Below are 144,179 nucleotides of genomic sequence, written 5' to 3'. Positions count from 1 at the left end.
AATACAGTGGACCAAACTCATTCATATAATAAAATGTCAAACTGACATCTTTCAATGACCAATCAACCAACTTTTATCAAAATGATTTATTGTCATTTAGTAAGTATTTAACAATAAATATTATTTTAAACTTCCCAGTCATGATATAAAAATTCCCTACTCTAAAATAGTTATTTCAGCCAATGTTCCTAAAGCTTTTGACATTAAATGTGTGATACTGACTGGCTATTTTATTTGGTTACTTGTAAATGTTCAGCTTTTTCTGTCAGCAAAGCTTCTCAACACTTTAGAACCCGAATTTATGAACATCTCAGTGATAGTCGATGTAAAATAGAAACTAGTTCTTTATATAAACATAAAAAAGCAATTGGGACTGTATTTACATTCATTGGGATTGAAAAGATTGTGCCTTTTATGCCAAATAAATTAGGATGGACTAATATTTTATTCAGTAAGAAACATTGCTGGATTGTTAAGTTAGGGACTTTGTTCTCACAAGGACTGAATGAACTGTTCTAAATTTCTGCAGTATAATTGTTGGTCAGCATATGGTTATGTTATTGTTTTAGTAACATTTTTCTTTATTTTTTGGTATTTATTAAATTAATGTTATATCATGACTGATAAGGTTAAATAATATTTATTGTTAAATGTTTATTAAATGACAAAGGCTGTATTCAATTTTAACTTAATCCCATAGATTATCCCATCCATCTAACCAATGTATGCTATTGCCACATTGCCTGGTCACTAGAGTCCCATCTTATACAAGCGGGCTGCCCATTTTTTTCTACCTTAACCCCAGGCCATGGTTATCATATATGCTTCTCCCGTGTCTGGGGGCATTTCAAAGGGAAGACAGTTCAAGGCTATGGATCACAGTCAGAGGCCAGTCTGCACATCAGTATCTTGGAGATGAGAGAACTCCTCCTAGCATTGCAGGCATTCCAGGATACTTTTCCTAGGGGTTTGATTGACAGTCAGTCTGACAACACATCAGTAGTTTTGTATATAAACAAGCAATATGGAACCCGGTCACATCCCCTATGTTGAGAGACCATGAAGGTTTGTTAATGGGCCATGTCCTCACAACAATTTCTGATAGCAATGCACATCTGTGGGGAAATCCAGCATTCTATCAAATAGATTGAGCAGGAGGATCCTTTTGCCTTACAAGCAGCCCCTCAATCAAGAGATAGTGAGGGTGCTCAGCAGCAGGAGCTCCCACACTGTGGTCTTTCTGCCTCCCCCAACAACACCAAGGGCATCAGGTTTTTGCACCAAATACTCACAGAAGAGCAGTCACCAACAGACATTCTTCTCCCTGCTTAGCACCCAAGTGTTTTATGCTTACTCTCCAACCTGTATGATAATAACATTTGTTCAGAAAGCAGCCCATTGTGGATCAGCTGCCATTCTCCTTGTTCCCTTTTGGCCAGTGGCCTCATCTGAGACACCTTCCTTGGTTTCTGCTATCACATCCTTTGGGCCAACCTCACATGAATCTTAAGTCAATCAAATTGACTGCTTGGTTCCTTTAATTCCCATGTTGGCCAGAGATCCCAACCTGTCTAAAAAGAGTTGTTTTTATCCTTTCATCTTCCCAAAAGCCTTCCACCCAGAAAATTTAGGCCAGCAAATGGAAGTGTTTTTCTATTTGTGCACTTTCTGAAGGCATGGATCCTTTCTCTGTTCCTTTGGACATAGTTTTAGATTTCCTGGCAGATTTGTTTTATTCTGGACTCAGCTATTCCACTATTAATGTTCAACTAACAGAATGTTCCCGCCTAATGCTTTTAACTCATGGAGTATAGAACAGGCAACATTGGATACAAAAAGTTATTTACTTACCATAATGTTAGATCTATGTTGTCATCTTCAGTCCATCTCAACTATCACTCCCACCTTCCCCCTTCCAAATTCTAATTTCTTTTGTGAGACTTCTGATTGACTGTGCAGACGTGCCTGAGGCGTGTGCTTAAGTTAGTTAGGTAGCATGCCTCTTCTTTCTCAGATTTTTTTTTTTTTTTTTGGGGGGGGGGTAGTTGGGCTCTCTTTTTGGAAACTTCTGGGTTCAGTTATGATCCAGCTCAGGAGTGTGGGAGGGCAGACTCAATCTGAGGTGATTTAAAGACTGCAGAGGAGGTAGAGCTTTGAGGCTGAAGAGTCTGAGATGCCAGCTTTGGAACCAAGTTGGGTCCGGTAACCCACAGGTTCAGATGGATGGAAGAAGACCACCTGGATCTAGAGTTATGGTAAGTGCATAACGTTTGTATTTCATAACTTTCCTTTGAAATTTTTTTTTTGCTGATTAACTCTATTATGTTAGTATACTGGATATACAGATTGCCATGTGATATGCAACTCCTGTGGAGTATGATTTCTTCAGATTTATGTAACCTTTTTTCTTCACTATTATGATGTAATCTGAAGTTCAATGAACAATATATCCATCGCTCATTTACCTAAGAAGGTATCTTCAAAGGCCTTTCATAAACACTTCTGAACTTACAATGTTTTAATATAAAAAAGACACTTTTTTGCATAAAATAATGACTATATTGTATAGATATGTAAGTATTGTATACATATCACAAGGCTACTTCTTATTCTGGAACAATTTTCTTTCTGTAGCTGCCTCCCAAGCAAAGCATGGTATTCTACAGAAAGGTCGTGATTTACTTTTATGTTGAGACTCCCCAAAGAAGGCAGTACAGCTGTAAGCAATTATCTTTACTACAGCTGTAGGTATTTGAGAACAGCTCACTGTAACAGTAATGTTACTCTCCCTCCTCCCTTCCTGGGTGTTTAAAGTTTACTTATTAATTTATTGCTGTCTGTTGACCCTTTTCAGCTACAATCTGAGCTCATAGTGCAGTAAAATACATCAATTTACAATAATACACATAAGATAGTAAAAGTTACAGGGTTATACAAATAGCTGAACAAAGTACTATGACGTTGGAAAACGCTTGGAAACAGTATAAAGAACAATTGCATTTTATATACAAATGCTAAATATAAGAATACCAATACTTAAGAATGCAATATGAAAAACATTTGAACATGGTGATAGCAGTGTTAATCACCGACATGATAGTGTTTACAAATAGATTCAGCAATGAGATGATTTTTAAGTTTGTCTTTATAGTTTTTAACTGATGCTTGGTTTTTGATCTTTGGTAGGCAAGTGATCCCTTGTTGCAGGTAGAAAGATTGTTCTATTGTTTTGAATTATTGGTGAGCAAAGGACAAATACTTATCATCAGAACTACAAACTTCCTAAGAATTATGTTGAAATTGTAGTTTTAGAGGAGGGTGAGGAAATAACTTTGTTTTAAGATCTTGAAAAGTATTTAGGAGAAAGGTTGACCTGTTAGAGTTAGCCAATGTGTGTTTTCAAGTAGCTTACAATGATGTGGTAAGAGGTCTGCTAGGAGGATAACTGCAGATTTTGTTCTTTACATTTGAATCATGAGTGTAGACTGCATTCTAAATTTAGGTAATAGAACATTTTTGGAAATTAGTTACTTGGTCTTTCAGAGTGATGGAGTAACTAATTTTGTAACAGAGTTTCAGATAAGACAGAAACTCTACTGGTTATATTTTCACTGTGTGCTGTTATTTAAAGTGCTGGATCATGCATAGTCATTTCACAATAATAGTCTTCATGTTTCAGGATAGTTGGCTCCTTTTGGGGGTAAGTATATAAATTCTGTTCAGGTTGGGTGATGCATTATACATATAGAATACAGCTATACTGAGCAGGCATTACATCAAAAGAAAAAAAAAAACTCTCATATTTTTCCTGAAGACCTTTTCTTTTATTGAAATTATGTCACAGACTAAGCTTATTCTGAAGGTGTATATTGTGGCATTTTTTGGAACTTTGCTAAAAAACATTTATATTACAGTTATTCCAGCTGTTAAATCCATTAACCATCAGGATCGGGATACTGGTTTGTATATATAATACCAGAACTAAAAATACTTATTTCTTAGAAAACTGCTAGCCATCCTTCCATACCCGAGACTGATAAAAGAATATAGGCAGAGAAAGGGATATGGGAGTACTAAGTGAAAGACCAGCTATAGTAGAGTTTTTGAGTCTAAAACAGAAGCAGCTAATAAAAAGGATAATTGATAGGACATATAAAAATATTTCATAACTATAAAAATCAGACAAAGAAAAAAATGCTATATTCACATGAGATCTGTGTTATTGTTTGTGAAACAGGATTAAAAAACAATGATTGGAAACCAGTTCTGTCAGGGTATAAATGTTTTTACTGTAAAAGACATTTTAACAAAAAATTAGGTGGAAGTGTTATGACAGAGATTAAATATTGTTAATAGACGTGTAATTATTATATAACAAAATACCTTCAAACTCCACAATCCACCTACTAAATCCAAAAGAAACTCTTCCCCCAGCAGGTCAGAACCACTAGCAGGTTTATTCACATAAACACACACTGGTTTAACGCTTTCTTCCCTACTGAAGGGACTTCTTCAGAACAATGCCATTTCCATAACCCAGTCCTTTTATACAAAACCACACACAACTGACTAATTGAATTGAATGAATGAATTGGCATTGTTCTGAAGAAGTCCTTCAGTAGGGAAGAAAGTGCTAAACCAGTGCGTGTTTATGTGAATAAACCTGCTATTGGTTCCGACCTGCTGGTGTGAAGAGTTTTTTTTGAGTGTAATTATTATATGTTTGATGCTAACACCAATGCTGAAGATAGTGTAAAGACAGTCCTGGAAGATATTACAATTGTTGGAGTGCATAAACCACCAAAGCTACGTGTTGATGAGCTAGAGGAATTTGTACATTACTTGCATGAAACACAGGAGTGACAAATACTAACTGGAGCCCTAAGTTTACCAGAAACAGATTGGAATAATAATTTGGCAGCTTTAGTAAGGGACATACTTGCAGTGTATGTTCAACAGCAACAATTGCAGATTGTAAACCAGCCTAACAGGGAATGGAAAATATGGGCCATTTTTTTCCTAAAGAAATGATTGCTTCTGCATGTCAAGTTGTACCACCTTTGATGTCCAGTGATCATTGGGGGTGAAAAAAAGTTAAACTGGTGCTAGATAATTCTGCCAAACTGAAATCTAAGGCAATGCACAGAAGATTAATAACTGACTACATGGAAGCAAAGCAGTCACAATGTAAAACTAATTGGAGTGATGCATTCAGTGGAAAGATAGCAGAAGGAATGTGGCAAGTTTTGAAGAAAAAATTGTTTGAATGCAAATAAAAAAATGTTTAACATCAGGATCTAGGTACACAAGGTCAGGCGGATATATTCTCAAGACAGTATGTAAGTAAACTTACCACATCAGTAGATGTTTGAATTATAACTGCTGCAGTAGCCTTAGCTATATTGGTTATATCTTGCATAGGATATAACAGCCGACCAGCTTCCTAAGCTAAAGAGCCCCTTCCATGCAACCAAATCCTCAGTCATCTAAAGCTGAGCTAACTAAAAAAAGAAGTTATGTCTTATCATAACGTTCCATCTGTGTTGTCGATCTTCACTAATCCTTGACTGTGGGCTCGGTTCCAAACCTTGGAACCGACTCGACCGTTTACTTCAGCTTTTGCCCTCCAAATTCTTGAGCTAGGCTCTACCCATAATGCTTCTCTGTAAATTACCTCAGATCGAGTTTGCCTAAAGTACTGGCAAATAAGTAAGGATATAAATAGAGATCATATGAGTCGCTGTGATGAAGCCAGTTCTGGGAGAATTCAAGCCATTAAGAGTCTCAGGATGGGGGTTGGAAGGGGAGGTTTCAAGGATTAATGAAGACTGACAACACAGATGAAACATTATGGTAAGACACAACTTCTTTATCTGATGTTGTTAATATTCACTCAGTCCTTGACTGTGAGACAGAGTCTCCAGCTACTTTAGTCTTGGGAGGTTTCACAGAAGGATATTCCTAAGCAACATCAAACCAAATGATACCCGTCCTCTTGAGACCTGATCATATTTGTAATGAGTGATAAAGGTATGTGGAGAAGACCAAGTGGCCACTGCACAAATATCATCCATGCTCTGGCATGAAAAACTGCAGAAGTTGCCACTGCTCTAGTTGAATGGGCTTTAACTGGGTGTGAAAGTTGGAGCCCTTTCGACTGACAAATAAAAGTAATACAGTCTCTAAGCCATTTTGCCAAGGTAACCTTTGAGACTGGATTACCTAAAGACAGAGAAGAAAATGCAGCAAATAATTGGTCAGACTTTCTGAAATCCTTTGTTCTATGAAGGTAAAAGCATAGTTATCTGTGGACGTCTAGCAAATGAAGGGAATACTCCACTTTATTGGTAAAATTAGGGAAGAAGACTGGCAATTGAAGTGCTTGATTTTTATTGGATTCTGAAACTACCTTTGGTAAAAAGGATGGATTGGTCCTAAGGGCAAACCATAGCCTTGTGAAATATTAAGTAGGGAGGTTTGCAGGATAAGGCTTGAAGTTCAGACACTCTTCTGGCAGATTGTAATAGCCACCAAAAATAAAGATTTCCAAGACAAAAACATTAAGTCACAAGTTGCTGATAGTTCAAAGGGAGGCAAAGTGAAGGACTGTAGGACTAGTGTTAGATCCCAATGAGGAATTGGTTCTTTAAATGGATGCCTTAACATCAGCAGCCCCTTTAAAAATGCTTTCCAGAGTTTGTGTGACATTAGAGATGAGCCATCAAATCCCATATGAAAGTTCGAGATTGCTGCTAGATGAACTTTAATTGTTGATGCACAGGAACCAGATTGGTAGATGTTAGCTAAGAAATCCAAAACCTTATGAACCTGGCTCGAATAAGGATCATGTTTGTTGTTAAGGGCCCAGTTTGCAAATTTTTCCCATTTACTTTGATAAAGATTCCTAGTTGAAGGTTTGCGATGAGCCACAATAATTTGTCGGACAGGAGAGGATAGGGAAGGATGCCTGGCAATCATGGGAATTGGAGAATCCATGCAGTGAGCTTGAGATGTTGGAGAGTTGGATGAAACATGTCTTCCAGATGAGACAGCAGATTGGGAGCTGGGTCCAGAATCCATGATTTCCGAAGAAGGTGAAGCCAGAGGAAAGGAAACCAAACCTGTTGAGAGACCAGAAGGGAGCAATGAGGAATATTGAGTTTTCCATCCTCTTGGCTTTCTTTAGAAACTGTAATATCAGGGGAGTTGGAGGAAAGGCATAGAGAAGACCAGGGGGCCAATCGTGAATGAGAGTGCCTCTGGGTGACTCCCCTGGGGGGGAGTTAGGGCAAAGTAACGTGCACTTGTTGCTCAAAGGTGAGGCAAAAAGATTGCAGCAAGGTTGACCCCAGTAAAGAAAAATCTTGTTCACCACTACAGGATTGTGAGGCATGAGAATAGTTCTGCTCAGCTTCTCCGCTATCACATTGGAGCTCCCTGGAATGTGCATTGCTATGAGAAAATGGTTAGAAATAGCCCATTGCCAAACTATGAGTGCTTCTCGACACAATGGGTAAGATTCGGTTCCCCCTTGTTTGTTGATATACCAGACCACTGACATGTTGGCTGTTTGTATTGCTACTGTCCCTAGAGGAAGGCCATCTTGGAATGCTTGCAATGTTAACAGCACTGCACTCATCTCCAGAACACTGATGTGCAAGTTGGCCTCTATTTGGAACCATGTGGCTTGGACTGTTCTTCCCAGATAATGCCCCTCCCCATCGGGAAGCATCCATGGTTACTGTGGCTTGGGGTTGGGGAAGAATGAAAGGTCGTCCCAAGAGAATCTGATTGGAGTGGAGCCACCACATAAGATCTTGTTTTCATTGATTTGTAACCATGATTAGATAAGACATTGGCTGGTGGATCAGAGACACTGGGACGCAAGTAATCATTGCACACAATGGCTATGCCCATGTCCTGAGCCTGACTAAACTAGTTCATATTACAATAAATAAAATAATTGCTAAGGGAACAAGAGTCATTGCCACTGCCATTCAGCCTAATGCTTTTAGGACTAATTTTGCTGGAATTCTTTTGTTTCTTAGAATTTGTCTGACTTGGGATCTGATGCATTGTGGTCCTTCTAGATGAAGAGAAGCAATTTCTGTAACCATGTCTAAGCAGGCTCCGATGAAATCTAACTGCTGAGAAGGTTGTAAGGTTGACTTTTTGTAATTTATTGTTAAACCTAGAGATGCAAAGAGGTGCAGAGTATAATCTTTTGCCCATTCTGACACCTGGTGGTAGCAGTGAGGAGCCAGTCATCGAGGTATGGAAAAACTTGAATGCCCTATAGCCTAAGATGAGCTGCAACCACTGCCATGCATTTGATGAACACCCTGGGGGCTGTGGTGAGTCCAAAGGGCAGTACTCTAAATTGGAAATGACTGGCTCCCAGCTGGAGCCACAGGAACCTCTTGGAGTGTTTTTCCATTTTTATATGGTAATGTGCATCCTGGAGGTCTATAGAGCACATCCAATCACCTTTTTCCAAGAAAGGAAGTATCAACTGTACTGAGACCATCTGGAATTTGGTTCACTTAACTGCCTTGTTGAACTAGCTGAGATCCAAGATGGGTCTCCAGTCCCCTGTTTTTTGGGCGATAAAAGGAACCTTGAGTAAAACCCAGATCCTGTTTGGTCTGGTGGGACTTTTTGGATGACTCTTTTGTCGAGCAGTTTTTGAATTTCTAGGACTGCTGCTTCCCTGTGACTGGGTGGGACATCACAGAGTTTATTCTGGGTGATTGGGGGTACTGAAAATGGGATTTTGTAATCTCTGGATATTATTCTCTGCACCCATTTGTCCATAATTAATAGCTGCCAGGCAGACTGGTGCAGAGAAAGTCACCCCCCCCCCGACTGCCTTCAGAGGAGGGCAATCAGGCCCCTGTTCAATGGCACTGATAGAAAGTACCAGATAAAGATTCTCTGGATGCCTGGTTTTGTGGTCCATTTCTGCCTCTGGGGTAGCATCTTCCATTACTTACCCTTCTGCCCTGGGGACAGTCTTTGCCACGTGAATCCTGGAAAGGCTGTTTGGATTTTTTAAAACATATTTTCCCACTTCTCTGGTTCCTCAACTAAGGCCACTGAGGAGTGGAGAAACATATGCCTATGGCAGAAAGGATCTTGCCATCTTTTTCACATCTGGCTAGTGTGTCTTTTAACTTGGGACCAAAAAGGATAGATCTGTCAAACGGAGCATTGACGAACGACAATTTAAATGGCTCCACAAAGTCGCACAAGTGCCTTCTAATGGCTATGCCTGAACCCGCTGCTTTAGTCATCCCTTTAGCTGCATGGGCAATCAGCCTCATGGATGAGTTAGAAATCACATCAAGAGTTGAGAGGTAACTTTGTCCCATACCCATTCAGCCACTGCTCCTGAGAGAGTATCTGAGAGCTCCTTGATTAGATCTCTCTGTAACCTTGTAAAGTGTGCCATATAATTCAAGGACCTGAGAGCAAAGGGCGCTGATGCATAAATGCATTTCACAAACCTATCCAATGTCCTAGATTTCTTGTTAAGAGGATGGATAATCTGACTTTCTTCAGCAAGTTCCTCTTTTGTGGCTGCTGCTATCACCATGGCATCAACAGGTATACCTTTGGACCAGTGTGATTCATCCTTAGGGGGTGAGAGGATTCGATCAGGCCTCTTGGGAATCAGCTCAATGGAGTTGGGCATCTTCCATTTCCACTGAGTGATCAGTTTAATAAGATCATCAGTGGGCGGAGGGATCCAAGAAGTACTGGGTTGGGCACAAAAAGCCTCCATTATACAGACTCCTCCGAGGAAAGTTGGATGGAGGACCAGCCACCCCTCTGTTTCAGGATTTCTAGGATGTCCCCAAAGGAAACATCATAAGGGGGCAACTTGGGGGAACCTTCCCCTTCATCAAAATTGGTATCTTCTGTGAAAGACTCCTCCAGGGAGTCTAAGTGCTTCCTCTTGCACTTCTTCTTCACAAGTACTTCCTTGGGGGGATGTTCTGGGGAAGTGACTGAAGAAGAAACCACCATAGTGGGTCTTTCCTGGGACTTTTGTGCCCTGTGTCCCAGGGATGAGATGGATGGCAGTTCAGGTTGAGGAGATGTGGAAATTTGTTCCAACAGGGATGGCAAAGACTGTTTGTCCCCAATGGACCAAGCCTTCTCCATGATTCAAAAGGCTGGCACCCCCCATAGAGGGATGGGAGCCCAGAATCAAAACAGACTCCTTCAGAACTGGGGTTGCACCTTGCACTCAGGATGTGATCCCTGAAACAGAAGCCTGTGTGGATCCTGCAAAGGCCAAAGCACCAAGGGACATGGATGGCTCCAAAGTTAAGGAAACTATTCCATGCACCTCAGACTGACCAGAGAAGATCAACCTTGGGAGACCTCTGGTGCCAAAAGGCCAGGGGAACTCAAGGTAGCTCTTTGTACCAGAGATGAAGTTGCTACTAGAACCAAGGCAGTCAGTGCTGGGAGTGTCAGAACCAAGGGCTCCAAAGTCTTGATAAGAGTTGGAGGAGGAAATGATGGTGTCATAGAAGAAGAGATTTCAACACTGAGTTAGCTAGGAATTGAAGACAATCCTCTCACCACTAGGAGCTGATCCACCAGTCTCATGATGTCAGCTTCAGAGAAGAGACCTAGTGGATCAAACTGATGCTGTAGATGGAGATCTGGGGGGTCTGACATTGAGGAAGGGGCTAGGTGGTCTCATTATATGAGGGTCAACAGATGGAGAGTACCTAGATCTAGGTACCGAGATTAATTTTTGTTTGTCTGGTGCCAACGAAGATGAGAAAGCCAGTGTTGACTCTGACGATTAAAGAAGTTCAGTGCCAAGTCCTGATTTCGGTGCAGAGGAAGTGTTTGGTGCCAAAGAATGTTTTGGTGCCTTCTTTGTCAGTTCTGAAACACTGGGAACTGAAGAAGGATGTTTCCTAGAGGAAGCTGAAGAAGATGTAGATGAACTGACTTCAGTCTTTGACCCAGAGATGGCCTCATCAAAGTCAGATTTTAGAAGTCCTTTTAAAACTTGTTTTTACGTTCTGTGACAGTTCTCATAGAAAAACTATGACAAATCAAGCAATTCTCTTGTAAACGAACTTTTCCTAGACAGTACACACATAAATTATGTGCGTCTGAATTAGGCATTTTGCCCTGATGCTTCTCACACCTCTTAAAACCTAAGGTGCCCTTAGATTTAACAGGTGAATCTACTTTCCCTTCCATGTCAGTTACACACAGTCATACAATGATAGAAGAAAGCTCTGTTTTTTTTTGAATAGAAAAGATTAAAGAAAGGAAATAACTATGGTATTAGAGAATACCTTGAAAGGTAACAAAGGGGAAAAAGAGGGCATACCAACAATGGTACTTTAACAGAAACTACCAACGGCAGAAAGAAAATAATAACAAGGACACTCTCACACACACACACACACAGACTGTAGAGAAGAAAGGAGAGGAGCGGATAGAAAAGGAATTATGCTAATGATGTAAGTAGCTTGAGACAGAAACTTGACGGAAAATTTTTAAGAAAAATACTCACTGAAATATAGTCAAAGCTCAAAAGCAGTAGAAACGCGTCTGATACACGAAGCGGCAAACAATATCTGAGGTAATTTACAGAGGAGCATTATGGGTAGAGCCTAGCTCGAGAGTTTGAAGGGCATGAGCTGAAGTAAATGGCTGAGTCAGTTCCGAGGCTCGGAACAGAGCCCACAGTCATGGATTGAGTGAAGAGTGACAACATCAATTGGCACTTTTAGGCACTGAGCCCTTCAGAACTTTCATGCCAACAAAGAGTGGGGGGCTGAGCCCTGAAAGGGCAAAACTAGGAACAATGAAAAGTAAATGTTCATACCCTGACATAAACAACACACCAAAAAACAAGAGGGACTGGGGAAGGTAGCAGCTACTGCAGCAGTGATCACTTGAACATCTACTGTTATACTAAGCTTACTTACACAACTGTGCTACAATTATATTGCTCACTAATGCAGTAGCCTTAGCTATATGAGTAGATTACTCTAGCTTACTACTTTTGGGAGGTGGAAGGAGACACAGGTCCAGGAGCCCCTAGAGAATGGTCCTAGCAAAGCCTGATCAAGACCTAGAGATGGAATCAAGCTTATAGTGCTTTGCAAAAGTATGTACAGAGGACAACGTTGCTTCTAGAATACTTCAAGAATCCATCCCTTTCCAAAAAGCCATACATGAGACCAACACCCTGGTAGAGTGGGCCATGACTCTGCCTGGAATAGGTTTGTTGTGGTGAGTGTAACAGACCTTAATAGCCTTAGACAGCCATTTAGAAATAGTTGTGACAGTGGTTGTCCATTATTCTTGCCTTCACAAGAAATGAACAATTGATCTAAAGATCTTAAAGATATAGTTCTGTCAAGATAGTACTTGTCTGTGGACATCTAAGATATGCAGTATCCTTTCTCCTTCAGTTTTAGTTTCAGAAAGGAAAACGGGGAGATGGATAGTATGGCTTAAAGTAAACTCTGATACCACTTTAGGCATAAAAAAGGATTAGCTCTCAAAGAAACCCTGTTATCTGTGGAAAATGAGATAGGGTTGACTCACCATAAGAGCTTGCAACTCAGCTACTCTTCTTGCAGGGGTCAGAGCAATCAGTAAAACTGATGTTAAGGACCTTAAATCAGCCAGATTAGCTGGTTCAGATGGAACAAGTGTTAGCTTCTATCTAACTCAAAATTAAGATCTGAAGAAGTGGCCACTGGTTTTCTTGGAGGCCTGTTAATTCAAAACCCCTTTCAAAAACATTTTGAAATGAAAATGCATTGATAGAGGAGAATCCATGGGCAGAAATGATTAAATGGCCGATAAATGGATCTTGATGGAGGAGTAAGAATGACCATAGGATAGTAACTCACACAGATGTAAAACCAGAGAGTAACTAGCCATGAATGGGTGCTGGTTATGTTGTTGGCATCAACTAGAAAACCTTTTCCATTTGCTAATATAATTTTCTAGTAGCAGGACTTCTTACTCCATTAGCATCTCCTGCACATCTTCAGTAAACAAGTGCCTAAAGGGAATTAAGACCCCATCATCCAGGCAGTCAGTTGAAGTTGATCGGGGTCAGTGAGTATAAAACACTCCCGATTTTGTATGAGTAGATTCATTCTGTGAGGAAGCTTATGGTAATTGCCCTTGGCCATTTTCAGAAGAAGGAAGACCACTGATGCCTGGGCCAGAATGGACTCACCACAGTGATCTTGAGGGATTCCTTCTGAATCTTCAGAAGTACCCTGAATATCAATGGAAAGGGTGGAAAAGCATACAGAAACATTCCTGTCCAAAGAAAAAAAGGCATCTGTCTTCCAGGCTTTCTTGCATGGAGTTCTGGAGGAGAATTTTGCCAGCTGATTGTTCAGAGAGAGAGGAGGCAAATAGTTCTACTTTACGAACTCTCCACGAATGGATTGAATCTTGGAAGACCCCAGGTCTGCAGTCTATTTCTGAAGGTCTGCCCTTGTCCTGCTCAACTTGACTGCCACACAATTTTGCTCTGATGGAATGTATGATGCCTGCAGAGTGAGATTGTGCTATGAAGCTAGATCCCAAGCTAACATGGCTGGTCTGTAAAGGGAGTACAGCCTGGCTCCCCCTTGCTTGTTGATGTACCACATGCCTGTGGTATTGTCTGTTACAACTTGAAGGTCCCATGGACCAGCGATTATTTAGAAAGTTGAGTGCCTTGATCAGGGCAAGCATTTATTTTATATTTATGTTCTTGTATCTGTCCCTGGTGTCCCACACATCTTGCAGTTTTATTCCTCTTGAAACTGCTCTCCAAGCAAAGTCCAAAGCATTTGTGCCAAATGACTGCTTTAGAGCAGGGAGGGAAAAGGAGAGACCTAGATTTAAGGATATTGGCTGTCTCCACCATGTGAACTCTCTTCTGACAAACCACCAGCACTGAGATTTGAAAATACAAATGCTGTTGGTGCTGGGACCAAAGATTCTCCAGTTCCCATTGTATCTTTCTCATGTGGAGTCTTACCAGAGGTATCAAGAGAATCATAAATGCCATGAGGCCAAAAAAACTCCTGGGGACTATCAGTTAATTACAGGCAGTGACAACTTCCAAAGATGACAGAACTGGAGGAATGGGTGAAGGTTCTGGAAGTTCCTTCTGTAACAATGCACAGTTTTCTGAGGGGCTGAGAAATCTCAGTGTACTCCCACTGAAAACACTGGTACCTTGGAAATACTTATAAAACTAAAGAAAAAAACACAAAACTTAATAAATCCAAAAGGCGTACACAGATTTGGAGTACCAAACATCTTTATTCCTGGTACCTTGGCATTTCACCTTCAAAGGATATCAAATTCTAATGCTTAAATATACTAAACAATTACTTAAATATACTAAACAATTAAACAATTGTGTTTCAAAATGTGTCTATACATCCCACTTTTAAAGTGACCAGTGCATATTATACATAAACACATCCCTTAGTCATGAAAAACTGCTACATTTCCCATATAACTTCAGCAGCAGCAGCAAAATTGCAACAAAATTACCATGGATTCTACAGCAATAACATCATCAAAAAATTTAACTAAGTTTATATAAAAAATACATCACCACCCGCTCATAATGTGTGTATGTACTCGTATAAAAAAAAATATATATATATATATATATATATATATATACACACACACATATATACATTTATGGACATATAATCAATGAAACTAGAACTGAATAAAGTGGAAGCTGAAACGATCGGCAGAAAGAAGAAAAAACTAGAAAGGAACATAAAGGACTTTGCCAGTAGTTCTGTGTATTCAGTTTGCCGTTTCCTGCGTAAGGGAAGGTTGCAAAATACAAAGAACAATTTTTTGTCATCTAGTCATGATTCTTCATATTCTTCAGCTGAAACTTCATCAAAAAAGAATGTCTCTTTTGAGATGCTGCCTAATGCACGATCAGCTGGTCAGGAGAACCAGTTGGGTTCATCGCAGGGCTCTCAGGGTTTTCAGTACAGCAGCAGTAATGAGAATCCAGGCAGCAAACAGAAAAAGAAAGGGAAACGTTAATTTTTGGAAATTTGCAACATGTATTTTCACAAATTGTTGATAATGGACTCAATGAAATTCAAGGTAGTAATGTTGATTGTTTAAAAATTGTTAATTTAGCACTTTCTGACACAGTTATTGGTGTGCTGTTAAAGGGAGCTAAGTTTGTTCCCACTAAATGTCCTTCTCTTGCTAATGTACTTATTGAAGCTAGTAAATTCTGTCGCAAACTTCATTTGAAAGTATATTTTTCTAGAGATACTTTATTTAACATGCAAAGAAATGTTTCATCCATATCTGAAAATTCTGAGTACTCATTGTTACATGTATCTATATATGACTATGATGAAAGTTTAAATGTACTGAATTGCAGCACTGAATAAAGCATTGAATGTAGCACTGCTTTTGTTCATAGGAAAGTTCATTGTGCAAAGTTAAGATTAGATCTATTTTTAGGGTAGCAAACAAGGGTGGTAACTGGGTTATTGTGGATAAAGCTGGCTACCAGAACATTGTAACTGAACTTCTGTGTGACAGAATTTATGTTAAGCTCCCTTACAACCCTGTTGCAGTTTAAAATTGAGTTAAGTGAACTATTAGAGAAGGGGGGTCAGCCACAGTGGTGCAGCGTTAGCATTGCCACCTCATAGCAAGAGATTCTCTGGTTCGATCCTCAGCTGGGGTGCCTTCTGTGTGGAGTCTGCATGTCCTCCCTGTCATTGCGTGGGTTTCCTCCGGGTGCTCCGGTTTCCTCCCACATCCCAAAGACATGCTGTAGGTGGATTGGACACTCTAAACTGGCCCTAGGCGTGAGTGCATGCGTGTGTGTGCCTTCTGTGGAAGGTTGGGTGCCGGGCTGGCAATTCGTCACTGTAAAACTCCACTGCCAATCATGAGCAGACAGGTGATCCACTGTGGTGACCTCTGACCGGGAAAAGGCAAAAGAAGAAGAACTATTAGAGAAGGGGGAAAGACTGGGGTTCCTTTCATCACAGACTGTTAAGAAGTTGTTGTCAGTGCTCGAGACCATATTTTTATGCTATACCAAAGATTCACAAGAATATGAGCAGGCCACCAGGGAGACTTATCGTTGCTGGCATCAGTTCTTACCTGGAAAATGTGGGGGTATTATTGGACTCTCTACTTAAAATGCATTTGAGTTCTGTACCATCCCACATAAAGAACACACAAGAGCTTTCTGTTCTAATGCAGGATATGGTGTGGAGAAAAGAATATTTTTGGGCCAGTTTGGACATTTCTTCTTTGTACATGAATATTACAACAGGTAAGGGTCTTGAAGCTTTGGCATCAATACTGGGTGAAGGGCATCGCAGTGCCTACATTTTGGAGTTACTTGAATTTTGTTTAACACACAACTATTTTAGGTTTAACAAGGGGTATTATTTGCAGATAAGGGGCACTGCTGTGGAGGCTCCTTTTGCTCCCTCTTATGCTGTTTTGTACATGGGGGAGTTTGAAAAGCAGTTTGTGTACAGCCATATTTATTACAAGAAGAAGGTGATGTTATATAGGTGATACATAAACTATTTGATTTTCATATGTAAGGGACCTCTATCTGAGTTTGAGAAATTTGTGGGGGACCTGAAGTCTAACAGTCATGGTTTACAGTTTTGTTGTCACACAGACTTCAGTACCATTAGTTTTCTGGATGTCCAGTTTTTTTGTGAATGAGATGGGAGTTATTCAATATGTTCCATTTAGGAAGAGTACTGCTGTGAATACTTTTTGCATGCTTCCAGCATGCACCCTGAACATCTCATTAAGTCTTTGCCTTATGGTGAATTTAGAAGAGTATGGATGAATAATTCTGAGATGGCTTCTAAAGAGAAATCTCTGGCTGAAGTAGAGGAGAGATTATCGGTCTGAGGGTATTCTAGATCTATTCTTAATGAAGCAAATAATAAACTGTTGAATAATGTGATAAGTAGGGAACAATTGCATGAGAATAGTAAGTTTGGACATAGAATTCAATTTACTTCAAGAGAGGAGAGGACAGAAAATAAAATATTTTATGTTACTAGGTTTAGTCCCTTTTCAGACACACTCAGACAGGTGGTTACTAGGTTATGGCCAATGATAACAGCTGATGATAAACTCAGCACTTTATTTCCACAATATGTGACTTTTTCTTTTGGTAGATTTTTGAACCTAAAAGAATTGTTGAACTACCCAATTTCCAATCGGACCCAAAATAGTTCATTAGGGTCTTTTCCTTGTGGGAGATGCACTGTGTGCCATAGTATCAGAAATGTATCTAATACTATGATCAATGGGCACAGATTTGTCTCTCAAGCAAGGTTTAATTGTCTATCATGTGGTGTTATGTATATTCTGGGTTGTGGGTGTGATGAGGTTAGATGCTATATAGGTAAGACCAAAAGAAAAGTTAAGATTAGAATTTTGGAACATTTGGGAAATATTAGAAGCGGCAATATAGGCTTCAGTCCAGTGGCAGAACATTTTATTGAAGCCCATTTGGGAAATTCTGATCCCCTGTTTTTTAGTGTTTTAGCCCAACCATCTGGCAACTGTGGTAGTGGTACTCTGCTTCTTCATCTTCTTTTCGGCTTTTCCCGGTTAGGGGTTGCCACAGCAGAACTCCGGTCCACTAATGATTGGCAGTAGATTTTTACGGTGCCAAAGTGCCAGCCTGATGCCCAACCTTCAACGAAGGCATGCCCATTCACGCATATCTTTCGACTGCCACTCGACCACGGGGAGGACATGCAGACTCCACACAGAAGGCGCTCCAGCTGAGAATCGAACAGTAGAACCTCTTGCTGTAAGGCGACAATGCTACTGTTGCACCACCGTTTACATAGTGTTACTCTGCTAATAAGTTAAATCAGCTGAGACTACTTTCATTTTTAATTTTAGAACCTTGGTCCCACATGGATTAAATCAGGAGATGGCGTTAAATTGTTGAAGAAATTTCATTGATAATATGTCCATAAATATTTTTATATGAGTACATACACACATTATGAGAGGGTGGTGGTGTATTTTTATGTAAACTTGGTAACATTTTTTGATGATGTTATTGCTGTAGAATTTACGGTAATTCTGTTGCCACTGAAGTTCTATGGGAAATGTAGTAGTTTTTCATGACTAAGGGATGTGTTTATGTACAATGTGCACTGGTCACTTTAAATGTGGGATGTATAGACAAATTTTGAAATGCAATTGTTTAATTGTTTAGTATATTTAAGCTTTAGAATTTGATATGTTGATATCCCTTGAAGGCGAAATGCCGATGTACCAGGATTAAAGCTGTTTGGTACTCCAAATCTGTGTACGCCTTTTGAATTTATTACCTTTTGGAAATAGTCTCAGAGAAAAAGAACCCCCACAGGCAGAATTAGAGACTGAGTTCTCCTCTGAGTCTGAATCAGAAGACTAAGTTGAAAACCGTGTATTTGTCCCTTCATCTTCTTGTCCCGATTCAGAATCTTGATACTCTTCATGAAAAGATGTATTACTCTTTCTTTTACTAGATACCATCTTATCTCATTCCCTCCAATGGAGCTCAGGAAGTTTGCACTGCAGCCTCCAATGGGCGGAGCTTAAGACTTTTGACAGAATAAATTATGTCCTCACATTTCAAACAAATGTTCATACCATAGGGATTATGAAAGAAGTAAGAATGGCAAGCTGTTCAGAATAAACTATTTTTAAAGTCGTAGTACTCTTTAGGTTCTAGGTCTTAAACCAAATTTTGTAAGTCACTGTAAACACAGTAACTATTACATTTGTAATATTTTGTAAACAACTTACAGTATCTCAGCAACCACTCATGTTACACACAAACTGTCAACAGTATTTTATTCATCTGGCTGACAGCTTTTATATGAGGATAAGGAGTTGTTTTTTTGTTACTTGGTTGTTGAGATACTTAGAAAATATGCATATTACATCTATATAAATTAATATCATAAAAACAGCAGTTAATATCTAATCTGATGTTGTAAATCTTTATTCATTCCTTACTGTTAGGACATCGGTTCCATCCCTGGAACCAACATGGCCAGTACCAAGCTTGTGCCCACCAAAAACTCTCAGACCTACCCACAATGCCCCCCTCATAGTCTCTTCAGATCTCGTTTGCCATGTTCCTCATCAGACGTGCCAAGCCATCCCTCAGCTGTTAGCTTTTTTATGTTTTTTTCAACTCTTTAGTGTTTGTAAGACAGTTTATTTTTTGTTGCCTAAAGTTATTTTCCATCTCTACCTCTTCTTTTCCTGATTAAGCCCTACCCACTACCTTGGTAGTTCTTTTGTACCATTGTTGGTACTACCTCTCTCCCTGCCTAGTAGGCCCTCCTCTTACCTTTTGGTATTTCTCAGTACCATTGTTGGTACTCTTTGCTGTTCTCCTTTAAAAAAAAAAAAAAGAGTAGTGCTTTCTTTCACTGTCCATCTCTTGTTGCTAGTTAAAGTTTGTTGTGTGGTTATACTTGTGTGTTACAATGGCAAATAAAGTCAAGCTTGGGTTCAGTGTGATACATTGGGCGTAAGTTGCCCAATTCTGACGGTCACACCCAGTGTGTTTACTGTTTGGGCGTTGACCACCTTAATGTTTCTTGCGACATTTGTTCTAGCTTCAGCAACTGTACATTGGCTGAATGCAAGAACAAGCTGATTCTTAAGGGTATGTTAAAATCACCCTTCACAGAGACTCTTTCTGGGACGGAGGTCCCACCACCTCCTAAGCATAAATACGTAAAAAGGCATAAGGCGAAACAGAGTCTTTTGGTTTCGACATTCCCGTTCCCCTTGGAACTGAGTCGATACTGGGCTTCTCCCACGCCATCGGCCCAGACAGCTTTGGCACCAGGGTCCCTGTCTTCAACCTTGGTGCCCCCTTTGATTTTGACTCAGACTCCTTCCACTGTACCGACCGTGGCACCATCCCCCAAGGTGCCAACTTTGTTTGTGACACAGGCTCCGACTACTGTACCTGCATTGGCACCATCCCCGGCCTTGGTGCCGACGTCTTACACAGCTCCACTAGTAATGACTTCTTCAGTTCCGAAGGTCGAGAACCTTCCCAGAACTAGGTATTCTCCATCATATGGCCCCTTTTTGAGACAGCAATTTAGTCTTTTTCTTGAGAGACCAGATTCCCCATCGACAGCGTCCTTCAGATCCACCAGGAGTCTTTTGGAACAGGATGCAGTGAGGGTCGTGGACCAGTATCTGGCAGCTAGAGGAATAACCTCTCAGACCAGGTCTTCCCTTCCACTTGGAGCAGAAGCTCTCACAGTGTATTCTCCTGTCTATCCTCCTCCAACCTCCACATGGGTTTCGGAGACTTCTGTACTGATGGCCATCCTGGTACCTCCTGTCTTGGTGCCAACAGTGGAGGCTTCCCTGTCTGCACTGATTACTCTTGGCACCATGGCTCTTTTGGAACTGGGGCACTCTTGGAGCAGTGATTGGGCTGTTGGCACCATGGCACCTAGTTCAGTGCCGATTTTTTCTGTGGTGCCGTCTACGGCCACAGCTCTCCCAGCAGCTGCCGGTCCTCTCGGAGCTCCTCACATGGAGCCAGGCTCCTCGGGGTGGGGTGTGACCCCAGTTCTGAGGTCATCCTTCTCAGTTCCGGGCTCCCATCCCTCCTCAGGTGGGCCTGCTTTCCAGGTGATGGAGAGGGTCCTTGCTTCAACAAGCTCGTAGTTGACATGATTGGCATCAGAACCAGAACCCCTCTAGATTGCAGCTGTCCCACCCTCCTACTCTGGGACCTTGAGTACCAGAGCCATAAGACCTGCCCTTCAAGGGAACCCTTTCTCCGGAGTCATCCTCAGACGATCCCACTGGGGAGCCACCCCAGAAGAAACTTTGCAAGATGAAGCATCTTGATTCCCCTGAGGAATCCATCACTGAAGACACTGATTGTGATGAGGGAGAAGGGTCCCCACAGTCTCCCCTGGAAGATGTCTCATTTGGAGACATTCTCGAGATCCTCAAGCAGAGGGGAGACTGGAAGCCCTCCAACCCTTCTTCGGAGGAATCAGTGTTCTTGCACGCTTTTTGTACTCAGCCATCTACTTCCTGGATGACCCCACCTGCAGATGAGCTCATTCGACTTATTGTGCAGCATGCCTGGAAGGCCCTGGACAGCATAGAACCCATCTCCTGGAGAGGCCAGATAAAAATATTGTCCACCCTGAAAGGCCAGCCCAATTTGTCCAAACAGCTGGTAGTCGATTCCATGGTCGTGTCGGTGGCCACCAAGAGAGAACTGCCAGAAGATAGTTCCACTGTTCATCCCCCGAACAGGGAGTCTTGGGCTATGTACAGACTGGGGAAGCGGACCTACACTTCAGCAACCTTTGCCATCCATTCGCTGAATTATCTGGCACACTTTAGTCGCCTCCAAAGAGACCTAATTTCAGAAATGTCTGCTTCTTTGGTGGAGGTACTGCCTGAGGAGATGTGTGATGCTGTTGCCTCTCAGTTAGCTACCTTGGAATCAATCTCAAACTCCTCGATGCACTTGATTTCTCACACTACCAAGGGGGCAGCTCGAGCAGCTACATCGGGCATCGTTATAAGACTGCATGCTTGGATGCATTTGTGTGACTTCACGGACCCCTTTAAATCTTCCTTTGTCAACATGCCAGTTGATGAATCTTCCCTTTTTGGTCCCAAAGTGATAGACGCACTTTCATATAGTGAGAAGGATGGAAAGACCCTGTCTGCTGTGGGAATAAGATTTTCCACCCCCTAGAGGTCCTACTGCAGGAATCAGAGGGGAGGAAAATTGTGGTTCAAGAAGTCCCAAGGATCTTTTCGTGACACTGGTGATGAGCAATCCCCCTGGGGCAGAGGGGGCAACTCATCTGGAAGACGCCCCTTTTGGGGCAGGGGGGTCCATGTAACCAGGGCATTAGGGATTCCTTCTCTGACTAACCCTTCCAGCATTCCTGAATAGCAGCCCGATTGCTTTCCTCTGGAAGCAGTCGGGGGTAATTTTTCTCTGCACCTACAGGCCTGGCAACTCATAACAATGTATGCAAGGTTGCAGAGAATAATATCCAGGGGCTATCATATCCCATTCAACCTCACTCCCAGACCCATAAAATGAATCCCTGATGTCCCACCCGGTCAGAGGGAGGCCACAGCCTTAGAAATTGAAAGAGTCATCCAACAAGTCCCATAAGATTAAAGAGGATCCGGCTTTTACTCGAGGTTCCTTTTAGTGCCAAAAAAGACAGGAGACTGGAGACCAATCCTGGATCTTGGCTTACTAAACAAATTCATCAAACCTCAAAAATTCTGGATGGTCATGGCTCAGTTCATTCTCCCTTTTCTGGGGAAGGACAACTGGATGTGCTCTATAGACCTCCAGGACGCGTATTACCACATAAAGATGGACAAACGCTCCCAGAGATTTCTTCGCTTCTGGCTGGGAGCCAATCATTATCAGTTCAGGGTACTGCCCTTTGGTCTCTCAGCAGCCCCCAGAGTGTTCACCAAATCTGTGGCAGTCGTTGTAGCTCATCTCCGACTACAAGGATTCCAGGTGTTTCCATATCTAGACAATTGGCTCCTTACTGCCACAACCAGGCATTGTCAGCCTCTGTTACACTCAAGGCCTTGCTCTTCGCCTAGGTATCACAATCTACATGGACAAATCACACATGTCTCCAACAACAGCACTGGAATTCATTGGAGCGATCTTCGACACAACGTCCTGTCAAGCTACAGGCTTTCAAAAATAAGAAACTAGATTCAAGTCCTCCTCCCGCAGACATTTGTACCAGCACACCTTGTTGTACTACAACTATTGGGCTCTATGGCAGCAACCATTACCTTAGTACCAGTGACAAGGTTGCACATGAGACTATTACAGTGGCTCCTTTCATCACAATGGTCAATCTTCACTCCCCCACTCGACCACATGATATGCCTTACAATTCTTTGCAAGAAAGAAATGCTATGGTGGATGAAGCCAGAATTAAATCTTTGGTGTCGACCATTCTGCCTTCCCCAGCCCAGGGCCATGGTGACCACGGATGCTTCCCTGTTACGGTGGGGGAGCATTTCCAGGGAAAGACACTCCAAGGCACCTGGTCCCCCATGGAGGCCAATTTGCAGATAAATGTCCTGGAATTGAGGGCAGTTCTCTTAGAGTTGCAAGCGTTCCACACATCCCTTCCTTCCGGGACCATTGCAATTCAATTGGACAACATGTCAGTTGTCTGGTACATCAACAAACAAGGTGGAACCACGCCTTGCCCCCTGTGCCGGGAAGCCATGAGAAGTTGGCATCGGGCAATGGCTTCCAACCACTTTCTCATAGCAACACACATTCCCAGGAGTTCCAGTCTTATTGTGGACAATCTGAGCAGGAACATTTTGACGCCTCACGAGTGGTCCCTCATCCTGAAATTTCTACAGAAAGCTCAAAGGTTGAGAATCAAAGTGATCCTCGTTGCCCCTTTTTGGCCCCAGCAAGTCTGGTTCCCATTCCTGTGGCCTCACCTGATTCAGAGTCCATGGATCCTGGATCAATCACAAGGTCTGCTGTCTCCTCCTCAGGGACTGATTCACCCCAATCTCCACAGCCTCAAGCTCACAGCTTGGTTTCTCCACTTCTGATGATTGCTAGGCTACCTGATATTTCATCCCCTGTTTGCAAGATCCTTCTGGCTTTGCACAAACCGTCCACCAGAAAAATGTATTCCAGTAAGTGGCCTAGGTTCTCTAGATGGGCCAAAGAACATAACATAGACCCCTTTTCCATACCTATTCAGAAGATCCTTCAGTACCTCACTACCCTGTTGCACGCAGGAGCTTCAGCATCGACAATTACAGTGCATTTAGCAGCTATTGCAAACTTTCACAATGGAACTGACAATTCATCTGTTATGTCACACCGTCTGTGCAAAACCTTCATGAAAGGAGTTTTACATATTAAACCTCCTGTTAAGCCAAGCCTCCTATAGAACCACGGGACTTGACGTTGGTGCTTCAGTCGTTAACAAGTCCTCCATTCGAGCCTTATAATTCCTGTGATATCAAATTTTTGTTTTGGAAAACTCTACTTCTAGTAGCCCTTACCTCAGTGAGAAGAGTATCTGAGTTGCAGGCCTTGAGTGTCAAGAGACCTTACTTGACTTTTCATAGGGAAAGAGTGTCCCTACGTACTGAACCCTCCTTTTTGCCCAAGGTCATTTGTTTTTTTCCATTAATCAATCTGTTGACCTACCGGTTTTCTTTTCCCACCATTCAAATAGAGGGGAATACCTTCTGCATAGGGGAATACCTTCTGTATACCCTCGATGTTCATAGGCAACTTCATTTCTACTTGGACAGAACTAAATCTTTCAGAAAAATGGATCAATTGTTTGTGGCCTTTGCAGGACGCAGAATGGATAAACCTGTTTCCAAAATGACTTTATCTTCTTGGCTCAGGAATGCCATTACTTTAATCTACCACCAAAATAAAGTGTCCTTACCTTCCAGAAAAAAGGCTCACTCTACTAGAGCGATGGCTACTTCAGTGTCTTTTCATTCCAGAGCCTCTATGGATATCTGCGCAGCAGCCACTTGGGCAACACATCATACCTTTATCACTCATTACAAATTGGATTTGGTCTCCAGGGGACGAGCATCATTTGGTTCTATGGTGCTCAGGAATGTTCTTCCTTAGGGCCACCCAGGACTCAAGTAGCTGGGGACTCGGTCCTAACAGTAAGGAATGAATAAAGATTTACAACAACAGATAAAGAAGTTATGTCTTACCATAATGTTCCATCTGTGTTGTAGATCTTTATTCATTCATTACTTCCCGCCCTCCTTCCCCCTGCCTGGACACCTGGTGGACTTTAGGATTTCCTTATTAGTTAAGATATCTGCTCAGACAGAGCCTCCTGCTATCACTATTATTACTTCTATATTATAATGGCAGGCAAACTTGATCTGAAGAGACTATGAGAGAGGCATTGTGGGTAAGTCTTAGTTGAGAGTTTTTGGCGGGCACAAGCTTGGTACCAGCCATGTCGGTTCCGAGGACAGAACCAAAGTCCTAACAGTAATGAATGAATAAAGATCTACAACACAGATGGAACGTTATGGTAAGACATAACTTCTTTTTTGTAAAAATAATATGTTCTTCACAACTCCACCACTTCACCAAAGCATATATCAAAAAAAAACAAAAAAGGCAGAAACACAGCAAAACTGTTTGATTTCCTTTACTTTAACACACTGGTACCTCGGCCATTCACCTTCAATGGACAAAATACAAATACAAACAACCAACTTTATATACATAGGTTCAAACCCCAATTAATCCAATTAATCCAATTAAATACTAATTGAAGAATTACACCTTGTTTAAAATGCTGTATACACATTTTTTAAGTAATACATACACATTTTATTAAACACAGCCATCCTAAACATTTTAAATAACTTATTCTAAATAAGTCATTTAAATTCAAATTATTCAAAATTGATTAATGAACTATTTTACTAAACTTTTTTATAAAATATATCCTTTATGATAAACTAAATAAATATGACAATAAAAGTCTCATTGATTCAAACATTTATAAATATGAAGAAAAATTATTTTAATAAAATTTCATATATTAACCTCAAGATTGAGACCCCTAGGAAACAATGTCCCATAGTTGAGAATTAACTTACTTTTTCTGACTCATTCAACCTTCTCACCATATCACCCCCCCAACTAACAAAGGTTGTGCCAAAATACTAAAGAAAAAGGAACTAGTGCTCCCCCCATGGATATTCACAAAATGTTCAGCAACTGGACTCTTAAAGTTTCTATTGGTAATGTCCCTTAAATGTTCCATGATCCTAACTTTTACTGCTCTTTTTGTTTGACCAATATACCATTTTACATTTACGCATCCACACCCCACTATATAAACTACCCCACAGGAATTACACCCAAAATTACCCCTACAAGTAAATTTTCTACCATTTATAAATGTACCAGAAATGTTTTTAATAAAATTACATAACTTACAGCGAATACAAGCAGAAACACCTACATCAGCTTTTGGGCCTCTAGTTAAAGGCATATTCAGTAGTTCCTTTAAATTGGCATATCTACCATATGAAAATTTAACATACTTTGGAAACAAATTACCAACTGTAACATCTTCACAAACTATATACCAGAGGTCCAAAAGTGCCATTTTCATTGCCTCTGAAAAACCAGAATATCGAGAAACAAAGAAGAGCATTTTGTCATCACAGGCACTGGTAACTGAATCCCTATTCATAACAAATTTATGGCTACTCATACCTTTTTTCCCCAGATTTTATTTCCAGTGCCTCATTTAATGCCTGATTTAAATGCTCAACCTTGTAACCTCGCTTAGCCAGCCTATCATTAGCTTCCCTCACAAATTTCTTTTCAAACCTCTCTTCCGAAGTGTTTCGGCAAATGTGCTTAAATTCACCCAGGGGCAATGATTTTAACAAATGGGGAGGATGCATACTAGCTGCATACAAAAAATTGTTAACTGATGTGTCCTTTCTAAATGGTTTATATTGAATTTTGTTCCAATTGTCCACATAAAGTACTACATCCAAAAATTGAATGCAAGATTCACCTCTTTTCATAGAAAACTTTAAACCATGACTATTTGAATTTAACCCACTAAAAAAGTGATCAAATTCACTAGCATCACCCCTACATAGAAAAATAAGGTCATCTATAAACCGCTTGTAAATCAATGCATGTTTTTTGAAAAACTCAGTACTATAGATGAACATTTTTTCAAAATACCCCATGTACAAAATTGCATAAGTTGGAGCATAAGAAGCCCCCATAGCTGTACCCTTATGTTGCAAAAATACATCACCATCAAATTTAAAGTAATTATGAGTAAGGCAAAATTCAAGCAACCGAATAACAAAACCAGTTTTTGGCCCATCCCCCATAATATTCCAGATGGTATCAAGACCCCATTTGGTCTGAATGTTAGTGTAAATTGAATTTACATCTACAACAGCCCAATAACAATAATCACACCATTCCACTGCATTAAACATCTTACATAACTCCTCAGTATTTTTAACATGGGCAGGTATTTTACTTAAATATGTCTTCAATAAAGAATCCAAAAGTAAACCCACATTTTGTAAATACGAACTTACCCCTGAGATGGTGGGCCTACCAGGTGGTTTGCTTATGCTCTTATGTATTTTAGGCAATGCATAACAAATTGGATCAACAGGCTTTACAATATACCATTTTTTAACATTTTCCTTAGTCAGGAAGCATAAAACGCTCTCCTCTTTCCAAAATCTCAAGCAATTCAGTATTATATTCATTCACTGGGTTGTGATTAAGTTTGATATAGTCTTCCCTAACATCCAACAAATCACAAACCATTTTCTTGTACTCTTGCTTATTCATGAGAACCCAGTTGCTCCCCTTGTCTGCCTGCCTAAACACATAATCACTCAATTTTGCCCTCAAAATATTCAAACTTTCCCATTCACATTTGGTGATGTTAAAAGTTTTTTACCCTTAACAAACATTCGGTAATTATGTTCAATTCTCCTATAAAACATTTGCTCAAAGAGAATTACAGCAGATGAAAGCTTTGGTGGCATAAATTATACATTAGGTAAATGGGGAACCAACAATTTCTCATAACCAATAGAAACCCCCCCACCATCAGAAACAAACTCATTATTTAGAGAAACATCACATTCCAAGTCAGGAACAAAAATATTTTCTTCATCACCAGGGATATCATAAATAGAAACATTCAAAAGTGAATCATCCCCATTTGAATTGGTTTCATCCTTAACAACATTTTTGTCTTTACCAAAAAATACAATAAGATGCAATTTTCTACAAAACTTTTTAGCTTCACTTAATACATCAGTCAATGAAGGCACCTTAAAAGGCACAAATTTTGTCCCCTTCATTAGCAGAGAAATAGCTGAACTGCATAATTGCATATTTGATAAATTCATTATTTTTTAAGTGTCTGATTTTTGAAACGCACTACTACTTACATTAGTGAAATCAAAAGAGTCCAATTTAGCATCAGCTGCCACTTCTGCAGCAAAACTCTGTCCCCCATTAAACAATCCAAAAAGTGAGCACAAAGTTCCTTCATTCAGACGGCTGGTATTATCATTTTCACAAAAAAAAAGTTCAATGATCCTTCTTCCCCTTGTAACGACTCTTTCTAAACTTTCCCTGCTGTTGAACATTTGTCCCAGCTACCATATTCTCATTAACCTGTGATTGCAAAGAGTCTAACACAATTTCACCATCAATATTTTCAAAAGAAACACTTTTTTTTAGATGAAATGTCTAGTGACGAGGCTGAAGAATCACGCAATGTTGACATTTGACCACCTTTCTTCCTGTTTTTCAACAAACGGGAATTACGCTGCCAACAAGACCAAACCATTATCAAAGTCATTTAAATAACGTAGGAGCTTCTTTTTCTTTCTGTCAGTTACCTCTGACTCATATTCTCCCAATTTGCTATTCAGCTCATTTATTTTCCTGGAAAAAGACTCACCAGAAATGGAGGCACGCAACTTATGCTGTAAATCGACTATTTGTTGTTGGAGCTTCTCACTATTCCTGTTGTTTCTTTTTACCAGCACACGAATCCACCCTAGGGTGCAGTCAGTTGAAACTTGCCTCCATTCATGCAAAAGATCTTGCTCATCTTCCGTGAAATTACCGGCCGGCAGCTTATCTATCCTTAAACCCCTCGGTGTCACTTTCATACCAATATACTTCTCAAGTAACTTGGTATCAAAATAAAGGTTCAATTATTTAATCATTAAGTGCTCAAGTTGAATAAATTGAAAGTTACAGTCCATCTCTTTTACTAAATTTAAGGTATAAGGTTAATATATGAAATTTTATTAAAATCATTTTTCTTCATATTTATAAATTTATAAATGTTTGAATCAATGAGACTTTTATTGTCATGTTTATTTAGTTTATCATAAAGAATATATTTTATAAAAAAGTTTAGTAAAATAATTCATTAATCAATTTTGAATAATTTGTATTTAAATGGGTTGTTTAGAATAAGTTATTTAAAATGTTTAGGATGGCTGTGTTTAATAAAATTTGTATGTATTACTTTAAAAAATGTGTATGCAGCATTTTAAACAAGGTGTAATTCTTCAATTAGTATTTAATTGGATTAATTAGGGTTTGAACCTATGTATATAAAGTTGGTTGTTTGTATTTTGTCCTTTGAAGGCGAATGGCCGAGGTACCAGTGTGTTCCAGTGTGTTAAAGTAAAGGAAATCAAACAGTTTTGCTGTGTTTCTGCCTTTTTTATTTTTTTGATATAACTTCTTTTTTACCTGCACTATACAGAGGTCAAATATTAATGCAGTTGAGTTTGCTACTGTGTAAACTTTAACATGAAATCTTTTAAAACCTTCTACATAGTGTGATCTTGGAATTATTAATGCATATATGAACAACCAATATTTGACACCTAGAGGTGTCAGTAGGAGTTAACTGCCGATGCACCTGGAGATGTCACCTGGATGTAATGAGTTATCTGAAAGAACAAAAGCCTATATTAAATGATTCCTGTCTGAGGAAATTTGAGGAGGTTTTGCATGTTTAGTTTTCATAGGTTCATAGGTGTGTACTAGGCTAATGGCCCTGGAGCCTTTACAAGCCTAGCCCATAGGATTATCTTGGCATCGTGCCATCCAACCTTAGTTCCCAGTGCCTCTGTCGAGTAAAGCCACTGGAGTGATCCCTGGGGTGAGTTTCTATTTCCTATCCACTCATCAAGATTTCTGTTGAAGAGGGCCAGTGAGGTGCTCTGCTTGACATGTATGCGAAGTCTGTTCCATAGCATGGGCAGTCTCTGGGTTATGGGTTATCCCTCCAGCATGTTCTGTTGATTGTGGAAATGAGGTTGAGGCCTCTGGAGCATGTGGTGCGGAGGGATTGGGATTTTTTTAGCTGTAGCATTTCTAACAGAGCTGGGTCTGACATGGCTGTGTAAGTCAAACAGAGATTGCCTCTAGGCGATATGAGACATAGAATAGTTGGAGTTTTTCTAGTCTGTCCATATAGGACAAATGTTTAAGGCCTAGGATCCTCTTTGTGTGGTACTTTTGCAGCCTCTCCAGTTGTTGCAGGTGTTTAGTGAGGTACATGCCAAATGGGGCATTGTACTCAATAATTGGCCTAATGGGGGAAGAGTAGAGGGAGACAACGACCTCTTTCTTTCTGGATGCAAAACCCTTAGTAATGAAATGTGTCACATGGAAGGACTTTCCGACCACAGTGGCAATGTGGTGGTCAAAAGAGAGGTTGCTGTAAACCTGTGTTCCCAGATCTCTTATAACGCCTTCTGTGTTCAGTGAACTACCATCAATGTGGTAATTCATGGGAACCAGGTTTTTCCCAAAGGAGATGATGACACATGTTTTGGCATTGAGCTTAAGGGCATGGTTCTGACACCAGTCGTTGGTCTCAGTGAGGGCTTTCTGTAGGATATCAACATCACTTGGGGAGTTAGTAATAGCTCCCAACTTGCAATCATCTGCAAACGTTGTCAGCCAGATTTCCTTCGTGTTGGCCTGGACTTCAGAAAAGTACATACCAAATAGGAGAGGACCCAGGACCGAACCCTGTGGGACTCCACTCATGACTGGTCAGTAGTCTGACTTGGCATCAGCTACTTTCACACTGTGGGTTCTACCTGTGAGCCAGTTTGCAACCCATCTAGTGATATCAGTGTTGATGCCTAGCTTAGTGAGTTTTTCTGTGATTCCTGAGTGGGGAATGGTATCAAAGTCCTTGGCCAGATCAAGGTAGGCTGTGTGAACCACCTTGCCTTCATCCACAGCTCTGGTGACTGACTCAAAGAAGTTGACCAAGTTGAGCAGGCATGATCTACCCTTCACAAAACCAAACTGTGTGGGATCCAGAGTTTGGGGATTCCCTATATCCTTGTTTATTAGCTCCATGATCATGCATTCCATAGCTTTGCATATCAGACTCGTCAGGTTAATGGGGCAATAGTTCCCAGGGTCTGTAGTCACTCCTCCTTTGTGGAGAGGGATGACTGTAGCAGTATGCCATTTGGTAGGGACAAAGCCTGAGGTGAGGCTGTGATTGAATAGGGCACACAGGTGAGATGCCAGTTCACTCTTTAGTTCATGTAGAACACAGCCAGGAATATTGTCAGGTCCCATAGAAGCTGCATTCTTGGCCTTGGACAGTGCTGTTTTAACCTGTGCAGCAGTAATACTGGGTGCCTGGCAATCTACTGGTATTGTGACTGGTCCTTTGGGGGGGGTAAAGTTGGCACTGAATCTGTTGGCCAGTATATTGGCAATATCTGTTGGCTCGGTATGGGAGGTACCATTGTGCAGTGGCTCAGAGCAAATATGGGTATTGCCATGGAGATTCTTTACATAAGTATAGAAGGCCTTGTAGTTGTCTTTACTATCTGCTGCAATTCTGTTTTCATAGCTAGCTTTAGAGGATTTGATGAGGGATCTCAACTTTTTGTTGAGGCTGATAAGGGAGTTTTTTCCGATCTTGGGACTTACCTTATTCCGCATCAGTTTCATCCTTCTGTTGTAGAGTTTGTTTATGGCAGGGGACCATCAGATTGACTTCCTTTTTTTGGAGGAGAGCGTCTTGGTTCTATTGGGTATGTCGAGATATGTCTATATGTGTATGTGTTCGTACAGTGCATTGTTGTATGATTTGGCAGTCATGCAATTGATCTCCATTTGCATGGGTGCCATGAAGTTAGCCACCTCTGTTTTTAGGAGCCCAAAGTTAGCTTTGGATAAGTTTTTCATGGTGGTTACCTTTGCAGGGGGATGGGGTGGGAGGGATGTGGATTTCCAAGGTGATTAGTTTGTGGTCGGATCTAACCAGGGAGGAGTTGACTATTGGTGTAGAGCAATGGTCGCCCATGTTAGTAATGACCATGTCAAGGATGTTGCTACCTCTAGTGGGGGTAAGAACGAGCTGGTGCAGGGCATTGGAATTAATGAATTCCGGGAAACATTGTGCAAGTGTATTGGTACAGGAGTTGTTTTCCCAGTTAATGTAAGGGTAGTTGAAGTCACCCAGTATTAGAGTGTTAGGCTAGACCCTAATATCCTCCAGGGTGCTTAGGAACATGGAGTGTGAGTCTTGGGACATGGTTGGGGATCTATAACAGGCTACAACCTGAATCGCTGTCTTACCCAATGTTAGCTGCACCTGAAGTATCTCAGATGCATTATGTTGGGCTAACAGTCTGGAGGTGTGTGCATCCTTTATGAATATGGAAACTGCCTTTGGAGCTTTAGTCCAAGTTCTGGTGCCGAAAGGTGTGGAATGAGTTATAGCCTGCTAGTGCAGGGGTGCTTTCTACTGCCTTGAACCAGGTCTCTGTTATGGCACAAATGTCAATGTTCTCCATTTTAAGTACTGCTTCGTGCAAGTGCATTTTGAGATTTAGACTTCTAGCATTGAGCAGCATGACCCTCAAATTGCATTTGTTTGTAGCTGTTACGGTGGTAATTTGGTCTTTGGAACACCACCTAAAAAAGGCACTATAGGGGTGGCAAGAGCCTTGGCCAGTATCTGGAAGCCCACGGGTGACAGATGCAGGCCATCTCTGGCAAAGCATCAAGGTCTGTCATTGATGTCATCCCAGGCAGACAGATACTGGAGTTCCTTTAGAATGACACCAGAAACTTAGCCAATAGTTGAAATCAATCATTTTCTGTTTGTACTGTGGTATCATTCTGGGTAATGGTAGGATGCCTGGGCTACATAATATGAGACCTCCTCCATGTCTCTTTTCATGTAGTCCAGGGAGGTACATCTTTATTTTGACAGGAAAAGTGGGTCCGGCAGTGTTACTAGTAGCAGAAGCAACTTCCTCAGGGATGAGCACAACATTCTGACAAAACAGGAATGACTAAAATGTCTTTTCCTTTCCCACCAAGGGGACATTGTTAACCCCCAGTCCATAGTGGCTGTAGGTGGTACATCAGAGGGATTTGGGGTAAAAGATTAGTGGTCAGAGGAACAAGCTATGGCCACAGCAGAGTCACCCACCTGTGGCTGAGGCAAATTGCTAGCCTATTGTGGTGGCAAATGCTGTTTGCTTAACTTTTTCTTTTTGTGCCAGGAAGAAGGACTAACTATGGGACCTGATAAGTTGTTCCACTGTGAAGCTGAAAATAGTGTAGCTTTCCTAGGGCAAAAGAGCAGCAAAAGCCAGTAAATATTAAAAGTCTTTAAACTTGACTTTTTGCACACAAACCACAGTAAAAAGTTCTTTAAAATACTTTGCCAGTCACAAGAAGTAAAATAAACACAATTTCTCTCCATAAAAATTGCTTTTCAATAACTTTAAACAACTTTTAAGCTGACAGGAAAAAATTTCGCTCTCATTTAAAAGAACAATAGAACAGTTCATTAAAACACAAACTCCTAGCTTAAAATAGCTTTCATAAACAGGAAAGTTCAATAAAACAAACATTTTTTAATGTGGATGTTTTTTCCCTAAAGGGAACTTATCTGCCCAGCAAAGGAAGAGCACAAGCTGACCATCAAGCCTCGAAAGCCTACAGAGGAGCATTCTGTTCAAAGGCAGGAAAGCTCTGAAGAGCTTGGCACCTAAACATGTCTTTTTAATCAGCTCAAGATGACTGATGGTTTGAGTGCATGGAAGGTACCCTCAAGCTTTGGAAGCTGGCTAGATTTTATATCCTATGCAACATATTGTCCGTATAGCTAAGGCTACTGCAGCAGTGATAAATATGATGAACATAATTAAGATGAGAGAGAAAAAAAAATTTAAAGAAGGACAGACTATAACTTTGAAAGGCTGAACAAACAAATTCCACAGACAAATTATATATAGAGTGAGACAGGATCAGGAAAACTTTGAAGAAATTGTATATAAAGGTCTTGAGCATAATAGGAGCCAATTTTATAGACACATAAGATGTGGTAGGAGTAAAAACAAATCGATAAATTACAGATTCTAAAATTTATTCTCAAACACAACAGATTGTAGATAATAGTTACAAAATCATGTGTGTAACAGTTTTGCTCCACAAAGGAGTAATAAATTATGCTAATATCCAAGTAACTTCAGATATTGAAATTAAATTATATTACATTGAAAAAGAACTATACAAACTGGACCACAAAAAGAACAGAGAGGAGACCAAATTAGTAATAATGACATGAGAACACTTCAGCATAAAGTTACAGTACCATTATATTTTTATTCACTATACCATTTATGTATGAGGAGATTCCTTAAGATTGGAGACCTGCAAGTATTAAACACATCTTTAAGGGAAAGGGGATTAGGACAAACACAGAGTCATACAGACCCATGCATTTACTTTCTTTTTATGGAAAAAATAACAGAGAAGGTTATTCTGAATAAATTACTGACAAAGTTGGAAAGGTTGAGGCTTTAAACCATATAACAGCATGCATAGATTGACAACAGATCTATAACTACCTACAACATGATGTTCTACAATAATATAACAGCTATAAATGAAAAGGTACCCACTGAGGCATAGTAGAAAAGCTACATGAACTGGGACTAAACCCCCTATATCACCCACTGGATTGTCAACTGGCTCATAGACAGGATAAAGGAAATCAAAATTGGGTAAGTTACCTCCACAAAGAGACCAGTCACCAGTGCAATTTCCCGGGGTTCTGTGCTGGGACCTCTATTGTTTGGTATCTACTTTTCTGAATTAAAATACAATACCAAAGGGTTCTGGATGACTAATTCTACAGATGACTGCAAGCTAGGAGCAGTCACTGAATCTCCAAATGACTTAGACACCTGCAAGAAGGTTTGTTCCAAATAAATAACTAGTGCCAAAATCATGGACTAAAACTAAATGCCAAAATTCATCATTGTATCCTTTGGGAAGTCATCTACCCAAGGGAACTACTACATTGACAATACACCCCTAATAGTTGAGCCATTTCTTAGGTATTTGGAATGTATATGGACAGTGACCTAACTTTTGATCAACATGTGTCCATTGCTGTAAGAAAGTCCTTCTACATATATTCCACAGCTTATAAACAAAGAAATTGTCTTTTTTTTAAACAAGACACATCTTTATTAAATTATCACTTATGACATAGACAATTATACATTTATATAAATGCAAATAAAACCATATTGATATATTTGTAGTTGCTATCATTATACATCACTTATAATCTATCCAGTCATTATTAGTTAAACATTACATAGCTCATTCAAATCCTGCCTTCTTTTAAAATTTATTCCTCCTCTAAAAGGTTATTTTGCATGTATTGCTCCCACAATTCCCATTTTTTTCTATGTATTTTGCTCTTACTTTTCTCTAAAGATCCCCATTCCAGTTGGTTTATCTCCATTACTATATTCACTACTTCCAATACAGTGGTTTAGAATCTGATTTCCATTTTCTAGCAATTGCTTTTTTGGCAGCCACCATAATTAGACTCCACAAGGCCTTACTATTCATAAATATTCATAAATGAACCACTCCCTCCAAAGTGCTTAAGGAATGTCTTCTTCTTCTTCTTCTTTCCCAGGTTAGGGGTCGCCACAGCGGATCATCTGTCCGCTCATGATTGGCAGTGGAGTTTTACAGTGTCGAGTTGCCAGCCTGGTGTCCAACCTTCCACAGAAGGCACACACACACAACCAAACACTCACACCTAAGGCCAATTTAGAGTGTCCAATCCACCTACAGCATGTCTTTGGGATGTGGGAGGAAACCGGAGCACCCGGAGAAAACCCACGCAACCACAGGGAGGACATGCAGACTCCACACAGAAGGCACCCCAGCCGAGAATCGAACCGGAGAACTTCTTGCTGTGAGGCGACAATGCTAACCACTGTACCACCGTGGCCGCCCCAAAGTGCTTAAGGAATGTAATAAGCCATAATTTAAAACACATAATTTAATATAAAACATTTAAAAACCTAACACTTTTCCTAAAACCTTTTGTGAAACATATAAAGCTGTAAATAAATCTTATGAATTTATGAATATTTATGAGGCTGATTTCCTTGATCATGTGTTTGATAATTTTATTTAAACAGGACGAACATGCTCACTATTTTGTTAATAAAATAGATTTTGCCTGTTTTCTCTGCTCATATTCATTGTTCATTGGATTTTTACGGTGCTTGTGAGTTTCTCTCTTTCTGTGTTGGTTTAGTTATTAGAAAACTTTCTGCTATTTTATGAATATAATATTCTGTGTGGTTATTGTTATGCATCCAAAATCCCAGTCTCTCCTTGTTTCTTGAGCCCCTTCCCCTGTTTCATCATCATCCCTTTCCACTTATGTATAGGAGCCTTAACTGTGTAGCTCTAAAATACCCCTTCAAATCATGTAATCCCAAACCATCTTGTTCTGTTGGAAGGATCAGCTTATCTCACTTGACTCTTGTCTTCCCCTCCCAGATAAAATCCTTCTACTCTTAATTAACTGCTATACACAACTTCTTCTTATGTGTAAAAGTAAAGGGACTAAAACCATTTTGACTGCTTGTATCTTGCCATACATATTCATAAAACAGAGCTTCCAGTTTCTCAGATTTTATATTATCTTTTGTTTAGTCTCTCCTCACATATCCTTAGCTGCAATAATATAATCCTTTTAATCCATACTCCTAAGTATTTTATTTTATTATGTCTGTATAAATATGGGTATTGCTGAACTAATTCATGTGTAGGTGCAGAGTTTACAGCTATTGCCTTTGTTTTATCTTCATTAATTTTGTATCCAGAAAAGACTTGAACTGTCTCAAAATGTTCTACAACACTGAAATGTTCTTTCTGCTTTTACCGGGCATAAAATATTATCATCTGCAAATAAAGCTAGTTTTTCTTGACTACCATGCCAATAACATCCTTAAATTTCTGAATCTCTTATTCTCTTTGCCAGTGGTTCTAACTGTAACACAAATAACAAAGGGAAAGAGGACACCCCTGCCTGGTTCCTCTGCTCAAACAGAACTTATCAGAGAGGAACCCACCCACTTTAATTTCCACCTCCACTCCCTCATATATCCTCCTAATCAGCCTTATAATTTTATCAGGGAATGCAAATGCTTCCATTGCCCTGCTCATAAAATCCCAGCTTACTCTGTCGAATGCAAGACCCACCAACAACAGTGGTATTGTCTTACATTCTGCTTCCCTCTGTATCCTCATTCTGTTAATGTTGTCAAATACTTGCCTCCCTTCCACAAAACCACATTGACCCATGACTATCAATTTTGTCATTATATTTGCAATTTGTTTAGCCTTTATAGACATAAACACTTTATAATCATGGCTTAGAACTGAAATGGGCCTATATGAAGCTGGATCTGATGGGTCTTTACCATCTTTAAATATTATAGCCACCACCACTTCCTTCCAGGATGTTGGTACTTCTCCTTTTAAAATACTGTTAAACAAAACCTTCCAGATCTTTATCAGTTTTTTTTCCTCCTACCTTCCAAACTTCCACAGGAATACCATCTATTCCTGGGGATGTTGGTTATACGTTACCATTTTTATCTCATCTCCTCCTGTCCTAACTGTTAGTAAGTAAGACTCATCTACCTCTTACCTTGGCATATTTAATTTTCCATTAACATTTCCATTTGTACATTTTCTTCATTTCCATATTTCTCAGCTTTATACAGGTTTTCATAAAATTTTACAAATATTTCTAGTACCACTACAGGATCTCTGATTATATCCCTATATAGGCTCCGTAAGTTTGGCAACAGCTCTTTCTACTTTCTGTTGCCTGGGTTGTCCTAAAAGTTTTTGTGCTCAGGAGTTATTGTCAAAAACACTTGCTTAACAGCAGTCTTTCGAAACTCATGCATATTATCAAGGTAATCCTTTATTTTCTCTTTAGCATTCTGCAATTGCACCTGTTCTTGTTTTGTGAGGGTCCCCCTATTCTGCAATACTTTAACCTTTGTAGGTCCATTGAATAATTTTTGTTACTTCCTAACCATATCTTTCGTTCTTTTATTTCAACCTTATTTTTAAACTCCCCTTTAATTTTATCCCACTCCCTAGCTATATTTTCAGAAGAATTTCTATCCTCCCTAATAACTCTTGAATAAGTCCTACTACTCATTTCTTAAATTTCTCCTTTTTAACAGATAGGTGGGAAAGCACTAGTGTCTCATTTTATTTCATTACCTTGCATTTTTATTTTAGTTATTACTGGCATGTGATCTCAAATAGTTATCAGATGTGTATCAAAACTTTCAATTAAATGCACATGTTCCTGTGAAATATAATTTCTATCTAGCCTAGCCCAGTTTTGTACCTTGGGGAATATGTAAATTCACTCTGAACTTCTACTAAATTCAGATCTTCCATGCCAAATATATTCATATATTTCTTCAAAACTCTATATTCCTCACTACTGCAAATCAAATCCTAGTCCCCACTTATAAGTAATATTCTGTGCTGAAAACTGATTAATTCTCCCAGAATTTTCTTAAGCTCCATTATAGCAGTTTTAGGTGGAACGCATGCCAATGTAATCTTCCTCCCTTGCCAGTAGCCCGTTAGTACTACATATCTACCACTATTATTTTTTTCTCTTCTATCACTATTAGAGCTCCTTTTGCAATTAACATAAGTACTCCCCTTTTCCTTTGTCTCAGACATTCTGCTGTATAACCATCCTGAAATCCTTTCTTTATCAAATTCACATGTTCAGTTCTTTCCAAATGGGTCTCTTGTAGCATACCTATTTGTACTCTATAGTCTGATGTTGTTAATCTTTCCATTCATCACTGATGGGTTCAGTTCCGAGCCCTCGGAACTGAGTCAGCCTTTTTACCAGGCTTACGCCAGCCAAAAAACTCTTAAGCTAAGTCTCTACCCAGAATGCCCTTCTCCCTGCTATCTCAGATCTCATTTGCTGCGTAGCCGTAAAGCCGCATTTCAGCCGCGCTCTCAGCTAAGTGAAACTTTTTGGATATTTGTGTGAAACTTTTTGGATATCTTCATATTTTATTAAGCAATTAGTTTTTCTAGTGTCTTTTCTTCTGTCTGACCTCGGTTTTTCCTCTCTACCCATAGTTACCATTGGTACACTTTCAAGTACCATTGTTGGTACGGGCTTCCTCCCTTACTCTTGTGGTATTTGTTCAATACCATAGTTGGTATTGTTTAACCTATTAGCTGTCTTTTATTCAGGTGTTTCCTTTCCTTTCTCTATCATACCAGTGTATTGTTATATTTGTGATTTTTTGAATGGAGTTGACTTTGATTATAGTTGGATTATACATTTGGCCTGTGGTATTTTTTCTTCAAGATGTCGGATAAGAAGGGTACTTCAGGTTTTAAGCATTGTACTTCATATAAGGGCAAGTTACCAAACAATGATTTTCATGATGACTGTTTGGGGGTGTCCCACCTTTCGGTGCAACCTCCATGTGACATTTGTCAGAATTTCAGTCAACACACTCTCAATGAGCCCAAAAATAAACTTATTCTGAAAGGGTTACTCAAGTCTCCCTCCTCAGAGGCCATTTCTGCGATGGAGGTTTCAACCCCTCCTTCTAAGGACAAAAAGAGATCCCATTCTGTTCCTTCTTCACCATCGGGTGATCAGAGCAAGCCTGGGAAATCAAAGGTCCCAAAGTTATCTTCAGAGCATAAATCAGCCCCCTCTGTTCTGTCTTCTTCTGCTCCGACCATCTCAAAACCCTCGATATCGGCGCCCTTTTTGGCACCGGTCCTGCCTCTGGCACCGATCATAGACCTTACTACACCTATTTTGACTTCAACACCTGTGGCCACTTTGGCTCAGGGCACAACTTTGACTACGTCATTAGTTTCCATTTTGGAACCAACCATTTCAGCTCCAAGTGCCACCTTGGCACCGGCGTTGTACTGGCCTCACTGGATTTGACCCCTTTACTTCTGGTCTCAAACCTAGAGACCTCTGTGCTGGCAGACTTTGCACCATGGACCCAATACTCCCCTTCGTAGACCCATTTCTGGTTCAAGTGTATAGCCCCTTCATCGAACATCTTGACTCCCCGTCCTGAGTATCCACTAGATCCACCAGGAGCCTTTCTGAACATGATGTGGTGAGTCTTGTAGACCAGCTGTTGTTAGTCAGGGGATCCCCTCACTTTCTAAGACCCATCCACCTGTAGGACTTGGGTTGCCTTATCCATGGACTCCATCTTACACTCCTCCTTCGACCACCTCAGATCCGAAGTCTTTTGCTCTGACATCTTTTTTTAAACCCATCACCTTGGCGCCTACTGTGCATCTCACTCCGGCTCTGAGTTTGTCTCATTGGTCTTCGGTTCCTGCTGAACCGGTTCTTCCTCAGTCTGGGGATTGGGGGAAGGGCATGAAGCCACCTCTCTCCTCGGTGCCTATAGCCATGTCCACGCCGATCCTGCTTGAGGCTTCATTAGGTGGGGCGGGTTCATCAGAGTGGGGTGTGACCCTGTCCCAAGGTTATCTTTCTTGGTTCCCGCTCCCATCCCTCTTGAGGCGGGCCTGCCTGCCGTGTGATGGAGAGGGCTCTTGCTTCTGGCAGCACTCCTTCGATGTCGGAACCCCAGTTTTCACCTCCTGAGATATAGCTGTCACAGATCACCACCTCCCAGGACACCAAGCAGAAAAGCCACAGGACACCCCTGTTCAGGGTACCCGCTCTTCCGTGTCCTCCTCAGAGACCCCCACTGAGAAGCCCCCTTGAAAGAAGATGTGCACATGGACTCAACCAAGGAGTCCATAATGGAAGACACGGTTTATGATGATGGTGAAGGGTCACCACAGTCATCTCCTGATAATGTCTCCTTCGGAGACATCCTGGAAATGTTAAAGCAGAGAGGTGACTGGAAGCCCTCCAACCCTTCGTCTGAGGAGTCAGTGTTCCTGCAGGCGTTTCACTCCCAACCTTCTACCTCTTGGCTGACCCCACCTGCCGACGAGCTCGTCCAGCTCATTGTGCAGCACTTGGAAGAAATTCCATTGAGATGATTCCTCGGAGACCAGACAAAATTCTTTCACCTCCCAAGGAAAACCCGCATTGGTCCAAAGGGTTATCAGTTGATGCTGTGGTGGTAGCGGTGGCCACGAAAAAGGACTTTGCTGAGGAAAGTCCCGCTGTCCACCCACATCAAAAGGGAGTCCCAGGCGGTGGACAGACTTAGGAAGTGTGTTTTTGCATCAGGGACCTTTGCCATAAGGTCCCTGAACTATTTGGCACACTTTATGAGGCTCCAGAGGGACTTGTTCTTCAAATTCTCTGGGACGCTCACAGGACAGTTGTCTGATGAGGTCAGGGACAAAGTGGCCTCACAGCTCGCAACCCTGGAATCAATATCCAACTCATCCATGAGGTTGATGTCACATGCATGTGAAGGGGCGGCTAGAGCAGCGGGTTCGGGCATTGTTATGAGGCGTCATGCCTGGATGCGCATTTGTGAATTCGTGGACCCCTTCAAGTCTTCCTTTCTAAATGCTCCCATTGAAGCTTCATCCCTTTTTGGCTCCAAAGTGAAGGACATGCTAGCCAGGTGCAAGCAAGACAGAAAGATCCTGTCTGACATAGGCCTACGGTTTTCCAACCCTCAACGTACCTTCTACAGGAATCAGAGGAGTGGAAAGATGTGGCATAAGAAATTTCTGGGTCCCTTCCATACCACACGTGATGATGATACTCCCAGAGGCAGAGGGGGTAACAATTCCGGAAGATGCTCCTATAGAGGCAGAGGGGATCCTCGTAATCAGGGTTCCCAGGATTTCTTCTCTGGATAGCCTTATCAGTGCTCCTGAGAAGCAGCTCAATTGCTTACCTCTGGAAGCAGTTGGGAGTCATTTCTCTCTGCACCAAGCTGTCTGGCAATCCATCACCACCGATCATTGGGTACAGAGCATTATCACCAGAGGTTACACCATTCCCCTTTCTTGTCAGCTAAATTTCCCAAAAAAACTTCTCAACGTTCCACCCAGTCAAAGGGAAGAATCAGCTTCAGAGATTATAAAGCTGTCTCAAAAGAGTCATCCAACCAGTCCCACCAGACCAGCATGGATCCAGAGTTTACTTGAGATTCTTTTTGGTGCCAAAAAAGACACGGGACTGGAGACCCATTTTGGATCTCAGCAGCTTAAACAAGTCTGTCACCCAAACCAAATTCTGGATGGTCACGGTTCAGTCCGTTCTCCCCTTTTTAAGAAAAGGCAATTGGATGTGCTCTGTAGATCTCAATGGATGCGTATTACCACATCAAGATGGACAAATGCTTCAGGAGTCTGCTTCGTTTCCGGCTAGGAGCCAGTCATTATCAATTCCATGGGTAAAGTGGTTCACACAGCCTATCTTGACCTCGCCAAGGCTTTCAACACCATCCCCCATTCTAGAATTATAGCTAAACTCACACAAGATGGGCTGCCAACTGCCTCACTGACAGAACCCACACTGTAAAAGTTGCAGACTCCAAATCTGACTTCAAACCAGTGACAAGTGGAGTACCACAGGGTTCAGTCCTGGCTCCTCTCCTGTTTGGTATCTACTTCTCTGCAGTACAGGCTAACACAGAAGGCCTCTGCCTAATGAAGTTCACAAATGACTGCAAACTAGGAGCTATAGTCGAGTCCCCAAATGATGTAGACATCCTATAGAAGGGCCTCACTGAGACAGATGCCTGGTGTCAGAGACATGGCCTCAAGCTCAATGCCAAAAAGTGCATTGTTATCCCCTTTGGTAAAAACTCTGTACCCATGAACTACCACATAGGCATTAGTCTTCTTAACACCGAATGTGTGATAAGAGACCTTGGGACCCAGGTGGACAGTAGTCTCTCCTTTGATAATCACATCGCCACAGTAGTCAGGAAATCCTTCTACATGGCACACCTCATCACAAAAGGGTTCTCATCCAGGAAAAAAAGAGGTCATTGTTCCCCTCTACTCGACACTCATTAGACCCATTATAGAGTACAATGCCCCTTTTGGAATGTACCTCACAAGACAGCTGCAGCAGCTGAAAAGGCCACAAACAGATGCCCTACGCTGATCATCTCAAAAAACTCCAGCTTTATTCTGTAGCATACCGCCTACTCTGAGGTGATCTCTGCCTAACATATAAAGCTATGTCAAACCCAGAGCTGTTGGACATGCTACACCTAAAGAAATTCCAATCCCTCCAAGCTACACGCTCTAGGGACCTAAACCTTGTCACGACAATAAACAGGACTTGCTGGAGGGATAGATTCCTGTCCCAGAGACTTCCCATACTCTGGAACAAGCTACCCATCTATGTCAAGCAAAGTTCCTCATTAACACTCTTAAAGAAAAATCTTGATGAGTGGATGGGAAATAGGAAATACACCCTGGGGATCACTTCAGTGGCTCTGCTCGACAGGGGCACAGGAAATTAACTTTCTCGGGTTGGCATAAGCCAGGGAACTTTGTCGGCTAGGCTTACTTAGGCCCTTGGGCCGATAGCCTAGTACCTACCTATGAACCTGTGAACCTATGAACAGTTCTTAGTGGATCTTTATGGGGCAGTGAATCAAATGGGAACAGCAGATACAGGGATGTTGGCTACATTAGATGTAGTGTCTTTATTTACAAGTATACCCAATGACCATGGGATAAGCATAGTGAAATCAGTGTTGATAAGGCAGGGAAAGTTTTCTAATATTAAGATAGACTTTCTCTGTATGTTACTAGAATTGGTACTAGAGCACAATATATTTATGTTCAATGGCACATGCTACAAGCAGTTGTCAAGGGTTGCCATAGGCACAAGTTGTGCCAACACATATGCAAACCTAGTTATGGTTAACTGGGAATATGCACAGTAGAAAGCACTCTGCATGTACGAGCATGCAAGGCTGAACCAAATCCTGAAGTAAACATGAGTAGCCAGCATGTGGGAAAAAGGCACAAAATACCAAAAAATCATTGGAGTAAGCAAAAGGCTAAATCCCTTTATTGTCCATACCGGTTTTGGTGATAAAGCCTTCATCACTGGAACAGTATCATAAAACAAAACACACAATCCTACCTAAATAGACCCCCACCAATAGAAATTGAAATTATTATCAATCAGCATTTTGGTTACCTCACACCATGTTATCATTACAGAAATGTACTGTATGTGACATTATCATATGTTCAATACAATACTGACTAGTTTCGATATATGTATAGTTCTAGGTGCGGATGATTATGATCATTCGGCCTATTTTTGAATTCTGATATAAGCAAAACTGCTTGGTGTCTTGAAGGAGTTATGTGTTGGTATATGGAGACATGTTTCTTCCATACATGCTGTTCCACTGATGAAGGCTTTGTCGCCGAAACCGGTATGGACAATAAAGGGATTTAGCCTTTTGGCTTAATCCAACAATTTTTTGGTATTTTGTGCCGTTTTCCCACATGCTGGCTACTCATGTTTACTTCAGGATTTGGTTCAGCCATGCAAGCTCATACGTGCAGAGTGCTTTCTACTGTGCTAGTTGCTTTTACTCTGCTGTTGGCTGGGTGCTGGCACTATCACTTTGGTATACCAGGATTTCTTCATCATCAGTGGGAATTTAGCCCTGTTGTTTCAGGTTAGGTCAGTCGGACCTGTTTAATTTTGATATATTATAGTTCTGTCACCTTTTCTGGGTTCAGCACCAGTCTTTGTTTGGAATTACTAGGACTTATTTTAGTGTTTTGGCCTAACATAAGATGGCAGAGTGAACCGTGGTGTATCAGTTTCCATTTATGAGCCCTTGGGTGTGTTGGATTTATCGCAGGACATTGTTGCAGTGTTTTTCACTGAAGTTTCTGATGACATCATCATAATTCTTCAGGTACTGTTGGAGTCTGACCAGTTCAGGACATTGCATTTGTTGTATACAACGATTTGGGACTTATTATATCATGGTCCTTTTTATGTTTCGAATGTTTGTGTATATACTTATGTTTTTTTGAACTGTTACATATTGCCTTTTGGCAAGGGACTGGCATGAATAGCTAATCTTTCGGGGATTAGCAAGCGGCGGTGAATGTCGCAGTTTTTCTGGACATTTCAACATCTTATTGGGCCACATGCTATATCTGGAGTGTTACAAGTAACTTGTGCACTTCACCTAGGGACAATTTTGTGTATTAATCCAGGTTTAGTCCATTCTTTAATATATTTGAAGGAGCAGATGGTTTCCACATGTATATGGGAGTGTTATTGTCAAAAACACTTGCTTAACAGCAGTCTTTCGAAACTCATGCATATTATCAAGGTAATCCTTTATTTTCTCTTTAGCATTCTGCAATTGCACCTGTTCTTGTTTTGTGAGGGTCCCCCTATTCTGCAATACTTTAACCTTTGTAGGTCCATTGAATAATTTTTGTTACTTCCTAACCATATCTTTCGTTCTTTTATTTCAACCTTATTTTTAAACTCCCCTTTAATTTTATCCCACTCCCTAGCTATATTTTCAGAAGAATTTCTATCCTCCCTAATAACTCTTGAATAAGTCCTACTACTCATTTCTTAAATTTCTCCTTTTTAACAGATAGGTGGGAAAGCACTAGTGTCTCATTTTATTTCATTACCTTGCATTTTTATTTTAGTTATTACTGGCATGTGATCTCAAATAGTTATCAGATGTGTATCAAAACTTTCAATTAAATGCACATGTTCCTGTGAAATATAATTTCTATCTAGCCTAGCCCAGTTTTGTACCTTGGGGAATATGTAAATTCACTCTGAACTTCTACTAAATTCAGATCTTCCATGCCAAATATATTCATATATTTCTTCAAAACTCTATATTCCTCACTACTGCAAATCAAATCCTAGTCCCCACTTATAAGTAATATTCTGTGCTGAAAACTGATTAATTCTCCCAGAATTTTCTTAAGCTCCATTATAGCAGTTTTAGGTGGAACGCATGCCAATGTAATCTTCCTCCCTTGCCAGTAGCCCGTTAGTACTACATATCTACCACTATTATTTTTTTCTCTTCTATCACTATTAGAGCTCCTTTTGCAATTAACATAAGTACTCCCCTTTTCCTTTGTCTCAGACATTCTGCTGTATAACCATCCTGAAATCCTTTCTTTATCAAATTCACATGTTCAGTTCTTTCCAAATGGGTCTCTTGTAGCATACCTATTTGTACTCTATAGTCTGATGTTGTTAATCTTTCCATTCATCACTGATGGGTTCAGTTCCGAGCCCTCGGAACTGAGTCAGCCTTTTTACCAGGCTTACGCCAGCCAAAAAACTCTTAAGCTAAGTCTCTACCCAGAATGCCCTTCTCCCTGCTATCTCAGATCTCATTTGCTGCGTAGCCGTAAAGCCGCATTTCAGCCGCTCTCAGCTAAGTGAAACTTTTGGATATTTGTGTGAAACTTTTGGATATCTTCATATTTTATTAAGCAATTAGTTTTTCTAGTGTCTTTTCTTCTGTCTGACCTCGGTTTTTCCTCTCTACCCATAGTTACCATTGGTACACTTTCAAGTACCATTGTTGGTACGGGCTTCCTCCCTTACTCTTGTGGTATTTGTTCAATACCATAGTTGGTATTGTTTAACCTATTAGCTGTCTTTTATTCAGGTGTTTCCTTTCCTTTCTCTATCATACCAGTGTATTGTTATATTTGTGATTTTTTGAATGGAGTTGACTTTGATTATAGTTGGATTATACATTTGGCCTGTGGTATTTTTTCTTCAAGATGTCGGATAAGAAGGGTACTTCAGGTTTTAAGCATTGTACTTCATATAAGGGCAAGTTACCAAACAATGATTTTCATGATGACTGTTTGGGGGTGTCCCACCTTTCGGTGCAACCTCCATGTGACATTTGTCAGAATTTCAGTCAACACACTCTCAATGAGCCCAAAATAAACTTATTCTGAAAGGGTTACTCAAGTCTCCCTCCTCAGAGGCCATTTCTGCGATGGAGGTTTCAACCCCTCCTTCTAAGGACAAAAAGAGATCCCATTCTGTTCCTTCTTCACCATCGGGTGATCAGAGCAAGCCTGGGAAATCAAAGGTCCCAAAGTTATCTTCAGAGCATAAATCAGCCCCCTCTGTTCTGTCTTCTTCTGCTCCGACCATCTCAAAACCCTCGATATCGGCGCCCTTTTTGGCACCGGTCCTGCCTCTGGCACCGATCATAGACCTTACTACACCTATTTTGACTTCAACACCTGTGGCCACTTTGGCTCAGGGCACAACTTCGACTACGTCATTAGTTTCCATTTTGGAACCAACCATTTCAGCTCCAAGTGCCACCTTGGCACCGAGCGTTGTACTGGCCTCACTGGATTTGACCCCTTTACTTCTGGTCTCAAACCTAGAGACCTCTGTGCTGGCAGACTTTGCACCATGGACCCAATACTCCCCTTCGTAGACCCATTTCTGGTTCAAGTGTATAGCCCCTTCATCGAACATCTTGACTCCCCGTCCTGAGTATCCACTAGATCCACCAGGAGCCTTTCTGAACATGATGTGGTGAGTCTTGTAGACCAGCTGTTGTTAGTCAGGGGATCCCCTCACTTTCTAAGACCCATCCACCTGTAGGACTTGGGTTGCCTTATCCATGGACTCCATCTTACACTCCTCCTTCGACCACCTCAGATCCGAAGTCTTTTGCTCTGACATCTTTTTTTAAACCCATCACCTTGGCGCCTACTGTGCATCTCACTCCGGCTCTGAGTTTGTCTCATTGGTCTTCGGTTCCTGCTGAACCGGTTCTTCCTCAGTCTGGGGATTGGGGGAAGGGCATGAAGCCACCTCTCTCCTCGGTGCCTATAGCCATGTCCACGCCGATCCTGCTTGAGGCTTCATTCGTGGGGGCGGGTTCATCAGAGTGGGGTGTGACCCCTGTCCCAAGGTTATCTTTCTTGGTTCCCGCTCCCATCCCTCTTCGGGCGGGCCTGCCTGCCGTGTGATGGAGAGGGCTCTTGCTTCTGGCAGCACTCCTTCGATGTCGGAACCCCAGTTTTCACCTCCTGAGATATAGCTGTCACAGATCACCACCTCCCAGGACACCAAGCAGAAAAGCCACAGGACACCCCTGTTCAGGGTACCCGCTCTTCCGTGTCCTCCTCAGAGACCCCCACTGAGAAGCCCCCTTGAAAGAAGATGTGCACATGGACTCAACCAAGGAGTCCATAATGGAAGACACGGTTTATGATGATGGTGAAGGGTCACCACAGTCATCTCCTGATAATGTCTCCTTCGGAGACATCCTGGAAATGTTAAAGCAGAGAGGTGACTGGAAGCCCTCCAACCCTTCGTCTGAGGAGTCAGTGTTCCTGCAGGCGTTTCACTCCCAACCTTCTACCTCTTGGCTGACCCCACCTGCCGACGAGCTCGTCCAGCTCATTGTGCAGCACTTGGAAGAAATTCCATTGAGATGATTCCTCGGAGACCAGACAAAATTCTTTCACCTCCCAAGGAAAACCCGCATTGGTCCAAAGGGTTATCAGTTGATGCTGTGGTGGTAGCGGTGGCCACGAAAAAGGACTTTGCTGAGGAAAGTCCCGCTGTCCACCCACATCAAAAGGGAGTCCCAGGCGGTGGACAGACTTAGGAAGTGTGTTTTTGCATCAGGGACCTTTGCCATAAGGTCCCTGAACTATTTGGCACACTTTATGAGGCTCCAGAGGGACTTGTTCTTCAAATTCTCTGGGACGCTCACAGGACAGTTGTCTGATGAGGTCAGGGACAAAGTGGCCTCACAGCTCGCAACCCTGGAATCAATATCCAACTCATCCATGAGGTTGATGTCACATGCATGTGAAGGGGCGGCTAGAGCAGCGGGTTCGGGCATTGTTATGAGGCGTCATGCCTGGATGCGCATTTGTGAATTCGTGGACCCCTTCAAGTCTTCCTTTCTAAATGCTCCCATTGAAGCTTCATCCCTTTTTGGCTCCAAAGTGAAGGACATGCTAGCCAGGTGCAAGCAAGACAGAAAGATCCTGTCTGACATAGGCCTACGGTTTTCCAACCCTCAACGTACCTTCTACAGGAATCAGAGGAGTGGAAAGATGTGGCATAAGAAATTTCTGGGTCCCTTCCATACCACACGTGATGATGATACTCCCAGAGGCAGAGGGGGTAACAATTCCGGAAGATGCTCCTATAGAGGCAGAGGGGATCCTCGTAATCAGGGTTCCCAGGATTTCTTCTCTGGATAGCCTTATCAGTGCTCCTGAGAAGCAGCTCAATTGCTTACCTCTGGAAGCAGTTGGGAGTCATTTCTCTCTGCACCAAGCTGTCTGGCAATCCATCACCACCGATCATTGGGTACAGAGCATTATCACCAGAGGTTACACCATTCCCCTTTCTTGTCAGCTAAATTTCCCAAAAAAACTTCTCAACGTTCCACCCAGTCAAAGGGAAGAATCAGCTTCAGAGATTATAAAGCTGTCTCAAAAGAGTCATCCAACCAGTCCCACCAGACCAGCATGGATCCAGAGTTTACTTGAGATTCTTTTTGGTGCCAAAAAAGACACGGGACTGGAGACCCATTTTGGATCTCAGCAGCTTAAACAAGTCTGTCACCCAAACCAAATTCTGGATGGTCACGGTTCAGTCCGTTCTCCTTTTTAAGAAAAGGCAATTGGATGTGCTCTGTAGATCTCAATGGATGCGTATTACCACATCAAGATGGACAAATGCTTCAGGAGTCTGCTTCGTTTCCGGCTAGGAGCCAGTCATTATCAATTCCATGGGTAAAGTGGTTCACACAGCCTATCTTGACCTCGCCAAGGCTTTCAACACCATCCCCCATTCTAGAATTATAGCTAAACTCACACAAGATGGGCTGCCAACTGCCTCACTGACAGAACCCACACTGTAAAAGTTGCAGACTCCAAATCTGACTTCAAACCAGTGACAAGTGGAGTACCACAGGGTTCAGTCCTGGCTCCTCTCCTGTTTGGTATCTACTTCTCTGCAGTACAGGCTAACACAGAAGGCCTCTGCCTAATGAAGTTCACAAATGACTGCAAACTAGGAGCTATAGTCGAGTCCCCAAATGATGTAGACATCCTATAGAAGGGCCTCACTGAGACAGATGCCTGGTGTCAGAGACATGGCCTCAAGCTCAATGCCAAAAAGTGCATTGTTATCCCCTTTGGTAAAAACTCTGTACCCATGAACTACCACATAGGCATTAGTCTTCTTAACACCGAATGTGTGATAAGAGACCTTGGGACCCAGGTGGACAGTAGTCTCTCCTTTGATAATCACATCGCCACAGTAGTCAGGAAATCCTTCTACATGGCACACCTCATCACAAAAGGGTTCTCATCCAGGAAAAAAGAGGTCATTGTTCCCCTCTACTCGACACTCATTAGACCCATTATAGAGTACAATGCCCCTTTTGGAATGTACCTCACAAGACAGCTGCAGCAGCTGAAAAGGCCACAAACAGATGCCCTACGCTGATCATCTCAAAAAACTCCAGCTTTATTCTGTAGCATACCGCCTACTCTGAGGTGATCTCTGCCTAACATATAAAGCTATGTCAAACCCAGAGCTGTTGGACATGCTACACCTAAAGAAATTCCAATCCCTCCAAGCTACACGCTCTAGGGACCTAAACCTTGTCACGACAATAAACAGGACTTGCTGGAGGGATAGATTCCTGTCCCAGAGACTTCCCATACTCTGGAACAAGCTACCCATCTATGTCAAGCAAAGTTCCTCATTAACACTCTTAAAGAAAAATCTTGATGAGTGGATGGGAAATAGGAAATACACCCTGGGGATCACTTCAGTGGCTCTGCTCGACAGGGGCACAGGAAATTAACTTTCTCGGGTTGGCATAAGCCAGGGAACTTTGTCGGCTAGGCTTACTTAGGCCCTTGGGCCGATAGCCTAGTACCTACCTATGAACCTGTGAACCTATGAACAGTTCTTAGTGGATCTTTATGGGGCAGTGAATCAAATGGGAACAGCAGATACAGGGATGTTGGCTACATTAGATGTAGTGTCTTTATTTACAAGTATACCCAATGACCATGGGATAAGCATAGTGAAATCAGTGTTGATAAGGCAGGAAAGTTTTCTAATATTAAGATAGACTTTCTCTGTATGTTACTAGAATTGGTACTAGAGCACAATATATTTATGTTCAATGGCACATGCTACAAGCAGTTGTCAAGGGTTGCCATAGGCACAAGTTGTGCCAACACATATGCAAACCTAGTTATGGTTAACTGGGAATATGCACAGTAGAAAGCACTCTGCATGTACGAGCATGCAAGGCTGAACCAAATCCTGAAGTAAACATGAGTAGCCAGCATGTGGGAAAAAGGCACAAAATACCAAAAAATCATTGGAGTAAGCAAAAGGCTAAATCCCTTTATTGTCCATACCGGTTTTGGTGATAAAGCCTTCATCACTGGAACAGTATCATAAAACAAAACACACAATCCTACCTAAATAGACCCCCACCAATAGAAATTGAAATTATTATCAATCAGCATTTTGGTTACCTCACACCATGTTATCATTACAGAAATGTACTGTATGTGACATTATCATATGTTCAATACAATACTGACTAGTTTCGATATATGTATAGTTCTAGGTGCGGATGATTATGATCATTCGGCCTATTTTTGAATTCTGATATAAGCAAAACTGCTTGGTGTCTTGAAGGAGTTATGTGTTGGTATATGGAGACATGTTTCTTCCATACATGCTGTTCCACTGATGAAGGCTTTGTCGCCGAAACCGGTATGGACAATAAAGGGATTTAGCCTTTTGGCTTAATCCAACAATTTTTTGGTATTTTGTGCCGTTTTCCCACATGCTGGCTACTCATGTTTACTTCAGGATTTGGTTCAGCCATGCAAGCTCATACGTGCAGAGTGCTTTCTACTGTGCTAGTTGCTTTTACTCTGCTGTTGGCTGGGTGCTGGCACTATCACTTTGGTATACCAGGATTTCTTCATCATCAGTGGGAATTTAGCCCTGTTGTTTCAGGTTAGGTCAGTCGGACCTGTTTAATTTTGATATATTATAGTTCTGTCACCTTTTCTGGGTTCAGCACCAGTCTTTGTTTGGAATTACTAGGACTTATTTTAGTGTTTTGGCCTAACATAAGATGGCAGAGTGAACCGTGGTGTATCAGTTTCCATTTATGAGCCCTTGGGTGTGTTGGATTTATCGCAGGACATTGTTGCAGTGTTTTTCACTGAAGTTTCTGATGACATCATCATAATTCTTCAGGTACTGTTGGAGTCTGACCAGTTCAGGACATTGCATTTGTTGTATACAACGATTTGGGACTTATTATATCATGGTCCTTTTTATGTTTCGAATGTTTGTGTATATACTTATGTTTTTTTGAACTGTTACATATTGCCTTTTGGCAAGGGACTGGCATGAATAGCTAATCTTTCGGGGATTAGCAAGCGGCGGTGAATGTCGCAGTTTTTCTGGACATTTCAACATCTTATTGGGCCACATGCTATATCTGGAGTGTTACAAGTAACTTGTGCACTTCACCTAGGGACAATTTTGTGTATTAATCCAGGTTTAGTCCATTCTTTAATATATTTGAAGGAGCAGATGGTTGAATTTACTGTTTTGTTCATTACGGTATATTCATTTTATTACCTAGGGTACAAACTGTTTTTTTGGATTGTGTTTTTTATATTTTTTGCCTGTAGGTACTATTATATGCAAATGTACGCCTTGGTGGGGAGACAACGATCCTAAATTGGACACTTGATATGTATATTTATACAACAAGTTTTTAAGTTGGGCCATTATTGTATTATCCAACAGAGTTTATTGTTTGATATGTGTATTGTGTACTATGCAACATTTTTGTCAACTGTGATTGGGATGAATAGTGCATATCCTTGTAGAAGTGTTAACAATATTATCATGGAACTATTACAGGGAATGGTTTTGTGAGTTAATTATTAATCAGCATTTTGGTTACCTCACACCATGTTATCATTACAGAAATGTACTGTATGTGACATTATTATATGTTCAATACAATACTGACTAGTTTTGATATATGTATAGTTCTATGTGCAGATGATTATGATCATTCTGCCTATTTTTGAATTCTGATATAACCAAAACTGCTTGGTGTCTTGAAGGAGTTATGTGTTTGGTTAGTATATGGAGACATGTTTCTTCTGTACATGTATATTTGAGGTGAATTGGTGTGATTTTCACAACTATAATCATTTTTATGGGCAAAATTTTTCTTTATTTAGGAGATTATGATCATTAGTTGATCTTATTCCCTAGCATTTTTCTGATAGATTCACTTATTGCCCCTTTTCCTTGATTTAAACATTAACAGGAAAACATTTATAATAGCATTCCTATTTGTATGGATGCTGTTCTCTTTTGAAAGCAAATTACAATTTGGATTTCTCAATATAAGTACCATTGAGTGTTGTTGTCAGTTTGCTCTGATTGGATATCTGCTGGTCACGGATTAACTTTCTAAAAATTTTTTCTCTCGGGTTTGGACAAGAATCCCTATTGTCTTTTTTTATTTTTATTCCCGGGGTGTGGGTTCATTATAACTAATTGTGGATTAGTTGGATAGCTTTTTTGCACAAGGTACTTCAGCCTTTGGTCTCCTTCACGGATCTATAATATTTGCCGGAGTTTGAGTGGACTAATTGTGAGCTTATTGTCATGGAATTGGAAAGTATTCTTAATGGGTTATGTGCTGATAAAGATGACATCAGAATGTTTGGTATTACAAATATTAACAGCACTAACCAGAATCTTTCCTTACTGGATCCTATGGACGGCTGCAATTTAGCCTTCAGCAAACTGGGCAGGGGGATGAAAACCCTGAGAGGAAACATTTGGCATCTTAAGCTCTTCAGAGCGTATGGAAATAAGGATATTGCACCTAGAGGCCTCAGAGTTCGGGTCCAGCCTTTGGTTGGTAGGGTGGACGAGACTCTGACTAAGGATTGGGATTTTGCACTTCAGCAGGCCTATATGTCTTTTGTACACATTTTGAGTTCATATTATGAACAGATGATTGACCTTAATATAGCTGAAGTTAAAATGTGCTGTGAGGAAACCAGAAAGTTTGAGGGTCAACCACAGTATATTACTTGTTTGAATAAGCTATCCAAGGAGCTTTTAAGTTTCTAAAAACAGACACGTGATAAAAAGATGAGGAAATTCAATAGGGTTGTAACAGATTATCACAGGGGTAAACCCTTTGAGATGTCCAAATCAGTGAAGTTTTCCGACACCAGCAGGTCCATGAGGGTCAACAGCAAGAAAAGACCTAGATCCATTCTTAAAAGGACGGATACTAACTTTAGTAGTACATCAGTTGAGGAATCCTCTTATATTGATATAGATGGTGCCAGCACCCATGACTCTCCCACCCCAAAATAACATAATATGGATCACCCTTTAGAACTGGTGGGAGGTGGCAAGGGGGCAGGAAACATAGGAACAGGAATAACTACGGTCGAGGGATTGTTACAGTCTCTGATGACACATTAGGCAATAACTGTCAAAATGTTTTGAATATTTACAGTGTAATGTTAACAGAAGAGCAAAAGCAACTCCTTAATAAAGGTTTGAAGTATGTGCCCAGTTTCTTTGTGGATGAAAGTACTATGGTATCTGATTTATATGATTTCTTCCATAGAGTCAATCTTAAGTTGTTTTTCTCTGGTGATAATTCTCAAAGATCTAATGATTTCAGATTCCATAGGTCGGATTTTCAGGCTCCAATGAACAAGCATGTCTCCATCTTTTTGGAGGCTATTCTCAGGGATTTACACTTCAACATGGGTGATTCTTTAGTACTGGGTCATAATCTTACTACTGGGCAAAATGAAGCATTAGGTCAGCTCAAGAATAACCATAGTGTGGTTATTTTACCAGCGGATAAAGGAGGGGCAGTAGCCATAATGGATACAGATTATTATCTGGATGAGGGTAAGGGACAGTTGTTCAACCCTCGGCATTATATGGCTATGCCCCTGGATCCAATGCCAAACTTTAAGAGGGATATTGATTCATTTTTGAGTCAGGCAGTAGAAGAGGGTATTATCAGTGAAATGACCAAAACTCATCTCACTGTAAGGGACTCACAAAAACAGATTTTGTACCTTTTACCGAAAATCTATAAATCCTTAACCAAGCCTCCAGGTCGACCTATAGTTTCTGGGATTGGTTCCTTGACCGAACCGCTCTCAGCATTTTTGACCCAGTATCTCAAACTCCTTTTGACTCTTATTAGGGCACGATTACAGGATGCCACACAGTTTTTGAAAATATTATCTGACACATAATTGGAACCTGGGTGGTTGCTTTGCACCCTTGATGTTAAGGTCCTGTATACTAACATCCCCCATGCCTATTTATACTCTGCAGGTTTTATTACATTGCTGCTATGCATGGGGGAGCATGTATTAACTAAGAACATTTTTTACTTCCTGGGCTGAATGCTATTGGCAAATACAGGGCACGGCCATGGGTGCCTCTTTTGCACCAATTTATGCAGATCTGTTCATGGCCTTCCTGGAAGAACAACTTATTTATGACTCTTCACATAATCTTTTTTTGGAGGAAACTGACATTTGGCGAAGATATCTGGATGATTGCTGGATGGTATGGCGGGCTGATACAAATTATTTGGATGAGTTTGTTCGATACCTGAACGAAAATAAATGGGGTATTGAATTTACTTTAAACATGGACATTGATGAAATCAATTGTCTGGATGTCACTGTTCAGAGGAATGTGGATAATACTCTAAGTACTAGAGTATTCCACAAATACCCCCAATACAATAGTTTGCTCCATGCCACCAGTCTACATCCTAGTCATACCATCCATAACATCCCCAAATCTCAATTTCTCTGTATGAAGAGAATTAGTTCCACCATGCAGGACTATGATCTGTCACGCCAAGAGCTTTGTGACAGGTTTAGAAATAGGGGATACAGGGAATTTGACATTATATCAGCTAGCAATTGGGCCAGTTGTCAGGATAGGGATTCTTTATTGGAATATAAAACCAAAACTAGAGCAGACCCTGCTGATACCATTAGGTTTGTAAACACCTATGGACGTAACATCAGCACCCTTAGAGACACTATACATACACACTGGAATATTCTATTGGCTAATGATGACTTAAGAACAGTGTTAGGGGCCACATGTCAGTTTTCATTCAGGAAGGGTAAAACACTGGGGTCCCACTTTTCCCATTTTAAACATATCGGCAGTGGGGGTGCTATTTATAAACAACTAACAGTATCCGGGGATAATATGATTGGTATGTTTCCCTGTGGACATTGTTCATCGTGCCATTATGTCAGTAAACTTAAACAGTTTACCAGCAAAAACACCAGCAAAGTTTATGATATGAAGTTTTTTGAAAATTGTGGGACCGATTGGGTTATCTATTTGGCCACTTGTAAATGTTCATCCTTTTATGTTGGTCAGACATCACGTGCACTTAGAACACGAATGTCTGAACGCTGTAGTGATATTCATAACAAGCATGAAACCAATGCATTATATAGACATTGTAAGATACATACTAATGCAGAATTCCATTTCATGATTATTAATAGAATTACTGGGAATAGAAACAACAAACAGGGATGGCACAGTATTCTTAACAAAAAAGAAAAATATTGGATCATTAAGTTGGGGGGCCTTTTCCCTCCTGGACTTAATGACCACTTGTAATGTTGCATTCTGTATAATATGCTTTATGGGACCTATTTTGCCTAGATTAGGTTTGCATGGTTCAATCTTTTTTTCTCTATTGGAAATTATATTTGTTGGTGCATATTTATATGCATATTACCTTCTTAGACTGGTGCTGATTTAATTACAGGCTATTTTTTCTGAATTGTTATTTTTATATTATGGATTGAGTGACTTTTGGTGTTGTAGTGGGTAGGGCTATTTTTCTATTGGTGAGGCGGGTCTATTTAGTTAGGATTGTGTGTTTTATGACACTGTTCCACTGATGAAGGCTTTGTCGCCAAAACCGGTATGGACAATAAAGGGATTTAGCCTTTTGGCTTAATCCAACGATTTTTTTGGTATTTTGTGCCTTTTTCCCACATGCTGGCTACTCGTGTTTACTATAACTGGGAATATGAACATCTATTAGGTAATCCCCAAATAGCCTTTTATAGGCATTTCGTAGATGATCTTTTTATTTTCTGGAAAGGTGATGGTGAACAATTTAAATCAGTATGCATAACTCTAGGAGTTTTCCTAATATAATCAGAGGCCAGGCAATGAGAACATCTCACCTATGTTGTCAAGATGAAGTGTATAGAAGTGAGTTTACTGAGCTAAGAACAGGTTTCATTAATAGGGGGTATAGTGAATATGAAATTGATAAGGTGTACCATAATGTACACAAAGAAAGAAAAGGTAAAGCTAAGCCCTACTAATCTGATAGAGTAGGTAGTGACAGGTTAGGCACTAGGAATAGTGTACTACCATACATTCCGATGGGCTTACCATATACAAGAGATGTGAAAAGGTTTGAAACCATCATACGACAAAATTGGCATATGTTGTTAGTAGATGAGGATACCACCAACATAGTGGTTGGACAACCACATTTTGCATTTAGAAACAAGAAAAATCTGAAACAGCAGCTTTGCTATCCAAGGACATCTGTTCTGATGGATAACACAGTGAACGGCACCCATAGATGTGTAAAATGTACACATTGCATTTATATAGATGAATCAAGGTTTTTTAAGCACCCTGAAACAGGGCACCTATGGGAGCTAAGGAATTCTGCTGATTGTAATACTAAGAATGTAGTGTATGTAGCTCACTGCACAACATGTTTCCGTTTCTAGGTTGGCAAAACTAACCATCACCTAAGGGAACGGATAAGGGATCACCTTTACTGCACTAGAAAGGGGCAACTGTATAGTGCTTTGGCTAGGCAGGGTCTATATTAAATTCTCTGAAGCTGACATTGTCGAATCTGGCATTTATCGACACGAGAATAGCGGAACTGTAGAACATCGAACAAGTAAACAGAAATCTCCGTAAGGGGAGATTTCTGTTAAATTCAATGTAGTGCGGTCTCGGAGTTGGTATATTTAAGTAACAAGGGTTGTGCCCCCTGCTTACACCATTTAGTTTTTTTTTTGTTGTTTTTATTTTTTTTTCTGAACATTCAATGTTTTAACAGTTCGATCACTAAAGGTCGACCTTTAGTGATTTGAACTGTTAAATATTCGATGTTCTAATATAGACCCGGCTAGGCATACATTGGATAAGAGGAATGACCATATATTTTTGTTTCAGGTTATACACATCCAGAATTTTAGCAACAGGATAGGGAACATAATTAATACTACTGAAAATATGGAAGTAAAATGTATTTTGCGTTTAGCAGCACATAGAGGCTTGGGTTTGAACGATAGTGTTCCATTGAAGCCACTGCTAAAATCTAGAAGGTTAAAACAATAATATCATTTAAGTAAATGTTGTTTTAACGTGAGAAGACTACATAAACACATGCATGGCCTTGGGTCAGTATGATAGTATTTCTTGGGCTGCTTTTAGTATAGATATTATTAAAGACAAGTATTTGTTGAACTGTATGTATTAAAGTATATGTATTTACTAGGTGGACAACATGTGCATTTATTAGGCAGAATATATGTATTCATTAAACTGTTGAGTGTGTACTGCTTATACTTTTATATATATTTTTATATATATTTTTATGTTTATATCTATGTACATAAGTAGTTACTAAATGGGGAATATAAGTATATGTATTTATTCATTGACTTTTTATGTATTTTATTTACATTTGGCAGGGTGGAGTGGGTGGAGAAGAGTGTCAGGAGTGATTTGTGACAGATGAGTACCAGTAAGAAGAGTGAAAGGGAATGTCTACAAGAGGGTAGTGAGACCAGCTATGTTATATGGGTTGGAGACAGTGGCATTGACAAAAAGACAGGAGTCAAAGCTGGATGTGGCAGAGTTAAAGATGTTAAGATTTGCACTGGCTGTGACGAAGGTAGACAGGATTAGGAATAAGTGTATTAGAGGGTCAGCCCAGGTTGGACAGTTTGGAGACAAAGCCAGAGTGGCAAGATTGCAATGGTTTGGACATGTGCTGAGGAGGGATGCTGGGTATATTGGGAAAAGGATGCTAAGGATGAAGCTGCCGGGTAAGAGGAAAAGAGGAAGGCCTAAGATAAGGTTTATGGATGTGGTTAGAGAGGACATGCAGGTAGTTGGTGTGACAGAGCAAGATGCAGAGGACAGGAAGAAATGGAAACAGGTGATCCGCTGTGGCGACCCCTACCCAGGAAAAGCCAAAAGAAGAAGAAGATTTACATTTATCCACATGTCTTTACACTTTATGTATGTGGTTTTTAAACATAATTTTTCTGATTTTAGCAATTAACCAAGGCAAAAAGTAATCATAGTAATTAATTGATTGTTGATTGCTGAATTAACTTTGAGTGGTAGGATTGGTTGTTCTTGTAATGAATTAAAGTATTTAAGTGTTGTTGCTGTTTTAATGAACTGTCTGATGAAGCAATGGTTAGCATTGCAAAAGCACTCACCATTTTGTATTTAAAAAGAAGATTTTACTATGTTGTGGTTCAGCTTCTTTATTCCAGCTACCTTCCTACTGGGCACCTGTGTTTCAGCATTTTTTGTTTATACTGTGGCATCATTTTAAGTGAGGGTAGTATTCTGCTCAAAGCTAGGGACATACCTGTCTGGGACACATACTCAGAGAGCTCGACCACGTCTCTCTTCATATAGTCCAGTGAGGTACATCTCAGGTCATTCACACCAACATGAACTATGACAGAGGATTTTTTTTGCTGAGAGGTCTGAGTGCATGCATGCTTTGGTGAATCCTAGCACTGGACAGGCAGTTGACTGTGACTTTCTCTTTGTCCAGCCTGGTGAGTGGGACATCCGTGTGTCTCATTATTGAGTCTCCAGTGACAAGAAAACTTGTTTTTTTGAGTGTTATGCCTTATGGGCTTGGTGGGTGAGGCAATGGTATTGCTATGTGTCGTGGGAGCTGTGGAGACTGTGTTAGCTGTAGTAGACTTGTGTTTTGGTGATCTCTGGTGTTTCAGTAAGTTTTTCGAGAGAACCTAACATCTTCATACGTGGATTTGCATGTTTGATGCATCCTATATGAATATGTAGTGGTGGGTGAGTTGACAACCTTTTCCATGTTATTCTTTTGATTGAGAGAGAGCATCTAGATTCTTGGTGTAAATACATCTCTTGCATTCTGTACTAGACTGTGTTATTAGTAGAAGGTTGTTTGTGCACATGAGGTAATTGCTACACTGCCTCAAGACACCCAAGTCAACAAGGTTAGCAGGAGAAACAAGGCTGGTCCAACTGTCCATAATGCTAGGTTGAAGACCGTTGTTACTAGGGGTGGCTTTTCAGAAATGATCATGGAGGAGGTCAGTGAATAGAATTTCTGCCTGGGTTTTAAGGGAAACTTTGTTGAATTTAACTGTCCAGCTTTAATGCACAACTGTGTGGTACTGAGTGACTTGCAGAGAAGCAGAAACCTGCTCAGATACAGGGCCTAAATAACAGAAGCTAAAACTTGGAAAAAAACTAACAAAGTTCAAAAAGGACCAATGAGGATTCTTATTCCAAGCCCTAGACCAGCCTTCCTTTACCAGTCAGGTGCCAATCAAACACAATTCTCTCACAAAAGTGGAGATAGGCCCCTTCCAATTCTAGATGGCCTGGAAAATGTGCTCAGAACAAACAAACCACTACAAACAGTTCAGGAAGCAGCAGGCCTGGATTTGGACTATGCTACAGCTATTAGCTACTCTAGTTTTAGTGGGAAACACTATAGAATATTTAACACAGCAGAAAAATAGCAGTGAGACACTGAAAAAATGTTTAAAACAGCAGAAAATCAGCCAGGACGCTCTAAAGAATTATTTAAACAGTTAAAAGATCAGGTAATTAAGTACTGCTTGGTGAAAAAAAGAGCAGGCAGAACAGATAGCTTTAAAATGGCAAAAAAAGACAAATTCACTAGCTCTTTTTTCTGAGTTTTGGTTTTCACATTGGGAGAGCTAAAATTAAACTGTTACTCAATGTGCAGCCATCTTGGATGTCACAAAGGAATTGCGTCTTGATCTAGGGATGTTATTATTCCCCTTTATTCAGCCCTCATTAGGCCAGTCATTGACTATAATATCCCCTTTGGCATGTATCTTTCCAAATATTTAACAATTGGAATGCCCAGAGAGATGTATACAAGGCCTAAACAACATATCCTACATGGACCGACAAAAAGGCCCTGTTGCTATACTTGATATCCTACAAACTGCTAAGAGGTGAACTAAGTCTGGAACACAAGGCATCCTCTGACCCAATGCTGATAGATTTATTGCACATCAGCAAGTCAAACTGCATAAGTTTAGAGCTCTAAACCTCTTCTGCAACATCAACAGAAGGTTTGGAGAAATAGATATATTTCACAGAGGATATCACTGCTCTGGAACAGACCCCCATCTATATAAAACAAAATTCACCCCTGTCCATATTCAAGCTTAACTTAAATTTATGGATGGCAAACAGAAGATTTACCCCAGGACAGCCCCTGTACTACTAAAGGACAGAAGCAGCTCCAAAATGCCCATGCATGGGTCTCCTGAAATTATGTACGGTATGATTCCAATTATTCTTATTACAGTGAATACATACCTTTTTCCAATCCCTAATGTCCCATCTGTGCTATCCATTTTCATGCTTCCTCAGCTGAGGGTTCAGATCCGAGACTCAGATTTAACTCAGCTGCTTCTATCAGATCATTTGATCCTAGAACTCACAAGCTCCTCCCTTTTCCCATAATGTCCCACCAGCCTAACATACCTCAGATCAACTTTGCTGCCCTTAGATTATAAAGGGACAATCTAGTATAGAAAATACTACAGGTAGAAAAAGAAAAGGAAGCTGGAGCTCAAACAAGGAACAGAGGTTCCTGTACAACTCTTAGATCTCTCCAGAAGCCAAAAGGAAGGGGTAGGTAGGTGGGGGGTTGAAGAAGAATGAAAATGGGCAACAGAATGGATCATTATGGTGCATACATAACTTTGTTATCTGATGTTGTCATTTTCATTCATTCCTCAATTGAAGGAACCTTGGGAGGCCCTCAAAGAAGGAAATTCCAGACCACTGCAGAACTAAAGTCCACTCTATTCCTAGAAATCAAATCCATCTTGTAGTGAGCAATGAAAATGTGAGGATTATCCCAAGTTGCAGATCTAAAGAAGTTCTACACCAAAAGGCTGATGAAACTGCCTTAGATCTTGGGGAATGGGCTCTAGGAGGTTTTGGTAAAGATAATCCCAATTTACCATAGACAAAGGTTATACAATCAGTCAACCATTTGGCCAGTGTAACTTTAGATACTGGATTGCCTAATCTGGTAGGAGAAAAGGAAACAAATAATTGGTCGGACTTCCTAAAGTCTTTGTTTCTGTGAAGGTAGAAATAAAGCTGCCTGTGTATATCCAACAGGTGTAACATGTACTCCACTTTATTTGAAAAATTGGGAAAGAAAATTGGGAGACTAATGACCTGGTTAATATTTGACTCAGAAACTACCTTAAGTAAAAACAACAGGTTAGTACACAGTGAAACCCTGTCTTTGTGAAAAATTAGTTAAGGAGGTTTTGAAGACAGAGCCTGGTGTTCAGATATTCTTCTAGCTGACGTAACAGCCACAAGAAAATGGTTTTCCAGGATAAAATATTTAGGTCAGTTTTGGTTGAAGTTTCAAAGGGAAATTAGGTTAAGGCCTGAAGCATTATATTTAAATCCCAAGGGGGAGTTAGATCTTTAAAAAAATGTGGGGTTAGATCTTTTAATGGAGGCCTAAGCAAAAGGCTCCCTTGAGAAAGGCCTTGCATAAGTTAGGAAAGGTAATGTATAATTATTTTCACCTATGCGTAAATTAGAAATGGCAGCCAGTTAAACTCTAATAGTTGAAAAACTAGCTCCTTCTTTAGTTTTTCTGGACATTTCAACATCTTATTGGGCCACATGCTATATCTGGAGTGTTACAAGTAACTTGTGCACTTCACCTAGGGACAATTTTGTGTATTAATCCAGGTTTAGTCCATTCTTTAATATATTTGAAGGAGCAGATGGTTGAATTTACTGTTTTGTTCATTACGGTATATTCATTTTATTACCTAGGGTACAAACTGTTTTTTTGGATTGTGTTTTTTATATTTTTTGCCTGTAGGTACTATTATATGCAAATGTACGCCTTGGTGGGGAGACAACGATCCTAAATTGGACACTTGATATGTATATTTATACAACAAGTTTTTAAGTTGGGCCATTATTGTATTATCCAACAGAGTTTATTGTTTGATATGTGTATTGTGTACTATGCAACATTTTGTCAACTGTGATTGGGATGAATAGTGCATATCCTTGTAGAAGTGTTAACAATATTATCATGGAACTATTACAGGGAATGGTTTTGTGAGTTAATTATTAATCAGCATTTTGGTTACCTCACACCATGTTATCATTACAGAAATGTACTGTATGTGACATTATTATATGTTCAATACAATACTGACTAGTTTTGATATATGTATAGTTCTAGGTGCAGATGATTATGATCATTCTGCCTATTTTTGAATTCTGATATAACCAAAACTGCTTGGTGTCTTGAAGGAGTTATGTGTTTGGTTAGTATATGGAGACATGTTTCTTCTGTACATGTATATTTGAGGTGAATTGGTGTGATTTTCACAACTATAATCATTTTTATGGGCAAAATTTTTCTTTATTTAGGAGATTATGATCATTAGTTGATCTTATTCCCTAGCATTTTTCTGATAGATTCACTTATTGCCCCTTTTCCTTGATTTAAACATTAACAGGAAGACATTTATAATAGCATTCCTATTTGTATGGATGCTGTTCTCTTTTGAAAGCAAATTACAATTTGGATTTCTCAATATAAGTACCATTGAGTGTTGTTGTCAGTTTGCTCTGATTGGATATCTGCTGGTCACGGATTAACTTTCTAAAAATTTTTTCTCTCGGGTTTGGACAAGAATCCCTATTGTCTTTTTTTTATTTTTATTCCCGGGGTGTGGGTTCATTATAACTAATTGTGGATTAGTTGGATAGCTTTTTTGCACAAGGTACTTCAGCCTTTGGTCTCCCTCACGGATCTATAATATTTGCCGGAGTTTGAGTGGACTAATTGTGAGCTTATTGTCATGGAATTGGAAAGTATTCTTAATGGGTTATGTGCTGATAAAGATGACATCAGAATGTTTGGTATTACAAATATTAACAGCACTAACCAGAATCTTTCCTTATTGGATCCTATAGACGGCTGCAATTTAGCCTTCAGCAAACTGGGCAGGGGGATGAAAACCCTGAGAGGAAACATTTGGCATCTTAAGCTCTTCAGAGCGTATGGAAATAAGGATATTGCACCTAGAGGCCTCAGAGTTCGGGTCCAGCCTTTGGTTGGTAGGGTGGACGAGACTCTGACTAAGGATTGGGATTTTGCACTTCAGCAGGCCTATATGTCTTTTGTACACATTTTGAGTTCATATTATGAATAGATGATTGACCTTAATATAGCTGAAGTTAAAATGTGCTGTGAGGAAACCAGAAAGTTTGAGGGTCAACCACAGTATATTACTTGTTTGAATAAGCTATCCAAGGAGCTTTTAAGTTTCTAAAAACAGACACGTGATAAAAAGATGAGGAAATTCAATAGGGTTGTAACAGATTATCACAGGGGTAAACCCTTTGAGATGTCCAAATCAGTGAAGTTTTCCGACACCAGCAGGTCCATGAGGGTCAACAGCAAGAAAAGACCTAGATCCATTCTTAAAAGGACGGATACTAACTTTAGTAGTACATCAGTTGAGGAATCCTCTTATATTGATATAGATGGTGCCAGCACCCATGACTCTCCCACCCCAAAATAACATAATATGGATCACCCCTTAGAACTGGTGGGAGGTGGCAAGGGGGCAGGAAACATAGGAACAGGAATAACTACGGTCGAGGGATTGTTACAGTCTCTGATGACACATTAGGCAATAACTGTCAAAATGTTTTGAATATTTACAGTGTAATGTTAACAGAAGAGCAAAAGCAACTCCTTAATAAAGGTTTGAAGTATGTGCCCAGTTTCTTTGTGGATGAAAGTACTATGGTATCTGATTTATATGATTTCTTCCATAGAGTCAATCTTAAGTTGTTTTTCTCTGGTGATAATTCTCAAAGATCTAATGATTTCAGATTCCATAGGTCGGATTTTCAGGCTCCAATGAACAAGCATGTCTCCATCTTTTTGGAGGCTATTCTCAGGGATTTACACTTCAACATGGGTGATTCTTTAGTACTGGGTCATAATCTTACTACTGGGCAAAATGAAGCATTAGGTCAGCTCAAGAATAACCATAGTGTGGTTATTTTACCAGCGGATAAAGGAGGGGCAGTAGCCGTAATGGATACAGATTATTATCTGGACGAGGGTAAGGGACAGTTGTTCAACCCTCGGCATTATATGGCTATGCCCCTGGATCCAATGCCAAACTTTAAGAGGGATATTGATTCATTTTTGAGTCAGGCAGTAGAAGAGGGTATTATCAGTGAAATGACCAAAACTCATCTCACTGTAAGGGACTCACAAAAACAGATTTTGTACCTTTTACCGAAAATCTATAAATCCTTAACCAAGCCTCCAGGTCGACCTATAGTTTCTGGGATTGGTTCCTTGACCGAACCGCTCTCAGCATTTTTGACCCAGTATCTCAAACTCCTTTTGACTCTTATTAGGGCACGATTACAGGATGCCACACAGTTTTTGAAAATATTATCTGACACATAATTGGAACCTGGGTGGTTGCTTTGCACCCTTGATGTTAAGGTCCTGTATACTAACATCCCCCATGCCTATTTATACTCTGCAGGTTTTATTACATTGCTGCTATGCATGGGGGAGCATGTATTAACTAAGAACATTTTTTACTTCCTGGGCTGAATGCTATTGGCAAATACAGGGCACGGCCATGGGTGCCTCTTTTGCACCAATTTATGCAGATCTGTTCATGGCCTTCCTGGAAGAACAACTTATTTATGACTCTTCACATAATCTTTTTTTGGAGGAAACTGACATTTGGCGAAGATATCTGGATGATTGCTGGATGGTATGGCGGGCTGATACAAATTATTTGGATGAGTTTGTTCGATACCTGAACGAAAATAAATGGGGTATTGAATTTACTTTAAACATGGACATTGATGAAATCAATTGTCTGGATGTCACTGTTCAGAGGAATGTGGATAATACTCTAAGTACTAGAGTATTCCACAAATACCCCCAATACAATAGTTTGCTCCATGCCACCAGTCTACATCCTAGTCATACCATCCATAACATCCCCAAATCTCAATTTCTCTGTATGAAGAGAATTAGTTCCACTATGCAGGACTATGATCTGTCACGCCAAGAGCTTTGTGACAGGTTTAGAAATAGGGGATACAGGGAATTTGACATTATATCAGCTAGCAATTGGGCCAGTTGTCAGGATAGGGATTCTTTATTGGAATATAAAACCAAAACTAGAGCAGACCCTGCTGATACCATTAGGTTTGTAAACACCTATGGGCGTAACATCAGCACCCTTAGAGACACTATACATACACACTGGAATATTCTATTGGCTAATGATGACTTAAGAACAGTGTTAGGGGCCACATGTCAGTTTTCATTCAGGAAGGGTAAAACACTGGGGTCCCACTTTTCCCATTTTAAACATACCGGCAGTGGGGGTGCTATTTATAAACAACTAACAGTATCCGGGGATAATATGATTGGTATGTTTCCCTGTGGACATTGTTCATCGTGCCGTTATGTCAGTAAACTTAAACAGTTTACCAGCAAAAACACCAGCAAAGTTTATGATATGAAGTTTTTTGAAAATTGTGGGACCGATTGGGTTATCTATTTGGCCACTTGTAAATGTTCATCCTTTTATGTTGGTCAGACATCACGTGCACTTAGAACACGAATGTCTGAACGCTGTAGTGATATTCATAACAAGCATGAAACCAATGCATTATATAGACATTGTAAGATACATACTAATGCAGAATTCCATTTCATGATTATTAATAGAATTACTGGGAATAGAAACAACAAACAGGGATGGCACAGTATTCTTAACAAAAAAGAAAAATATTGGATCATTAAGTTGGGGGGCCTTTTCCCTCCTGGACTTAATTACCACTTGTAATGTTGCATTCTGTATAATATGCTTTATGGGACCTATTTTGCCTAGATTAGGTTTGCATGGTTCAATCTTTTTTTCTCTATTGGAAATTATATTTGTTGGTGCATATTTATATGCATATTACCTTCTTAGACTGGTGCTGATTTAATTACAGGCTATTTTTTCTGAATTGTTATTTTTATATTATGGATTGAGTGACTTTTGGTGTTGTAGTGGGTAGGGCTATTTTTCTATTGGTGAGGCGGGTCTATTTAGTTAGGATTGTGTGTTTTATGACACTGTTCCACTGATGAAGGCTTTGTCGCCAAAACCGGTATGGACAATAAAGGGATTTAGCCTTTTGGCTTAATCCAACGATTTTTTTGGTATTTTGTGCCTTTTTCCCACATGCTGGCTACTCGTGTTTACTATAACTGGGAATATGAACATCTATTAGGTAATCCCCAAATAGCCTTTTATAGGCATTTCGTAGATGATCTTTTTATTTTCTGGAAAGGTGATGGTGAACAATTTAAATCAGTATGCATAACTCTAGGAGTTTTCCTAATATAATCAGAGGCCAGGCAATGAGAACATCTCACCTATGTTGTCAAGATGAAGTGTATAGAAGTGAGTTTACTGAGCTAAGAACAGGTTTCATTAATAGGGGGTATAGTGAACATGAAATTGATAAGGTGTACCATAATGTACACAAAGAAAGAAAAGGTAAAGCTAAGCCCTACTACTCTGATAGAGTAGGTAGTGACAGGTTAGGCACTAGGAATAGTGTACTACCATACATTCCGATGGGCTTACCATATACAAGAGATGTGAAAAGGTTTGAAACCATCATACAACAAAATTGGCATATGTTGTTAGTAGATGAGGATACCACCAACATAGTGGTTGGACAACCACATTTTGCATTTAGAAACAAGAAAAATCTGAAACAGCAGCTTTGCTATCCAAGGACATCTGTTCTGATGGATAACACAGTGAACGGTACCCATAGATGTGTAAAATGTACACATTGCATTTATATAGATGAATCAAGGTTTTTTAAGCACCCTGAAACAGGGCACCTATGGGAGCTAAGGAATTCTGCTGATTGTAATACTAAGAATGTAGTGTATGTAGCTCACTGCACAACATGTTTCCGTTTCTAGGTTGGCAAAACTAACCATCACCTAAGGGAACGGATAAGGGATCACCTTTACTGCACTAGAAAGGGGCAACTGTATAGTGCTTTGGCTAGGCAGGGTCTATATTAAATTCTCTAAAGCTGACATTGTCGAATCTGGCATTTATCGACACGAGAATAGCGGAACTGTAGAACATCGAACAAGTAAACAGAAATCTCCGTAAGGGGAGATTTCTGTTAAATTCAATGTAGTGCGGTCTCGGAGTTGGTATATTTAAGTAACAAGGGTTGTGCCCCCTGCTTACACCATTTAGTTTTTTTTTTTGTTGTTTTTATTTTTTTTTCTGAACATTCAATGTTTTAACAGTTCGATCACTAAAGGTCGACCTTTAGTGATTTGAACTGTTAAATATTCGATGTTCTAATATAGACCCGGCTAGGCATACATTGGATAAGAGGAATGACCATATATTTTTGTTTCAGGTTTTACACATCCAGAATTTTAGCAACAGGATAGGGAACATAATTAATACTACTGAAAATATGGAAGTAAAATGTATTTTGCGTTTAGCAGCACATAGAGGCTTGGGTTTGAACGATAGTGTTCCATTGAAGCCACTGCTAAAATCTAGAAGGTTAAAACAATAATATCATTTAAGTAAATGTTGTTTTAACGTGAGAAGACTACATAAACACATGCATGGCCTTGGGTCAGTATGATAGTATTTCTTGGGCTGCTTTTAGTATAGATATTATTAAAGACAAGTATTTGTTGAACTGTATGTATTAAAGTATATGTATTTACTAGGTGGACAACATGTGCATTTATTAGGCAGAATATATGTATTCATTAAACTGTTGGGTGTGTACTGCTTATACTTTTATATATATTTTTATATATATTTTTATGTTTATATCTATGTACATAAGTAGTTACTAAATGGGGAATATAAGTAGTTACTAAATGGGGAATATAAGTATATGTATTTATTCATTGACTTTTTATGTATTTTATTTACATTTGGCAGGGTGGAGTGGGTGGAGAAGAGTGTCAGGAGTGATTTGTGACAGATGAGTACCAGTAAGAAGAGTGAAAGGGAATGTCTACAAGAGGGTAGTGAGACCAGCTATGTTATATGGGTTGGAGACAGTGGCATTGACAAAAAGACAGGAGTCAAAGCTGGATGTGGCAGAGTTAAAGATGTTAAGATTTGCACTGGCTGTGACGAAGGTAGACAGGATTAGGAATAAGTGTATTAGAGGGTCAGCCCAGGTTGGACAGTTTGGAGACAAAGCCAGAGTGGCAAGATTGCAATGGTTTGGACATGTGCTGAGGAGGGATGTTGGGTATATTGGGAAAAGGATGCTAAGGATGAAGCTGCCGGGTAAGAGGAAAAGAGGAAGGCCTAAGATAAGGTTTATGGATGTGGTTAGAGAGGACATGCAGGTAGTTGGTGTGACAGAGCAAGATGCAGAGGACAGGAAGAAATGGAAACAGGTGATCCGCTGTGGCGACCCCTACCCAGGAAAAGCCAAAAGAAGAAGAAGAAGATTTACATTTATCCACATGTCTTTACACTTTATGTATGTGGTTTTTAAACATAATTTTTCTGATTTTAGCAATTAACCAAGGCAAAAAGTAATCATAGTAATTAATTGATTGTTGATTGCTGAATTAACTTTGAGTGGTAGGATTGGTTGTTCTTGTAATGAATTAAAGTATTTAAGTGTTGTTGCTGTTTTAATGAACTGTCTGATGAAGCAATGGTTAGCATTGCAAAAGCACTCACCATTTTGTATTTAAAAAGAAGATTTTACTATGTTGTGGTTCAGCTTCTTTATTCCAGCTACCTTCCTACTGGGCACCTGTGTTTCAGCATTTTTTGTTTATACTGTGGCATCATTTTAAGTGAGGGTAGTATTCTGCTCAAAGCTAGGGACATACCTGTCTGGGACACATACTCAGAGAGCTCGACCACGTCTCTCTTCATATAGTCCAGTGAGGTACATCTCAGGTCATTCACACCAACATGAACTATGACAGAGGATTTTTTTGCTGAGAGGTCTGAGTGCATGCATGATTTGGTGAATCCTAGCACTGGACAGGCAGTTGACTGTGACTTTCTCTTTGTCCAGCCTGGTGAGTGGGACATCCGTGTGTCTCATTATTGAGTCTCCAGTGACAAGAAAACTTGTTTTTTTGAGTGTTATGCCTTATGGGCTTGGTGGGTGAGGCAATGGTATTGCTATGTGTCGTGGGAGCTGTGGAGACTGTGTTAGCTGTAGTAGACTTGTGTTTTGGTGATCTCTGGTGTTTCAGTAAGTTTTTCGAGAGAACCTAACATCTTCATACGTGGATTTGCATGTTTGATGCATCCTATATGAATATGTAGTGGTGGGTGAGTTGACAACCTTTTCCATGTTATTCTTTTGATTGAGAGAGAGCATGTATTCTAGATTCTTGGTGTAAATACATCTCTTGCATTCTGTACTAGACTGTGTTATTAGTAGAAGGTTGTTTGTGCACATGAGGTAATTGCTACACTGCCTCAAGACACCCAAGTCAACAAGGTTAGCAGGAGAAACAAGGCTGGTCCAACTGTCCATAATGCTAGGTTGAAGACCGTTGTTACTAGGGGTGGCTTTTCAGAAATGATCATGGAGGAGGTCAGTGAATAGAATTTCTGCCTGGGTTTTAAGGGAAACTTTGTTGAATTTAACTGTCCAGCTTTAATGCACAACTGTGTGGTACTGAGTGACTTGCAGAGAAGCAGAAACCTGCTCAGATACAGGGCCTAAATAACAGAAGCTAAAACTTGGAAAAACTAACAAAGTTCAAAAAGGACCAATGAGGATTCTTATTCCAAGCCCTAGACCAGCCTTCCTTTACCAGTCAGGTGCCAATCAAACACAATTCTCTCACAAAAGTGGAGATAGGCCCCTTCCAATTCTAGATGGCCTGGAAAATGTGCTCAGAACAAACAAACCACTACAAACAGTTCAGGAAGCAGCAGGCCTGGATTTGGACTATGCTACAGCTATTAGCTACTCTAGTTTTAGTGGGAAACACTATAGAATATTTAACACAGCAGAAAAATAGCAGTGAGACACTGAAAAAATGTTTAAAACAGCAGAAAATCAGCCAGGACGCTCTAAAGAATTATTTAAACAGTTAAAAGATCAGGTAATTAAGTACTGCTTGGTGAAAAAAAGAGCAGGCAGAACAGATAGCTTTAAAATGGCAAAAAAAGACAAATTCACTAGCTCTTTTTTCTGAGTTTTGGTTTTCACATTGGGAGAGCTAAAATTAAACTGTTACTCAATGTGCAGCCATCTTGGATGTCACAAAGGAATTGCGTCTTGATCTAGGGATGTTATTATTCCCCTTTATTCAGCCCTCATTAGGCCAGTCATTGACTATAATATCCCCTTTGGCATGTATCTTTCCAAATATTTAACAATTGGAATGCCCAGAGAGATGTATACAAGGCCTAAACAACATATCCTACATGGACCGACAAAAAGGCCCTGTTGCTATACTTGATATCCTACAAACTGCTAAGAGGTGAACTAAGTCTGGAACACAAGGCATCCTCTGACCCAATGCTGATAGATTTATTGCACATCAGCAAGTCAAACTGCATCAGTTTAGAGCTCTAAACCTCTTCTGCAACATCAACAGAAGGTCTGGAGAAATAGATATATTTCACAGAGGATATCACTGCTCTGGAACAGACCCCCATCTATATAAAACAAAATTCACCCCTGTCCATATTCAAGCTTAACTTAAATTTATGGATGGCAAACAGAAGATTTACCCCAGGACAGCCCCTGTACTACTAATGGACAGAAGCAGCTCCAAAATGCCCATGCATGGGTCTCCTGAAATTATGTACGGTATGATTCCAATTATTCTTATTACAGTGAATACATACCTTTTTCCAATCCCTAATGTCCCATCTGTGCTATCCATTTTCATGCTTCCTCAGCTGAGGGTTCAGATCCGAGACTCAGATTTAACTCAGCTGCTTCTATCAGATCATTTGATCCTAGAACTCACAAGCTCCTCCCTTTTCCCATAATGTCCCACCAGCCTAACATACCTCAGATCAACTTTGCTGCCCTTAGATTATAAAGGGACAATCTAGTATAGAAAATACTACAGGTAGAAAAAGAAAAGGAAGCTGGAGCTCAAACAAGGAACAGAGGTTCCTGTACAACTCTTAGATCTCTCCAGAAGCCAAAAGGAAGGGGTAGGTAGGTGGGGGGTTGAAGAAGAATGAAAATGGGCAACAGAATGGATCATTATGGTGCATACATAACTTTGTTATCTGATGTTGTCATTTTCATTCATTCCTCAATTGAAGGAACCTTGGGAGGCCCTCAAAGAAGGAAATTCCAGACCACTGCAGAACTAAAGTCCACTCTATTCCTAGAAATCAAATCCATCTTGTAGTGAGCAATGAAAATGTGAGGATTATCCCAAGTTGCAGATCTAAAGAAGTTCTACACCAAAAGGCTGATGAAACTGCCTTAGATCTTGGGGAATGGGCTCTAGGAGGTTTTGGTAAAGATAATCCCAATTTACCATAGACAAAGGTTATACAATCAGTCAACCATTTGGCCAGTGTAACTTTAGATACTGGATTGCCTAATCTGGTAGGAGAAAAGGAAACAAATAATTGGTCGGACTTTCTAAAGTCTTTGTTTCTGTGAAGGTAGAAATAAAGCTGCCTGTGTATATCCAACAGGTGTAACATGTACTCCACTTTATTTGAAAAATTGGGAAAGAAAATTGGGAGACTAATGACCTGGTTAATATTTGACTCAGAAACTACCTTAAGTAAAAACAACAGGTTAGTACACAGTGAAACCCTGTCTTTGTGAAAAATTAGTTAAGGAGGTTTTGAAGACAGAGCCTGGTGTTCAGATATTCTTCTAGCTGACGTAACAGCCACAAGAAAATGGTTTTCCAGGATAAAATATTTAGGTCAGTTTTGGTTGAAGTTTCAAAGGGAAATTAGGTTAAGGCCTGAAGCATTATATTTAAATCCCAAGGGGGAGTTAGATCTTTAAAAAAATGTGGGGTTAGATCTTTTAATGGAGGCCTAAGCAAAAGGCTCCCTTGAGAAAGGCCTTGCATAAGTTAGAAAAGGTAATGTATAATTATTTTCACCTATGCGTAAATTAGAAATGGCAGCCAGTTAAACTCTAATAGTTGAAAAACTAGCTCCTTCTTTAGTTTTTCTGGACATTTCAACATCTTATTGGGCCACATGCTATATCTGGAGTGTTACAAGTAACTTGTGCACTTCACCTAGGGACAATTTTGTGTATTAATCCAGGTTTAGTCCATTCTTTAATATATTTGAAGGAGCAGATGGTTGAATTTACTGTTTTGTTCATTACGGTATATTCATTTTATTACCTAGGGTACAAACTGTTTTTTTGGATTGTGTTTTTTATATTTTTTGCCTGTAGGTACTATTATATGCAAATGTACGCCTTGGTGGGGAGACAACGATCCTAAATTGGACACTTGATATGTATATTTATACAACAAGTTTTTAAGTTGGGCCATTATTGTATTATCCAACAGAGTTTATTGTTTGATATGTGTATTGTGTACTATGCAACATTTTTGTCAACTGTGATTGGGATGAATAGTGCATATCCTTGTAGAAGTGTTAACAATATTATCATGGAACTATTACAGGGAATGGTTTTGTGAGTTAATTATTAATCAGCATTTTGGTTACCTCACACCATGTTATCATTACAGAAATGTACTGTATGTGACATTATTATATGTTCAATACAATACTGACTAGTTTTGATATATGTATAGTTCTAGGTGCAGATGATTATGATCATTCTGCCTATTTTTGAATTCTGATATAACCAAAACTGCTTGGTGTCTTGAAGGAGTTATGTGTTTGGTTAGTATATGGAGACATGTTTCTTCTGTACATGTATATTTGAGGTGAATTGGTGTGATTTTCACAACTATAATCATTTTATGGGCAAAATTTTTCTTTATTTAGGAGATTATGATCATTAGTTGATCTTATTCCCTAGCATTTTTCTGATAGATTCACTTATTGCCCCTTTTCCTTGATTTAAACATTAACAGGAAGACATTTATAATAGCATTCCTATTTGTATGGATGCTGTTCTCTTTTGAAAGCAAATTACAATTTGGATTTCTCAATATAAGTACCATTGAGTGTTGTTGTCAGTTTGCTCTGATTGGATATCTGCTGGTCACGGATTAACTTTCTAAAAATTTTTCTCTCGGGTTTGGACAAGAATCCCTATTGTCTTTTTTTTATTTTTATTCCCGGGGTGTGGGTTCATTATAACTAATTGTGGATTAGTTGGATAGCTTTTTTGCACAAGGTACTTCAGCCTTTGGTCTCCCTCACGGATCTATAATATTTGCCAGAGTTTGAGTGGACTAATTGTGAGCTTATTGTCATGGAATTGGAAAGTATTCTTAATGGGTTATGTGCTGATAAAGATGACATCAGAATGTTTGGTATTACAAATATTAACAGCACTAACCAGAATCTTTCCTTATTGGATCCTATAGACGGCTGCAATTTAGCCTTCAGCAAACTGGGCAGGGGGATGAAAACCCTGAGAGGAAACATTTGGCATCTTAAGCTCTTCAGAGCGTATGGAAATAAGGATATTGCACCTAGAGGCCTCAGAGTTCGGGTCCAGCCTTTGGTTGGTAGGGTGGACGAGACTCTGACTAAGGATTGGGATTTTGCACTTCAGCAGGCCTATATGTCTTTTGTACACATTTTGAGTTCATATTATGAATAGATGATTGACCTTAATATAGCTGAAGTTAAAATGTGCTGTGAGGAAACCAGAAAGTTTGAGGGTCAACCACAGTATATTACTTGTTTGAATAAGCTATCCAAGGAGCTTTTAAGTTTCTAAAAACAGACACGTGATAAAAAGATGAGGAAATTCAATAGGGTTGTAACAGATTATCACAGGGGTAAACCCTTTGAGATGTCCAAATCAGTGAAGTTTTCCGACACCAGCAGGTCCATGAGGGTCAACAGCAAGAAAAGACCTAGATCCATTCTTAAAAGGACGGATACTAACTTTAGTAGTACATCAGTTGAGGAATCCTCTTATATTGATATAGATGGTGCCAGCACCCATGACTCTCCCACCCCAAAATAACATAATATGGATCACCCCTTAGAACTGGTGGGAGGTGGCAAGGGGGCAGGAAACATAGGAACAGGAATAACTACGGTCGAGGGATTGTTACAGTCTCTGATGACACATTAGGCAATAACTGTCAAAATGTTTTGAATATTTACAGTGTAATGTTAACAGAAGAGCAAAAGCAACTCCTTAATAAAGGTTTGAAGTATGTGCCCAGTTTCTTTGTGGATGAAAGTACTATGGTATCTGATTTATATGATTTCTTCCATAGAGTCAATCTTAAGTTGTTTTTCTCTGGTGATAATTCTCAAAGATCTAATGATTTCAGATTCCATAGGTCGGATTTTCAGGCTCCAATGAACAAGCATGTCTCCATCTTTTTGGAGGCTATTCTCAGGGATTTACACTTCAACATGGGTGATTCTTTAGTACTGGGTCATAATCTTACTACTGGGCAAAATGAAGCATTAGGTCAGCTCAAGAATAACCATAGTGTGGTTATTTTACCAGCGGATAAAGGAGGGCAGTAGCCGTAATGGATACAGATTATTATCTGGACGAGGGTAAGGGACAGTTGTTCAACCCTCGGCATTATATGGCTATGCCCTGGATCCAATGCCAAACTTTAAGAGGGATATTGATTCATTTTGAGTCAGGCAGTAGAAGAGGGTATTATCAGTGAAATGACCAAAACTCATCTCACTGTAAGGGACTCACAAAAACAGATTTTGTACCTTTTACCGAAAATCTATAAATCCTTAACCAAGCCTCCAGGTCGACCTATAGTTTCTGGGATTGGTTCCTTGACCGAACCGCTCTCAGCATTTTTGACCCAGTATCTCAAACTCCTTTTGACTCTTATTAGGGCACGATTACAGGATGCCACACAGTTTTTGAAAATATTATCTGACACATAATTGGAACCTGGGTGGTTGCTTTGCACCCTTGATGTTAAGGTCCTGTATCCTAACATCCCCCATGCCTATTTATACTCTGCAGGTTTTATTACATTGCTGCTATGCATGGGGGAGCATGTATTAACTAAGAACATTTTTTACTTCCTGGGCTGAATGCTATTGGCAAATACAGGGCACGGCCATGGGTGCCTCTTTTGCACCAATTTATGCAGATCTGTTCATGGCCTTCCTGGAAGAACAACTTATTTATGACTCTTCACATAATCTTTTTTTGGAGGAAACTGACATTTGGCGAAGATATCTGGATGATTGCTGGATGGTATGGCGGGCTGATACAAATTATTTGGATGAGTTTGTTCGATACCTGAACGAAAATAAATGGGGTATTGAATTTACTTTAAACATGGACATTGATGAAATCAATTGTCTGGATGTCACTGTTCAGAGGAATGTGGATAATACTCTAAGTACTAGAGTATTCCACAAATACCCCCAATACAATAGTTTGCTCCATGCCACCAGTCTACATCCTAGTCATACCATCCATAACATCCCCAAATCTCAATTTCTCTGTATGAAGAGAATTAGTTCCACTATGCAGGACTATGATCTGTCACGCCAAGAGCTTTGTGACAGGTTTAGAAATAGGGATACAGGGAATTTGACATTATATCAGCTAGCAATTGGGCCAGTTGTCAGGATAGGGATTCTTTATTGGAATATAAAACCAAAACTAGAGCAGACCCTGCTGATACCATTAGGTTTGTAAACACCTATGGGCGTAACATCAGCACCCTTAGAGACACTATACATACACACTGGAATATTCTATTGGCTAATGATGACTTAAGAACAGTGTTAGGGGCCACATGTCAGTTTTCATTCAGGAAGGGTAAAACACTGGGGTCCCACTTTTCCCATTTTAAACATACCGGCAGTGGGGGTGCTATTTATAAACAACTAACAGTATCCGGGGATAATATGATTGGTATGTTTCCCTGTGGACATTGTTCATCGTGCCGTTATGTCAGTAAACTTAAACAGTTTACCAGCAAAAACACCAGCAAAGTTTATGATATGAAGTTTTTTGAAAATTGTGGGACCGATTGGGTTATCTATTTGGCCACTTGTAAATGTTCATCCTTTTATGTTGGTCAGACATCACGTGCACTTAGAACACGAATGTCTGAACGCTGTAGTGATATTCATAACAAGCATGAAACCAATGCATTATATAGACATTGTAAGATACATACTAATGCAGAATTCCATTTCATGATTATTAATAGAATTACTGGGAATAGAAACAACAAACAGGGATGGCACAGTATTCTTAACAAAAAAGAAAAATATTGGATCATTAAGTTGGGGGGCCTTTCCCTCCTGGACTTAATTACCACTTGTAATGTTGCATTCTGTATAATATGCTTTATGGGACCTATTTTGCCTAGATTAGGTTTGCATGGTTCAATCTTTTTTTCTCTATTGAAATTATATTTGTTGGTGCATATTTATATGCATATTACCTTCTTAGACTGGTGCTGATTTAATTACAGGCTATTTTTTCTGAATTGTTATTTTTATATTATGGATTGAGTGACTTTTGGTGTTGTAGTGGGTAGGGCTATTTTTCTATTGGTGAGGCGGGTCTATTTAGTTAGGATTGTGTGTTTTATGACACTGTTCCACTGATGAAGGCTTTGTCGCCAAAACCGGTATGGACAATAAAGGAATTTAGCCTTTGGCTTAATCCAACGATTTTTTTGGTATTTTGTGCCTTTTTCCCACATGCTGGCTACTCGTGTTTACTATAACTGGGAATATGAACATCTATTAGGTAATCCCCAAATAGCCTTTTATAGGCATTTCAGTAGATGATCTTTTATTTTCTGGAAAGGTGATGGTGAACAATTTAAATCAGTATGCATAACTCTAGGAGTTTTCCTAATATAATCAGAGGCCAGGCAATGAGAACATCTCACCTATGTTGTCAAGATGAAGTGTATAGAAGTGAGTTTACTGAGCTAAGAACAGGTTTCATTAATAGGGGGTATAGTGAACATGAAATTGATAAGGTGTACCATAATGTACACAAAGAAAGAAAAGGTAAAGCTAAGCCCTACTACTCTGATAGAGTAGGTAGTGACAGGTTAGGCACTAGGAATAGTGTACTACCATACATTCCGATGGGCTTACCATATACAAGAGATGTGAAAAGGTTTGAAACCATCATACAACAAAATTGGCATATGTTGTTAGTAGATGAGGATACCACCAACATAGTGGTTGGACAACCACATTTTGCATTTAGAAACAAGAAAAATCTGAAACAGCAGCTTTGCTATCCAAGGACATCTGTTCTGATGGATAACACAGTGAACGGTACCCATAGATGTGTAAAATGTACACATTGCATTTATATAGATGAATCAAGGTTTTTTAAGCACCCTGAAACAGGGCACCTATGGGAGCTAAGGAATTCTGCTGATTGTAATACTAAGAATGTAGTGTATGTAGCTCACTGCACAACATGTTTCCGTTTCTAGGTTGGCAAAACTAACCATCACCTAAGGGAACGGATAAGGGATCACCTTTACTGCACTAGAAAGGGGCAACTGTATAGTGCTTTGGCTAGGCAGGGTCTATATTAAATTCTCTAAAGCTGACATTGTCGAATCTGGCATTTATCGACACGAGAATAGCGGAACTGTAGAACATCGAACAAGTAAACAGAAATCTCCGTAAGGAGATTTCTGTTAAATTCAATGTAGTGCGGTCTCGGAGTTGGTATATTTAAGTAACAAGGGTTGTGCCCCCTGCTTACACCATTTAGTTTTTTCTTTGTTGTTTTTTTTTTTCTGAACATTCGATGTTTTAACAGTTCGATCACTAAAGGTCGACCTTTAGTGATACGAACTGTTAAATATTCGATGTTCTAATATTGACCCGGCTAGGCATACATTGGATAAGAGGAATGACCATATATTTTTGTTTCAGGTTTTACACATCCAGAATTTTAGCAACAGGATAGGGAACATAATTAATACTACTGAAAATATGGAAGTAAAATGTATTTTATGCTTAGCAGCACATAGAGGCTTGGGTTTGAACGATAGTGTTCCATTGAAGCCACTGCTAAAATCTAGAAGGTTAAAACAATAATATCATTTAAGTAAATGTTGTTTTAACGTGAGAAGACTACATAAACACATGCATGGCCTTGGGTCAGTATGATAGTATTTCTTGGGCTGCTTTTAGTATAGATATTATTAAAGACAAGTATTTGTTGAACTGTATGTATTAAAGTATATGTATTTACTAGGTGGACAACGTGCATTTATTAGGCAGAATATATGTATTCATTAAACTGTTGGGTGTGTACTGCTTATACTTTTATATATATTTTTATATTTTTATGTTTATATCTATGTACATAAGTAGTTACTAAATGGGGAATATAAGTAGTTACTAAATGGGGAATATAAGTATATGTATTTATTCATTGACTTTTTATGTATTTTATTTACATTTGGCAGGGTGGAGTGGGTGGAGAAGAGTGTCAGGAGTGATTTGTGACAGATGAGTACCAGTAAGAAGAGTGAAAGGGAATGTCTACAAGAGGGTAGTGAGACCAGCTATGTTATATGGGTTGGAGACAGTGGCATTGACAAAAAGACAGGAGTCAAAGCTGGATGTGGCAGAGTTAAAGATGTTAAGATTTGCACTGGCTGTGACGAAGGTAGACAGGATTAGGAATAAGTGTATTAGAGGGTCAGCCCAGGTTGGACAGTTTGGAGACAAAGCCAGAGTGGCAAGATTGCAATGGTTTGGACATGTGCTGAGGAGGGATGTTGGGTATATTGGGAAAAGGATGCTAAGGATGAAGCTGCCGGGTAAGAGGAAAAGAGGAAGGCCTAAGATAAGGTTTATGGATGTGGTTAGAGAGGACATGCAGGTAGTTGGTGTGACAGAGCAAGATGCAGAGGACAGGAAGAAATGGAAACAGGTGATCCGCTGTGGTGACCCCTACCCAGGAAAAGCCAAAAGAAGAAGAAGAAGATTTACATTTATCCACATGTCTTTACACTTTATGTATGTGGTTTTTAAACATAATTTTTCTGATTTTAGCAATTAACCAAGGCAAGGCAAAAAGTAATCATAGTAATTAATTGATTGTTGATTGCTGAATTAACTTTGAGTGGTAGGATTGGTTGTTCTTGTAATGAATTAAAGTATTTAAGTGTTGTTGCTGTTTTAATGAACTGTCTGATGAAGCAATGGTTAGCATTGCAAAAGCACTCACCATTTTGTATTTAAAAAGAAGATTTTACTATGTTGTGGTTCAGCTTCTTTATTCCAGCTACCTTCCTACTGGGCACCTGTGTTTCAGCATTTTTTGTTTATACTGTGGCATCATTTTAAGTGAGGGTAGTATTCTGCTCAAAGCTAGGGACATACCTGTCTGGGACACATACTCAGAGAGCTCGACACGCCTCTTCATCTCTTCATAGTCCAGTGAGGTACATCTCAGGTCATTCACACCAACATGAACTATGACAGAGGATTTTTTTGCTGAGAGGTCTGAGTGCATGCATGATTTGGTGAATCCTAGCACTGGACAGGCAGTTGACTGTGACTTTCTCTTTGTCCAGCCTGGTGAGTGGGACATCCGTGTGTCTCATTATTGAGTCTCCAGTGACAAGAAAACTTGTTTTTTTGAGTGTTATGCCTTATGGGCTTGGTGGGTGAGGCAATGGTATTGCTATGTGTCGTGGGAGCTGTGGAGACTGTGTTAGCTGTAGTAGACTTGTGTTTTGGTGATCTCTGGTGTTTCAGTAAGTTTTTCGAGAGAACCTAACATCTTCATACGTGGATTTGCATGTTTGATGCATCCTATATGAATATGTAGTGGTGGGTGAGTTGACAACCTTTTCCATGTTATTCTTTTGATTGAGAGAGAGCATGTATTCTAGATTCTTGGTGTAAATACATCTCTTGCATTCTGTACTAGACTGTGTTATTAGTAGAAGGTTGTTTGTGCACATGAGGTAATTGCTACACTGCCTCAAGACACCCAAGTCAACAAGTAGAGAAAACAGGAATGAGGAACTCCACGATGGTATAGCAGATAAAACACTTCTTTATTGTAACAAAAAGAACAGGAACGATGAGCGCTTTCTCGTACACAATGTACACTTCTTCAGATCTAAATTAAGTAAGACTTGATAGTTCTTATATAGTGTGCTTCTAACCAATTATTCAATAATTAAATAATCTAATTGGCAAGGTAAGATATGTAATTAGACATTCAAAGCAGCTCTTATCATTTACCAGAAGCTAGAAAATGCACTTCCTGTTACTACAAAAACAGCGGCTGTATTATAGAACATTTTTCATATATATATATATATTTTTCAAATATAACCTTTAAATAAAAACATAGCAAAATCATAAATCCCTAAACCTTAGTCATATTCATAATTTGACTAAGAAAATCCAGAATATAAGCAGCTTAAGTATAATAGATAATCAATCCATATTAGGAAAAGCATCTAAAAAATCTAAATGGCATTATATGCTCAAGCTAAAATATTTATGTAAACATAAAGTCAAGTCAAAACAATTTCTTATTACAAACTGTTTGGTAAATAAAAACAATGTGAGAATCCTTTGATTCTCTTCATAAAGAAACATCATATCGCTCACATCCGTTCATATGTTGTATTTATGTGATAAAACAAAAACACATTCAAAATGTATTGAGCAACATTTAGTATAAAAACATTCGCTATAAGCCTCAATACATATAACTCTTAGAAGAAGTGTTAGATTCTGTAAAAACAATCTGCCAGTGGATCCAAATACTCTGTACTTATTTGATGTTAAAATATTTTTTAATAGTAAAAGCATATTATTAAACATGGCTAAACATATGAATTATGAGTTTGTAAATATTAACTTTCAACCCATTAAAATGCCATATATAGAAATATAAATATGAACTATTTATATTATTCATTCATTTATTTACCATATGTAACCATCCAAAGAAATATGTATGTATATACGTATGACTATGTAAAAAGTAAAAATAAAAATAATAATAATAATAAAAACCTATTGTATTTGCAGAGACATATGTCACAATATGTATATTATTATTTTATTTTATTATATTAGAATATATGAATGAAATAATCATGTCAAGCTGTTTAATCTATAGAATCTCATAAATGTAAAACCTATCCTGTCCAATTTTTGCTATAATGTTTTACTATTCTCTTTGTATATAAGACACTGATTATATGACAAGATATGAACTCTTATCAATATTTATTTATTATATTTAAGCATTTTTATGCATTAGTTTTTGTGCTATATACACAATTTTCATCTACATGTTTATATGGTTATTATAGGTGTTTAAATTAGACAGGATATTTGAACTTTTCTTATTTGCACCTTACAATAGGGTGGTTCTAATATCAGAAAAATCTTTCTGTCTTCGAAATTTTAGACGTTGAACAATGGATCATTTTAATATAATTAATTAGGACATCTGATATTGATCTAGTATTTACTTCTTTATATTTAAATAAGAAATATTAGATAAATAAAACATTTTTATAACCTATGGTACATCCATAAGGAACTTGGGAATTAGTGGTAAGGATGGAAAGGCATATAGGAGACCAGAGGGTCAATTGTGTACTAGAGCATCTCTCTGTGACTCTACCAGTGGAGGGATTAGAGCAAAGAACCTGCTGCATTTGATGTTGAGGAGAGAGGCAAATAGATCACAGCATGGCTGGCCCCAGTAATGGAAATATTTCTCCGCCACAGTAACATTGAAGGACTACTCATGAGGTATCAGAATGGGTCTGCTTAGTTTGTCTGCTATCATGTTGGTTACCCTCGGAATGTGTGTTGCTATTTAAAAACAATTGGAAGAGATTGTCCATTACCATACTCTGATAGCTTCATGCCAAAAAGAGTAAGACCAAGTTCCTCCTTGCTTGTTGATGTACAAGACTACTGACATATTGTCTGTCTGTATCACAACTGTCCCGGATGGACTTATAAGATGACTTCACAATGAGTAACGGCTTAACTATAGCTCTCCCAGTGTGAAAACAGAAATTCAACAGAGAAGGCCAGTAGACTTTTGTGTTTATGGGTAAATTTCAGTAACTAGCTAATAAGTGTACTGTCTGGATGCCAGGAAAAAGAAATACAGAGCACCTGGAAAAATCAGCTGCAAAAAGTGAGGAAGAAACACTGACTGAGGAAAGTTCTTTAGCCGTTCAGCAAAAAGCAATACAACCTCTAGACATGACATCCAGTAACCTACAGGAAGATATAAGACAACTTCACACAGACCTGGTTAAAATAAATGAAACACTGATAGAGTTTATCAACACAAACAACAAAAGGCTGGAAAAAATGGAAGAAGCTTTAAACAGATATTCAGATGAGGTGATAAAGCTGCAAAAATCAGATGCTGAAATGAAGAAATAGCTGGCTGAATATGAGACTGCTTAAGAAGAGATGTTTAAAAAATAATAGCATTAGAGGACAGAGCACATTGGAAAAACTTCATATTTTCAGCTATACCAGAGAAGCTGGAAGGAACAGACTGCATTAATTTTATGAAAGCACAAATAAGCAAATGGACTGGTATTCCACAGCAGTTGTTAGTTGAAAGGGCACATTGTGTGTATGCTCCAAACCTGGCTATGAGAAATTAATCTACAACTTTAATAATAAAGATGCAATCCTACCAACAGAAAGAGTTGATTCTGACAAAACTGTGGCAGAAGGACAAAATACTAAAAGTGAGAGACAGAAGAATGTTTGTGGAGAGTGATTACTCATTGCACACAAGGTAGAAGAGGAGTAAATTCATTACACTATTCAGGGAATGTCGACACACAGGTGTGAGATTCAAACTGCTGTATCCAGCTATCTTCTAGGTATTCTTCCTTGGTGGGACAAAGTAATTTTTTTAATGAAGTACGTGCTAAGGAGGAAATACAAAAGTTTGTCCAACAAAAAGTGAGCTCTGAAATAGATGGAGATTCAGCTTCTTCTTCTTCTGGCAATAATGACCTCAGAGAGACACTGTACCTTTGAAATATTTTCCACTGTTTCAACTGAAAATGTTGGACAGAAGGAAGGGACCACAAGAGTTGACTAGAAGAATCGAGAGTACATTGGAAATGAACTAGAGACAGGATTTAGAAGATGGAGATGAACATTAATAAAAACAGAAACTTAATGTGGGATTACAATGCAGTAATTATATTTGTGAAATATGACAGAACAAGAAAATCTGGAAATATTGGACTTTTTCAGAGTTTGTTTGACTTGTGGGGGACTCTAATGATAGGTATGGCATATACTTTAATTTTCGGAAAAATACTTTGGGAAGGGGAAGAGAAGGGAGAAAGTTAACTGTAAATAAAGAAAACATTTTTCTTAGTACTATTTTGTGGTGTATGGTTTTCTTTGCATGCTATAAAGTTTTTTCAGTTATTTTAAGTGTAATGGGGATAGTAAATACGTGCTGCTGTTCTTTTTCCTTTCTTTATCCCTTCTCTCTCTCTTATTGTTCAGTTTTCAGAAATGTAGGCACTGCAATGTAAAATAAAAAGCCTGGTTAAGAGAGCATGACAAAAGAAAAAGGAATGTGCTTTTTCTCATTCTTGCATGGGGGAACAACTATATTAAGGACCTCAGATTGATTTAGTAACATGTTTTAAGAGAAAGCAAGTAAATGAAAAAGAATATAAAATATTATGAGGCTTTTTTCTTGCAAATAAATGTATACTTGGTATTAGTTCTGTTGCTGGCCCTAATGTCTCTGTGGAAACAATCTGATAAACAGAAATTGACTGTCCAGTTCTCATGTATTTATGGAGACAATATGATAATGAGAAATTGGCTGTCTGGTTCTCATGTCTCTATGGAGACAATCTGATAAAGAGAAATTGGGTACAGTCTGGTGGATAGTGATTGGCTGGGGAAAAAGAAAAGAGAAAATGGCTAGGATATAATGTTCTCTGAAAGCATTCAGGGTTTTTCTCAGTTTGGAGAGCTATAAATATAAGACAAAAACAACACTTAGGAGAAGCACAGGCTGCACCATGCATCTTAGCATGTATAACCTTTATTTTAGGTTAATGCAAGTCTATGAGTGTGGCTGTCAGTTTGGGACATTTGTTCCTATTAGGAGGGTAAAACTTTAATATTTGAAGACATATATAGTTTTCTGTGTTGGTATTAAATTAATAGGTTTAGGGGGTACTGGGTTTTTTGAGGGATTTCAATAAAACAAGAAGTTTTATAAGATGCACCATAGGCTCAAATGGCTATGACAAGAAACAACTATATAAAAGTTCAACCTGCCAAACAATATATGCATGTAACACAAAACCTGGAACTAGACATTTAACAAAAAAAGTGTTATACATGAAAGGTGGGAATAACTTTTTAATACAATGATGCTTTCTGCAATGTCTTTAAATGTCAATCGTCTCATAGATAAATACAAAAAAGAAAGAACAGTGAACTATATTAAAAAATGTAGAGTACAAATAGTTGTGTTACAGGGAACATACTTGGAAAGAAATGAACATGTGAATTAGATAAAGGTTTTCCGGAAGCTTATTCAGCGGAATATGTGGGAAAAAGGAAAAGAGGAGTACTTAAATTAATTGCAAGAGGTGCTCCAATAGTGATAGAGGAGGATAAAAAAGATAATAATGGCAGATTTGTAATGGTAAGAGGCTACTTGCAAGGGAGGATTACACTGGCATGTATTTTTATTCCACCTAAAACTGCTATAATGGAGCATTCTTGGAGAAATAATCACTTTTCAGCAAGGAATATTACTTATAGGTGGGGAATGGAATTTGATTTGCAGCAGTGAAGATGTGCCTGGGGGGCCCAGAAGGGAAAGTATAACAAAGGAGTTTAGATTGTGAAAACATTTGGCATGAAAGACGTGAATTCAGTAATAGGAGTTTGGAGTGAATTTACGTATTATTTACATTTCACAGGAACTTGTGTATTTAATTGAAGGTCTTGATATGCACCCAATAACTATTTCAGATCATGCACCAATAATAACTAAAGTAAAAACACAGGGTAATGAAATAAAAATGAGAAACTGGTGCTTTACCACCTATCTGTTGAAAAGAGAGGACTTTAAGGAATGGGTAGTGGAGATTATTCAGGAGCTATTCAAGAGGATAGAAATTACTTCTGAAAATATAGCTAGGGAGTGGAATACAATTAAGGTGGAGTTTAAAAATAGGGTGGAAATAAAAGGGAGCTATGGTTAAGAAGTTACAAGAATTATTTAGAAGGACTGTCAAATATTAAAGTATTGCAGAATAAGGAGGAATCTCACAGAACGAGAAGAGGATCAGCTGCAGAATGCTAAGCAAAACATAAGGGATTACCTTGATAATATACACTAGTTTAGAAAGATTGCTGTTAAGCAACTGTTTTTTGGTATCACTAGAGCACAAAACATTTAGCACAATGACTCAGGCAACAGAAAGTGGAAAGGGCCGTAACCAAGCTTAGGGAGCCTATAACAAGGAAGGTAACAAGAGATCCTGTAGGGGTATTAGAAATATTTTGGAAATTCTGTGAAAGTCTATATAAAGCAGAGAAATATGAACATTAAGAAAAGATACAAATGGAAATGTGTGTGGAACAATTAAATATACCAAGGTTAGAGGTAGATGAGGCTCAATTACTAGGATAGGAGGAGATGAGATAAAATTTATGATGCATAACCAATCTACAGGAAAGTCCCCAGGGATAGATGGTATTCCTATAGAAGTCTGCAAGCCAGCAGGAAAAAAACTGATAAAGATCTGGAAGGATTTATTTAACAATATATTCGTTTTAGGTTTTTATGGTTATATGATAGATGCATATGTTATATTGTATTGGCATGATTTTATCAACAAAAAATGTTTTGTGTCTGTTAACAATTTGATGTATTTGTAACAATTTCTTGTGTCTGTTGGATATTATATTATATTATATTTTATATATATATATATATATATATATATATATATATATATATATATATATGTGTGTGTGTGTGTGTGTGTGTGTGTATATGGATTCACTTTAGAAACTCAAAATACTGAAATATCGAAATTCAGTATTTCGAGCCCATAAAGTGGAATCCTGAGAACAGCGAAAGCTCAGAAGCGCGAAATTCAAAACCTTGAATACCAGCGGTTTTGAATTTCCCGCTTATGAGGTTTTGCTGTGGTTACAGATTTAAGTAAGTGTGTGTGTGTGTGTGTGTGTGTGTGTGTGTGTGTGTGTGTGTATGTGTGTGTTAAGGGTTTTGGGTAGGGGCTGTGGTGTGTGTCAGTGTGTTTTGTTGCTGTGATGTGTGTGTGCGAGGAGAATGTAGCTTGTGTGGTGGTGTTTTGTGTGTGTTTGTGTGTAGTGCGACCTCGGAGTGAGAATATTTAAGTGGGGGTTGTGGGGGTGTAGAGAGCTTGTGTTTGTGTGTGGGGAGGATGGTGTGTATGTACGTGTGCATGTGCAGTAGAAGCGTGAAATTGAAAATCTCCGGTGTGCAAGATTTTGAATTACGCGGTTCTGAGTTTTCGTGGCTTCAAAAATTCGACTTTATAGCTTCGAAATACTGAATTGCGATATTTCAGTATTTCAAGGATATAAAGTGAATCCATTTATATATATATATATATATATATATATATATATATATATACATTGTTTTTGAAATGTTATATAATTGCTGTGTAAAAGTGATGTGATTAAGTGATGTGTTCTGATTTAACCAATGAGGTGAAAATCAGGGTTTTATAAGGTGAACAGGATACGATGTAATAAGATTCTGATGAAGTTTCCTGTTTGGAAATGAAAGCGCTAAATCTGTTGGAATAATCTGATTGGTTTTACTTGTGAAATATTGCTATTGGTGTCCTTTGTGATTGGAAGCTGCCTTTATTGGGACCGAGTAAGCCTAGCTGAACTGTTTCTTGGTTTTAAAGACAAAAGAATTCCCCAACGGGGCACTTATCTGAAACAACAACTACTCGGTGATCAAACAAATGGTAGAAGATGGCATTTGGACTGGCGGCAGAGAAGTTCTGAGGATGGTACATGCAGACATCACTTTTATGGCCTACATTGGCTGCTATCCTATGTGCAGTGTTGCACGTACCTTACAGTAGTAAAATCTTTGGTATACTGGCCGGATGTTCGGGTCGCCTAGGCAGGGAATCCCTCATGTTTTGAATTGTTATGAATACTGCAACATGGGAATAGAAGAACAGCTAGGTATTAATGTAATATTGATATGATGGATAGCTGCATGGCTCACAAATAAGACATGGCAAGTATATAGCATTTGAGCAGGTGAAAAAATAAGTTATGTACTTACCTTAACATTCCATCTGTGTTGTCCATTTTCATTCTTCCTCAATGAATGTTTTCAAACCTGACCAAAAGATCTGACTCAGCCACTTTTTACAGATTCAAGGATCCGAATTTTTAGCTCATCCCTTACCCATAATGCATCTGACTATTACAATACCTCAGATCAAGTTTGCTGCTATTCAACATATTAAGATGATCATACTATGACAGGAAAGTGAGAAGAAAGATCAGGAGCTCAAACAAGGACTATGCTCCTAACCACTCTTCTGTTAGGTGTCTCTCAGGAATAAGGACAGGGGGAAGGTGGGAGGTGGGAGGGAAGTTGAGGAAGAACGAAAATGGACAACACAGATGAAATGTTACAGTGAGCACATAACTTCTTTATCTGATGTAGTCATTTTCATTTGTTCCTCAGCGAATGAGACAGAGTCACCAGCTACATTAACTTTGGGTGGCCCTCATGGAATGATATTCTGGAGCACCGTGGAACCAAAGGCAGCTCTATTTCTGGAAACGATGTCCAACTTGTAATGCACAATAAAAGTATGAGTATTATACCAAGTGGCAGCTGCACAAATATTGTCAATAGAGGCTTTTGCCCAAAAAGCCACTGAAGTAGACATTGAACTGGTTGAATGTGCCTTCAGTTGTTTAGGTAAGGCAATACCTTTCAAGGAATAATTATAGGAAATACAATCTGTTATCCATTTAGCCAAGGTACTTTTAAAAACTGTTCTTCCCATTCTTATATTAGTAAAGGAAACAGTTGTTCAGATTTTCTGAATGCCTTTGTTCTGCCAGGTAAAAACACAATTGCCTATACACATCAAGAAGATGAAGGGTGTATTCTCTTTTATTTTCAAATTTAGTGAAGAAAACTGGCAAATTGATGACCTTATTGATGTTGGTTTCAGAGGCAACGTTTGGTAAGAAAGAAGGATTTGTGCATAAAATAGCTATCTTTGTGAAAAATTAAATATGGTGGTTTAGAAGACAGTGCTTGTAATTCTGATACCATCTTGCAAAAGTTATAGCTACCAAAAACAGTTTTCCAGGAAAGAAACTTGAGACCCACCTTAGCTGATGGATCAAAGGGGGAGTGTACTAAGGCTTTTAAAAGCATGGTGAGGTCCCAAGGTGGGGTGGGATCCTTTAGTGGAGGTCTAAGTAAGAACGTACCCCTAAAGAATGCTTTACACAATTTAGATGATGCTAAAGGAAAAACATTATTCCCTATATGAAAGTTTAAGATGGCTTCCAATTGAACTTTAACAGTGGAAAAATTTGCTCCACCCTGGAAAATCAAAGCAAGGAAAGCTAGAACTGCTGGAATTGGAGCAGTGAAGGGATCTAATTGTTTCTGATGAGCTCTAATAGCAAATCTTCTCAATTTACTCTTGTAAACTTTTCTAGTACAGGGTTTATGGGAAGAGACTACAATTTTCAAACTGGAGAGGAAAACCTGGAATGTCTAGCCATCATTGGAACTGGAGAAACCATGCAGTCAACTTGAGACCTGCAATATCTGGATGACTTTGTCCTGATGGGTGAGATAGGTGGTCTGGACTGGGATCCAGCATCCAATGGGGACATAGTAGGTGAGGCCAAAGGAAGGGAAACCATACCTGTTAAGACCAGAGGGGAGCAATGAGGATCACTCTGCTCTTCAAAAGAAGTGCTTTCTGAAGAAATTTGGGGATGAGCGGCAGGTGATAGTAAGCATATAGGAGAAGGGAGGGCCAAACATGGACTAGAGCATCTCTTGGGGATGATTCCTGAGGAGGGATAAGGCCAAAGAACCTGCTGCATTTGTTATTGAAGGGAGATTCAAACTGGCCACAGCAAAGTTGACCCCATTTGTGGAAGATCATGTTTGCCACTGATTGTTTGGGAGACCACTTGTGAGGCATGAGGATGGTCCTGCTTAGTCTGCCTGCTAGAATGTTGGACTTCTGTGTGTATTGCTATCAGAAAGCAGTTGGAAGAGATCATCCATTGAGACACCCTCATTGCTTCTCAACAAAGGGGTAGGATCTGGTTCCCACCTGTTTGTTGATGTACCAGACTACTGACATGTTGTCCATTTGTATTGCAAAAGTCCCTAGAGGGAGAAAGCTCTGAAAGACCTGCAATGCTAGAAGCACCGCTCTCATCTCTAGGACACTGATATGCAGATTGGTCTCTTGTATTGATCACATGCCTTGAACAGTCCCTCCCGAGTAATGCACCCCCCAACTGGGAGCCACCCGTATTCAACATGGCACAGGGGGGGATAATGGATGACCTAGATCAATCTCTTCAGAATGGACCCACCAAAGAAGAGAATTTCTGTACACTAGAGACAATTTTATGGGATGACTGAAGGGATAGTGATGAAAGGATCATTGCAGAAGTAGACTCCATTCGAGAATTTTCATGGGTACATGGGCAGTGGAAACTAAAATTATAGTAGCAGCCATCGACCCTACAGCTTTGAGGACCAATCTTACCGGAGGTGCTGGAATGGAAAGAACTTGCCTGCCATGTGTCCTCAATGTAAGAATTCTGTTCTGATGTAAAAAAGCTAGACAACTGACTGTGTGCAGGTGAGCCCCTATGAAGTCTATTACTTAAACTGGTTGAAGATAAGATTTGTGCATGTTGATGGTGATTCCCAGCAAGAGTGCCAGGTGAAGCAAATAATCTCTGGCTTTTATTAGTAGATGCCTGGTTGGTGCTGTTAGGAGACAGTCATCTAAACAGGGAAACACTCTGAATCCAAGCAGTCTCAAGTGAGCTGCTGCCACTGCCATGCATTGCATTTGGTAAACACCCTGGGGGCTGTGGTAAGACCAAAGGGCAGGGCTCTGAAGTGGTAATGACCAGCTCCCAGCCAGAAGTCCAGATACCTTTGACAGCACCTGTTCATTCTGATGTGATAGTACACATCTTGAAGATTGATTGAGCACATCCAGTAATCCTTCTGAAGAACTGACTGAACCATGACCATCCAGAATTTGGAGTTCTTTACAAATTGGTTCAGATGCCTAAGTCCAAAACTGGTCTCAAGTTCCCTATCTTTTTTTGGCACTAAAAAGAACTATGGGTAAATTTCGGATCCTGTTTGATGTGGTGGGACCTCCTTGATGACTCTTTTGTCTAGCAACTTTGTAATTTTTGAGCTGCTAGCTCCCTTTGATTGGTTGGAACATCAGGCAGAATTTTCTGTGGTTTTATTGGAATTTGTAAAAATGGAGTGAAATATGCTCTGGATATGATCCTTTGCATTTAAATGTCATTTGTGATGGCTAGCCTGGTGTCTTAGTGTAAGGATAAGAGCTACAGACTTGCTCCAGAGAGGGATAGTCGGGAGACCTTTTAGGAATACTGATTGATTCTGTGGACCCCCTCTGCCACACGGGCAATGTCTACCATTATAATTATTTCCCCCTCTGCCTCTGGGGGGATAATATCTCCATGGGACTCCTGGAAAGGACCTTGAGACTTCTTGAACCACATTTTCTTACTACAATGCTGGTTCTTGGAAAAGGGTCTCTGTGGGATAGAAAAACACATTCCAGTGGAAGACATGGTCTTTTCATCCTGCTCACTATGGGAGAGAGTTTCTTTCACTGCTGGCTCAAACAAGAATGATCCATCAAAGGGATTGTGATGGCCCTCCATTGGACCAGCAATCAAGGAGCTTCAATCCTCACCCCTGGCAATAGTGGGGGAACATTCACTGGGAGGATGACAAGTACACAGTATTTGCAGATGCATCTCTCTGCATCAAGTGCAATTTCTCTTAAGAGCACAGAGAGACCACAGTCAGTCCAGGGCTGGTTTCCTCCCTCTTCCTCCAGATCCCCAGTAAGAATCCACAATGGTACAGCTATAGAGTTGATATTTCAGCTGAGTGACCAAGCCAAGACCTCCAGCACCCACTCTGTCCAACCCGTGCTTTGTGTCCCTGCCTAAGTAGCTGACACATACACTCTTTGAGGTTTGATTTACACAGACACACACCTGGGAAAGGCTGGCACAGGTTTACTAGTTATTCCCCCTTCTGCCCAGACTATAAGGTAGTTTCCACTGCCACCAGTCAACTCCTTATCAACTACTTTAAGGCCCTTAAATGATGCTCAATCTTACTGTATAATATTAATATTAACATAAATGGTAGTTTGACGAAAAGCAAGGCTATTAGGAGTGGTCCACACAGTGTCACCAAATGAATATTCAAGTACTTTCAAAGCTTAAATATCTCTACACAGTTCAGCCACAAATAAAGGTTTAAATATATTTAATAATAAATAATAAAAGAACAAGATAATACTAAATATATATTCACAGTGACATCAGTGTTAAAAGCCACAGAAAATATTCAAAACAACATTGTAGGACAGTATCAAATAAATAAAGAAAAATATCTAAACTAAGCTTTACTATATTCCTGACTGTATCTAAGAAAGTTATACTGTTCCCTAGAAACTTACTTCATTTGAGCAAGGCAGATATTGTGAAGAATTTTATTTTTTATTTATTTAACATTTGTTTACCGGGAAAGTCCAACTTGGAACAAAGCTAATTTTCAGCAGAGGCCTGGGGGGAAACATCCCAGAAGCATGTCTTTGAAACATGGGAGGAAATCGGAGCACCCAGAGGAAATCCATGTGAATGCAGAGAGGACATGCAGACTCCACACAGAAGGCACTCCAGCCTAGAATTGAACCGGGGAACCTCTTGCTGTGAGGTGACAATGCTACCGCTGCACCACTGCGCTGTCCAATTAATGGTTCTTGTCAGGTCCAAGACTGAATACAGAATGCTCTCTCACTAAGAGACTTCTCAAAATAATATCTAAAATATTACTGCTGGGATAGCTTGCAGAATGACATCACTTCTTGTCATTTGACCCTAGTTCCCAGGCAAAACAACCATTGATGGCATCTGGTAGCATTTACCATCTACCTGTAAAAATACATAGACAAGGGTTTTTCTTCAGATCTCTGGCAGATGCTAGAAGTCATAAAACAATTGCATTCCTTCATGCTTTCAAGACTAGTAATTAGTTCACCCTAAAGACAATACAGAAAGTTTCCTAATACAGACATTGTGTCTCTTGCTGCATTGAAAACTGAAAGATATCATCTTTTATGGCCTAGCCATAAAGTAATTTAATCTCATTTGTTTTTCTGAAGTTTGCTGGGCCTCCTATTTTCCATTTCCCACTGTTAAAATATATATATTTAAACAGTTACAATAGTGCATGTACATTTCTGTTCTCTTCCAGTAGGGCACACTGTGGATCCATTTTAAACACAAGCATTTTGCAAATACCTTTTCAACACACACATCTGTACAAGCAGTTTGATAATACACATGACATACAGTTCTAATACATATGTAACACAAGCATCTTATATAAAGCATTTCAATACTCACCAATTACATATAATTATTTGCAAAATTCCAGCTAGCTATGCTGGCAGTACCTCCTTTCATCACAGGGATCATTGATGAATGACGCCTTGAAGGGTTCCACAAAATCACACAACCGCATCCAGGCATGTGTCCTTATGGGTATACCTGAACCGGCCGACCTTGAGGTGCCTTCTGCGACATGCAAGATCAACCTCATGGGCATGTTTGTAATCAAATGTAGGGTGGCCATTCATTAGGAAAAATATCTTTGTTCCTCTGCAGACATGGATCCTGGGGCAGAATTACAGAGTTCCTTTATTAAGTCCCTCTGTAATCTGGTGAAATATGCCAGGTAGTTTAGCGATCCCAGTGCGAAGGTCGCTGATGCATAAACCTGCTTCCCAAACCTGCCCAAAGTCCTAGACTCTCTGTTAGGGGGATGGATAGTGCAGCTCTGTTCCACAAGCTTCATTTTGTGGTTACGGCAACAACCATGGCATCTAAGGGAATCCCTTTCATCCAGTATTGTCTATTTGCCTGGGCACTTAATATTTTATCCAGGGGTTTTGGAATAGGTTCCATGGAGTCTGGTTCCTTCCGAGCCCTGCAGGAGACAATATCTATAAGCTCATCTTCAGTGGGGGGGGGGATAACCCAAGACCTGAAGGCTTCCAAAAACACCAGTTCCTCCTGGGAAGCAGTTTGGGAAGAAGAGACCTTTCTGATGAAAGATCTTTAGGATGTTTCCATATGAGACATCTTCCAGTGGATATCTAGGGGACAATTCCCCCTCATCAAAATTGGTGTCTTCTGTTAGGGATTCCTATAGGGAATCCAGGTGCCTCATTTTGCACATTATCTTACAAGGGACTTCCTCAGTGGAATGTTCTGGGAGGTATCAGAAGAGTTGGGGAGCTCTGTCAATGAAGCTGTTTGGAAGCTCTTCTGGACTGGCTGTCCCTGAAGTGTAGGATGTGAAGGCTTAGACACAGGATCCAGAGAAGGAATAGGGTATGGATCCCCAAAAGGGAGAGCTGACACTACTCTCAGCTGAGAGAATACCCTCTCCACCACTTCAAAGGCAGAGGGACCCTGAGAAGCCAAGAACAATCCCTCCAGAGCAGAGACTGCTGGAGCAGACAATCCCCAAGTCTCCCCAATCCCTCACTCTGAGGGAGGAGCTGGAGCTGACCTATCAAGTGCCAAGGCTCTGAGAGGAAGCAACAGCTCCAAAAACTTAAGAGTAAAAGTCAATTCCTCAAAGCCTATGCCAATGCTTCGGTTCCAAGAACCATCTTACTCCACCAGAGTTGGAGCTAATCAGGTCAGGGAAGTAGTCAGAGTCAAAAGTGAAAGAATTTTCAGATCAAACATATCGACTCTCAGAGGTTTCAGGTGCACAGGCTCTGAAACTGATGGCCAGATCAGAGAAGGATTAATGACTTGGAGACACTGGTTCTGGGGAGAAACTGGGAACACAGAACTGAGGGGATGGAGCCATAGACTGTTTTGGATTTGAAGACTTCAGATCCAAATTTTTGGAAGCTCTTTAGAAGGTTCTGAGGAAGATGGCTGTGGAGAAGTCCAGGCAGGAGAGCACTTATGGATTTCTGAGAGGTGGTTTGAGCCCCTGAACAAGTACCTGAGGAGGAAGCTGAAGCAGGGAGGTGACCTTTTAATATAAGTTTGTTCCTCTGAACTGATAGCGCTTGCACTGAAAGCTGCACAGATAGCACAGTATCTTAATGTGCTGGACCTAAACAGTAAGCATACTCCCTGTGGGCATCAGAATTTGGGATCTACTGCGCACAAGAAGTACATTTCTTAAGTCCAGTAGGTTTGTCAGCAATGCCAGAAAAAAGAGCCTACGTAAAGGAAAAGACAAGAAAATACTTTTTTTTTTGTGTTTTTAAGAGTAAAGAGGAAAGGAGAGAAAGACTACCAATAATGGTAGTTAAGAAAAATATACCTACAGGTATAAAAGGGGAGGAAGAACAGACTACCAATGATGGTATAAAGAAAAAGTGTTCAAAAAGTTTTGGTAGTAGCGATAATTAGGGTAAGGAGGAAATTATATACATAATACATGTGTGTGTGTGTGTGTGTGTGTGTATGTATATATATATATATGTATATATATATATATAGAGAGAGAGAGAGAAAGAGAGAGAAGTATATAGAAATATTTAAGATATAAGAATCAGAAACTACACTTACACCCCAAAGGAGCTTGAGAAGTCACAATCCCGTCTGTCTTGAAGAGTGGCAAATGAGATCTGAGGTATTGTAATGGTCAGGGGAGGGGCATTATGGGTAAGGGAGGAGCTTGAGATTAGGATACTAGAATCTGTACAAAGTGGCTGAGTTGGATCTGAACCCATACGTTGAGGAACAAATGAAAATGACAACATCAGGTTTTTAGGTTACAGTCAGGGTACCCCACAGGGCTCTGTCCTGGGTCTGTACTTGTTTAGGGTTATACATGTTAGATCTATCTTTTTTTTTTTTTTATCTGAGGTGTTCTATACTCAGCATGCAGATGATGTGAAAATGTGTAAAGTGAATACATCTGTTAAAGAGAGGGCGTGTCTGCAAAAGAACATGACCGAGTTGACCATTTGGGCACAGGAGAATAATATGCTGATAAATACATCTAAAACTAAACATATGAGATTTGGGAGACATAGACTGAAGGGTGAATATTTAATACAGCAAGGAGTGATTGAAACTGTAGATTAATTTAAGGACCTGGGTATACAGGTAGATCTAGGTTTGAGTTCTGATCATATCAACCAATTGGTTAATAGCATTTATAAAACTATGAGCTGTATATAAATTTTTATAATGTCTAGGAAATCAGAAATGTTAAAATTATTGTTTGTAAGTTGCACCATTCCCAAGCTAGAGTATGGAGTAACAATATGAAAACCTTATAAACAAGCTAGCAGTAATAAATTGGGAAGAGTACACCATAAATATACAAAAGACATCTATGGATGTGAAAATTTAAATTATTATGAATGCCTAAAATATTTTGATTTGTAAACGGTTTCATATAGAGATTTAAGAGGAGACCTTATTCAGGTATATAGGGAATCTGGAAACAACTACCTTTGAGAATGTTTGGGGTTATCAAAGAGTAGAGGAGAGTCATCAGGCAATGTGTAGAAATTACATAGGAATGAGAAATGTAGTAACTGGTTCCCTGAGGGAGTAGTTCATACATAGACTTGACTAGCAAATTATATTAAAGCAAGCACTAGTTTAGATATTTTAAGAACAGCATGGACACTTGTTTTGGGAAGGATTCTTTTGTTATATTGGCAGGCTAGAATGGTATTATTGTACATGCCTGAGGTATTTGTATGTAAACTATTAGGAAAAAGAGACTGGAAAGAAAGTTTACCAAGGAACAATTGAAAGACATCAGTATGACTCCCAAGTCTGCAAAAAAGTCCAAAGGTTTAAGATTTTTGCTTGGAAGTGTTTGCATGGATATTTTTATACCCAAACAAACTTCAGAGAACATTTCCTGAGGCAGATAGCAAATGCTAGAGGTGTGTGTAATGGAAAAGAGAGAGGTAATTGGGAATGTGTGTTCTGGGAATGTGACTAGTTAGAAGATTTAAAAAATCATTAAAGTGTTTTGTCAGAAATGTTTGAGAAGCAAATCTTTGTAACTAAGGAAATGAGTCTTTTGAGCTGAGACATAGGGTCTGAATTGCCTTGACATTGTAAGGTCTATTGGCTGCCAAAAAAGCAATGTAAATCAAAATATAAAAAACTCAGTATGAGGTACTGAATAACAGAAAGGAGATAAAAGAACTGGAGGTGGGATCCTTAGGAAAAAGGATAGAACAAATTACATAAAACTAAGTGGAATCTGAGGGAACAATACATGCAGAATAATTTTCAGGAAGAGGAGTGAAGTTTAAGGGAAGTAAGGAAATGAACAATTTACATAATATCAGAGTGAATGCCACTTGTGGAGAATGAAATGTCTATTCTTCATGAAAAAAATATTACTATGTTTCTTCTTGCCATCATATTAAAAGTTATATTGTTTTTATATTAATGTAAGTATATCTGTATTACCATTTAAGTTGTAATGTAATAGATGTTTATAGAAAACAAAGAAAGAAAACTGGTATGCATATATTTTTGCTCCACTGGACTTGGCCCAATATTTTCCCTACCTGTGCCCAATCAACCCATTTTAACCCCCAGTGGGCAAGAACCAGGCTTCCTCAGATTTGGGTGACAGCCCTCTACATATTATCCCATTCATTAATATGGGAGACAGTCAGATATCTTCTCCTAGTGGAATCCCTTCCTTCTCAAGTATCTTGCTTGACTTGCCTTGGTCAGAGAAGGAGACATGCAAGTTTGTCCATTTGACCTTTTTTTTAACATGAAACATCATTATTAAATTATCACTTATGACATAGGCAATCATACGTTTATATAAATGAAAACAAACTATGTTAACATAATCTTAGTTGCAAGCATTTCACATCACAATCCATACTGACATAATTTTAATTGAAAACATTATACATCACTTTTAATCTACCCAATCATTGTCAGTCAAACATTATGTAGCTCATTCAAATACTGCTTTATTTTAAACCTCATTCCTCCCCTGTATGTATTGTTCCCACAGTTCCATTTTTTTCTTATGTAATTTGCTCCTACCCCTTTCTAAAGATCCCAATTCCAGTTGTTTTATCTCTGTTACTATAGTCACTACTTCTAGTGCAGTTAGTTTAGACTTTGATTTCCATTTTTCAGTAATTTTCATTTTTGGCAGCCACCATAATTAGACTCAGCAAGGCCTTATAGTGTCTAGGCAGTTCTGATTCTGTATCATAGCTTAGAAAAATAATTTCCCTAGTTAACACCAATTTGCTCACCCAGTATCTCTGATATAGTTGTTTGCAGCAAATCATTAAAGTATTTCACCTGATTCAGCAGGGCAAGCCAGTATGGTCTATTTCTTAGGTGATCATCTATTGGTTCACCAGCAGGTGTCACCAATGCAGCAGGCCTGACCACCTCCCTCTACTCCAGGAAAAGCAAGCTGGCATTGATCACTTAAGTTCCCCCCAGTTCCTCAGACACCAGTGCTGCTAAATGAACACAGGTCACTTAGATCATAGTCATTGCTTTATTCCTGTATGTCTTGAAGCTGGGTTTAAAAAAACTGACATACTGTCGTCATTTTAAATGTGCAGTCATACCACTCAACTGTTCAGATTTTCAAAGAATGTCCATATTTTTGCTTCATATTTTTGGTCTGTTCCTCATGACATTTGTGGTTTTCTGGATTTTTTTGACAAATCAGTAAGGACTGAACTCACTAGATAATGACAGGCATTTGAGATTCAGACTTCATATACTTCAGAAAATGCATGGTAACACAATACCTTTTATTCTAGAAACTATTTTATAAGAGCAATTTTTAAAATGTGTCCCTATTTTTGGGGCTTTGTCCAGATTTTTGTGCTAAGAGGTTGAGAGGTATGTGTTGCAGAAAAAAATATGATCTTAAAGCAATACAGAGATATTGATGTTTGTAGATAGGGTCAAATTAATATCAAAATGGTCATTAAACATTGATAAATGTAGAATTTGCAAAAACACAATTTAAAATAATTTATGGATATTTTTTTCACAGCAACAAATATAAAATCTTATCAAAACATTAATGTACAGTGTTGTGATTTCAAGCATAAAAAGCTATGATTGGAATTCAGAGAAAATGGGAATGAAGTTGCATAGTGAAAAGTAGTGCTGAGAAGGTAGCATAATGCAGCACAGTGGAGAATAAGTATGGATGAGGAGCAACTTAGTGCCAGCATGGTGAACCTATAGATACATACTGAAGGTCACTACTAGATAAAATAGCATGTGTCCCACTAAGATGTGGACTACGCAATGTAGGTCACATGATGCACTAGGCCTAGGTCATGACCTAGGCCAAGTGGTGTGAAGGTAGCACACAGAATGTTATCCTGCTCCCCTGCAACGTGGGCACAGCTGAAAGCCCAGATAAGGGCTACACAGCAAAGTCCCCACCACCTTTATAACAGAAAATGGGAAGGATATGGATGGATAGTATAGGATAGGATAGTAAGAAAGGGGGAAAAGCAAGCAGATGAATAGACAGTAGGACCAGGGGATGGGAAGAGTGGTATGGGGGAGAACATTTTTTTTTTTTTTGAGGGCAGTGGACAAGCAGTTACCTTTTACTTTTTAAGAGGGATATATGGGAAAGATATGGTTAGGAAGGAGGGAATAGGGATGGCAGCAGGGTTAGGCATGCAGACATAAATGAAAAATGCACATGTGAAGGTGTGGACATATGTGGGCCACAAAGGAAAGATATAGACAGAGGGAGGACACGATGATAGGGAGGACTAGACAACAAAGCAGGGAGGAAGAGACAAAATAAATGGGGAGCACCGTGGAGTGAAAAAGGGTGGGATGAGGCCCAACTGCCAAGCTACGCAGTAGTATGCCAATTCAGAAGTCAGTCATGACAGTGACCACCCTCTTGGCTGGCCCAGTGACCAAGGTCATGCAGCTGTTTGACTCTGTAAATCCACAGGAGCACACACCATGGTGCCAATTTGGGTATCCAGCCACCAGTTCACCACAGCTGTCATCAGACCCTCCACCTCCTGCTGGGTGAGTCAGTGAGACTCTCCCACCCTCCACTGACACTCCCTGATAGAATGTCTACAATCCCTACCACAGAAGCAACACCAGAGGCTACCACCAATCCCTCCAGGTCTTATCTCACAGGATGACTTTCATCACTTTGGAAAGAGACTGCAGGGAACCCAGCAGATGGTGTTGAGGCAGGTGATATGTCAGAACGCATGAAGAGAAATGGAGAGAAAAAAAAACAACAAAGGACCACATACATAAAGAAAAAAACAAAGTGAAAGTTGTGATGATTAGGTTGCTGTATATCTCTGCACTACAAGCACTGGGGTTATTCATTAAACTGAGAAATGGCAACACAAAGGTCTCTTGCACACCTACAACAGAACAATATGGATTACAGGAGAGGATATGATGGGAAATCCCCTGCCAGTGAGGTGCAGGACAGTGAAGCAAACTATGCATGCCAACAAGAGTGAGGGGCAACATGGGTAGGCAGGTATAGCCAATCTGTACTAATGAGCAACACATTCCTGGAGAAGTTATGGTCAGGAGCCTGTAGTACATGGTAAATGCTGGGCTGCATTATAAAAGTGGCAATACACCATATATGAGACACTTCCATAGATTCATAGATTGTTACTAGGCTAATAACCCAGGGGTCCTTTCTAAGCCTAGCCAAGTTTCCTGAAAGAATACTGATGTCCTCTATCCAAATAGGACAACATTGAGGGCCAGGAATTAATAAGCTATCTCTGTCCATAAGGGATGTGGGTGCCAGACATGGTATAAAGCCTGTTCCATGGGGGAAGGACACATATCTGTTATCCAGCATATTCTGTTTAATTCACAGACAAATTTTAGGTCCTTAGATCTTGTATTTCTGGTATTGTTTGATTTATGAATATGCAGGAAATTCATAAGTGTGGAGTTTACAGATGCCTTGGAAGCCAGGCACAGATTATCCCTCAGCAATCCATAGGAGACTGAGTAGAGGGAAAGGGCTCTTTAAAGTGCTCTGCACAGATTTGTCACACCTTCTATTGTTTTTGTAAGGAACCTCTGAGGTCGCTCTAGTTGCTGCATATGCCTGGTCAAGTACATAATGAATGGAGCACTTGTACTCTATGATTGGTTTGATAAGGGCAGAGTACAGTGGGATAATGACCTCTTTGAACCTAGATGCCATGCCCTTGCTTATAAGTTGCATAACATAAAAGGATTTCCTCACCACTGTGGCCACATGGTAGTTGAAGGTATGACTACTGTCTACATGTGTACCCACATCCCTGACCACTGGGTCAACTCTTAGGGGCATATTACCAGCATGGTAATTAGTCAGGATGGTTGACTTCCCAAAAGGTACAATTATGCATTTTTTAGGATTATGTTTAAGACCATGGCTTTGGCCCCATTTGTTAGTCAGAGATAGGTGATAGGCCTTCTTGAAGAATGCTAGTGTCTGCAAAGATGTCAATGATAATCTCCAGCTTGCAATCATCTGCAAACTTAGTCAGCCATAAATCTTCAATGTTTGCTTCCACTTCAGAGAAATGGATGCCAAAAAGGAGCTGGCCCAGTACCAAGCCCTGAGGGGCCTCTGCTAGTGACTAACCTTTTGGTGGAGGTGTTCTCACCTGTTTTGACCTCAAAGGTCCTATCAGTGAGGCAGTTGGCTATTCAGCGGGTGATAAAAAGGTTTATACCTAATTTAGTAAGCTTGTCTATAATGTCTGAGTAGTGTATTGTGTCAAAAGCTTTGGCTAGGTCGAGGTAAGCTGTGTACACAGTATTGCCTTTATCTATTGCTTTGGTGTCCCTATCCACCAGACCTAATAGGCATGACCTTCCTTTAACAAAGGCAAACTGTGATGGGTCCAGCATCTGCAGGTTACCTATGTCCTCATTTATCATGCCCATAATGATTCTTTCCATGGCCTTACATATGAGGCTGGTCAGACTTATTGGCCTGTAGTTACCCGGATTGGTGGTTGGACCTCCTTTGTGCAGGAGAATGAATGTAGCCATCTTTCATTCCTTGGCACAAAACCTGACTGTAGGCTCCAGTTGAAAAGTGATTCAAGTGGACCAGAGGAATCATGTTGCATGCTATTTAGTAAGCATTTTGGGATGTTGTTGGAGCCCTCTGATGTAGTTCTTTTGGCCTTGGAAAGTGCATCGAAGACCTGTTCCCTAGTAATGATGGATGGATTGTGGTATGCAGTGTTTCCTTTGGATTATCTGGGGGAGTGGGGGGGATTTAAGCTGAACCTGTTAGCCAAATTGTTGGCAATGGTCTCCAGTTTAGTGTGGGTTATGTCATTTACAGTAAGTTCTGTGCATTTTTGCATATTTCCCTTGAGGTTACAGACATAGCTGTAGAAAACTTAGTGTTTGTCCTTTCCCTAAGAAACTATTTTTCTTCAAATTTAGCCTTTGAAGCATTCATTAACCCTCTTAGCTGCCTGTTTAGGTTGGTCAGAGTTTTCTTTGGTATGTTGGGCTTTATTTCTCCTACTTTTGGCCTAGATTTGTTTTCTTTTGTTGTATAATCAATTGATTCCAATAGGTTGGCTTGTCTTTTGCGTTTGTCTTATTCTTAATTTGTGTGGGCACAACTCACTCTATACAGCTATCAATATGGCTATACAAGGATTTTGTAAATGGCTTAGCATATGCAGTGGTGTTTATTGGGTTTGGGGGTGCTTGGAATTTAGCCAAGGTATGATTTAGTAGAGAAAGGTTAGTTTTGGAATAGTTCCTAAAGGTTTTTGGTTTCGTTGGGTCCCTGGTTTACATTTTTATTTCAAGCAATACTGCATTATGGTCAGATCTGACAAGTGAGAGCATTACACTGGGTGAAAAACATCACTCCCCCATGTTTGTCAGTATAAGGTCAAGGATGTTTGAAACAGTGGTAAGAGAATGGACCAACTATTCCATGAAGTTGGTATTAACAAACCTGAGGAATCACTGGGCTTGTGCATTGGTGTAGGATTCCCAATTTACAGAGGGGTAGTTGAGATCCCCCATGAAGATCATACTGGGTTGAATGGTGAGGGATCTAATACATTGAAATAGGTAGTATGGGTTTCCTGGGACAAGGAGGGGGATCTATAGGTTGCAAGGATAAGGTACTAGACCTTGTTTATGGTAAGTTGCACATGTTTGAGTTTTAGTGGGCTATACACTTTAACTAGTGTGGATGTGAGGTTATTTTTAATATACCCTGAGACACCTCCACCTTTAGTTCCCTCCCATGCACCAGCTGGTCTAAAGGTGTGAAATGCATTACAACCTTGAACTGCCATAGTGCTCTCCATGACTTTAAACAATGTCTCCATTACTACACAGATGTCAACACTCTCCAGGAAGATGAAGGCTTGCAGGGAGTGGAGTTCCTTGTTAAGATTTCTAGCAGTGAGCAGTACCACCTTCAGATATTCCTTCATACGTTCAGTTAAGTCAGGAGGTTTATCAGTTTGGCATTGCCTAAAACAGTACTATGGGGTTGGAAAAGGTCTTTGTCAATATCTGAAAGCCTAGAGTGGATAAGTGCAGACCATTCCTGGCAAAGCAGTGTGGTCTGTCAACCATGTCCTCCCAGGCCGTCAAATATTGTACCCCCCTGGACTGACACTAGAAGCTATGCCAATTGTTAAAATCAATCATTTTCTGTTGGTAACATGGCATCATCCTTGGAAAAGGTAGTATGCCTCTCAGTGCTAGGTTCATGCCTGCCTGAGACACACGATTAGTGAGTTTGATCATGTCTCGCTTCATACAGTCAAGGGAGGTATGGCTCAGGTCATTAACATGCACATGGACTATGACAGAGTCATACTGGTAACTGTGGTTCAATGATCTGAGTGTGTGTGTGATTTGATGGATCCTAGTCCTGAAAGTCATCTAACCAAGCCTCTCTCCTTACTCATTCTGGTGAGTGGGACAAAAGTATGCCTCACTATAGAATCACCAATGAGCAGGAAATTTGGTTGTGCACTGGTTTGCCATAAGGGCTTAGCAGTAGAGGCACTGGATGCAGTGTTACTATGTGTAGCTGTGAGTGGTGTTTTAACAGAGTGATGTTCTTCATGGTTCACTGTTGCAGTCATTACAGTTTGGTAATCTGCTGGCAGGTTGCCCTCAGTCGGCCTGAATTACAAAGTCTTGGGTCCTGCGTCAGTTGCTGTCTCCTCTTCTATGACATCAGGTCATCAGGGGTATAAAACAAGCAGCCAACGCCATTTTCTTCAGTCTTTCTTGCCGCGCAGTGTCCGAAGCAGAAGAATTTCGCAAGTGCCGGTTGGCCGACTCCTGAAATATTCGAGTTTGAGTTTCAGAACCGAAGTCTTCACTAAAGCTAAGTACCCAGTTGGCAGGGGTGGCTCGTGCTATAGGACTGCAGCCCTCCCACCTAGAAAACAAAAATAAAACTAAGAAACACAAAAACAAACACCGTAATTCCCAGAAATCCTCTGCATATGCACGCACGCTCTAGATACATGGGAATACTCTCAGACTGCTTTCTCAGCAGTCCAAATAGGGGGAAAGGCATCTCGGCCCCAAGATGCCCAGCAGTCTGTGCGGTGGTGATGTCATGGAATGGAGACACTCCAGATTGCAGCAGCAGCAGGCTGGACCAAGCAAGATGCATGTAGCAGCTAATGAAGTGCCCTGGACCAATCGCAAGCAGCTAATGTACACCAGCAGGGATTTGGACTGTTCAGATATCTAGGGTTGCTCGTAGGCAAGGTGAGCAGTGTGTGTGTGTGTGTGTGTGTGTGTGTGTGTGTGTGTGTGTGTGTGTGTGTGTGGACTGTTCAGATATCTAGGGTTGCTCATCGGCAAGCAGCTAACATACACCAGTGGGATTTGGACTGTTTGGATATCTAGGGTTGCTCGTCAGCAAGGTGAGCAGTGTGTGTGTATGTGTAATGCCCCAGTTGCTATATACTGGTGGCTAGAGCAAACTCATGGTGGTGTGGTCGGGAATATTTCAGGCTTGAACCCTGTACCTTGTATACAGGTGGTAAGGGCCTGAATTCCCTACCCACCACCATTTGTAAAAACTTTGCAGATTTTTGCCTCATATTTGATCTGTTCTGTTCCTCATAATATCTGTGGTTTCTAAATATTTAAACACTTAGATATTTGATGGTGCAGTGGTAGCATTGTTGCCTCACAGCTATAGGTTCTCAGGTTTGATTCTTGGTTGGGGTGCCTTCTATGTGGGGTCTGCATCTTCTCCCTTTGTTTGTGTGGGTTTGCTTTTGTGTCCTCCCATGTTACAAAGATATGTGTCTGCATTATTTCTTCCTGGGCCTCTGCTGAAAATTGTTTTTTTGTTCCAAGTCAGACTGTCCTGGTTAACAAGTGTTAAATAAAATTGACAGGCATTTGAATTTTAGACTTCAGGTTTCTGAATGTTTAATTCCTTAAATATTTGATGGTGCAGTGGTAGCACTGTTGTCTTACAGCTACAGGTTCTTTGGTTTGATTCTTGCTGGGGTCCCTTCTGTGTGGAGTCTGCATCTCCTTCCTGTGTTTGTGTGGGTTTGCTCTGGTGTCCTGCTATTTTACAAAGATATGTGTATGCAGTATTTCTCACTGAGCCTCTGCTGAAAATTGTTTTTGTTTCATCAGACTTTCCTGGTTAAGAAATGTTAAATAAGTAAAACTGACAGGCATTTGAATTTCAGACTACATATTCTTCAGAAAATACATAGTAACACAAAACCTTTTATTCTAGAAATTTTCTAAGTTTACAAGATGAATATTTGAAATGTGTCCCTATTTTTGGGACTGTATTCCCCCATTATAAGTTCATAGGTAGGTACTAGGCTATTGGCCCTAGGGCCTATACAAGCCTAGCCAAAAAGGTACCCTGACTTTCGCCACCCAAGAAAATTATTTTCCTGTGCCCCTGTCAAGAATAACCACAGCAGTGATCCCTGGGGTGAATTTCCTATAACCCATCCAATCATCAACATTTTTCTTGAAGAGTGCTAATGAGGAGATCTGTTTGACATAGATAGGTAGTCTGTTCCAGAGTATGGGAAGTCTCTGGGACAGGAATCTATCCCTCCAGCAGGTTCTGTTTATTGTGGTGACAAGGTTTAGGTCCCTAGAGCATGTAGCTCGGAGGGATTGGGATTTCTTTAAGTGGAGCATGTCCAACAGCTCTGGGTTTGAAATAGCTTTGTATGTTAGGCAGAGATCACCTCTGAGTAGGCGATATGCGACAGAGTAAAGGTGGAGTTTTTTGCGATGTTCTGCATAAGGCATCTGTTTGAGGCCAGTAATCCTCTTTGTGAGGTATTTTTGCGGCCTTTCCAGTTGTAGATGTCTTGTGAGGTACATACCAAAAGTGGCATTGTACTCCATAGTGGGTCTAATGAGTGATGAGTAGAGGGGAACAATGACCTCTTTTTTTCTGGATGAGAAATCTTTTGTGATGAGGTGTACCACGTAGAAGGATTTCCTGACCACTGTGGCAATGTGATTATCAAAGGAGAGACTACTGTCCACCTGGGTCCCAAGGTCTCTTATCACACTTTCGGTGTTAAGTAGACTACCGCCTATGTGGTAGTTCATGGGTACAGAGTTTTTACCAAAGGGGATGACAATGCACTTTTTGGCATTGAGCTTGAGACCATGGCTTTGACACCAGGCATCTGTCTCAGTGAGGCCCTTTTGCAGGATGTTCACATCATTAGGAGTTTTGATTATGGCTCCCAGTTTGCAGTCATCTGCGAATTTAGTTAGCCAAAGACCTTCTGTGTTAGTCTGTACTTCAGAGAAGTAGTTACCAAACAGGAGAGGACCCAGGACTGGACCCTGTTTTACTCCACTTGTCACTGGTCTGAAGTCTGATTTGGAGTCTGCTACTTTCACAGTGTGAGTTCTGTCAGTAAGCCAGTTGGCAACCCATCTTGTGACATAGGGATTTATACCTAGTTTAGTGAGTTTATCTATAATTCCAGAGTGGGGGATGGTGTTGAATGCCTTGGCGAGATCTAGATAGGCTGTGTGAACCACCTTACCCTCATCTATGGCTTTGGTGACTACTTCAAAGAAGTCTATCAGGTTTAAGAGACATGATCTGCCTTTTACAAACCCAAACTGTGTGGGGTCCAAAGTTTGGAGATCTCCAATGTCTTTGTTTATAAGTTCCATGATGATATGTTCCATGGCCTTGCAGACCAGGCTCGTCAGGCTAATGGAGCGGTAGTTTCCGGGGTCTGTTGTGGCCCCCCCCTTTGTGGAGTGGGATAACCGTTGTGGTGTGCCATTCAGTGGGCACAAAGCCTGAGGTGAGGCTATGATTGAACATGGTACTTAGGTGGAGTGCCAGTTCATTATGTAGTTCATGTAGAAGGCAGCCTGGGATGTTGTCAGGTCCCATGGATGCTGTGTTCTTGGCTTTGGAGAGTGAGGTTTTTACCTGTGCAGCCGTGATTACAGGAACTTTGCATTCTTCCCATATAAAGATGGGCCCTTTAGGGGGTGAGGGGGGGGGTAAAGTTAGCACTGAACCTGTCTGCCAGAATGTTAGCAATATCAGTTGGTTCTGTATATTTAGTGTCATTGTGCTGTAACTCAGAAAAGATCTGAGTGTTGCCATTGAGATTCTTGACATAGCTATAGAATGCTTTGTGATTGTCTTTAGAATCAGTGGTAATTTTGTTTCCATAACTAACTTTGGAGGATTTTATGAGGGATCTCAGCTTCTTACTGAGGCTGACCAGGGACTTTCTCCAATCGTGGGATTTTACTCTTCTTTGAAACAGTTTCTTTTTTCTGTTGTAAAGTTTGTTTATGGCAGAAGACCACCAGATTGGTTTCCTTTTTTGGAGGATAGCATCTTGGTTCTGTTAGTGATAGCACGATCCATGCACTCGTGTAAGTGCTTATAAAGAACATTTGTGTAGGATTCAGCAGTCGTACCTCTATTGTCCATCTGCATGGGTGTCGTGAAGTTTGCCACTTCTGTCTTAAGAAGCGTGAAGTTGGCTTTGGAGAATTTTTTTACGGTTGTTTTGCTAATGGGGGTGGGAGCGGGATGTGGATGTCCAGCGTGATTAGCTTGTGGTCGGATCTGACCAACGAGGTGATGATCTCTGGTGTGGAACGCCAGTCACCCATGTTGGTGATGACCAGGTCAAGGATATTGCTGCCCCTGGTGGGGGGTGTGGATAAGTTGATCCAAGGCGTTGGAATTGATGATTTCCAGAAACCGTTGAGCAAAAGAGTTGGTACATGAGTAGTTTTCCCAGTTAATGGTAGGGTAGTTGAAATCACCCATTATTAGAGTGTTGGGTTGTACCTTAATATTTTCCAGTGTATCAAGAAAAGAGGAGTGGGAATACTGGAGCATGGTGGGGGGTCTGTAGCAAGCTACAATCTGGATTGCAATTTTGCCCAGAGTTAGTTGAACTTGGATAATCTTGGATGTATTATGCTGAGCAACTAGCTTGGAGGTGTGGATATCCTTAATGAATATGGACACGCCTCCACTTTTAGTGTTTCAGTCCAGGTTTGGTGGCCAAAAGGTGTGGTATGAATTATAGCCTGGTAATGCAGGGGGGCTCTCTGGAGCTTTGAACCAGGTCTCTGTCACTGCACAGATGTCAGTGTTCTCCATTTTAAGGAATGCCTCGAGTGAGTGCATTTTGAGGTTTAGACTTCTAGCATTGAGTAGCATTACCCCCAGATTTTGCTTGCTTGTACCTGTTACAGTGGTGAATTTGTCATTTGAACCTTTCCTAAAAAAGACACTATAGGGGTGGCAAGAGCCTTTGCCAGTATCCAGAATCCCAAGGGTGACAGGTGCAGGCCATCTCTGGCAAAGCAGCGTGCTCTGTCAATCATGTCATCCTAGGCAGACAGATACTGGATTCCCTTAGAATGACACCAGAAGCTTAGCCAATTGTTAAAGTCAATTATTTTGTCCTTGTACTGTGATATCTTTCTGGGTGATGGCAGGATGCTACTCAGGGCTAGGGTCATACCTGCCTGGGCTACAAGATCGGAGAGCTCCTCCATGTCTCTTTTCATGTAGTCCAGGGAGGTATGTCTCAGGTCATTCACACCAACGTGGACAATGACAGAGTCATATTTGTACTTGTTGTGGAGTGACCTGAGTGGCGGATCCTGGCACCTGACAGGCAGCTGACAGTAACTTTTTCCTTGTTTAGCCTGGTCAGTGAAACATCAGTGTGCCTGACTATAGAGTCACCTATGACTAGAGTGTTGGGTATGTTATGCCTTATGGGCTGTAGTTGAGTGGCACACTGAGTATGTGGGCTATGTGTCATTTGGGTTGTGTTGGGGTGTGGAGGTTGCTTGCATTTCTGTTTTGGAGGTCTCTGTTGTTTGGGCAGGTTTTTACTGAGAGCCTCAGTGAATGTAGGTGTGTGTTTTGTGCTTCTGTGTGTGTGTTTTAATGGTGTAGGTTTTGTGGGACTATGTGATGAGTGTGGTGTGGTGCAATTGTTTACTTTCTCCTCTTGACTGTCTAGTCCAGTCTTCAGTGAAGAGAGCTTTGCTTCCAGTTTGGCTATACAAGTGCATCTCATGCATGTTGTAGTGTTGGGTGGTAGGAGGAGAGGGTTGTCTGTGTACATGAGGCAATTGCTGCATTGTCCCAAGATGCCCAGATTCATCAGGTAGACAGGAGAAAACACCAGGAGACATGCCTGAATAGGTGCTTATTTATTAAGTACTAAAAACTGTTTTCCTCTAGACAAGTGAGGAAGGTTGAGTGCTGTAGTAATTTGTAACTTATTTAATGCTTACAATGAGTTCTGAACAAGTGCTGAGCTCAAAGAAACATATTTGAGTGCTAAAACTAAAAAGCTGGCTAGTTGCAAGGGAAAATTTGAAGAACAGACTTTATGGCGCCAGGAATAGTTTAACCCTAGTTAAGTGGGGGGGGGCTCAGGAGCTCACAAACAGTCCTGGACACAGCAAATCTGTATCTGGACAAGACCTGCCACAGGAAAGTTGGGAAGCAAGCTTACATTTTTTTTTTCAGTAAAAGTGGAAATGGCGAAAGCTGGAACAGAAGTTAATTCAACGGTAAGAATCTGAGTGGGTTGGCCTTCACAAATGTTCTCTATTAGATTGAATGAACTAATGACACTAGACTGGGAGGAGTGTCACAGATCAAATATACAGTATGGGCGGGCAACTGCAAAGCCACCAAGTATAAGAACACCACAACACTAGGGAGGGTGGGTGAGAAAATTACAGTTCCTAGCTGTAGCCACTAAATGAAAGTTTTAAACAGATCAAGGAGCAAAAGCAGACTCTAGAGAATGCTTTTAACTGTAAACAGACAATTATAGTAATGCACACTATAACAGTTCCTAGCTGTAGAACACAAAAAACTCAAAAAATAAAAAATGCACAGAAAAGCTCGGATAGTGCACTCACAAACAGAAAATATAACTCTCGGTATGAAAAAGCAGTTTACAGTTAAGTAATTCAGTAAACATGCAATTAGAGTAATGAAACAGTATCTAGCAATAAAAAATACAGTTAAAACAGTACATAAATGGAGTGAAACAATAAAAAAAGCTTTATAACAGTGCAAAATGTAGTAGATCAACTGTATGGCACAATTATAAGAGTTTCAGAAGTGCAGTTCAGTGAAATAAGTGTAAGAAATAACTTATCCAGATCTTGGAATCTTAAGGAATTTTAATTTAATTTTAATTATTGGCTTCGTATTGGCTTAATTATTAGCTTTGTCCAAGTTTTTTGTGCTAAGGTTGACAGCTATGGCAAGAACTGAATTCACTGAATATGTTTGAGGGCTCTATTCCCTCATTCCTGGGTTTGTCCAGGTGTTTTGTGCAAAAAGAGGTTGACAGCTATGGTGAGAACTGAATTCACTAAATGATAGCCATTTAAGTTTCAGTCTTCCTCTCTTTCATAAAGCAGCTGATTTGGTGTAGTGATATGTTGCTCTGACTGTTTTGCACAGGGACCTTGGCAGTAAAATGTATGGTGGTAACACAACATTTAATTCTAGCAACTTTCCAAGATTATACAACCAATGTTTAATGTGTCCCTGTTTTTTGGGCTTTTGACCCCCCCCCCAATAAATTTGCCATTTATTTCTTGTGCTGTGAAGTTGAGATGAGTTGAGTATTTAGTAGATTTTACAAGGAGCTGAGAGCTGCAGGGGAAGAGAAGTTTAGTGCTGCTTATGCTGAGTCTGTTTACATTGTTAATAGCACAACAGGTTGTGTATTTGCTTTTGATGCAGAAGGCTGTGGGTTCTACTCCCCCAAGGGGTGGATGCTGCCGTACTGAGAATGCCCTTTTTGGTGAAGATACTATGAACCTGTTATCAGTTTGCCATCCATTTCCTATTGCAATATTACTAGCTTATCATTTTTTTAAATGTAATATAGGTAATTTATTCCTCAGGGGCAACAGACTCTATTTTTCGATGAAACCATCAAATATAAAGGTGTTTGCTAGCAGCAACCTCTTCATTAGTTACAGATTTCTTTAATGTGGAATTATTTAGATGACTTTTACTTCTTCAGAGATTGTGCATATTTACTGATAATGGTGGACTGTAGAAGTCTGAGTAGACTTTTATGATGGAAATGTTCTGAACTGGGCAGTTTTGTCATTATCAGTGCATGCATTTTGTTTCATTGTTTACTGGAAAAATGTTCTGAATTGGGCAGTTTTGTCATTATTGGTGCATGCATTTTGTTTCATTGTTTACTGGAAAAATGTTCAAAACAATAAATTTAAAATGCCCTCTAACTGTACTGTATTGTACAAGGAATAGAATTTGGTACAATCAGGAAGGTGTATCAAAGAGCACATGTATGTTTCATGTGCAAGGGGTCTATGGTTTGAAAACAGCCCAAAGTTAATCTTTATCTGCCACTGGCAAAATGTATTTTCTTTGAATGTGGGTTTCAATGCTGTTTCAATTAATGTGAGTTTCAAGGGCAGAGAAGTTTTAATGTTAAGTCTGTTTTCATTGTGAGACTGCATTGCTTTGTTTAGCAGATGTCTTAGTGTTTGTGCTGTAAAATGCAAAATAAAACCTTCAAATGAAGTCCAAATCATCATAGAAGTAAAGCATTATGCACATTAGTGTTTATGGTATTTGGGGTGAAATAGCCAAGTAATGGTTCATTGAAATGGCTGCAGGGGGGAGGCTCCATTCGACCATGATTTTGTGAGGGGGGAAGGGCGGCAAATTCAAAGACAGCCTCGACTGAACTATACCTCCCAACTGTCCAGATTTTCACAGCATTAATAGATTTTTTGCTTCTTATTTTTGGTTTGTTCCTCATAAAATTGTGGTTTTCTGGCAAATCATTTAGGAATTAAGTCACTAAATAATGACAAACACTGAGTTTCAGACTTCATAACCTTCAGAAAAATGCATGCTAAAGTAAGACCTGTTTTTCTATCAACTGTCTCAGTTTATACAAGAGCAATTTTTAGTACTGTTTATATGTTCCCCCAATATATTTGGCCTTGTCCAGATTTATTGCATTAATAGGTTGAGAGGTACATGCAAATAAATTGCTTTATAGAATTAGGCAGAGCCAAACCTCTCAACTGTCCCCGATTTTGGCTCAAAATGTTGCTCTTCCCCTAATAATCCCTCCGCAAAATAGAAATTTTGGAAGAAAACATGGAGGGTTTACAAGTAAGAAATAACTGTAATAATCAGAGTTATAGATTACTTTTATTTCAGAAATGCATGTAGATTCTTTTATTTTGTCAGCTGCTCAAGTTAGCAGTACTAATATTTAAAAAAGTGTCCCTTCTTTGACAGGTTCCCAGCAGTATTGTGTGGCTATTTTATATTTTTGCATCTCATTTTTGGTCCATTTTTCATAAAATTGTGTTTTTTTAGCAAATTAGTGGCAAATCATTAAAGACTGAAGTTAGAAAATAATGACAGACATTTGAGTTTCAGATTTCATACCCTTCAGAAAATTCATACTAATGCAAGACCTGCTATTGTATTATCTTTCTAAGTTTATAAGAGCAATATTTAAAAATTGTCCTCATTTCTGGGCCTTTGCCCCACTTCTATGTATGGCTTTGTCCAGATTTCTTGCTCTGAGGTTGAGAGGTATGGCAAATGTGCCAGGGCCATCACAGTCAGCCAGAGACATTTCAAATTGTGACATACTTGTTGCACCCCCACTCCCCCATATAGTTTCTCTGGATGTGTCCAAGCAAGGCAAGGAGCAGTTATGCAATGCAAATGTGCAGAGTATCCCCCCATCCAAGGTAGACACAAGTACTACAGTGGCTTTTCATCTGTCCTTGATTTTGCAGAATGGTCTGGTTTCTGTCATATTTTTGTACGGTTGATTTATGCTTATTACTCAGAAAGTGCCTGTTGCTCTGTGCTTAAGTAGCAATGCTTTAATGACCATCAGGTAAGCTTGTATGAGATCATAATATGCAAGTAAGCTTTAATAAGCATACTGTTAAATAATTGCCAACATTGAAAGCCTTTGTATTTTTGCCATGCACAGAATACTTACATAACTAGATAATGTATAAGCCTTAGGTATTGATCTGCATATGATAGTATTTGTAATAAAGGACAGGATTACATTATTTTAAGAAGCTCATTACACTTGTTGGAGACTTCCAGTAATCTCTGCAGGCTTTACCCGTAAACTAAACAGAATGCCAATCTATCATGTGTGGTCCATTACCTGTACAGTAATCCTGTAAGCAATGTATCTTGAGCTTGTTTCTTGTTTGCTTTTCATTTTTTACTTTGATCATGTTTTCCCCATGAAACAAGTAGATAGTTGTCAGGCAGCAGGTCTTTTTTGGATAAGAAACATTTTTAAAAGTGGGGGCATCACAGAGATTGCTACTTTCAGCATGTTACTTGGTACTTTAATAAAGCTGAATATAAATTATAATTAGAACTGCAGTGTAAGGAGAAGTGGTTTGAGTTGAGTGATGCTTGTTTTTCTTATACTTGATTTTGACTGGCATTCCAGTAATGTATTTAAAAAGTAATTTATTTTTTCATGCCTCACAACCTTTTTATTTCCATCTAGATATTAAGTAAGCTGTCATGCAGCCAATGCATTGAAATATTTTTTTTCTTCTACACTTTATTTTATCTTGATTGGACTCTCATAATGATGGTTTAGCACCCAGGGTAGCGTATTTAATTAAAGTTAGTTTCTGTGATTTTGAGCATAGCTCCTCCCCTTTTCTAGTTGGCTGCACCCCTTCCCATTGACCCCACCCATTCAGCTGTCTCCTGCAGTCCCCCTTTGATTTGAAGTCACCAGCCACCACTGCCCGTTGGGGAAACTTTTTTCTTGCTCCATACTGATGTCAGAAAAGGTTAATAATTGTATTACTCGTGGGAAGCAAATACCTCATAAGGATTTCCATTTATACTGTATTCCTTGCCTAGGCCCTGATCACAACGTGCCTGGCTGTCAGTTTTGTGCTAGATTTAACCAACGCACTATTAAGTGTCGGTATTTTGGAAACAGATTTAACTACCCAGAAATGTCAGCGGATAGCAATCCGACTACCGGAGTACATACAAAAATGCAAAGAAAACGACAGAGAGAGACAGTCGAGGTCCAAAACCGATGATGAAGCTTCTCCTAAGCCAGTCGCTGGTACTCAGTGAGGTGCTTTCGCAGCCCCTGATACCCGCTACTTTCGAGTCGCAGGCCCCAACCAACACCCATGTGGAGTCCGGCATGCCGTAAGATACTCAAAGTATTGGACCCACGGATGTAACTCCCTCAGATGGTTCCAGAGCCGCTGAGCAGGCACCGGCTTCTGAAGGTGTATTCAGGCCTCAACATTTTTATATCAAACCAACGACAGCTTCAAAACCAAAGACAAAAGCAACTTCTAAAACTAAAAAACTGACGCATGAGCAATGTGCACAGGCCTTTATACCTAAAAAACAGATGATCAAAATGGCTGAAGACCTTATTACCTTGATCAGGGGTTCCCATCCCCCTCCAGATAAGAGGCCTAGGCAAGACACTGATTATGAATCTTCAGATCAGGTTTCTATTTCTTCTGATTCCTCTTCTGATCAGAAATTATGTGTACCTCCCTATGAGGATTCTGATGCAGAGGAGTCTATACCATCTGCATCACCTCCTGAGGATTATTCATTTGGAGAAACCTTGCATACTTTGAGGGAGCATTTTCACTGGGAGAGTCAAGATTTCTCAGAATCAAAAAAGAGGCTCAGGGATTTCCTTCTTCTCCCTCAGCACAGGCCTTTAGCCATACCCCCTGTTTTAGACATTGTGGATGATGTGTTTTCAGAGTCAAGCTTGACCCCTGACTCCTTACCTCTGGCTTCCAGCAAACCTGACAGATATTACAGGGTCCCTGACTCACACAAATTTTTATTTAGAAACCCTGCTGCTGATCCTGAAACTATTTCACAGGGTCCAAAGGGAGTTAAGGCCTCAACAGCAAAAAATCCTACCCCCTCTGACAGAGATTCAAGGGCACAGGATAGATGGGGGAAAAAAGGTTTATACATCTGCAACCTTGGCAATTAGGGCCTTAAACTGCCAGTTTCATATGCTCAAGTATCAACAACATGTTATGGGATTGCTGAAACAGAAAATGATGTTGATTTCTAAATGTGCAGAAAATAAAGAATTGCAGGAATTATTGCATGCAGCTGAACAGGTTGGAAAGCATACTTTGCAATGTGGTTTTGATTCCTTAGAGGCCTCCTGCAGGGCCGCAGTTACTGGATCTGTGATTATTAGGCATGCGTGGCTAAAGGAACAAAATTTGCCTTATCACGTTAAAGCTAAATTACTAGATGCACCTTTACAGCATGATACTCTGTTTGGTATTAAGGCAGAAGAGGTTTTAAAGAAAATGGGAGACAAAGCAAAGTCTAAAGTGCAGCCACCAAGATTCAGTAGACACTGGCCTACAAATAATTTGTCCTTTCCAGTGTCAGACAGAGCTCAAAGGGGCAAATCCAGACGCCCTAAGAGTTCCAGATACCAGGCACAAGATTCATACAGGTCAAAGCAATAGGGCGATTCCACCTCCAAATCTGGAAGAGATAAATTGCAAACCTACAGAAAACAGTCCCAATGACTTCCCTCTGCCTTCACCAAGCACTTGTCTTTTGGCAGCACCCTTAGGGGGAAAATTAGCACTTTTTGCTCAAAATTGGCAGTTAATAACCCAGGACAAGTGGATGCTAAACATAGTATCACAGGGATACAGATTCCATTTCCATACGCGGCCAATGGCAAACGGTTGGCCAGATCTGCCAAAAAATCAATGGGCAGAGGCACACAAACAGGCTACGTCCCTCATGGATATGGAGGACATTCAGCCAGTACCAGAACAGGAAAGAGGACAAGGCTTTTACGCAAGACTGTTTTGGTACCCAGAAAGGACAAGGCCTGGTGGCCAATACTGGATTTATCGATTTTGAACACAAACCTGGACATTCCAAAATTCAAAATGCTGACTTTGCAGCAGCTTCTGCCCATGCTGGGCAAGAATGCTTGGCTGTTGACATTAGACATAAAAGAGGCATACCTGCATGTCCCAATAAGGCAATCGTGCAGAAGATACCTCAGATTCAAGGCTGGCTTAATGCATTACCAATTCTCTGCACTGTCCTTTGGCTTATCTACTGCACCCAGGGTCTTTACAAAGTGCCTAGCACCAGTAATTGCATTTTGCAGACAAAGAAGTATACAAATATATCCTTACTTGGACGACTGTCTCATTCAAGCAGAGAACAAGGACGTTCTTCTTCAACACCTGGCGTTTGTGAAAAGGCTTCTAAAATGCCTAGGGTACACAATAAATGAAAAGAAATCACAACTGGTACCCTCTCAAAAGATAACATTCCTGGGTGCAAGCTTGAATACAACTGCCCAGATAGCTTACATCACGCCAGACAAGCAAAGGCAACTGACTACTTACTTCAAACTGATGGTAACAAAAACCTAGTTATCTGCAAGACAAATTCTGCAAGCTTTGGGCTTCATGATATCCTGCATCCTACTGATTCCATATGCAAGACTGCATATGAGGAAACTTCAATGGTACCTAAAAGGTTTATGGAGTCAACATTATCACAGTCTAGAAACAATGATTCCTCTCATTCCCTGCCTACAACAGGAATTTCTATGGTGGGCAAAGGCATGTCACCAAAACATGGGATGGGCCTTCACTCTACCCCCTGCCAGCCAACCCTTAACAACAGATGCATCAGATTATGCCTGGGGGGGGGCCCACATTGCGGGAAGATGCATTCAGGGAATATGGACCCCAAAACAAATGCATCTACATATCAACCAGAAAGAGATGCTAGCTGTTCAAAATGCCCTGACAGCCTTCAAGGACTTACTTCATCCAGGATAACTACTGATAAAGATGGACAACATTACGGTTATGTGGTATATAAACAAGCAGGGGGGCACGCACTCATATCCCCTTTGCAGATTAGCCATGGCACTGTGGGTCACAGCTTTGACTTACCAATTACATCTTCAAGCTCAATTCCTGCCAGGAAAACAAAATACTCTGGCAAACGATTTAAGCAGAAACGTTATCGATCCTCACGAGTGGGAACTAGATCCACAAGTCTTCAGCATGATAACAAAGAAATGGGGGAGCCCAGACATAGATCTATTTGCCTCTCCTCAAAATTATCACTTGAAAAGATTCTGCACAAGGACTTATCACAAACAAGCGTGTAAAGTGGACGCCCTATCCTTCAGTTGGAAAAACCTATCAGTTTACGCCTTTCCTCCTCTGCCTCTTCTTCCCAAGGTCCTCCTAAAAGTCAGACAAGAGAAACCAAAGATGATACTAATTGCCCCAGACTGGCCCCACCAATACTGGTACCCAATACTAAGGAACTTGTCTCAATACCCAGCTTGGACCTTACCTCAAAGACCTCAACTACTGTCCCAGCAAAACAATCAGATCCTGCACAATCAACTCCAGACACTGAACCTGGCAACATGGCTGATCATGTAGTTATACAAACAACACCTCTCAGTAAAGCTGTGATGGATGTAATTTTGGAAGCCAGAAAGCCTAGTACTAGAAAATCTTATGCTGATAAATGGAAGAAATTCGGTGCTTGGAATCAAGCACAAGGAACAGATACAGCAGAGCCAAATATTCCTCAGATATTACAATACTTGACTGAGATGCTTGACAAAGGCCTGTCTTTCTCATCAATTAAAATCCATGCCTCTGCCATTTCAGCTCATTACAATACAGAGCCACCAATCTTTTCTCATCCTTTACTAAAGCAGTATCTTAGAGGAGCCAAAAATTTAAGGCCTCCTAGAAGATCACCGATACCTGCATGTGACCTTAATTATGTGTTGGAAAAGCTCACCCTGCCTCCATTTGAACCAGCTGATACTGCTGATATAAAGTTCTTATCATGGAAAACAACTCTGCTACTAGCAATTACTTCAGCAAGAAGAGTCTCAGAGCTACAGGCCCTCATGGCTGTGGAGCCTTTTATCATATTTTACCCAGACAGGGTGTCTCTGAGGACAAATCCAACATTTATGCCTAAGGTGGTTTCCAGTGTGGCTCTTAACCAAACTATTCATCTTCCAACCTTTTATCCAAATCCGCAGAACAAAGGGGAGAGAATTCTGCATTCCTTGGACATAGACAGACAGCTAAGATTCTACTTGAACAGGACTAAAGCTCTAAGAAAAACTGAGCAATTACTAGTGACATATGCTGCAGGATCAGAACGAAAGGCTATTAAAAAGCAGACTATTTCAAAGTGGATAAGCCACTGCATTCGTTTCTGCTACTTACATCATGGTAAACCTGTGCCCAAGGGCATTAAGTCTCATTCCACCAGAGCTGCAGCTACTTCAGCAGCCTTTCTCAGAGGAATACCAATCAAAGACATTCTGAGGCTGCTACTTGGAGTTCTGTTCACACCTTTACAAAGCATTATCATTTGCCTCTCTACTCTAAGTCCAGGGCAGGCTTTGCCACTGCAGTTCTGCAGGGCGTTATAGCTGCACCTAATGCTGTTTAGCTCCAGCCTCCCAACCATATCTTTGGGATTCTACCCAAATGAAATGACTGCAACAGTGAAACACGAAGAACATAGTACAGTTGTGTACACTTACCATAAATGTAGATGTTCGAGTGTATTCACTGTTGCAGTCCAGGTTACCCGCCCGCCATCCCCCTTTCATTCTGGTGTTTATCTTTCCTTCTCTATCTTCTACAATCTATGTGGTGTATTTGCTTGTAGATGAAGGTAAAGTTTATATTGATGCATGTACATATAGTTTATATATATATATATATATATATATATATATATATATATATATATATATATATATTTGCTACCTTTTTGGGGCACCTGACATCTGGGGCAAGAAAAACTAAAGAAAATGGTGTCAGCTGTTTGCTTTATACTCCTGATGACCTGACGTCATGGAAGAGGAGACAGCAACCGATGCATGACCCAAGACTTTGGAATTCAGGCCCACTGAGGGCAACCTGCCAGCAGATTACCCAAATGTAATGACTGCAACAGTGAATACACTCGAACATCTACATTTATGGCAAGTGTACACAACTGTACTTTTACATGATGGCTGACAACCTTTTTTTTAATTGTGCTGTGCAGGAGGTCTTAGTGTTTTAGGAAGGTTACCTGTAAGTGCCTCAGCATAAGTAGTTTTATGTTCAGGGCCTTTACCCTGTGCAGTAGGCATGGTGCACGTGTCACAGACAACTTCTGTAAGATTGGTTTTGCTTGCATGAGAGAGTTTTGCATCTAGCGTTGAAGTGTATTTGTACCACTTGCATTCTTTATCTGTTTCATTAAGAATAAGTGGGTTGTCAATGTACATGAATCAATTGCTACAATGTCTCAGAATACCTATCTCAATCAGACTGGCCACAAAGTGCCTATCCATGGCTGCTGATCTAATAGAGAGGAGTAAAGGAAATTGAAATATTGACTAAGTCAGTAACACAAGGAACTTTATGAGCAATGCTTAGCTATGCGCAAAGTAAATGCTCTAGTAGTTAAAAAAAATCTGTCTAGACAGTAAGGGTATTTTAAGGGAAACTTACACTGTGAGAGATTAGCATCTTCATAGTTTACAAGGGGGAATTATGTTGCGAGATATCAGAGTCTATACAGATCACTGCTAGGTGCTATTGCACAGAGAGCAGCAGCTGTGACTGTAAAAAAGGTGAAAAAGTTTAGATATTCAACACAGAAACCTGAGACATTAGCAGGAATACACAGGTGACACACAGTCACTGTGGTGATACTGTTTCCTGACAAATGGTATGCCAAATGCATTGCTACACAGCAACCAGATGTTTGCATGTCCATGATACGCTATGCATAAATGACATAAGCATGGAGTATGAAATGGGCAGTCAGGCAGTGTGACATGGAAAGTTGCCAAAGCTTGTGTGGCTTACCTGATTGGTGTCATATAGGTCTGAGGCACTCAACAATGCCAACAGGTGATATAACACTGAAGAGGCCAACAGCATTAAGTGCAATGTTACATCCAGAAGGCACTGGCATGAATGTCTGGCAGTAGGAAGACCAGTATTTTTACATGTACATGCTTAATGACATATTTAGCAAAACAAACCTATAAAAACTGAAGAAGCAAAATAAAGCATATCTATCAGTAATACTTAAGTCAAGCAAAGCAAAACCAGAAGTACAGGTACAGTTAATTTAGCATAATTGCAAACACATACAGCTAAGCAGATAAGATAGGACAGTAATCTTACACATACTCTGATGACTGGACAGGCATGTCAGCCTCCTCTGGCATATCTTTCAGTTTTCCTTTGTTTCCTCCTGTCCTGAAAGACAGGGGAAAAAAGCAAAAATGCATATCTTTGAACATCAATAACTGAAACCAGGTGTATTATAAAGGCTACAAATTTAAAACTAATAATTATTCAATTATATATTCTGTAGAATCTAAGCCCCCTTTACTTAATTTCCAATTGACTGCTAAGATCAGTGTGGTGCATCTTCAAGTTGCTTTACCTGTGCTGGTACTGCTCACTGGTGCAGGTGATGCCTGTGGCATCACTCATCACTCTGAGACTGTCAGACATCCATCCATCCATCCTGTGCTGGGGCCCTCATATGAATATTCCAGTAGGTGCTCCCAGTGGTGTTTGGCAGCAGATGCAGGGAGAATTTTGTCTTTCTGCTGTGCCACACAGGGACCATTCCTGAAGCCATAGCTATTTGCCAATTTGAAACCAGAAGGGAAATGGTAGCTGAATCACATTGATGTATGTTGAGGACATCATGCAGTGAACATTTCAGGCAGAATAGCACCAGAACACAGCCCAAACACAATGTGGTTTAGCATGAGCACAGGGGACATGCACAGGAGGGTTGGGGAGGAGCAGATGCACACCTATAACATATTGTAACAAGACTGCTGAAACATATAAAGTACATTATCAAGGCAATATGTAGTAAAGCACAGCACTAGGTGGTTTGCAGAAGCTCACTGGTATGGGGGTGTCACTAAGCAGCCCAGACATGCAGTACATAATGTGGCCTACCACACATGTTTGTGAGAAGACTTTGGCTCTGTATCACACTCTTGGGCTATTAACACACTGAGCTAAATGTGCGATTCAGAAATATTTTTCTAAATTGCTTCATTAGCAGAATTACTGTGTAACAAGCCCATAATGCTGTGGTAAAAGTCATTGATGCCATTGTAGTGCTCATTCTGCATCTTGGTTACCTCCATTATACCAGGTAGAATTTCCTCAGATAGTATTCCCATGTTCTGCACAGTAGAAAAGCCTTCTGCGTTGCTGCAGCAAGAATACATGGACCAGAGGGTAGGTGGAGATGCAGAGCTGATATCTATATATACATGTATATATATGTGTGTGTGTGTGTGTGTATATATATATATATATATATATATATATATATATATATATATATATATATATATATATATATATATATATCTACGTTGAATGATCGAAATTACAAAACTTTGAACTCATATGATTGGGACCATATGATCAAAGTTTTGTAATTTCAAACATTTAAAAAAGAAAAAAAAAAACAAATTAAAACACATATATGCAGGGGGCAAGCCCCTCTGCACCCCCTACACCCCCACTATTAAAATATACCACCTCCAAGATCGCACTACAGCGAGGAAAAGGGAATATTCCCATTCTGCACTGTACGGAGATCTCCGTTTAAATGTTTGAAGTTTTAGAACGTCGATCATATGGTTTCGGCCATATGAAATTCAAAGTTCTGAACTTCAATCACTTAACTAGGACCTATGTATATATATATATATATATATATATATATATATATATATATATATATATGAGCTGGCAGGGGGTTGCCCAAAAACAACCTACAAACTGTCAGATACACATCATAGGGAGGTTGGAATGGTGTATGTGGTCATCCAGGAACTAGAAACCCCTCCAGTTGTTATACTGGTACAGATGTTTATACTTCTGCTGTTCTATGCAGGGGCCATTCCAGAAGCCTTAGCTATTTGCCAGTTTGAAACCACAAGGGAAGTGGGCAGATTGCTGATAGCAGTATGGTGCAGTAAATGGCCTCCAGTATCTCAGCGAAATGGGCTATGCATAGGACATCTATATAGTGGTGGTGTTCTACTTTGTTATCTGTGAGAACCACATATGTTCCTTTTCATTCTACAGCATGGCATCAAACTATTGCATGTGTCAGAGAGATGCCTGGGACACACTCATCAAGTCACTTTATGGCCACTTGAAAGTGCCTATAGCAAGGATGGTCAATACAACATTACCTTAGTGTCCAGAGGGATTGGTCATACACATGTTCATGAGATTCCTTGTAGGGACAGCAGATGTCTACAAGCTGCTGTACAGGATCTCTGTCCATATGATAGCATGCATCTATGTCCCTATCACGTTAATGATGGTAGTAAGGCATGGTCAGATCTGTGTACAACTCAGAGTGAGATGACATGCACAGTTTTGGCTACTGACTGCAAAGGCAGGTTTCTATTTACAACTCTGAGATCACACTACAGTGAGGAAAAGGGTACATTTCCCAGTCATCACTGTAGTACAATCTCCAATCAGAACATTGATCTCATATTAGCAAATGTACACTAACATTTGCTAATGTGGAGTCGACCATTTTTAGATCGGCATTACAGAAACTGGGAAATACACATTCAACCATCCCAGTTTTGAGTAAGTGCCGTCCACATTTTGATAGTAAACCACGTGTATAGATAGATACATACACACACAGACACATCATTTTAATGTATAGGTATAAGTTCTGAAGAAGTTCTGTGGTGATATTAAAAATGAAAGTGTTAAACATATTAAACAGCTTGCTCATTTTTCTTTCTGTTTTAACATGAGATTTTACTCTTTCCATTAAACTGACTGATGTGATAACTTATATAAACTACAGTGCCATGTATAATGCTATACACAAGTTAAATAAATCACAGTACAGCATGACAAAAACAAATCATCTTCTTAGCATACTTATTGCTACAAGCTGAATATACGAACAACTTTTTTAACACCCTTATTGAAAATCACTTAAGACATAAGCAAACATACATTTATATAAAAGAAAACAAACCATATTAATATGTTCCTGATTACAAACATTATATACCATATACATTTTTTTGTATAACTATCATCAATCCAACATTACATAAATTGACCAATTCCTGCTGTCCCTTAAATCTTACTCCTTCAAAACATTATTCTGCATGTATTGTTCCCACAATTTCTATTTTTTCTATGTAATTTTCTCCTGGTCTTTTCTAAAGATCCCACTTCCAGTTATTTTATCTCTGTTACAATAGTCAATACTTCAAATACAGTTAGTTTTTAGACTTTGATTTCCATTTTCTAATAATAGCTTTTTTTGGCAGGCAGCAGAACTAAACTTAGGTCTTACGATGTCTAGTCAATTCAGATTTTGCATCCCAGCTTAAAAAATCATTTCCTTAGTTACACCCATTTGCTCAGCCAATATATCTGACATTTTCTGACAGAATACTCTGTAGGTAATTTTTGAAGTCTGCCAAATCATACATTTACAGTTACCTCTTTCTTACCCATCACACCTTCAGCATTTATCATCTACCTGAGGACAAATTCTTTGGATTCAGCTTAAGGTATAAAAGTATCCATGCAGGCACTTCCAAGCAAAAATCCCAAATCTTCAAGACTTTGTTGCATACTTGGGAGCCATACATATGTCTTGCAATTGTGTCCTTGTAAATTATTCAGTCTGTCTTCCCAATCTTGTCTAACCTCCTCTGATTGATTACTATAGTTATTGCGCAATATTTTATATGCCATATTAATTATATAATTTTAACAGCAGCTTCTGTTCTAGATTCAACTAAAAACTCTACCAGAGCAGGTCTTTCACTTAGGATTCCCCTATCCCTTTCTCTTTGCCTATACTCTGACATCAATCCCTAATAGAGAAGGCAGTCTCTGGTTGGCAGTGTAAATGTCTTCTTGACCACTTTTCATTTTCTTACCTTTCCCTCTCTAGTTATTTGCTCCCAGTACCTTACTTCCTTTGCCAGTTTTTTCCAGTATAGTACATCTCCTTCTTGCCTATTTTCTGTACCCCTAATTCTAGTCATCACTGTCGGCATAATCTCTTTTCTCCAGTCTTAGTTCTTAGAATACTTTTTGCTAATTTATGAATATAATATTCTGTATGGCTGTTGTTATTCTCCTTAAGGATCTGCATCCAAAATCCCATAATCATCTTCTTTTTGAATTTCACCCCATTTCATCATTATCCCTTTCCACTTCGAATTATAGCTTTCTGCTTGTGTTATGTATATGAGCCTTAAATATGTAGCTCTAAAGTTCTTTCAAATCAGATAATCCTAAACCGCCTTGTTCCATTGGAAGGATCAGCTTAGCCCACTTCACCTTTGCCCTCTTCCCCTCCAAGATAAATTCCTTCAACTCTTTATTAATTACTGCCTACAACTTCTCCTATAGTTGATACAAAATATGCCTGATCTGTATATAAAACTAAAGGGTCTAAAAACATTTCACTGCTTGTATGTTGCTATCCATATCCATAAATAGGATCTTCCAGTTTCTCAGTTTTTGCATTATTTTTTGTTTAGTCTCTTCCCACATATCCTTAACAAATAGGTGGGAAAGAATCAGTGTCTCATTTTTTACTTCATTTTCCCTGCATTTTTATCTTAGATTTTATCTGTGCATATCTAAAATAGTTATGTGTGTCAAAGCTTTCAATTAAATGCAGATGTTCCTGTGAAATATAATTTCTATCCAGTCTAGCCCAGTTATTGTACCTTGGGGATTAATATGTAAATTCTCTCCAAGTTAACTACTATTGAATTCACATTTTCCATACCAATTGCATTCATAAATTTCTTAAAAAAAATCTACCCTCTTTTATTATATTTTCCCTCCTAGGTCCCCCAGATACATCTTCATTGGTGTTCCAGTCACCACATATAAGTAATATTCCCTGCTAAAAGCTGATTTCTCCAAAGTGTTCTTAATCTGCATAATAGCAGTTTTGGTGGAATACAGAATACTTGCCAGCATAATCCTCCTCCCTTGCCAAAAGCCCCTTACCACCACAGATCTACCATTACTAAACATTTTTTTCTCTTGTCACTATTGAAGCCCCTCTCTAACAATCAGTATTGTAACTCCCCTTTTCTTTGTCCCTGATATTCTGCTGAATATCCATCCTGAAATCTTTTCTTTGTCTAATTCACGTGCTCATTTCTTTCCAAATGTATCTCATGCAGCATTGCTATTTGAACTCTTCATTTCTTAATATAATTCAATACTCCTTCCTTTTTGTCTATATCTGTAAGGCCATTTATTTTCCAAGATAATATAGATAGCATAGCCATTATGCTAAAAAAACTACCGTTCTCATCTATTGTACATGGCAGTTTTTTTTCAAAGTATATTTCCAACTCTTATCTTACATGCACACACTAATGCTTGACAGGATGACCTTTTACACAGTTGTTTCTTCTCATCTCCATTTGAACCTACATCATATTTTCCAAGACTTTTCATTTTAATGAAAACCATCAAACCAAAAACTAGACATGTTTACAGAATGCCCCAGAACTATTAACTTAGAAGAAACACACCAAACTAGTACACCTTCAAAAAATTAAGTTTAACCCTCCATATATGAAGAATTGTCACAGATTGACAGCTGCGCCAACAAGCATTACCTAACCTAAACTTAAGGTTACCTGCATTGCCACTTACACTGATTACTCTCTTCTATCCTTATCTCTAGTCCCCTCCCAGGAGTGAGAAACATCTTGAATGCTTTCAAAAAATATTAAATTTTAACCCTAAAAAAGTGCACTGGCTATCTTTAAATAAAACCAAATTGTACACCGTTATATTAAATGCATTAAAGAATGAAGGCTGGTAGAGTATCTGCAATCTCTTAAATGCTCCCCATAATTTCAAACTTTATTTTTACTGAACTACTTGCTCATTGTACCTTTCATTTCCCTCAGCAAAGAATGCTCAAAACAAATTGCTTGCACCTGCAGACAGCTCATCTCTATAAAAGCAATTAGCAATGAGAGAAAAAAAAACAGCTAACACCTCTGCAGATGCATGAAGGAATCTTTGTCAATTTTACTCAGAACACAATGCATAACTGCCTTTGCTGCAGACTTCTTGGCTCCCACTAAGAACATTTGCTAATAGAAAAAACAAGCTAATGTATTTGCAGACACAAGAAACTTAGCACTTTTCATGGCTTTCATCATTTATCTTATTTTTCAAGCCTACCTGCTTACAAAACAATCTTGTTTATAGCTTAAGCTAAGGACATAATTCTAGATATTCACCTTTGTAAAAATAAGAAAACACATCATAATTCTGCAAATAATATAAACAGCAAACTTTTACACCTTACCCCAACAACAGCATCCCAAGATCACAGCAAATTAACTTATGTTTGCCTTTGGATAGCCTGTAGTCTCTTGTTATAATGTAAAGCCTATGTTTCTTACAAATAAAAAGCATTTGTTTACTTTAATATTTTAACACATATAATAGTCACTGAAGACTCCAACAAATTTAGCATACCCCTGACAACACACTATTAAAATCTGCTCTACTATATAACATACAGTTTATATCATGAAATAGTTTACACAAATAATAACAAAAATGTTTTATTTACAGTTACTCATTTATTATGTTAATAAGAACAAAAATGTTTTATTTACAGTTACTCATTTATCCTTTTAGTCTCCTTCTAAATATGAATGACATAAAGTGGGAGTGTATGCTTTGCAGTCCATCCATAAGTTTAATAAAGTCAACAAAAGTCTAGGCTTTCTGAGCTACTTTTTCTTGCAAAGCTATATTTCACAGATGCGACTCATACTTTATAGTCTCCCATTTATTCACTAATTTCCATTGTACTGGAACTCTTCCTGTTTATTTCCATCTCCCAATACCACACTCTGGTCCAAATCTATGGTACTCTGATTCTACTAGTCACCTCCTGTGCTTTTTTTCTGTTTCTCATGTATTTTCCTTTGAAAGATTGGGAAAAGTTTCATTGGCAAAGTCTCTCTGTGAGCTTTAGTGTCACAAGAATGAGAAGCAGAGTCCCCTTCTGTTTGCTGGCATGATTTTTGTAGGTTAAACTTTTTTATTTCTTCCTTAGCAAGTTCTGACTCCATAATGTGTTTGATCCTCAGGAAAAATATTCTCAAGCAGTTGACTACAGCAGCTTAAATCTCACACCTGCCTCTCAACATTCTTCAATGGCTAGTATAAATTTTCTTCTCTTCTGTGTGGTATACAGTGAATAATCATTTCCACAAATACTTTGCTGCCCCTAATGTCTTAATAGTTTTCCCTTCTGCCACAGTTATATCAGGATAAACTCTTTTTGCTAGTATGATTGCAACTTTATTAATACAGGTCTAGGCTACTTTCTCATGGTAGGTTTGGAGCACACACTCAATGTGCCCTTTCAGTTAATGAAGTCCACTGTTGAATATTAGTCCAGTTACTTATCTGTGCTTTCAAAAAATTAATACACTCTGTTCCTTCAGTTTTCTCTGGTGCATCAGAAAATCTCAGGTTTTCTCTGTGCGCTTTGTCATCTAACTGCCATTTTTCAAACGGCTCCTCTTGAGAAGCCTCATACTCATTCACCTTCTGATTTTTGCAGTTTTATCAGTTCATCTGAACAGCTAGTTAAAGCTTCTTCTATTTTCTAGTCTTTTGTTATTAAAGTTGATATATTCCTTCAGTGTTTAATTTATTGTAATCACATCTGAGTACATTTTATTTATTGTTGTTGCTGTTGTTGTATCTTTCGGCTTTTCCCGGTTAGGGGTCGCCACAGTGGAACTCCGGTCCGCTAATGATTGGCAGTAGATTTTTACATACTGGCTTGCCAGGCCTGATGCACAACCTTCAATGAAGGTATGCCCATTCACGCATGTCTCCACACAGAAGACGCTTTAGCTGAGAATCGAACAGGATAACGTCTTACTGTGAGGCGACAATGCTACCGCAGCACCACCACTGCAACTAGTACATTTTATTTATTGTTCCTCTAAATTACTGGAAGCCATTTCTTGTACCAAATCTGAATTTTGAAGTGCTTTTTACTGAACAGCTGCAGGTGTCTTCTCAGCCAGTATTTTCTCTTTGCTTTTCCTGGTTAATTTTCTTTCATCTTCTCTAAAGTTCTTCTTTGCTGGCATCCAGGCAGTGGACTTACTAGCCAGTAACTGAATTTTACCCAAGCTGAAGTATCACTGGCTCTTATTTCTCAATTTCTATTTTCACACTAGGAAAACTGAAATCTGTGCAGCCATCTTGTAAGTTTCCAAGGAAATTATTCTTTTGTTCTGATTGTGGGATGTGTATTGCCTAGACATAGTAAAGCCTTACATTTAATGCTACTGGCAGTTACTAGAAAATGGAAATTAAAATCTGGGTGGCACAGTGGTGCAGCGGTTAGCACTAACACCTCACAGCAAGAGGTCCTGTGGTTCGATTCCCAGTTGAGGTACCTTCTCCTTCCTGTATTTGTGTGAGTTTCCTCTGGGTGCTGCAGTTTCCTCTCACATTCCAAAGACATGCATCTGCAGCATTTCTCCTCAGGCCTCCATTGAAAATGGTCTTTGTCCCAGTCAGCATTACAAAATAAATAAACCAGCAGTAACAGAAGCTTTGAATATCATAAAGGAGATAAAAGAAATAGAGGTGGGCTCTTCAAAATAGGAAAGAAACAAATATCATAGAAATAGATGGTAGGTTGAGTTAAGAGGACAAGGGGTATAAGATCAGGTATAAAGACCAACAGTTATAGGTTTATAGGTTTATACTAGGCTATCTGCCATAGGGCATTTATAAGCCTAGCCAGAGTGTGTGTGGCTTTCACCACCCCTTAGGATGAGAATACTACGCCCATTTAGGGTTTAGTTTACTGTGCCTTTGTCTAGTAGTGACACAGAGATGACCCCCGGGGTAAACCTACGATCTCCCATCCACTCGCCAAGATTTCTCTTGAATAGAGTTAGTGAGGGGCTCTACCTAACATGGATTGGGATTCTGTTCCAGAGTGTAGGGAGCCTCTGGGTTATGAATCTGTCCCTCCAGCACGTCCTATTTATTTCTGTGTTGAGGTTTAAGTCTCTTGCTCTCGTGGCTCTGATGGATTTGGATTTTATGAGGTGGAGCATGTCCATTAATTCCGGATTGGACATGGCCTTGTACATCAGGCACAGGTCACCTCTGAGTAGGCGGTATGCGACTGAATAGAGCTGGAGTTTTTTCAGTCGGGCAGCATATGACATATGTTTAAGACCCTTTATCCTCTTGGTGAGGAACTTTTGGGGTCTTTCCAACTGCTGCAGGTGTCGGGTAAGATACATACCAAATGGGGCATTGTACTCAATCATTGGCCTGATAAGAGAAGAGTACGGGGGCACAATGACCTCTCTTGATCTAGATGTGAAACCCTTCATGATAAGGTGGGCAATATAGAAGGTCTTCCTAACCACTTTGGCAATGTGAGTGTCAAATGAGAGGTTACTGTCAACCTGGGTCCCTAGGTCCCTGATTACCTCTTCCGTACTTAATGGATTACCACCTATGTGGTAATTTGTGGGTACCTTGTTTTTCCCAAAGGGTATGACTATACATTTTTTGGTGTTCAGCTTAAGGCCATGGCTCTGGCACCAATTGTCCGTTTCTATGAGGCCTCTCTGAAGGATGTTTGTGTCCGCTGGAGTATCAATTATGGCGCCCAGTTTGCAGTCATCTGCGAACTTTGTCAGCCACAATCCTCCTATGTTTGCTTGTACCTCGGAAAAATAAATGCCGAACAAGAGGGGTCCCAGGACAGTGCCCTGTGGGACACCGCTTGTGACTGGCTTAGAGTCTGACATAGCTCCAGCAACTCTGACCCTGTGGGTTCTGTCCTTGAGCCAGTTTGCAACCCATCCCGTGACATATGGGTTTACATTTAAGCTGGTGAGTTTGTCTATGATGCCCGAGTGGGGTATTGTGTCAAAGGCTTTTGCAAGGTCAAGGTAGGATGTGTGAACTGCCTTACCCTCATCAATGGCCTTAGTGACTGTTTCAAAAAAGTCAACCAAGTTCAAAAGGCAGGATCTGCCCTTTACAAAGCCAAATTGGGTAGGATCCAATGTCTGTAGGTCCCCAATGTCTTTGTTTATGAGTTCCATAATGATCCTCTCCATAGCTTTGCAGACCAGGCTCGTCAAGCTTATGGGGCGGTAATTTCCAGGGTCCGTAGAAGCACCACCTTTGTGAAGTGGGACCACTGTTGCCGTACACCACTCTTTGGGTACATATCCTGTAGTAAGGCTAAGATTAAACAGCAGCCTTATGTGTGGGTTTAGTTCCTCTTGGAGTTCATGTAGCACACAGCCTGGGACACCGTCCGGTCCCATTGATGCTGTGTTTTTAGCTTTAGAGAGGGCGGCTCTCACCTGGGCATCTGAGATGTTAGGGAGGCTACACTCTGCTGGGATAGATATTTCTCCTTTTGGGGGGGAGGGGGAGGAGAAATTTGCACTGAACCTGTCTGCCAGAATGTTGGCAATGTCAGTGGGTTCAATGTATTTTGTGTCGTTTTGGACTAACTCTGAGCATATCTGGGTGTTTCCACCCAGGTTTCTAACATAGCTAAAGAAGGCCTTGTGATTGTCTTTTGTGTCTTTTGCGATTTTTCTCTCAAAGTTGGCCTTGGATGATTTTATGAGGGATCGTAGTTTTTTGCTAGCACTGATCAGAGATGCCTTCCCTTTTAGGGATTTTGATCTGTCATGTAGTAGCTTCCTCCTTCTGTTGTAAAGTTTGTTTATGGCTGGGGTCCACCAGACCGGTCGCCTGCCTTTGGGGGAATGGGTCTTGGTTTTATTTGGGATTACATAATCCATGCATTCTTGAAGGTGCCCGTAGAAGGCATTTGTAAAGGATTCAGCAGTGTGGGTTGTGGTTTCCACTGGCCCAGGGGCCTTGAAGGATACCACTTCAGTCTTAAGAAGTGTGAAGTTGGCTTTTGAGAAGTTCTTCACTGTGGTCTTTTGTGCAGGGGGTGGGGGCGGGATGTGGATTTCCAGTGAGATTAATTTATGGTCTGATCTTAAAAATGAGGGACATACTTCCGGTGTGGAGCATTTTGTCCCCATGTTTGCGATGATCAGGTCTAGTATATTGTCTCCTCTTGTGGGAATGGTGACTAGTTGTTCCATCGCATTTGAGTTTATGAATTCTAGGAACCTTTGGGCTAGGGTGTTGGGGCTTGAATAATGTTCCCAGTCTATGTTTGGTCAGTTGAAGTCCCCCAATATGATGGTATTTGGAGAGACATTCATACTCTCCAGTGTCTTCAGGAAGGCTGTGTGGGGTTCCTGAGTTTGAGAGGGTGGTCTGTAGCATGCTAAAAACTGTAAGGCAGTTTTGTCTATGGTTAGTTGCACCTGGATGGTCTCCAATGCTTCGTGCGTTGCCACTAACCTGGAGGTGTGGGTATCTTTGATGAATATGGATACTCCCCCTCCTTTTGTGGTTCGGTCCAAGTTTTGGGGCCGGAAAGCATGATATGAGGTAAAACCTGATAGTGCTGGGGTGCTCTCAGGAGCCTTGAACCAGGTTTCAGTCACTGCACAGACATCGATGTTCTCCATACTGAGGAGGGCTTCGAGGGCATGCATCTTGAGGTTTAGACTAATGGCATTGAGCAGCATTACCCTTAGTTTTTTTCCACTTGTGTTTTCTAGGGAGGTAGGTTTGTCATTTGAGCCTTGCCTAAAAAAGGCACTATGGGGGTGGCAAGAGCCTTGGCCAATATCCGGAAGCCCAGGGGTGACAGGTGCAAGCCATCCCTTGCGAAGCAGCATGGCTTGTCGAGCATGTCATCCCAAGCAGACAGACATTGGATCCCCTTAGAATGACACCAGTAATTAAGCCAATTGTTAAAACTGATCATTTTGTCTTAGTACTGTGTCATCATTCTTGGTGAGGGTAAGATGCTGCTCAGGGTCAGGGTCATACCGGCCTGGGCTACATAATCAGAGAGCTCCTCTATGTCTCTTTTCATGTAGTCCAGGGAGGTATGTCTCAGGTCGTTCACACCGGCACGTACAATGACTGAGTCATATTTGTACTTGCTGTGGAGTGACCTGAGTGCTTGTGTTATGTGGCGGATTCTAGCTCCCGACAGGCAGCTTACTGCAACCTTTTCCTTGTTCAGTCTGGTGAGCGGGACGTCAGTGTGTCTGACTATGGAGTCACCTATTACAAGTGTGTCTGGCATGTTGTTTGGCCTTAAGGGCTGTGACTGTTTAGCACACTGACTTTGTGAACTATGTGTTGCATGTGCTATGTCTTGAGGTGGCGGTTACTTGGGTGTCTGCTTTGGAGGCCTCTGTTGTTTTGGTAGATTTTTAATCAGCGCCTCCGAGTATGTTTTTGTGTGTTTATGTGTTTGGTTTGCAGTTGTGATAGTTCTATGTGAGACTGGATTTGTGGTGTGCGTGGTTACCTTCCCCTCCTGACTTGCCAGTACTGAATTGAGAGAGCTCAGCCTCCAGTTTGGCTATATAGTTGCATCTCTCGCATATATTTGTATTTGTTGGGAGGAGAAGAGGGTTGTCTGTGTACATGAGGCAATTGTAACATTGCCTCAAGATTCCCAGATTCACCAGCTGAACAGGAGAGGACGCCAGCAACTGACCCTTCGACATGCTAGAATAGTGAAAAAGATTGCTGTGTAACTGAGTCAGAAAGGACCTATAGGGAAATGGGTACTCAAGGGAATTTAGGTGAATGAAGTACTTTCTTTTGTTTAAGAGGTGCCAAAGCCATGGACTCAAACTAAATGCAAAAAAATGCATCATTATCATCCCCCTTGGTAAAAGCAATGTCCCTACTAACTATCAAATAAACAACAATACCTTAAGTACGAATGCTGTAGTGAGGGATTTGGGCACACAAGTAGACTGTGACCTAAACTTTGACCACCATGTGTCCACTGTAGTAAGAAATACATTCTGCATTGCACGTTTGATTAGGAAAGACATAGCTTCAAGAGCAAAATATGTTATAACCCCCCATACTCATCCCTTATCAGGCCCATAATTGAGTATAATGCCCCCTTTGGTATGTACCATACCAGGCACCTGCCACAACTGGAGAGACTCCAGAGATGTTTAACTAAGAAATTCCAGGGTCTTCAGCACATGCCTTACACAGACAGACTGAAGTCTTTGTCACTGTACTCAGTAGCATATAGGTTGCTTAGGGGAGACGTGTGCCTGGCTTACAGAGCACTCTCTGACCCCAACCTGATGAAGTTGCTGTCAAATGGGACTAAAATCACCAACTCCAAAGTTCTAAATTTGGCCGGTGATTTAAATAGAACATGCTGGAGAGACAAATTCATCTCACAGAGGTTGCCACTTCTCTGGAATAGGCTACCAATTCATGTTAAGCAGAGAACATCTATGACTCTGTTCAAAAACAGCCTGGATAAATGGATAGGAAACCCCAAATTCTTGTCAGGAATAGCTCTCACATCCCTCTTGGACATGAGCAGTCATTATAATAATAGTCTTAGGCATTGACTAGACATTTTCTCTTGAAATATAATGGGTGTAATAGGCTAGGCTTAAAATGACCCTCAGGTCAATAGCCTTGTAACCTCCTATGAACCTATGTATACAACAACCATACGTTCATAGGTGTATACTAGGATAATGACCACCAGGGTCTTTATGAGCCAAGCTATGCAATCCAATCTAGTTGTGGCTCTATGTATAATTGGCATTTATTAGGAGGGGGTATGTTAGGCATACATCTCGACCCCTTAGTGCAAGAAATCCAGACAAAGTTTAAAATAATGGGGAGACTTACGCTCAAAAATAGGGACACATTTTAAATATCGTTCTTATAAAGTTGGAAATCTGCTAAAATTATATGATTTGTCTTTGCATGTATTTTCTGAAAGATATAAAGTCTGAAATTCAAATGTAGTCCATTATTTAGTGCCTACAGTCATCAGTGATCTGCCAGAAATCCACAAGTTTTATGAGAAGCAGACCAAAAATTTGAGGCAAAACTATGGACATTTTGCAAAAATCTGGAGAGTTGTTGGAATTAGGAAGTTCCTAGAGGTTATAGGTGGGTGGGTGGGGCTCTGTTAGTTTGGGCATTACTATCTGCCTTTGTCTATCAGACACATGAAGCCAGACATGGGGGGGAATTACTGATTTCCCATTCATTGGTCAAAGTTACACTTAAATAGGATTAGAGATGGACTCTGCTTCACATAGATGGGGAGCCTGTTGCAGAGCATGGGGAACATCCAAGACATATAACCAATATGTTTTATTTATCCAACCATTCATCCACAACCCCTTTTTCCCATTTTTGCACATGGGGTCGGGGTGGCACTTCAACAGTAACAATCATCTAAAGTCAAGGTTTACACATGTCACAAGCAAGATTTAAATCCTTGATCTAGTTGTTCTGATACTGTTCATTTTGCTGATGTGCAAAAGGTCTATCAGAGCTGGATTCGAGGATGCCTTGTATGCTAGGCATAGATTACCTCTCAATAACCTGTAGGAGACAGCGTATAGAGGCATATAGAGATAGAGCTTTAAGGCGACCCATATAGGACAATATGTTTATACCCTGGATTCTCCTGGTAAGGAACCTTTGTGGTCATTGCAACTGTTGTATATGTCTGATCAGGTACATGCTGAAGGGGGCCTTATACTCGATGATGGGTCTGATAAGGGACGAATAAAGTGGCACTATGACTTCCCTGGACCTGAATGCCATGCCCTAACTTTTAAGCTGGGTAACAGAATGATTTTCTTACTACCTTGGCCACATGTTGGTCAAAGGCTAGATTACTGTCTGCATATGTTCTTAGATCCCTGACTACCAGGTCAGTCTTAGGGGTGTCTTATTGATAAAGAAATTAGCTTGGGTGGTATTGAGTTTTAGTTTGTAATTTCAGCACCAGTCATTTGGTCTGTGTTAAACCCTCTTGTAAGAAGTTTGTTTCTTGGGGGCAAATCTATGATAGCTCCCAATTTGCAGTCATCTGCAGACTTGCTCAGCCAAAGGCCCTTTACATTAGCCTTTACCTCTGACAAGTAGATGCCAAAAAGGAGGGTTCCTAGCATGCAGCCCTGAGGTATCTCACTGGCAACTGGTCTATTAGTAGAGGTGGTATCACCAATTCTGACTTCTTGGGTCCTGTCTGTGAGCCAGCTGGCAATCCAGTAGTTATATATGGGTTTATGCCCAGCTTGGTGACTTTGTCAACTACACCCAAGTGGGGACAAGGAAAGACTCCTGCTCATGTGAAGAAGTTCAGTGTGAAACTTCAAAGGATGCAAAGGAAATTGGTGTGTGCAGACTATCCAGGGAGTTAAGGAGCAGTCAGAGCTTATCATTCCTCTAGATAAGACACTCTCAAAGGCACACACCTAAGGATTAGTTAGCAAGATGGAAGGTTGCTGAAGAAGTTTTAATCTTTGTGTGCGTGTGTGTGTGTGTGTGTGTGTGTGTGTGTGTGTGTGTGTGTGTGTGTGTGTGTGTGTGTAGTCTAGGGCATGGAAGGAAAAGAATGAAGTACCCTCTGGATATCAGAAGGATGACTACTGAGGCCGAAGCTCAGACAGTTCAAGTGAAATAGGAGTCGGGAGTGATGCCACTACTGACAGAGTCTACTGTGGTATACTTGGTGCATAAAGTAAATCAGAAATAAAAAGTGAGGAGACTATGTATTTTTGGTCCTGAACTGACCACAGGAGCAGAAAAATTACATAGTTGAGCATACAGAAACATATGGGGAGATGTGGTCCCATATCAAATACAAGGTAACTGCCAAGCTGGTGCTACAGTCTGCATGAGGTCATATAGGTTCATAGGTTCATACTAGGCTATCTGCCCTAGAGCATTTATAAGCCTAGCCAGAGTATGTTTGGCTTTCACCACCCATTTTAAATTAATTTTGCTATGCCCTTTTTCGAGGTTAGTATACTGTGCCTCTGTCTAACAGTGACACAGAAGTGATACCCGGGGTAAACCTATGATCTCCCATCCACTCATCAAGACTCCTCTTGAAGAGAGTCAATGAGGGACTCTGCCTAACCTGGACTGGGATTTTATTCCATAGTGAAGGGAGCCTCTGGGTTATGAATCTGTCCCTCCAGCATGTCCTATTTATTTCAGTGCTGAGGTTCAAGTCTCTCGAGCGTGTAGCTCGATGGGATTTGGATTTTTTGAGGTGCAGCATGTCCCTTAATTCTGGGTTGGACATGGCCTTATACGTCAGGCACAGGTCACCTCTGAGCAGGTGGTATGCCACTGAGTAGAGCTGGAGTTTCTTTAACCGGGCAGCATATGGCATCTGTTTGAGCCCTTTGATCCTCTTGGTGAGGTACTTTTGGGGTCTTTCCAGTTGCTGCAGGTGTTTGGTAAGGTACATCCCAAAATGGGCATTGTACTCGATTATGGGCCTGATGAGGGATGAGTAAAGAGGCACGATGACCTCCCCTAATCTAGATGTGAATCCCTTCATGATTAGGTGGGCTATATAAAATGTTTTTCTAACCACTTTGGCCACGTGGTTGCCAAATGAGAGATTGTTATCAACTTGGGTCCCCAGGTCCCTAATTATTTCTTCTGTACTTAATGGATTACCACCTATGTGGTAATTTGTGGGCACTTTGTTTTTGCCAAAGGGGATGACTATGCACTTTTTGGCGTTTAGCTTGAGGCCATGGCTCTGGCACCAGTTGTCTGTTTCTATGAGGCCCTTTTGGAGGATGCTTGTGTCGGCTGGAGAGTCGATTATGGCGCCCAGTTTGCAGTCATCTGCGAACTTGGTCAGCCACAGTCCTTCCGTGTTGGCCTGTACCTCTGAGAAATATATACCAAACAAGAGAGGTCCCAGGACTGAGACTTGTGGGATGCCACTTGTAACTGGTTTGGAGTCTGACATGGCTCCAGCAATTCTAACCATGTGGGTTCTGTCCTTGAGTCAGTTTGCAACCCATCTAGTGACATAGGGGTTTATATTTAAGCTGGTGAGCTTATCTATAATGCCCGAGTGGGGTATTGTATCGAAGGCTTTTGCGAGGTCCAGATAGGCTGTGTGGACCACCTTCCCTTTGTCAATGGCCTTGGTGACTGTTTCAAAGAAGTCAACCAGGTTTAAGAGGCAGGATCTGCCCTTAACAAAGCCGAACTGGGTAGGATCCAGTGTCTGTAGGTCCCCAATATCTTTATTTATGAGGTCCATGATGATCCTTTCCATAGCTTTTCAGACCAAGCTAGTCAGGCTTATGGGGCGATAGTTTCCAGGGTCCGTTGAGGCACCACCTTTGTGGAGAGGGACCACTGTTGCTGTACGCCACTCTTTGGGTACATATCCTGTAGTAAGGCTGAGACTGAACAGTTTATGTTTGGGTTTAGCTCTTCTTGGAGTTCATGTAGGACGCAGCCTGGGACACTGTCTGGTCCCATTGATGCTGTATTTTTTGCTTTGGAGACGGTGGCTCCCACCTGAGCATCTGAGATGTCAGGGGGGCAGCACTCTGCTAGGATAGATATTTGCCCTTTTGGTGGGGAGGGGGGGGGAGTTTGCGCTGAACCTGTCAGCTAGGATGTTGGCAATGTCTGTGGGTTCAGTGTATTTTTTGTCATTTTGGACTAATTCTGAGCATATCTGGGAATTCCCACCCAGGTTCCTAACATAACTAAAGAAAGCCTTGTGATTATCCTTAGTGTCCTGTGCAATTTTTCTCTCGAAGCTGGCCTTTGAAGATTTTATGAGTGCCCTTAGTTTTTTGCTAATACTGATCAGAGATGTCTTCCCTTTTTGGGATTTTGCTCTATCATGTAGTAGCTTCCTCCTTCTATTGTATAGTTTGTTTATGGCTGGGGTCCACCAGACAGGACGTCTGCCTTTGGAGGATTGGGTCTTGGTTTTAGTTGGGATTGCATGATCCATGCATTCCTGAAGGTGTTCATAGAATGCATTTATAAAGGATTCTGCGGTCTGGGCCGTATTTTCCACAGGCCCGGGGGCTTTGAAGGATTCCACCTCGGTTTTGAGGAGTGTGAAATTTGCTTTAGAGAAGTTTATCACTGTGGTTTTCTGGGCAGGGGGTGGGGTCTCTCTCAACATCTTAGGGTAAGAAATCTGGACAAAGCCATAAATAATGGAGGGGGGGGGCAGAGGCCCAAAAATAAGACAATTTTTAAATGTTGCTCTGTCAAACTTTGAAAGTTGATAGAATAACAGCTTTTGCATTAACATAAATTTTCTGAAGAGTATGAAGGCTGAAACTCAAATATCAATCGTTATATATTTTCTGACTTCATTCTTCAATGATTTGTCAACGATTTTCTAGAAAACTATAACTGTAAGTGAAACAGACTAAAAATATGAGGCAAAAATCTGGGCATTCAGTGAAAATCTGTAGAGTTGAGAGGTATGCATGAGGTTATTAAATGAGTTAAACTCCTAATTCTGCAGACAACATTTGGACATATTTTTATGGAACTATGATAAAAACTATAGTTAAATTATGGCAGCTAATGTTTTAGTACAGATTCCAGCAGCTATCTCAGTGTTGCAGAAAGTGCTGCTCCCACACGTAATAGAGGTGGCACTGAGGGCCTTCAATACAGTAACAGTGGGTTGCTGGTGGAGACAATGTGTGGATGGGAGTAGGAATTTTTTTAAAGAATGTTTATGCAAGACAATGAATGGAAGGCAGAAAAAATGAGTTATTAGATCATATAAATGAAGTGACAGACAGTAAGTGATGTGCTAGTTAACGGTTTTCATTACAGCAACTGTGACACAATACAGAAAAGCATATCCCAGCATCAAGCTATAGCCTTATATTTTGATACAGAAAATGAGCAATTCATTTGAACAAATGCTACTGTATGTTACACTCCTCTGTTTTCAGAAACAGGCACTCTCCTTGTACTTTGAAGTAGGCACATTGAATACTGTACATTATAAAAAAGTGCCAGATATTTAGTGACTGTTTAAATTTCAAACAGATCATTCTGCATATCGCATTAATGTGATTTATATACGGTATCCTTTACCTTTCAGCAGACATTCAAAATTTAGTTTGCTAAAATCACAAACTGATGAACTGTTACTGACTTCCCATAATTCATAACTGAATATTAGGAAAGACAGTCATACCAGTGATATTTAACAGAAGAATACAGATCTGTAGCATTAACATTTAGTGACAGTTAGTCTATGGGCTCCATTAAAGTTCTAAACATGCCCCTTGACATGCCAGCAGGCTCTCCATGTTTAACATCATGACAACTGAGTCTGTATCATATGATCAACATTTGAAAATGGCGAATCACCTTTACTTGACACAATAATGTCTAACGCTAAGTTTGTCGAATGGCCAAATCACCTATTTCTTTCCAAGGGAAAGAAATTGGAAGAACAACAAACACCACCACATAAAAACAAACAAATTTAAATGGGGGCTTCACCCCCCACACCTGCCACCGTGGGGGGCTGTGCTCCCCAGACACACCCACTAACTAAATATTCTAACTCCAAGATGGCACTACAGTCAGGGAAAGGGCAGGTGTGACAAATCGGTGATTTGGCCGTTCGACATTTTCATGTCGAGTAAAGGTGCTTCGACATTTTCAAATTTCGATCATATGATATAGACCCTGACAACTTTCTTCTTCTTCAGTATATTCCAAAAATGTATTAGTTTTGAGCAAATACCTCTTATTTTTTCAGCAGTTTACTATCTGAAGTATTGAATAGAAATTAATCTGGTTGCTCATGCTTCAAAACAACATCTTATGGTTGCCTGCCTTGGCAGCTGTTGAATTCTCATTTTGACTCCTTCCTGCAAATCTGGAAGAGTTCTGGATTGTTTATTAACAGAACATCTGTCTTGACTGAATCTGTTCCTGTCTGTCTTGTATGTCAACTTTGTTCTCCGGAGTTAACAGTGATGTTTATGCAGGAATTTTTCTTTTCAAGCTTATGACCCATCAGTAACAGTATAGGAGTCAATGCATTACTATACAGTTTTCTATATTCCTAGAAATTAATGTGACAATCACTTTCACTGCTTTCTGACTTTTTTGTCAAATGCTTCATTGTTTGAACAGTACTTTTAACTTGAACATTAGACTGTGCATTAACTATACAGTTATGTCAGTTGGCTTAGAGGTTTAAGGAGCTGTTAGTGAGCTGATTCCTGTGGTCCAGAGGTACAAGGACCAATTCCCTTAGCCTTCATTGCCTAGCTGTTTGACTCTGAGTAAGTCACCTCACCAGACACCACTCCTGGCCTGAGTGTGAAAAAGGTCTATGGAGATCACTGCTCTACCTTGGAAACCAAATACAAATAAATAAACATGGACTTCAAATTACAAGATGAAACTCCCATTTCTCTGAAAAAAAATTTGAATTCTGTACTTGTGTACTGAGCAACATTACTAACATGTCATCAGGAATGACATGCACTGCACTCTAAGGACAGTTTTTAGTGCATAATGACATCTTGATTTGTAGTATCAGGGAATTTAACATTCTAAGGAAATGTTGAATTGTAGTAAACACATCAGCCAGATAATGTTGTGATTCTGGAAAATATATGTACCATCTCTAGACCATAGTTTTCCTGGAAATGAGTACATCATTGCCTCTTTTAGATTATTATTTCTGATAAGAGTTACAAACAGAACACTGTGGCATAACTGGCTCTAGTAGCATTGGCTTACCAGGCCAAATGTCTCATGTGCTCATTCATTACATTGGACTACTCCCAAATGTGATATTTTGAGTACTGATGAAATGGCAAATGGTGATCTGAGGAATCTGCATCTTCCTCCTGGTCTAATAATCTATGTTGTTTGAAACCATCTTCGTTTAGCTTAGTTTATCAACATTAGCATCTAGCATAGAAAAATGTTTTGAATTTGGCATTGCCAGTGTCAGTTTCTTCCATAGTACAAATCTCAGCTGTTCCTTTTTATAGGCTTATTCAAGCCTTGTGAAACTATAAATATAAAAATCCTCTCAGGTTTAAGTACAGCAACCATACTATTCACACAGTGAGTAGGTACAGTCTGTTTTGTAATCACACCCGTGCTCTCCATTCTGTACAATTCATTTAGAATTTTATCGAGTGCTACTGGAACTTTCCTTGGACTATTGGTAACTGATGCATTTAATGTACATTTGGCTAGGATCCCACAGTAACAAAATAAATCTCTTAACTATGCACTAACTGTTCTCTTTTCAAATGCCTATCATGAGTTAGCTCCACCACAACAAATTTCTTGCAAGTCAAACAGTCCTAGATTGAAAGATATTCTATTCCAGCTATGTGAAACTGTTTCATAGGTTTCTTACTCTCATATTAATACTAGGATAATGAAGATACATTCTGATAATACTATATAGCAAGGGCATTTTTCCAAGCAGATTATGATTCACTTTTAAATCAACAGTGGGATAGGAAAAGGGGACTAATGAATGGTAATATAGCTGAAAGTTGGAAACAGTTCTATTTTATAAATAGATTAAATGAAACAAATGGCCTTCTTGTAACATGTAAGGTGGGAAAAAACAATTAACCACTCTGGTGGATTATGTTTGACTAATCAACAAGAAAACATCATTGGAAATTGTACCAAATGTTCCCTTATGAAACCAACAAACTGAGATACAACATCTTTAGAACTACTTGTTTTTTCTTGTTACTATACTATTAAGTATTGTGTTATAAAAAAAGAATAAAAACATTCTGGAAAAGAATAACAGGCATTAGAAAGACAAGAAGAAAGAATGAGCTTATACTAACAGTGCATACACTAGACAATGAGAAGTTTTTGTTCAACAGGCCCTAAAGTGCTTATGGTATTGATACCCCTGGGGACGCTAATTTATTGGTCAATAATGATGTTATATCTGATAAAAAAGAAGAACTAGCAGATATACTCTGTAATACTTTTTGGAAGCTATGGTGATATCTTTTTCTGATAATGTGGCTATCTCTGATTGCAGCAATGATAAACATTTCATAATCACAGAAGAAGATGCTGTCACAGCAAACAGGGTGATCCAGGTAGTTGTAGCTACTAGTCATAATGGGTTTAATGAGTATTTTTTAAGACAGTATTTAAATTAAGTCGTTGCCTGACTTACTTGTTTCAGGGTTGACTGATGTCAGAGTATTCACCTGAACTAAGGAAAGATACAATAATGTACCTATGCCAAAGGGAGGTCATTTTATGACAGCTGTGATCTACAGACCCAGCAGACTGACTAGCATAATTTGAA

This window comes from Protopterus annectens, chromosome 9.part0 (assembly GCF_019279795.1).
Source record: "Protopterus annectens isolate FY-2018-M chromosome 9.part0, PAN1.0, whole genome shotgun sequence".
Classification (NCBI taxonomy): Eukaryota; Metazoa; Chordata; order Ceratodontiformes; family Protopteridae; genus Protopterus; species Protopterus annectens.
Note: the sequence above shows the minus strand (reverse complement) of the source record.